Below are 144,179 nucleotides of genomic sequence, written 5' to 3' on the forward strand. Positions count from 1 at the left end.
TCTCAAATTTCCATCTCTCATGCTTTTGGATTGGCCACCTAATATGTGTGAGATGTTAAGATTGCTTGTTCACTTTGCTTTCATTTCATTTGTGTAGTTAAGATTGTGTTGCTTTTGAGTTTCATAAATTTGAATTAATTCCTTGTTACCACTAGAATTTCATTTCTGAAAAGAGTGGTGTGATTTTGGTTTAACATCTAATTTGTGTATGAAAGGACAACCAAGGATTTAAGTTAAATTTTCCTTCTATAAAATTATGAATCACAACTAAAAATAATTCGTTTGCATTTCTTGAATTCCCGTTTATGATTTGATGCAACGGTAATGTTGTTGGAGTAGAACTGTGAGGAATGACAACTAGGACCTCCTAAGTTATGAGCCTCTTCTCTTGCTTTCTACACATCACAAAATGTTGCTCTTTAGTTTCTCTTCTTGAGGACAGTACTGTGGGGAAGGTCAACCAGGACCTCCTAAGTTAGGAGCCTCTTCCTTCGCTTACTGCATCTTGAATCAGAGGCTCTTTTTTTAGTTTCTTTAAATTGAGAACTTATTTGATTTCATAGTTAGATTAATCTAAATTGAAATTTAATTTCTAGCATATATAGTGCACGCACACTTCGCAAGTTTTACGAAACCCCTGGGTTGAAAATTAAATGATAGGTAATTAATTTGCCTCAACATTTTGGTGTCGTTTCCTGGGAAGTGTGCTTAGGAACTAGCTTTCAGTCTCAAGTTCATTTTCAACTTTTTCATTCATAGATGCACAGTTAAAACATGTAAATGAATAAATCATTTAGTTGCATGCATTTTGATGATTTTTGTAGAATAAAATTTTCAATACTAAACCATTTATGGACAAAAGATCTAGAATGCAGATCGAACATTCTTTGGAGAGCAAGGACTATAGAATGGTTTCAGCAGGTGGCTATGTCACAACATTCATTCATCTTTCAACCAATCTTTGCACTGAATCCAAAGATGAAAATAATTTCTCATGTCCTCACACACAGTCAGGTACATTCTGTAAATTTGGATATGAGCATTTTAGAAATTCTAATCTGTAAATGGCTCCATTGGAAATATTCATATAGTTAAAAAATAAAAATAAAATCTTTCAAGAAGGATAAACTAGGATAATAAAATCAAACTTGATTGCATTTTTAAAGTTTTTTTATTAAGACTTTAAAATTTTCAAATTTTATTTATTTTGTTGCATTATTTTTTTAGTGGCACAATAAGAAAAACTCATTCGCCAACCCGACAGAAGATTTTCAATAATAAAAAATCATGTTTATAAGGAAGGAAAATGTGAAATTTTTAAATGCAAAATCAATTATTTTCACTATGTTCTAATTTCCAGATTTTAATGTGTAAAAGAACTCACGGAAAATTGATAAGTAGGCTCTCATGCGACCTGGAATAAAAAAAATTCAATGCATTAGCTTAAAATCGAAATTCAAAATTCATCATAAAAAATAAATAAATTAATTAATTAAAAATAATAATAATAAATAAATAAACAAATCTTGCTTTGAATTTGATTTAATTTTCTGCATATCTGGCGCATCAACGATGAGCCTGAATAGGATTCTCATTGCTTCCATTATGGAGGAGTCTGATAGAGTTTCTTCGCAGGAGCTTATAGAATGAGTAGAAGAAATTGGAGTTGATTCATTTGAGATTAACTTCTCCTGTCCTTATGGGATGCCTAAGCGCAAGATGGGTGTTGCAGTCGGAAAAGATCGTGCTTCATTGGAGGAGGTTTGTGGTTGGGTAAATGAGAAAGTAACAATCCCAGTTTGGGCAAAGATGACTCCAAACGTGACAAAGATTGTTGAGCCAGGGAGAGTGCCATAGAGGGAAGGAAATGAAGGAATTGCGGCTATTATGAATGTAATGGGAATAAATCCGTACACATTACATCTTGAACCTTCTGTAGAGGGTTATTCAATCCCAGGTGTATATTCTCCAAAAGTTGTGCATCCAATTTCTCTTGCAAAAGTAATGTCTATTGCACAGATGATGAAGTCCGAGTTTCCTGATCCACCATTATCACTTTCTAGTATGAGAGGATTTGAAAATGGAGGTCATGTTGCTGAGTTTATACTTCTTGGAGCAAATGTTGTTCAGATCTGCACTATGGTCAATCTTCCACAATTGAGAATCAAAAGAGGACCTACTGGACAGTATGTGTGTCTGGTTGATGCCGAAGGCAACCGCACCATGCATCCAAATGGTTATCCAGATAGGCGTGTTTGCATTTCTATTCATCATGCACTCGGGGGTAATCGAAATGGCTATGATTTTGCTAGAAGTAGAACTTACCCGTGGACATGAAAGATCCAACAACTCTATTTAGAAAATATTTAAGCGAATTTTGGCTAGATTTGGCCTGTAGGAACATATTTCTCCCGAATTGTGCAGTCCAGATGTCACCGTTGTTGAATTCTTACAAGTAATTGAGCATGTGGAAAATAAAAAGATATCTAGGATCTTGAAGGCAAATTTCTGGAAGAGAGGCAGATTCCTGTGCACCAAATTACTATTATCGGTGTGCTAATGTGCTCGCCTATCCATACACGTGGCAAGATGCATGATTCAACGCTATCCAATCATATATTCAACATGGAAGTGTGATCGTTTCACTAATTCTTCATCTGTGTTTTCAAGTTCTGTTAGATATATACATATATTGCGGGTTTTGTGACTGTTTTCTTGCAGGATTGACACCCATAAGGATTCCAGTCCTGCCAGTGTCTTGGACCAAGGACCGAACTTTGACTCTATTTATTGTGCATCTATTCTAAGCCAAACTGAACTCTGGCTCTGTTTACTATTCATATATTCTAGATCATTTTAGAAAGTGGTATCAGAGCATATGGAGAGCGCATTGTCACTGTGATGGAAGACTTAAATTGAAGTAGATACAACTATTTTTCCTGAGAGTTTATTCGTTTTGAACCAGCTATAACTAACGCATATCATTGTGTGGAATATTGGATCAATGCTGCATAGAATAATTTGAAAGGAAATCGATCGAGGAACCAGGCCCTCTGCAGCATTTGCGCATTGATTCCAAATTATGTAGTCAAATTTCTTTTGTTTTGGAGGTAGAATCTATGGAGATAAAAGATGGAAATTTATTTGCAATGAATTTGGAACTTTCTATATCTTAAAATGAACAAATTAGAAGAGTGTTGGTGACCTCGAAAGACATTTTTGCATGGCTATATGTAAACCTCAAAGTTCATGGCATCTGAGCTAGTCTTGCATGAATAAGCACAAAGGTAGTGCACAATAGCTCAAGCTCTGGCCATATTATCACTCCACCTATAGACTGAAGATTTTGCCATCATATCTTACCATGGGCAAAGGAATGGTTTGCAAATGTTGAAGGTTACAGAGGAAAGTTGGTTTGCACGAGGTTATTTCAAATGTAAAATTTTGTCCTCTAGCTCGAAATGTGGAGTTTTTGGATGGTGATGTCAACAACTCAAGACAAGAAAATGTTCCAAAGATAATCTTTAAATAAAACATTGCATTATAGGATAGAAACTTTAGTGTTGATGCTTTCCCTCTTCACAAATATGAGCCATAACAGTCTCCAGCAAAACATCACTTGAGAATGACTTTGAGGATTGATAAGCTTTTAGCTTCTTTGAAAAATTATGCATCTCTCCTTAAGGCTATAAGCAACCTTTTCCTAGCAGTAAATTTCAACAGAATGTTGAAGTGATTGATAGAAAGCTCACAATTTGTCTTTATAACTGTGTTTGTGATACAAAGGCAGAGCCTACAAGAAAAAGTTAGTATGGAGAACCATGAAATATATCCTACCCATCTTAGGAAACAGACGTAGGGAAAAACCCGCAATACCCACAGTATGCATATGAAAATGCATAATCTCATTCATCCCAGGAATTTCTATGACCTGCTTGGTCAAACCTTCATAAGCTAAGGTTAAGGCCCCTTCATTTAATCTCATGCGGAGACATTTCATTAGACTTCCTATCGTCTAACCCTTCATTAATCTTTCTATCGGGACTTTATAACTCAACCCTTCATCCTTTATGGCAACTTCGGTTAATTCTATAACCGCACAAGTTAACCAAACCCCACTATACGTGCCAGTTCATCCTTTATCGTAATCGCGGAGTTGTTCCTTCAGAACTCCCATCTTACAATATGCGATTACCCTTTCCACTGTTGATTTCTTCCACCAAATCAACGGTTGTCGCAATCTCGCATCACACCATCATGTGCCTTCATCGCCTCTTGCATGTGACATGCGATAACACAACCAGACTTCAATTAATTTAAAATTGTGCTTATAACCTCCTCGGGTATGCTCTCCACAATTATTTTCGCTTCAATCTCCACCGTCGATCTTACTCTCGATCTGATGGCTGCACTTCCTCCCGATCAACAAACTAACCCGACGCTTTCTAACCGTTGATCAAGATCTGCTTGATCCGACGGTCCACAGCGATATCAGGTGGATCACTTACACAACATTTAACGCCTTTACGAAGCCGATGAGAATTATAATCTCTCGATCTATAAAATTTCGGGTCTGCCCTTGCAGTTAAAGCTCAATCTATTTACGTCCCAATATTCGTTGGATGACGAGGCCTTTAAATCCTACGATCTGTAGCCCTTCAACTAGCACGTGGGTTATTAACCAGCTTAACCCCGTAGTTGATTGTGACGTGAGCATTGACTTCTGCGATCGACGGTCAAGATCAATTGCAGGACTTCAACAGTGATCTGGGCTTCCGTACACTCTCTACCCTCGTTGCTCTTTACTTTGGGTTTGCGTTGTTTCTTCAATGTCTTTCTGTGGTTTCGGCTTCCTTCAGGATTCTAGTCCTTCGTTGTTCTGCCACAAATATCTCCTTAATTTAACTCCACTCGCCCCTTTATTCTTCTCCACCTTCATTGTAACACTAAAGGCTTCTTCCGATGTATACAAAGCCGTAACACAAGCTCTATGGTTCTCTCCTCGAACCTCTTGTTGACTAACAATTCTACCCAACACTTCTTTTGCTGGAATTGTTATCTTTAAGACAACTCTACCCACAATCGCAATTGTGGAGCTGCCTCAACAACTTCTACCCAACCACAGTTAGAAGTTGTTTTGTTACTCTTCTCTGTAATTCGCCTTTGATTCTGTCGAACTCCACCTTCATATATATGTGATGCAGAATCTCTAATTCATACACAGATTATAATTGAATTACTCCACACACACACGCAAACTCAGAATTGAGTTGTTTGTATTAATAAACAAGTATTTACATAAGAGTATCCCTCTCTGGCCTGATTACCTGATCAGTGGCCTCTATTTTCCTACCTTCCCGTAATCTTACAGACAAATCTTGTTTCCTAACTTTCTAACTACTCATTGACTATGCCTTTTAGGCTTACATTTATACAAAAAGGTTATGTTGAACTAATTCTAGTTCAGATCCTTAATTTGTTGAACTGAATCCTAAATATCCTCTAAGTCCACTTTTGACTCCTACTTATCCCTAAGAATCCTCTCTAGCTCCTCGAATCATGAAACCACTTTCTAGTCCAAGACTTACAATTGATTTCTAACTCTCTCATCATCATTAATCACCCATGTTCTCCTACATTCGAGAGCATTTACAAATATCCTCACAATATCTAATTAATTCATATTCTAACCACTCAAAACATTAATAATTATATACATAGGAATCCAACTTCCTTGAAAACACAAGACCCCTAAGTTAACTAGACTAAGATGAAATTGTTGAGTTGGATGCTCCTGCATCAAACTCCGAAGGTTAAAATAATCATGATCTCCTGATCATGTGCTTTTTTCCTTTGTCTCATTATCTGCATTAATATTCTCTTGCATTTTTTCTTCATCAATAACATTAATCAAATTCATTAGATTACCTCTCTGAAACAATATTCCTTCATTCTTCATCAGAATAAGATCCTGATCTTCCATCTCTATGACGGCTTTAAATGTATATCTTCTCTCATTGAGTAACTCATCCATAGACTCTTTCTGTTGTATCCAGTCAATTTCTTCCTCTTCTGAGAAATTTTCTTTGTCACCTTTTACTTCTAGATCTTCATCTATTCTGAAGACATCTTCAAAAGGTTTCTTTTCTCCTACAATACCTGCAATCATACACAAACTATCAGTTTTAAAAACATAAGACCTTGTGGTCTCACTTGATGCTTCAGTCATCATATCTCCTTGCTGTTCTGAATCCTTCATATGATTCATAAGATCTTCCACAGATCTCCAGTCTTCATCTTCACCCAGAACTTCACCCTGTTCTGTTTCACAAATGGAAACTTCCATTCTCAACTCAGCCTCTCTGAGTTCTTCCACCAGGCTCTTCACTTGTCTCTGTCATAGCCTTCTCTGTAACTTATGCCACTTCACTGGCTTTTTCTTCAAGACCCAACCTAGTCTTTGGCTTTCCTCAAGTATCATCCTTAATACATTGAGTTGTTATTTCATCTCAACAATCTCTTTGTCAATTTCCTCTTGGCTCATTCTTTTGCCATTTTCCTTGGCATTCTCTTTCTTCACTTTTCTTCTGTTGTGGTCTTCCTCAGAACCTCTGTTATCTCTGTTATGACTATCTGTAGTCATCTTCTTCCTATCTTCATGAGTTCCTCACTCACTTACTATGAGCTATATTAAAGCCTCTGCAACAGCAAGTCCTCCCTGCTGCCACTTACCACACCAAGCTTTCCTCTGTACTTGGTCTTTTGGCACACACTTGGTTCTCTATTCTCTAGAACCCCTTTGAGCACTTCTCTCTACTCCTTCTAGGCTTCAACTCATTTGCACCTCTTAAGAACACATATGTCCTCTTGTACTTTAATCACAAATGGAATACTATGTTCTGACCACCTCTTCTTTCACTTAGAAATTCTTACCATCTTTCTTCATCCCTTAGCAATTCTACCCACATCCTTTGTGGAATTGCCTTTGTGAGATGCAACAATACCTCTGCAGTAACAAGTCTCCTTCTTGCTAAATATGCCTCACTAAACTTCTCTCCTCTGAGCTCAGTCTTTTTTAATTTCTCTGGTTCTTTCCTCTAGAACCAATTGATCACTCCTTGCTCTAGGTTGTTGCATTCTTCTCACCTTCCTTTGTTGTCACCTGTGTATCAATGTTATTCAAACCAAAGATCATTCTCAAGCTTTCAAAAGCTTGCTTCTCAGCTTCCTTCTGAGAACACTCTTATCCTCTCTGTCCAACCTTCAATTGGATTCTTCAGGTTCACTGCCACTACATGGCTTCACAAGCAATCTCCATCCACTCTTCACATTCGAGTGAACCTCCACTTTTCTCAAGAAAACAAACATCACTGTGTTTTCTTTATGCTTCTGCAATGTCTTCTTAAGAGTATCACTTACTCTCATCTTATCTCATGTCTTCTACTTATCAACTTCAAATAACCTGATCTCCTCTTTCTTTTGCAATCACACTTGTATTATGCACAATTCTGCTTTAATTAAAAAGAGCTTTAACTTGCTGTGATACCACTCAGACGCAGGAAAAAACCTCCGATATGTACAGTATGCATATAAAAATCCATAATCTCATTCATCCCAGGAATTTCTATGACTTGCTTGGTCAAACCTTCATAAGCTAAGGTTAAGGCCCCTTCATTTAATCTCATGCGGAGACATTTCATTAGACTTCCTATTGTCTAACCCTTCATTAATCTTTCTATCAGAACTTTATAACTCAACCCTTCATCCTTTATGGAAACTTTGGTTAATTCTATAACTGCGCATGTTAACCAAACCCCACTAGACGTGTCAGCTCATCCTTTATCGCAATCGCAGAGTTGTGCCTTCAGAACTCCCGTCTTGTGATATGCAATTACCATTTCCACTGTTGATTTCGTCCACCAGATCAAAGGCTATCGCAATCTCGCATCACACCATCATGTGCCTCCATCGCCTCTCGCATGCGACATGTGATAACACAATCGGACTTCAATTAATTTAAAATCGTGCCTATAACCTCCTCGGGTTCGCTCTCCAAAATTCTTTTCGCTTCAATATCCACCGTTGATCTTACTTTTGATCCGATGGCTGCACTTCCTCCCGATCAATAAACTAACCCAACGGTTTTTAATCGTTGATCAAGATCCACTTGATCCGACGGTCCACAGCGATATCGAGTGGATCACTTACACGACATTTAACACCTTTACGGATCCGATGAGAATTATAAGCTCTCAATCTATTAAAGTTCGGGTCTGCCATTGTAGTTAAATCTCGATCTCTTTACGGCCTGATATCCATTGGATGACGAGGCCTTTAAATCCTACAATCTGCGGCCCTTCAACTAGCACGCGAGTTATTAACCGACTTAACCCCATAGTTGACTATGACGTGAGCATTGACTTCTGTGATTGATGGGCAAGATCAATTAGGGACTTCAACAGTGATCTGGGCTTCCGTACACTCTCTCCCTGCTGCTCTTTACTTTGGGTTTGTGTCGTTTCTTCAATGTCTTTCTATGGTTTTGGCTTTCTTCAGGATTCTAGTCCTTTGTTGTTTTGCCACAACTCTCTCCTTAATTTAACTCCACTCGCGCCTTTATGCTCCTCCACCTTCACTATAACACTAAAGGCTTCCTCTGATGTACACAAAGTTGTAAAACAGGCTCTATGGTTCTCTCCTCGAACCTCTTGCTGACTAACAATGCTACCCAACACTTCTTTTGCTAGAATCGTTATCTCCAAGACAAATCTACCCACAATCGCAACTGTGGAGCTGCCTCAACAACTTCTAACAAACCGCCGTTAGAATTTGTTCTGCTACTATTCTCTGTAATTCGCCTATGATTCTGCCAAACTCCACCTGCATATATATACGATGCAGAATCTCTAATTCATACACAGATTATAATTGAATTACTCCACACACATGCGCAAACTCAGAATTGAGTTGTTTGTATTAAAAAACAAGTATTTACATACGAGTCTCCCTCTCTCTGGCCTGATTTTCTGATCAGTGGCCTCTGTTTTCCTACTTTCCCGTAAGATTATAGACAAACCTTGTTTCCTAACTTTCTAACTACTCACTGACTATTCATTTTAGGCTTACATTTATACAAAAAGGTTTTGTTGAACTAATTCTAGTTCAGATCCTTAATCTGCTGAACTGAATCCTAAATATCCTCTAAGTCCACTTTTGACTCCTACTTATCCCTAAGAATCCTCTCTAGCTCCTCGAATCATGAAACCACTTTCTAGTCCAAGACTTACAATTGATTTCTAACTCTCTCATCATCATTAATCACCCATGTTCTCCTACATTTGAGAGCATTTACAAATATCCTCACAATATCTAATTAATTCATATTCTAACCACTCAAAACATTAATAATTACATACATAGGAATCCAACTTCCTTGAAAACACAAGACCCCTAAGTTAACTAGACTAAGATGAAATTGTTGAGTTGAATGCTCTTGCATCAGAAACCTAATGAGGCATGCCAAATGTAATAATTTGAAGGATCCTAAAATACTATATGCAAATACGAAAACAAGCACTTCTCATAATTTTTGTTCTGGATTTGTTTAAGCACTTAGGATGGGCACTCAAATTGAAAATGTATTCATGGTGCCAAAAAAATATTTTGAGGAATAACAAGTATCAATGCATATGGAAAGAGCACCTTTTATGGATAATTCGTGATTTCTTCTTAGCATCTAGTTAAGGGTTCTATGATTTATTTTTCAAATCAAGAAAGGCACCTCTTTCAATGTTGCTTTTAGGCCCTGCTCATGCCGATCTGGACTAGAAAGTTGCACTGCTTTATCCCCACATGCATGGGTTCTATGTTTAACAAGGAGGGTGCACCAATTTAGAGTTGTTTGGCAGCAAACGAGGCACACCATTTAAAGGTGAGGGCACAGATCTGAGAGCATATTTGAAGGAGTTACTGATAATAGATAAGGCATGCTTCTCAACAAAATCATGTTGGTTGTGGGAGTTATTATGGGCATGTTTTTGGAGTAGATTCATATCTATCAGACCTAAATAATAGCTTGTTGTCAGAACTATCTTTTGTTGCTATCTTCAGAGCTATCTTATGCTAATTTTAGCAGCTGGAGGGAGGACCTATTGAGAAAATTATCATCATCAGCAGCAGCATTGCCTTCAGCTATTTTAAGTATGTTGCCTTCAGCTATTTTAAGTATGTTTCATACACATATGCCAGCAAGAAGGGCTATGAAAAAAAACACTTTTCATGGTCAGAATTATCATTGGTTTTGTCTAATGTTATGTTTTCAAGCATGATGCAAGGAAGAAGAAGAACTATAAGGGGCACTTTATCTGCAGGGTTGATTGATGAATTTTTGCTCGAAGATTGTTTTGTAGGAATCATTAAGAATTCGAAAAATAATATTTATTTATCTTTGTGAAATGCTATGGTTCAAACATAAACTGAGGAAATTGTGCATATTGTCATATTATTATAAATTGGATTTATTATCACAATTTTGAAACTGAACTAACCATGATAATTTGAAATGAAGACATGTCATGAACATGTTTTACTAGCATTCATGAATCATTATGCAATTTTTTTTGTGCATGTACCTAGAGAAATTGATCACTTCTCTTTGAGCACACTTAAGTTTTATTGCAATATTAGTGCCATGCTCGCTTTCAGGTTCCAAGACAATCGAAGAATTGAAGGAAGCCAATTTATGCATGATTGGTTTTCTACGACCAATTTCAAGAAACATGAACCACTTAAATCCATTTCTATCATCAATAAATGCCATCATTTTTACTCTCCAAACTCACAAACTATTCAAACATTTTCTATAAACATTCGTCACCATTTTCCTTGCAAGTGACGTATGTTTCCTTTACAATTTCTATTCACATTTTCCATAATTTCCATTCATTTTCATTAACCCATTAATAAAAACATTCAGCTCACTTACATGTTGATCTGTCCTTTTGCTTTCCGTTCACTTGTTTACTCTCTTGTCATTTTCCTTTCCATTAAATAAATCCAGCTCGATGCAAATTTTCCATCTATGGTCCTTCAAAATCATTATTTCATACTCGCATTAGATGATGGGGGATTCATTAATGCCCCCCTTCTAACAAGTCTTGTCCTATCAACATCAACACATTATCTAGGTTCAAGGCTAGAGTCCTTATTAGTACCTTGAGGCTTGTATGCATTAATGACAAGTTCTCTTGCTGACAATTATGGGAATACATCAATGTCCCTTAATCGTTTAATATTTCAAGTGGCTTGACATCAGCTCATCTATTCGCACTTTGCAAGATGTACTTAGGTGCCTTGGCACAGGTTGACATTGATGGCAAGTTTGCCTCGCATTGGTTAACGACATTAATTAATGGCTAGTAATCCAATGACTTCTCTTCATGCTTGACAACAACACATTTATTTGCATGACTAGAATTGTACCATCGGGTTTTATAGCAGGTGAAGACTATATCGCTTCAGCATATTGTAGTAGATACAACAGATTTAGCAGCAGAAATAAAGAATCCACTTTCACGAACTCATCCACCATTATGCAGCCAAGAAGCAGGTGAAATTATACGTTTTATTCCATGAACCAACAATAGCCACAACTTCTCTACATATGCACAGTTTTTCCACTTCTTAGGTAGGTAAAGGTATGTTCTTTTCTAGGTTTTAATCATAGAATTCCTTGAATACTGAAATTATAATTATTGGAAAATACTTCACCATATTTCTTTTCTCATTTAAAAAAAAAAACGAAAACACCTTGAGTTGGGGAGGAAAGGGACATACATTTATGATCACTCTTCATATCACTTCATTCCATTTCACTTCATTTGATCCTAACATACTTGTCCTATTCAATTATGATTGCATTATGGTTCAAAAGTTATATTATTTGCAAATAACGACTAAATGATGAGCATATTATATGGTTGATTTAAAGATGCATTCTTAATATGTTCAATGAACCTTTGTTGCAACAAAAGGAAACAAGGTATTGATACACAAGAACCAATACCAATTAAAATTTGGTTGTCAAACAAGAACCAACCAAACATGTTACAATTCAATGTATGACAAGGAATACTTTGCAAAAAGAAATGAAATTGTCAAATATTATCAAATGCAAAGTCTAAGAACAATTGATATAAGCCTCCCGGATGCGGGTGATTAAAGGTGCTGGTATAGCGCAGCGAATCTGCGCTGGAAAATGGCATGGCCACCCACGCTTCCACCCAAAAGCTCACCGCTGAAATTAATGGCGTTTTAATGCTTTGTTCAGGTCGAGAAAACCTCATTCTGATCCATAAGATGGCAATTTCGGACTGCCTTCCCCCTGTTCCGCCTCCTATGAACTGCAACTGCCTCCCTATTGTTGCAAAGTTGAGCTCGTGCACGACAACAGGGAGACGTTGCCAGATTCTTTGTTGTATTGAAATGGTAGAAGGTGCCCACTTCTCGCATAATCTGCTTTGCTGCTTTCGCACTGCTACTTCGGCCCTGAATCCTGCTTCTGAACCTCGAATTCCCTATTCTCCTGCTCCCACTGGCCATTCCATCCCTCGTTCTGCCCCTCCTAGTCCTCGTCGGCCCAATTTCAACTAGGCGACTATGCCTCGTCTGCATCACAGGATGCGCTGTAGAAGAGGCTGCAGCAGAGGAAGAGCAATTCGCCCCCCCTCGCTGCCCCTCTCTGACTCTACCCCTTCGGAATCCTCCTCCCGCTCGACGGCGGCTCATCTCACGGGTCGTTATCCCGCCACCCGTAGCGGTAGGGGGCGTGCACAGACGGCCAGCTCTAGGCGTGTTGAAGATGCTCCACAACCGCCTACTGCCTCTGTCCCGATGCAACATCCCAGCCACTCTACCCAGTTCCAGTTTCTTTGCATGTTGGAACGCCCTTGCATAATTGCAACCATTTCAGTCACTTTCAGAGAGAAGCCTCAAAGCTCTGACGTCCCGGTTCACAACACTCAGGAGTGGACCAACACCAGCAGAAGGAAAACTCCTGGTAGCAGCTTTGGGACATGCAGAACCCATGGTGAAGCTCTAGACCGAACAGGCGCAGCTCAGGGACACAATATTCCAGGCGGCTACACGAATATGGAAGCAATGACGAGCGCTCAACAGCACGAGGAAGATGACATGGAGGCATACAGGTGTCTAATTGTGGAAGAACCTCCGCCACCTAATGACACCTAGCTACCAAAGATTATTTCAGGTTTTGAGCTCCCGGTCACCAAACTTAGGGGTCTTTTCTGTTGTTTCTTTTGTAATTGTTGTCAATTTTGATGTTTTGTTCAACAAAATATTCCACTATGGTTTTACAGGCTGGTTCCCCTGCGTGGGTATCACACTCCTCTAGTTTTGGACTGGTTTCCCTGATGAGGGAAGTCATCTTCAGTTATTGTTTGTTAAACATGGCATAATCTGAGACAGGATCTGTAGAGGCTGGTGCCTCCATGTACTATTTTTTGTTACATTAATAGAATTAGTCAAAAAAAAAAACAACAACAACAACAATTGATATAATCCAAGCTCATTCAAAATCAAATCATGATTAAGAAATGCAGTAGATGGCATGAGGACATGCAATAACTTCAGTTGGGGGGTATGTTGAGCCTTCAAAATGTCATCCACTTTCACCTTTATCACCACCATTTCACTCACATGTCGCAACTCCATAACCATATAACCTTTCATTAGTCTCCATTTTCATGATCATATGGGGTTACATTTGTGTTTTCCAAAAGATAATGATTTCTAGTATTATAAGTGAATAAATGGTTAAAAAATAGAAAAATGACATATACTTGATAAAACCTAAAAGTGGCTTGAGTTTCATGTCTTGTGTAGGTCATTTGGAAGCTTCCAAAGCACCCTTATGTGGCCTCCAATTCTCAAATTCGAATTCCCTTCAAGATATGGAAGGAGATTTGGATAAAGGTCAAAGAGGATATGTGTCTCATCATTAACTATTTGGGTTGTAACTATATGAGATTTTTATGGATCTAGGGAGAGAATAGTGGATCTCCTTTAATGGGGTAGCTTCTTATGTTCTTGTATAAATAGGATAGCCTTCTCCTTTCAAAAGGCATGTGTAAAGTTTGGGAAATGGTCATTTTTTGAATATAGAATTTGGATTTGGCACCATGCTCATGAGTGATGTTCACTTTGATTTGGTTGTGCTTGCATTTGGAGCCTCTAAACTTTCCATCTCTCATGCTTTTGGACTGCCCACCTAATATGTGTGAGATGTTAAGATTGCTTGTTCACTTTGCTTTCATTTCATTTGTGTAGTTAAAATTGTGTTTATTTTGAGTTTCATAGATTTGAATTAATTCCTTGCTACCATTAGAATTTCATTTTTGAAAAGAGTGGTGTGATTTTGGTTTAAAATCTAATTTGTGTACGAAAGGACAACCAAGGATTTATGTTAAATTCTCTTTCTATAAAATTATGAATCACAACTAAAAATCATTCGTTTGCATTTCTTGAATTCTAGTTTATGATTTGATGCATTGGTAATGTTGTTGGAGTAGAACTGTGAGGAAGGAAAACCAGGACCTCCTAAGTTAGGAGCCTCTTCTCTTGCTTTCTACACATCACAAATTGTCGCTCTTTAGTTTCTCTTCTTGAGGACAGTACTGTGGGGAAGGACAACCATGACCTCCTAAGTTAGGAGCCTCTTCCTTCGCTTATTGCATCTTGAATCAGAGAATTTTTTTTTAGTTTCTTTAAATTGAGAACTTATTTGATTTCGTGGCTAGATTAATCTAAATTGAAAGTTAATTTCTAGCATATATAGTGCACGCACACTTCGCAAGTTTTGTGAAACCCCTGGGTTGACAATTAAATGATAGGTAATTAGTTTTCCTCAACATTTTCTCTCGGTACATACACAAATTTTTTTGTATAACTAATGCTAGTGAAACAGGTTCATGACATGTCTTCATTTTAAATTATCATGGTTAGTCCAGTTTCACAATTGCAATAATAAATCCAATTTCTAAAAAAATGACAATATGCACAATTTCCTTAATTTATGTTTGAACCATAACATTTCATAAAGATAAATAAATATTATTTTTCGAATGCTTAATGATTCCAGCAAAACAATCTTCGGTCAAAAATTCATCAATCAACCCTACAAATAAAGCGCCCCTTATAGTTCTTCTTCTTCCCCACATCATGCTTGAAAGCATAACATTAGACAAAACCAATGATAAATTTTGACCATGAAAAGTGCTTGTTTCGTAGCCCTTCTTACTGGCATACGTGTATGAAACATACTTAAAATAACTAAAGGCAGTGCTACTACTGATGATGATAAATTTCTCAATAGGTGCTCCCTCCAGCTGCAAAAATTAGCACAAGATAGATCTGAAGATAGAAGAAAAAGATAGTTCTAACAACAGACTATTCTTTAGGTTTGACACTATTATCGTAAAGGAAACCCAAGGATCAAACATCCACTTATCGATATTTCTCAATCATGGCCATGAGCCATTAAACCTTCAAATTAACCCATGATTCAAAAAATAATATTCTTCCTTATTTAACAATATGAGATAAATATCTAAAATTGGAAATAAAGTTCCTTATTCATGTAGAAAGACAAGAAAAGGAGCCTTCATAAAAAGTAAGGGAGAATTGTCTAAATCTATATAAGTTTTTTGGTAGTGCTTGGTGGAAATCCCAAATGTAAATGGATATCTTTAAAATAAATTATTTTACCTTGAGTAACCATGCCAAAAGGGGAAGTTGTTAATGCTTCAGAGGAGGTTTTCCCTCCACTCTATGAACCATCGTCAAGATTTACACAAGACCTTATAACTTTGGAATTTTGAAACCTTTAGTTAGCATATCAACCCCCACCAACATGTGTCGATCTCCAAGAGAAAAATAAATATATCTCTTTCCTTTTGACCAACATTAAAATGTTGGAAAAGTAACTAGGTTTGGTCTTCATAATTGTCTTTGTACTCGTGCCATAGTGTATATCTTATGTAACAAGAAAAAGAAGAAAGAAAAATTAGTATTTTCAAGCATGGGTTTCATGCTTCTTTTGATTGGTCAACTAGATTAAGAATTTTCTTCATTATTCTAGGGTTTTTTATGTCATAAGAATAATAGTCATGAGCCAAGAGAGCCAATATTAATTGTATAAGACCCATTTGGGCAAGTTGTAACATGTAAAAGAATTTATTTTTGAGTCTAGAAAGTCAAGAAGACCTACAATACCAAGTCGGCCCAAGTCAAGAACAAGTCGGCTTAGAACATGCCTATTTGACTCCTCAAGAATACTATAAATAAGAGGGACTTTGACTCATTTTGATCACTCACTCAGACAAGTTTGATCTACAACAAGATAAGAATAAAGGAGAGCGAAAAACTCTAGAAGAAGAAGGAGAAATATAAGTGAAGAAAGAAGACTTGGAAAATCATCTTTATAGTCCACATGTGCGAAGCTTTCTAGAGTTTTTGTGTGAATTGTAGGGGCCAAAGTTACATACCAAAATTGCATAACTAAAAGTTGCAACGCTAAGATTTTTTGCTGAAGTTGCTTTGATAGAGTTTGACATTGGCTGACTTTGGAAGTCTTTGATCGTTTGGAAGAGATCTTGTTGAAGGGATAACTTGGTGCTTGGGAGGAACTTTGACTTTGGTCTTTGGGTCTTGGAAGTATCATTTTGATTTGATTCTATAAGAAGAGGATTGTTTGGGTTTTCCCTAGTTGTGGGGTTTTGCCTTGGCGTGGAGCTTATATCTTGTGTTCTTTTTGTTTCATGATCTTCATGTTTTGATAATTTCTTGATGAAGAAGTAAAACAAAATAATAAAATGCCAACTAATATCACAAGTAATTATCAAGTAAGGAGAATCAACATTAAACTACAACTACGTTGATTTTCCAACATGGTATCAGAGCTAAGGTGAAGAAGAAGGCGGATTGAAGATCACTTTTGTTGGTATAGTTGATACCTCTACAACAAGTTCTTTCATCAAAGACATTAATAAGGAAGTTGAAGTGTTCTTCTACAATATAATAAGGAATCTGAATTATGAAGATCAAAAAAAAAAAATTCTTATGCAATCAAGAAGAACGAAGAAAGATCGAATTTGAAGGAGGATTGCAAGACCAAAATTATAGTAATACAAGTATTCTAAGTAAGATAGAAATCGTAAAGTAATTAAGGATGGTTAAAAAATATTCAAGGTCTGCAAAGTCACTACAAATAATGCAAGAATGACAATATGATCCAAGTACCCTTCATCCAAGTTAAAGTGAGATATGATAGATAGCCATATGCTTGAAAGAATGACATTGACCTAAAGTCATCATAAGATTTGAAGTAGGGATTCATAAAAGTCATTCTATGATTCAAAGAAGGCATAACATAAAAGTAGTATGGGCTACACCATAATTGATACGAATTCTCTCAAGAAATTTTTTGAAGGAGTAAGTTGGGTTTTATAATCTAGTCATACTCATGTATAACTTGCTCTTGCAATGAAGAAAATTTGAGAAAGTGATCATCTTGATCAAGAAATCTCATAAAAATGTGTCCTTGTGGAGGCCTAGTAGTCCTAGTAAGGTTATAAGAAGAAGACAATCATCCAAGTGCATCAAATCATAAAAAAGACATCTTAACTAGGCCATAGATATGGAGGAGCTCAAGCAAAGAAAAGGAGGATCTATTTGGTGCATCTTGTGACTGTCTTGAGGTTCGAGTAGATCAGGAATAGGATTGAGTAGGAGAAGACCAGTTCTGGTTTGTTTGTACAAGTCTTGTTTGGTGAAATTCTCTGAAATCAGGGCGAGCTCTATGTGACTATTTTTTAGAAGGGTCGAGCCTTGTACCTCAGGATTGGAGGGGGTCGTAACGCCTAAATAGGGGTTTGAACCACTCCTAGAAGGCAGTGGTAGGGAGAAACTTGTAGGTAGAGGAGGACCACAACTTGTGGAGAACTATTAGCAGTAGAAAGGAAGGGATAAACAGTACTGGTGGATGCCCTAATTAGATCATGCTACAACAATGTGCACATGACCAAAAAGTGTAATAAGTTATGTTTTTTAATGTCTTTAAGTTGAATTGTTGCTAGTGGATAAACAATCATAGTGGAGGACATTTTGTTGGGTATCTTAAGGTTGTTGGATGGAAACAAATAGGTGTTCAAGGGAGTCCTAAGTGAAAACTTTGAAGGGCTATAAGTCTGCTAAGAGATGCTAGGATTTGAGTTTCAGGGATAGATATTTGAAGGAAATTTGGCTAAGGTCTAGAAGGTTAGTTTTGAGCAGAAGAAAGAATATTCTCACAGTCTATAAGGGAAAAAACTTCCATATTATTTCAAGTTGAGGGAAGGACCTATTTTGGAGTTCGAGATGCCTTCCAAAACCAGGGAACGTCTCTATGTGGAAACTACATAGGAAGAGGGTCCTTTGGTGAGGACTTTTTGTCGTGTTTTGCAGGTACAAGAAAGCCCTAGACAGGGATAGATTTTGCATGCTCAAGAATTGTTTAGAAGGTATATTTGAAGGAACTATATGTACAATGAGTGTTAGAGTTGGCTCACTATTGTGTGGGGAGATCTGTGAAAAACCCTAAGGACAATGAAGCAGTGGACATTCACTATCAAGTGGGTTGTGCTTGGAAGACATTTTGATATTAATCTTGGAGAAGCTAAGTCACTATTGAAAGGAAGTTTGATTGGTGCCCTGAGGATTGTCAATTTGAAGAAACAATAAGACAGTTAGAGGGCTAAGGACACTCATATAAGAGATAGCTAGAGGATTGTCAAGGAGATTCATTTGAAGACCCTGGGAGTTGGCTACTTTGAAAAGATGAGAATAACAACTAGAGGGCAGAATTATTTGTGACTATGGAGTTGTGTTGACTGATAAATACTAATTGGAAAGGTCAACCAAGTTGTGTTCAAAACAATGGATTGGCTAACCTTGTGATAATCAATTTGTTGAAGAAATTGTGTGATGGACTATTTTCAAGGTAGAAAGTAGTGCAGGAAGTAATGGTAGACATAGTTGAGAATGTTGTAGGTGAAGACCTCAAGTACAGGATAATGATATTTTAGGAGGTAGATTTGGAGCCCTAAGAGCAATCCCAATGATAAGAGGGATGGTTGAGGAAGCTACAATTATAACTAATAGTTGATGTAAGGGAAGTATGAGTACTTCTGACACAAGTTGATTCTTGTTGATGAATTCTCCCTGTTGAAAATAACAACAAGAAATGTTAAAAATAACATCTAGAAATTCTAATTTAATTTTTCCTTGAATTAAATTGTGAATTAAATTGAAATTATATTCTCATAGCAACTTGCAATAGTTAATTAAGTTAAATTGACTTAGTTGACTTAGGAAATCCGCGTTGGAAGTCTATCTAGAGTCATGTAGAGTGATCCCTAAATTTTAGGGGTCCAAGTTGAGTTCTTTTGAGTTGTAATTAGATAACTCAGTCTAACTGAGTTGTAATTAGATAACTCAGTCTAACTGAGTTATAGTCAGTTAAACTAGTTCTAATTGTTGGAGGAACAAGTAGGAGGTATAGAAATGGGGATGAGAACCAGTGCATTCTCAGTAAGACACCATTTAACTGAATATTCACTCATAAATAACTCAGGCATTTCAGTTCAGAGGAAGACCCAGTTGAGATTAGAGTTCAGGGACAATGTACTATTAGTTGTATAATTTTCTGAGTTGTACAGATGGTGCATGCAATCAGTTGAGGGCCTATGGATGGATTGCACAGTTATGGAGAGAGAATTTTCCAATTAAATATGGTTTAATTCTCTCAAGAATTGTGCAAGGAAGTAGGAGCTTGGAAGGCTAGGAATTTGGCTAAATATTGGCCAAAGGAAGACTAGTGAAGCAGAGGATAGGAAATACTTGTGCAGGTTGAGCAGAGCATATTGTATTCATCCAAGGCTTGCTTAGGAAGTAGAGAGATAGATTGTACTAGTGAAGGAATTGTTCGGGTTGAAAAAGCATTGTATTTTATTCTCAGATATTCTAGTTAATGCAATACAGTTAGTCGGGGTTTTTAACAGTTGCTTTCCCCAGAGAAATATTGTGTTATGTGTGATTGATATTCTTCCTTTTCTGCTTATTGTTTTCATCGATCAATTTTGGTTTTTGCTAAAGAGTAGAGTAGATTCTTGTCTTGTGTTTTATCATATCACATAAGTTGTTGAATACACAGTAAAAATATACATGGTATCAGAGCAAGAATTTTTTGGGCAGCAAGTTTGCAGAGCAGATCTGAAATTTTTTCAAAAACAAATAATAGATCTGGATTCCTTGTGAAAAAATACCCAAATTCAAAAAAAAAAAATCGGCTGAATCAGATTTTGGATGAGGGAGATATCGCTGATTTAAAATCATCTTTTTTTTCAGAAAAAATTGTGACGGTGGGACAGTTATAGCGCGGATCTGAGTTTTGAGAGTACCCAGACGATGTGATATTTAGCAAAGGGAAGGTTTTCCTTAGACACGTCGACACGGGATAGATGAAACAAATCAGTGTCCGAGTCAAGAACCTGTATGCTCTCAAGGTCGAAGATGCATGCAAAGCTTTGAAGAGCAAGGCAAAGGTTAGAGACTTGGTGGTTGAGAGGGAGCATGATTTACCTCTCAACATGCAACCTCAGAAGTAGCCTCAGCAAGTTGTGGAGAAACCACAATTAGAGAAGCAGAGAGGAGACCGAGTGGAGACATCCACTCAAGCAGAGACCTCAATTAGGGGGAAATTTCGAGCCAAGTGGGTAGAGGGATCACATTCAGCCATACCTCTAGGTGAGAGGTGGGGAAATGTGAAGTAATAGTCCCAAGAGTGTAGAAATTGGGCAGGGCCCATTGAGATGTTTTGTCTCATGGATCATTACTTTGCTACAAGATCCCATAATACACAGTAGCAAGATGGATCAGTGGTGGTTGATGCAGTGAGATGTCAGAGTGACAGAGGCAGAGATTAGTAGTAGTCAAATACTGGGGAGCGTAGAGCAAAGTTGGCAGCAGTGCAAAGGCAACAAAAGTGTAGAGTTTTCAGTAGACAGTGCATGAGCTCGTAGTAGTCAGAGACTCCGATGACAGATGCATCATATTGATTCAGTTAGGATGCTTTTTCAATTTCAAAAGTTGTAGCAGCAACAACACTAGAGATAAGTGTTGCATGCAAAACATTCCAAAGGTACCGGATCAGGATAGAGTTGAATTCCTTTCTTGTTGAGAGGGTGTGTCGAAAATAGCAACAAGAAATGTTAAAAATAGCATCTAGAAATTCTATTTAATTTGTTCTTGAATTAAATTGTGAATTAAATCGAAATTATACTCTCGTAGCAACTCTTAGTAGTTAACTAAGTTAAATTGACTTAGTTGACTTAGGAAATTCAAGTTGGAAGTCTATCTAGGGTCATGTAGAGTGATCCCTAAATTTTAGAGGCCTGAGTTGAGTTATTTTAAGTTGTAATTAGATAACTCAATCTAACTGAGTTATAGTCAGTTAAACTAGTTTTAACTGTTAGGAGAACTAGTAGGAGGTCTAGTAGTCGGGACGGGCACCAGTGCATCCTCGATACTAACTGAAGATTCATGCATAAATAACTCATGCATGTCAGTTCATAGGAAGACCCAGTTGAGATTAGAGTTTAGGGATAGTGTACTATCAGTTATATAATTTTCCAAGTTGTACAAATGGTGCATGCAATCAGTTGAGGGCCTATGGAGGGATTGCGTAGTTATGAAGAGAGAATTCCCCAATTAAATATGGGTTATTTCTCTCAGGAATTGCACAAGGAATTAGGAGCTTGGAAGGCTAGGAATTTGGCTAAGTATTGGCCAAAGGAAGTAAGTGAGGCAGAGGATAGGAAATACTTGTGCAGGTTGAGCTCAAGGTTGATTAGAGCATATTATATTCATCCAAGGCTTGCCTAGGAAGCAGAGAGATAGATTATACTAGTGCAGGAATTGTTCATGTTGAATAAACATTGTATTTTCTTCTCAGATCTTCTAGTTAATGCAATATAGATAGTCGATATTTTTAACAGTTGCTTTCCCAAATAAATATTGTGTTATGTGCGATTGATATTCTTCTCTGCTTATTATTTTCATCGATCAATTTTGGTTTCCGTTGAAGAGTAGAGTAGATTCTTGTCTTGTGATTTAGCATATCACATAAGTTGTTGAATCTATAGTAAAAATATACACTCCCTGGTTGAGAGGGAGTGAGCATGGATTTTTCCTCTCAGGTTGAGAGGGAGTAAGGTTGGACACTAGTTCTCCCGGTCTCATGTACTAGGCCAGGACTAACAACTGTAAGTCTATTGCATGCATCACGGATAGAGAGAATGATGATTTCAATTAGCATGGTTATCCTTGTGTCAAGTATTGTGATGGATTAGGATTGATATCCTAAGTCAAGTGCATGGACATGGATAAGGAGAACGGTGGATTGAATAAGCATCTTAGACAAACATTCTTGAAGTCATGTACTATGATGGATTAGGATGGAGATCCCAATTCAAGTATGTGGACTTGGATAAGAATGGTCTGATGGACAAACATTTCCTTGAGGTAAATGGTCTGGTGAAAGATATACTTCGGGTATACTAGGTGGAGTATGCACCTTGGTGAGGCAATGTGGTATCTCATGGAATGCCTCCCAGCATTATGCTATGATCTTGTGAGAGATATAGTGTACCTGTCAAGGCCTTGGTAATGTGACAATTTTGGCTATGATGATATTTTTATGCTTATCAATATGGATCCCTTATGAGAATATTTCAACTTGAGATGAACTTGTTGAGTCATTATGAATACCTCCCTAGTTAAGAAGGAGTGTTGGAAAAGTAATTGGGTTTGGTCTTCATAATTGTCATTGTACTCATGTCATTACATATATCTTATGTAACAAGCAAAAGAAGAAAGAAAAATTATTATTTTCAAGCATGGGTTTCATGCTTCTTTTGATTGGTCAACTAGGTTAAGCATGTTCTTCATGCTTCTAAGGGTTTTCATGTCATAAGAATAAATGTAATAAGTCAAAAGAATCAATATTAATTGTATAAGACCCATTTGAGCGAGTTGTAACATGTAAAAGAAATTATTTTTGAGTCTATAAAGTCAAGAAGACCTCCAAGACCAAGTTGGCCCAAGAACAAGTCAGCCTAGAAGAGGCATATTCGACTCCTCAATAAGACTATAAATAAGAGGGACTTTGACTCATTTGGATCACTCACTCACACAAGTTCGATTTGCAACAAGATAAGAATAAAGGAGAGTGAAAAATTCTAGAAGAATAAGGAGAAATCTAAGTGAAGAAAGAAGTCTTAGAAAAACATATTTTATGTCCACATGTGCGAAGTTTTCTAGGGTTTATGTGTGAATTGTAGGGGAAAAAGTTGCAGGCCGAAACTGCAGAACTAAAAGTTGCAGGGCCAAGAATTTTTACTGATGTTGCTTTGACATAGTTTGACCTTCGCTAACTTTGGAGTACTTTGACTCGTTTGGAATAGATCTTGTTGAAGGGCTAACTTGGTGCTTGGGAGGAACTTTGACTTTGGTCTTTGGGTCTTGGAAATCTCATCTTGATCTGATTCTATAAGAAGAGGATTGTTTGGGTTTTCCCTAGTTGTGGGGTTTTGCCCTGTTGTGGAGCCTATATCTTCTGTTCTTTTTGTTTCATGATCTTCATGTTTTAATAATTGCTTGATGAAGAAGTAAAACAAAATAATAAAAATGTCAACTAATATCACAAGTAAGTATTAAGTAAGGAGAATCAACATTAAACTACAACTACCTTGATTTTCCAACATCAAATACTCAAAAACGTCATCACAACATGTCTCTAGTTGGTTCTTTCAAAGAAACTATAAAGTTCTATAGAGAGTTGCAATGCATCATGAGAGGAAAAGGAGATAGTAGAGAGAGGGAGAGATGCATGGGAGGCATGCATCAATAATCCTATAGTATAAATAAAAACCCTCCACCCACAAAATTTAGAAACCTATTGTTATCAAGAGGAAAACCATTAGTATTACCAATGACATAAAACAAATTTAGAAGAAAAATGGAACCCTACATGACACTAAATCACAAAGGTATACACCCTGCTAAGAAATAAATGCAAAGTGAAGGATAGGAAAGTGATGAACTGCATAATGAAGTCCATTACTTTGTTGTCATGAGTTGTATGAGTCATATGACTACTTATGGTACTTATTTACATAAAAAGCAAACAAGCTCCACAACAAACCAAGAGGTCATGAGATTGAATCTCGCTAAAAGAAATTGTTATGTTAGGCCTTAGTGAGAACATGGGTGTGGGATTAGTTTGTAATATGAGCATGTGGATGGTGTTGTGTGCGTAAGTTTGAACCCTACCCCCAAGTGTCTTTGTGGATGCCTTGAAGTATTGGGTAAAATTCATGGAAATGGAACCTCAATCACTAACATTGAATTGCTCAATGCCCACTATTAATTCTTGGCCTTTAAAAAAATTAAAACAATATATAAACCATATCTCTCAATTTGATTAATTCTTGTAAAAACAATTAAATTGCATGCGGTAAAATAGTAAGCCACTTGTTTCACATGCAGGAAATTATTTTCAACCTATAATTATCATTTTATATGTATCAAGGTATCAGATGAACAAAAATATAATGATACATTCGTTTCCATTTTGAAATCTCCCTTCCCTTTCTTCACTTTCAGATAAATAACGTTGCAAGAGTGAAATAATAACATAATGATTTTTGTCAATCATGATCATACAATAAGGAATGTAATAAAATGCTTAGAGGGAAATCAATTTATTTGTTGTTCAACTTTATTAAATGAGTGGATCTCATGAAAGAGATAAAATCTTTGATCATTATATGGAAAACCTTATGAAGAATATCCCATACCAAACTTTTTTTTCTTCTAAACATGAATGGTGTCACCATTTAATGCACACCAAGATTCTTTAAACAAGTACACTAACTAAGCTAGTTGAGCATCATTTGCTTTGATTGGTGAAAGTAAGCAAGTGACAAAGTGGATAATTCAATAAAGAAAACTCTTGCATTCCATGACCCTCATTAGCAATGATGACTCTTTTGTGATGGTTGTTAACAAAGAGTACGCATCAATAACATTATTCAATGATGCATCTCTATTATCCTCAATTCGAGAATCAATCTGTTTTAGAAGGATTCCCAATTGATACTTGAATATATATCCCAAGTGGACCCCATGGACAATATATTGAATAATATCACATTCTTGCATGTTCACGTGTAGAAGAGTCTCAAATGATATTTATCAAGGAAAAGCCAATATTAAGTTACTTATCATTAATCTAAAAAAGAAGAGGCATGTCATTATTTTTTTTATCTGTGAATTTTGTGCATATAGTTTTGTGCATAAAATAGGTATAAAATGTTTATTACCAATGCAGTTTACGAAATATATCATAATACAGGTATTTTAATATAGGTTTTTTTTACTTATAAAATTTATTAATTTAAATAAATTTATCACAGATTTTTCTAATTCAATGTCAAATTAGCTCACAAATCTGAAATCAACATGATTATATCAATATATATTGGTATTTAAGTGAATCTACTAATAAAGATATTATAGAAAGATAAGCGAATTTAAGATAAGCGAATTTAAATTACTTACATTATTTATGTTATAATAATTTATAAAAATACCAAATAATTACTGAACATTAATTATAAATAATAAAAATATTCATATTACTCTCAGTTAAGATTCATATGTTGTACTTATACTAAAATTTAGATGGTATGTTTTTTTATTATGTAGTATTTTGTTTTTCTCAATAAAATTATAATTAATATAATTTGTAGTTTTTTTTGTAAACTTGTCTAATATATCACCCCGATTGAGACTGGGAATTGAACGGTGACTTCACATCAAAAAATACCTTAACAAAATACTCGATCACCATCTATCCAAAACCCCACAGCATAACATAATTTGTATTTAAATTTAATTATACAATAAAATTAAATAGTACATTAAGTATATTGAATATAGACATTGACAACAAAATTAAAATTTAATTTTCACAAATTGCAACTTTATTTAACTCAATATATTATTAATATAAATTGAAAATATGTTTCTAGAAATTTCATATTAAAATTAAAACTTAATTTTCTAAAAATCCTAATTTAATACATTATTAATATCAATTGAAAATAAGTTTCCTTAAACTCCATATTAAGAACCCCATGCATATAAAGCCCAAGTTTAAATGATATTATAAGTGTGCATATTTAAAATACCTAATATATTATCTAACTTTAACACATGAAGTGTGGTTGGATTCTCCACCTTCATCTATGTCTTAAACACTTCATTTATAATTATAATATGATAGGATTTTTTTAAATAATTACATAAATAAAATTAATTTTTAAAAAGTAATAATAAATTTCTGTAATATAACACGTTTATATTAACAAATAAAAAATAATAATAACAAAAAAAAATAAGCCATAAATAAAATATTTTAATTTTCATTATAATTTTATATCAATATTATATAGAAAAATATAATTTTATATCAATATTCTATAGAAAAATAAAATAATTAAAGTAAAAAACATAATTTACTTTTTAGTATGAGAGATATGTAATTTTTTGGCCTTTTATGTAGTTGACAAAAAATAATATTATTGATAATTACATGATAGGTAATTCATTCCATGCTCAATTTATATGTAATATTTAAAATAAAAATATATTAATAACAAAAAATTATTTTACTCTCAACTATAAGTAAAATATTTCAATGTTTGTCTCTAGAGTCTTGGATAGCCAAGGTCCGTTGTTAAGGCACTCCTAAATGTTAAGTCATTGGTTCAATTCTCTATTAGGGGGTTATTCTTAGACATGACCGTGATGTAGCCTTATATATTTCATTGTCCATATTAAATAACATAATTACATAGAACAAATAAAATAATTTAAATTAAACAAATTCTTATATTTTGGCTTTTCATGGTTGAAGTTATATGTAATTTATTTCATTCTTAAAAAGTTGATCTATAAGAATAAAAAAATATTAATAACAAAAAAAATTAATGTGGGTTATAAATCAAATATTCAATATACATATTGAGTAAAGATTTTAATATCAAATATATATAGAGGGAAAAAGAATAAGATAAATTTGGATTTCATTAATAAGTGTGTGTCATATATAGAGATATTATATCCTATGGATGTATGTTTTCTATTAGGAATATGAGGAGACATGTATTAACATTTTACTAGATAAAATATTTCAATTTCAACCAAGTATCTATTATATAAAACAAGTGAAAATAAGAAATCTTTTAAACATTTTATTGCCCTGTTGCTCAAAAACATCATAGATAGAGGAATCAAATCTCTCGAGTTCCAAATTTTTCCAAAAAGTTTTTGCATCAAAAAGAGGTTTGCATCTTGAGAAGTTAGCCCCTCTAGACACTTGATAGATCCAGACTTAAGATGGATCTATGTTGGTCTATAAACAATTATCAGAACTAAATAAGTTTATAAAATACAAGATATTTAGTATGATAATATGTAAAACTTTAAAACTGGCCAAAGTTTACTATAAAATATGATAATATGTAAAACAAAATATTTGCATACCAAGAATTTTGGCTGGTTTTACTAATCCTAAGTATGCAAATTATAAAATATTTAGTGATATTTTTGTAAAAAATAAATAATTTTCTAATGATTTTATATAGTCTTTATAAAATTTTGGTGATTTTCAAAATAAAATAATTTTATAGTATAAAATTTGTATAAATCACCTTAAAAAAAAAACAATTTTTTTAGAAAAAGAATGGAAAATTAGTCAAAAAAAAATCTTTTAAATTTTTCCTTGTAAATAAGATTGCATCATAAAATTTAGATAATTTTAATCAAATAAAAATATGATTTTTTTTAAATCTTAAAAACTATAAATAAATAAGAAAAATTATATTATATAAAAATTAAAAAATAAATGTATGCATACTATTTTATTGATTTTCATTTATAGTTTAATTTATGTATAAAAAAAAATTGTGATTTATTTTACAAATAAAAAAATTAAGATATAATTTTTAAAAATGATATAAATAGAAAAAAAAAATACTTAATATTATTACAATATTAATAATTTAAAAAATTAAAAATATTATTAATTTTCCCGTGGAAAATAATAAAATTTATCATAATTCAATGATTGTTTAGGATGTGAATAACTATTAATTATCATAATTCAATAATTGTTTAGCATGTGAATAACTATTAATAAAATTTATCATAATTCAATGATTGTTTAGGATGTGAATAACTATTAGTTATCATAATTCAATGATTGTTTCTGATATGAATAATTATTAACCATTCCATATAATGTGAATGACTATTTCTTACTGTATCTCGTAATAGAGTGTCCCCAAACTATTTTATCACAATTGTTATTATTATTTTAATAAAAATAAACTACTTAAAATTTTGCTCATTAATTATTATTCAAGTGACCATGGAAATTCCATGCTCTTGGGAATGTAATCCAAATGTAGGTTTTGTCCACTATTCCGCAATCTTTTTCACATGCAACTGTCTTAAAATCCCACCGAGTATGCAAACCAACCTAATACAATACCCTTGAAGCCCACTCCTTTTCATGGGCTGGAGTCCTCAGTTAAACACTTTTATTAAAAGGATTCCTGGCTTATTTATCAGAATTTCTAGATTCCTAGATTTTTCAGATAGCTCCCAACTTTCTCCTATATGCATACTTGGAAAATCTATAGCTCCCAACTTTCTTCTATATGCATACAAATCATAACAAGAACAATGTTATAGTTTCATGATACCAAGAATATCATTTGAAAATTATAATGAATAGCTTTAAAAAATAATAATTCAGCAATCGTTCTCCCAATTAAAACAACTACACCATGATATGAATATAAACATGATTGTGAAATTATAGCTCCCAACTTTCGCATACTCCCAACTTTCTTCTATATGCATACAAATCATAACAAGAACAATGTTATAGTCTCATGATACCAAGAATATCATTTGAAAATTATAATGAATAGCTTTAAAAAATAATAATTCAACAATCATTCTCCCAATTAAAACAACTACACCATGATATTCCCAATTAAAACAACTACACCATGATAGGAATATAAACATGATTGTGAAATTAATGATAAACTTTTCTTGATATAATATGGATTTCAGTTTTTGCCTTAATTATTAATTGCCTAAAATTACCAACTTTAAGAAATACTAAATTTTACAAATTCTTTTCCAAATTAATTACCTTAAACAATACGAGGAAATTTCTTTAAAATTTCAAAATTATAAAAATATAATTCTTTGTGATAGCAAATAAGCTTAGCAAAATTTTATCTTTTTACAGTTTTTATATAAGTAAAATTTAGAAGCATACTCTCACCAAAAGTTAAAGAGTAAAACGATTCAATTTGAATCATAAAATATTCTGAAAGAACCAAGCTCTAAAAAGATAATGCATCTAAATGCAAATTTGTAAGTGCTACTGACTGAAAGTTTACGCTTTCAATTGCTTACAAAGTGCACAGCATTTAGCTAAAAAAAAATGGCATTAATCTTCTCCATCTATATTCCCCTATTGATAAAATAACATAAATTATTTGTTTGTAGATTCAAAATGAAAAGGAAACAATCAACCAAATCACAGATAGAAATAATGCAACCATCTATACTAAGAAAATAAAAATATATATAGGAAATTAAAAGCATCTATAATAAGAAAATAGAAATATATAAGAGTAAGAAAATAGATATATATAGTAAGAAAATAGAAATATATATATAGGAAATTAAAATCGTTAAAGATCTTTTACCTTTGTTTTGAACTCTACACAACTCTCAAAACACTTTTATCCCTCCCACCTGCTTCAAGGGTGATAGTTCATTAACACAATGCGTTGTCACTGTCTCTTGATTAGCTTAAACCCTAATTAGAGATTCTTAAACCTCAGAAAATCCAAGAAAAAAACCCTACTAATCTTGAAAAATGGTTGTGGACAAAATCATTAAGATCTTTAAAAAAAACCCATCCCCAAAACTATTCAAGAGTTCATGTAGTACATTGAACAAACCCCAAATGTAAATGTTTTGAAATCTTCCTTTTTCACCTTGAAAGTCTCATGCTTGATATACACCCTTTTCTTCTAAGAACGTTGTGAAAGTTCTATTTATATTAATGTTGTGAGAAACTAATAACCAAAAGAATACAGCAGCGTGTGCTTATCACTCAGCAAACGCATCCAAAAAAAATGATGGCCAAATTCACGAATAGAGGAATAATAGTATCCATGCTACATAAATAATAGCATTGCTTTACATTCTACCATCATTCGATCTTCAAACTTTTAAAAAAGTTCATGTATTTGATTCAAGCAGAGACATCTATACTAAGATTGCCTATACTAGTTAAAACTAGACGATAACCAGCTCTGAAGTAGATGAAAAAAGATATAACACTTTAGGAGATACTAAATTAGAATGTAAAAAATGACATAGCATCTACCAAAGGACTTAGTTTGATCTACCAAAGTAATTTCAGAGATCTTTACGTTTAAAAGCTTTGGATCTTGTTTTCCCCTTTCCTTCTCTTTTTTAGAAGACGACGATGACTGTGACTGTATAATGTAAAGGCAAGTTGAATTCTACAATGTGTTGAGTTCAATTAAAAATAATTGGTATAGCAGAAACATTAAATCTTAGTAAAATATTTTGTTAAATTGAATAAAATTATATTAAAAAAGGGCAAAACAAACAAACAAAGCTAAACAAGAATAACCATCTTAGATTCCGTTGGTTCTGTGGGTTAAAAGAGGAGTCTTCTTGAATCAGTGTTTTGTACCAAGTTAATAGAAACTGGGACACTCTCACGCATGCATTTGATGATTGTCCCACAAATTCTATATGGTTGAGTCTACTTGATTGACGGATATTTTCTGAAAGGATATTTGAACTGACACTAAATTGATGTTTCTTCCAAGTATATAAATAAATTTTGGGCAGTAATTATTGCTAAGAGTTTGTAAAGTTATGGGAAAAGAGAAATGAATTAACTCAAAGGGGTGTTAAATACTTTACTTTTTATTATTATGAAATCATGCTTTCTAGTGGTTTTATGCAAACCTCTACTAAAATAGAACAGCGTAAGATCAGTTATTTGGATGAAGACAAACACAACGGATTACCAAAGCATGAGGAAAATAAATACCAGCTAATGGAATCTATTTAACATGGTTTACTGTCAGGTTACGATAATTCCAAGTGAGGAGGTGCACCACCAACAAAATGTAGGAGCAAATGGAAAACTCATTGGGTAGATTTCCTTTTGCATTGAAAGTGCTCCATATTTTTAGCACTCTACTCTATGCTTTTAAGAGAACCTTGCACTCACCATGATACAAATAAGTAGACATTTAAGAGAAACAGGTTAGGTATAGACAAGATCTGCAAATGGTACATAAAAATCTTCGGACATGAACATATGACCTAATTGAAAATTTCTTTGAATGTGTCGACCACATGTTGTAACATCCATCTTTGTAAACTCTAAGGCTATTGGTAGATACCAGTCAAAGCCAAGCTAAATACTGCTAGAATCTCACGCTTGGATGCTGCTCTACTCTAAAATCATTAGACTCAGCTCAAACTCGCTGAGGCCTCCAACTACCCCTCAGCACCGACTCAGTCTAATAATAAATACATCAAATATTCAAAAGAAATTGCAAATAAGTGCAATACAAACATTTAGACACCAAATTTGCAATTTCATTGATTAAGACTGCTTGCAATTGTGCAAATAGGGGAAATAGCATTGCCATACATAAAAGTTAAAACTATTAGTTTTGGCATAAATAGAATTAAAGATATAATGCATAAACATTGAAGCTCTAAATGGCTTCAAAAATCACCAAACTATAACCTAACCACTACACATTATCCCATCAGTTTGCAAATCTACTGGACATGAAAATGCCCAACAATAAAAAGCTCTCCAGCAGGCTTCAGCTGATTGCATTTTGCAACATATTAGAGGCATATTGCTATAAAACTGGACATCTTAATCCATCTACTTCTTGAGTGAAAACTATAAGCGACGAAACAAAATCCTATCATTCTGTTCGAGACTTTGGTCATCCAAACATCAAGACTTGGAAACTGGCCACCAAAATGTGGCCTATAGCACATTCACATAGAAAATACTATAGTGTTGCTGAACAAACTGACTGCAAGCCAATGAATGAACAGCCAAATTGCTATTTCAGAACCCCATTTCCATTGCTTTCGAATGCATCAAACAACACTGAATGCCGACTGCAATGTTGATGAGACATGTGAAGCAAATGACTGGGATGCAAAATCTTGAATCTGTCTCTTTGCATCTGCGATGCGTCATGAGATGAAAAGGATATATCAAATTATAACTAACAAAAAAATTTGATTTATAAATAACCATATGCTTAGATCAGCATATAAATTTACTAAACTATTCTAATTAGTTGATCGCATTCGTAACCAAAAACTAAGTAGAGGTTTCGATCTTCTAGACCTACTGTAAAACATTCTTTTCAAGGGTACATAGCTTGCCATCGTATTAAATGTTCGAAATTATTCTCGATATTACAGACAAAGACGAACTTAATCATGAAGTGGAGAAACAAGAAGATTTCAATCTTCAACAAAATCACAGAAGCAAAATGACATTAAACCTCACTAAAGAAACGTGAACAGAAGATTCAACATACCTTTCCGGCATTTTTCAAAGCCAATGATGTTTGCGATAGTTAGTGTCAGACAAATTCCGTCCACTAAAAGATAATCAATATTAATCTTGACTATGGCCACAATTCCAAGTGCCGACCAAATAATGGCCTGCAAGTAAACTACCCCATAAGCTGAAGTTACATTTTTCATGTTTGGACTACACATAATTTACAACATAACCTGATGTAAATATTTAAGTATGATACTACAAGAAGGAAGGAAGATTCACTTGCCTGCATAATCCATAAATTAGTCACTTTTTTACTGTTTATGATTTTCCATCATTAGCACTAACTCTGAATAGAATGGAACCAGCATACCAAACGCTACACTTTTAAGGAACTGTAAGGACAATAACATTGATCATACTAGCCGACATCAATTCAGTTGCAGATAAGTTTTGCATAATTCTCGTCTTGGTGAAGTCGTAAACTTGGTCACTAGAAGTCTTATGTGTATGGTGAAGTCGTAAACTTGGTCACTAGAAGTCTTATGTGTATCCCACAGTAAAGAAAAATTTATACTCCATTCATGACACGTGAGAACCAATTCAGTTTCTTGGTAAAACATTCTAGAGTCGCACTTATATTGCCAGCTTTAAAGTTTTAAGATATAGTAAGACCGTAAATTTTAGTAAGTTTGAAGATGGAGTCTTACAAATTTCGATTTAGTAAGCTAAGGGCCAATGGGGAAGTCTTAAATTTTAATATGTTAGTAAACTTGCTAGATAACATACAGATATACACTCAAGTCCACAGTAAATGAACAATCATATTCTATCTGAAACCTATTTATTTGTGCTAATAAGAAGAAAAGTGAGTTCAATTACCCACCGCAACATAGAGCGTCCACCAGAAGAGCCAAGAATCCTTCTTATTGATTCGTGCTAATGACTGTACATAACCCAAAAACATTTAACGGAGATACAAATAGAAAAAGTAAAGATTTCCGAGGGCTAACGCTATTATAAAGGATTCCATGCTTAATTCATCCCACTAAGGTGGCAAATAGATAGAGGGACGTTTTCACTTTTCTAAGTAAGCCATGTATTCCTTCTTTTTCTTGCTGTATGCAATTCGTTCAGCTAAAACTTCAATAAAACTAATCATTTGCAATTAAAAAAATGGCATTGCACGCACTTACCACAAACTCTATCATTTCAATAAAACACGATACAAAACTTTAACTAACACGAGATACAAAACGGTCTATACCTCCGGATCAAGACATTCGTATCTCCAGATGCTTTCCCCACTCTCATTTATCTCATTCCACCATCTTAGGCCTACCAAGATCCTTCCGCTAACATTCTTAACAACCCAGAAGTCGAGAGCGACCAGTAAAATCGTGACAACAAAGTCGATCACAAAGTTCTCGTTAAAGAAGGACGACAAGATGTAGAATACTATTGCTGCTGCCTGAAGGGAGGAGAATGTTATCAGTTAAAATTAAAGGATGTAGCAAAGATTACATTGTGCGCAAACCATCAACTAGAGTAACAACTTCAAAATAACTACAGCGTGCCCAACCTTGAAAACAACATGAAAGAAACATGTCTTCGGATGGGCATAGCTCTCCCCCTGTGCCTGCACACAAAATTCACATTGCACAGACCCTACTGAGAAAGTTCAAAGATGCTAAAATAACGGGTCAAATGTTAGATACTTGAACTATCTAAAATGAATGTAAATGTCAAAATGATAAGTGGGTGGTCAACTTTTCAATCTTCTAGTGCGAAAATGAACATTTTCAGCTCCCAATTAGGAAATAAGTTAGAAGATTCAACCAGATAATTAATTGCAGAAAAGCATTAGAATATGTAAATGCCTTTTTTTAGATGGGCACACCATTTTGCTAAAAATAAAAGATTAAGATAACATGGACATTTTTTTATAAGAATTGTCCATTATAAGGCGATCTATTTCTGATTGGACGTACATGCTTATCCTTAACAGTAAGATTTGAAACGAATTTTTGTACCATAAAATCCGCCTTACTAGGCGATACAAAATAAAGCAGATTTGAAGAAAATTAAAATGTAAGTGTTCTCATGTTGTCTTGTGTGTACTCTTAAATCCTAAATGGCATCAAAGCAGAAAGCAGGACACTTCCAGTACCTGACAAGCATATTTGTCTCTGCTATAAAGCATTTGTTTTGTTAGATTTTGTTAGAAGAAAATTAGAATGTAAGTGTTCTCATGTTGTCTTGTGTGTACTCTCAAATCCTAAATGGCATCAAAGCAGAAAGCAGGACACTTCCAGTACCTGACAAGCATATTTGTCTCTGCTATAAAGCATTTGTTTTGTTAGATTTTGTGAGAGACGCGAAAAAAAATAAAAAAAAATGAAGGTAATAAAAAAAGTGTTTTATTATTGTATGGTTAAAAATACATAGCATTAGATGTTTTTATATATATGTTTGGAAATTAACCTGCATAGATATATTATAACTTGGGATATACCAAGTACCAAAATGGATCGAATTTCTTAAGATGTAAACTTCTTTTTGAGTGTAAAATTTGAGGAAATTTTTGCACTTTGAGAGATTTGATTCTTCTAGACACTCCTTCGATTTGGAGTTTAAATGAATAAAGTTTAAACTGGTTCTTAATAAAGATTATTTATATTTATATATAGAGAGAGGGGGAGAAAGATTAAGTTTTTAAATGGTTTAATTATGAAATATAATGGTTACGGATATAAATCATTATTTTATATTATATGGTAAAATAGATCTTAATTTAAAGCTACTATTTATATTTTATATATATTTCACATCTCTATATAGAAATATTCTTATTTTAAATGTTTATTATTATTAATATTAAGTTTTTATATGTTTATTAATGATATGTTCTGAAATATAATGGCTATGAATATGAATTATTATTATTTAAATTTATTTTAATGTGATATGTATATTATGGTTTTTTTATGAAAAAAAAATTGTTTATAATTTTATTAATAAAATAAATTACAATATAACAAATTGAGTTCAATCAATTTATTATTTTTATTATTTTTTAACTGAGTCTACATTAAATATATTTTATGTCTTTGTAATTGTAATTAAGTCAATATTATTTTTTTAACATGAACATCTCTCCCATGCTAGGCTGTAGAGTGCCTCTCGACATAATGAAATTGTTAAAGAATGATATATATTACAGCAACACATGCAGAAAAATAGATAATATACCTAAAGGTGGCAGCTCTCTGTTTTTTTACTATACGGAGTAAACATACATATTTACAACTATTAGATAACTGAAAACATTTCAGCTTCCCACAACTAACATTCATGTGTACAAACAAAATAAAATAATTACTAGCTGGTTAGATGTCCAGCTGTAAGAATTTTCAGCACTCATTCTACAGCTAATCATTCAACCAGTGAAAGCTCCATCACAACAACTACCAATGCATCTAATCTAATCACTAATCACTAGTGACACTACCAGCACCATTGAACCACATGTACCTCCTCCAGCCAGAAGCCCCAAACGTTCTCCCCAAAAGGCTGAGCATCTCTTCCACTGGTAGAAGAAAATATTTACAGTTTGAACACAAGTGCAAAACATAACTAAGCTAAACCTTGAAGCACCCAAAATGGTTCTCAATACTCAAACCATAGTCATCTCTCTCTAACCTCTTCATCCTTCACTCTTCATCCAGCAGAAATCAAACTTGTTGAGTTTGTAACAGATTTCTAACAATTTCAAATATTTCTTACTATTGTGACACCACTGCAAAATCTTCCTCTGCAAACGCATTCAATCAGTCTTCTGTAAACACATTTAGCTCCACTCTTGTAGAAAATTAAACCTAATGTCTACACTACTTTCTAATCTACAAGGATTAAACTTGTAGAAATCTCATAACCACAGACCCCTCTCATGAGAGAGCTCTGGCCTGTACAGGCTCTGATACCATGTGAAAGAATGAGAAAGAGATGAGAAAAAGATTGCAGAAACACAGAGAGAGAGAATATACAAAAATAAAGTGACAGCGAAATGTCTTTATTATGCACAAGCACATACAACTCTGGGATAACTGAAGCATTTCAGCTTCACATGGAATGCCAACCATCACATTATTATTTACAATCAAAATAATTACTAGCTGGTTCGATGTCCAACTGTACCCATTTTCAACAGAGACCCTGTAGCATACACTACAAAACCGTTCAACACAGACATGCACCATCACATGCCTTTACATTTTTATTTGGGTTGACATTGATAACCCCACAAACATAAAATACAAAAAGGTAGACATTTGCATACAGTTCTAGGACCCTTAACATTACTCCTGCTAGGAGGCCCACAACATATTCTTTCTCCTGGGTACCTTTTAAGCCTTCAAAACAAGTAACCATCATTCCTTGATTATGGAAAGACCATATAGACAGAGCCATTCCAATCGTTACCAGCTTGCTGATATGCCAAAAAAATCAAAAAATTATGTCCTTGTTCACTGTTACCTGTGGGTAACCCCTAGAAAAAAAATTCTCCTATTTGATCAGCCAGCCAGCCAGCAGCCCTATGATGATCTACATATAGCTATGCTTCAGAGCTTTCTACATATGCTCTGGACCATCTAACATACTTCTTGAAGGAAGGTGGGTCATCTATTATAAAGTACTCTAAATATTTTTGCAACTATGTGCTTTCATTTATTGTTAAGGGCATACTAGTATGAATCACAAGATGAGTTGGATGATTGACTGTTTTTTATTGTATCCTTGTTCCCACACTTCACTTTGGAGAGGTTGTCCCTTGCCTCTAGTCCAATTTGACCTTCCTTGAAACCTTCCTTTCATCTATCCAGGAGGGGCACAAATAGGAGGCATTGATTGATATAGCATGCCCAAGGTAATCCATATTTATCGCCTTCCATCTGTCCCTTGTATACATATCTATTCTTTGGGTTGAATGTCATTTTTCACCGGTACTGGCGTCCTTTATCCACATCTAGGGTCCTGAGAACTTTGCCCTTATGAGGTTGATGCAGTTAAAAGAAAGTTAAAAGCACACATAGCCACAAGTGAAAGAAAATGTAAATTGCAAAAGATAGCTGGGACAATCAATAGTGAGTGAACAAAAGCCTAGTTTGACTCTGAACCCTACCCTCCTCATTAGCCCTCAAACAATTACTAGAGTAATCATGCTCCATCTAAACAAAAGGAACTTAGGACTGTCCCAACCCCAATGAACAATAAACCACTACTTCCTTAAAGAGTATTGGAATGCATCAAACAAGTTGGTTACACAAGCTATGCAAGAAAGAAAAATAAATTTATCTAAGTAAAAGGCGCATTAGAGGGGTGGTCAAAAAATAGGGCAAGGAAAGGGGTAACTCAAGCCCCACGATTGCTCCCTCTTCACATCATTAGACTCAAGATGTTGGATCTCCTTCAGTTGATACCAAGACAACAGGATCCTTCTCGGAAGCCTCCCTTGGGATAACATTTGACCACAAAACAACAAGGGAGAAGCCAATGAAGTGACAACGGTGGCACATCTCATTGTTGCCCTAGACCTTGAGTACCTAATCAGGCTTTGCACTAGGCTGCTAGATTTTGCGGTAACATTTTTGGCGTCGTTGGTGGGGATGAGTTGAGTCCTTCTCGTAATTCGGAGCATGTGCCTCAAGCACTTTTGATGAGAACATCTCGAAAGCAGGGTTAAAATTTATTATCCAGTGACTACTAAATTAGTAAATCTTACTCCAACTCAATGTCTTCTAGTTAAAGATCTATTAAAGAAGTTATCCCTCCCAAAACAACGACTACTTGGAAGACTCCTATAGCCAAAGCCCTCTTCAATAATCCTTCTACCTCAACCACAATGGCAATGCCATGGCTCACTATTGCTTACAAACCCCTAAACATGAGTGCCATTCAAGGATATCCTAATAAGATGCCTAAAGAATTTGAAGAATGGTTGCCTAAGTTTTTAGGGAATGATGTAGCCACAATTGAGCAACACATCAATCCATTTTACTAGCATGTGGTGGAAGAAACATTAAAGAAGAGGATGTAGTCATGAGACTTTTTTTCCCTCTGCTTTGAAGACAATGCTAGATCATGGTACCTGGATTACCAAAAGGAGGAATCAAGAACTGGGACCAATACTATGATACCTTCAACAAGAGATGGGAAACCAACAAAGATGGAAGACAATTGAAGTCCCAGTTTCAAGATGCTAAAAAGAAACAAAATGAAAATGTTAAGGATTTCAATCAAAGGTTTGACTTGCTAATTAAACAAATACCAAGCAACTTCAAACCTATTGTGGACACAATCTTGACGCTATACATCACTACATTTGACGGACACTTTTCCTATTACTTAAAAGACAAGGAACCTACAAATCTTGAGCAAGCCAAGGCCTATGTTGTGACTATTGAAAATAACTTTGCCACATCTAGAGTTGAATTGCCATCCTATCCTAGAGTCAAGGTGGAAACCAAGCCTAAGCTTTCAACTCATGTTGACCTAGCCTTACAAGATTTTGCTCATAAATTTGACATAGTAACTAATGAGCTTATGCAGGGACAGCTCACAATGATTAATAAATTGACTCTCTTGGATAAGGAGAGAGGTTCCTATGCAAATTATCCTCCCAAGCCTCACTACATTAATGATAAGGCCCCGAGAAGGAATCCAGGTCCAAAATGTTGAAAGCGTAACTAGGTTCAGTCTTCATAATGACATGTGTAATTGTGATTTTATGCAATTGATGAAAACAAAAAAGAAAAAATTGTAATACTTGTCTCATGGGTTTCATGAGCAAGGAATTTTATTTTAGTGATGGCTCCCATTGTGAGCCTTTACAATTTGTTATCTAGACATAAAAGTCAATTTGAGTCTATGTCATGTATGAAGTACCCTTCTTGGACATGTTATATATTTATATAAGTCCTTAAATAAGTTAGAAATCCCTCCAAGACCAAGACAAAGTCACCTCCTTCAAGTCGGCTTCAAAAGAATAATATAATCTCTCTAATAGACATGTCGGCTCACAATCATGTCATGTCGGATTATTTTGATGGGAAACAACTATAAATAGGGTTGTTCGTATTCCATTTCAGAGCAGAATTTTTAGAGAATTTTAGTGAAGGAAGTCTGAAGTGCGAAAAGTCATCCAATAGGAGCCCTATAACCAGTGAGGTGAAGGAAAGGAGCGGCTATGTCATCAGATTTTTTTTGGGACTGTTTTAGGTCTGATCTCCTCTCACACATGTGAAGGAGAGGACTGTTACTAATGCAGAAAAGGCTGAAGTCTGTTTTGTTGTGATAGAAGTTGAACTCAAGAAGCTGAGTCGGAAAAGAAGACCATTCAGGCCAAGAGAAGGAGATCAAAGAGTTGGATCACCATATATATCTGATATGTGCTGCATCTAAGGTTCCCAAGGAGGCTGAAGTAAGGTACAGGTCTGAAGCAGAGAAGAGGAAACCGGATTCTAAAGAGTAGCCGAGAAGGAGGGAGAAGCAGAAGTTTGACTATTGCTGACTCAAGCAAGAAGGATCCCAACAAGGAAGGTTTGTGACTTGGTCTTGGAGTGGTAAATAGGTCAAGGGTCTTGGTCTTCGTATTCGTCAATTGGAATCTCTACAAGAAGAAGAGTTTGTTCGGGTTTTCCTCTCAAGAGTGAGAGCTTTTGGCCCTGGATAATAGCCTATATTCTGCGTCTCTTGTCTCTTTATGGTTTATGCATTGGTAGTTGTTTGATGAAGAAGAACACTAATAACCTAAGTAAAAGAAGATCCTAATCTAAAGAAGTAAAAAGAACTCACAAACAGTTACTAATAGAAGAGAAATCACTTAATTGCTAATACCCTAAATTTCTGAACACAAAAGGTGGTAAGAATTACCCTCAACAAAGTGTGCCTAACACTCTTTCTCATACTAACATGATAAATCAAGAAGGAATCCCTTGGTGTACCTATTGCAATGATTTCCACACTGAAGAAGAGTGTCCTCATAATCGTGCTAGTGAGGAAGAAAGCTCAAAGTATTTAAACTTGATAAATGACTCTTGTCCTCTAATTGTTTTGCCAAATAAAACTTTCCCTATTGCTTAACAACAACATGATGAAATGATTAGAGAATTCTTCCAGTAAATCACATTCCAATTTTTTGAGTCGACGTGTTTCAAACCACTTAGTGTTGTTCATCATTAGGACTTAGATGAATGTTTTGATCCAATCATGTTAATATATACTGTAGAGATGCAAAACCACTAGTTATAACAAAAAAAAGGATTTATTTAAAATAAACGTTAAAGGAAAAAATAATAATATATTTATTATGAACGTTAAAAATAATTAATATGAAATTGAACATTAGTTTAATAAACAGTTATTTTTGCCCACGGGGCTTTGGATTGATGGTGAATGGATGTACTGTTAAGACACTTCTTGCGATAGGTCACTGGTTCAAATCCCCCGTGGGTACTTACCTATTAAAAAAAAATATATATATATTTTTAATAATAAATTTTATTTTATTTTTAATACTTTTATATAGACCTTCCAATAACTATTTTCACATTAAATTTGATTATATTTAATAATAAAGTAATAATAATCATAAAAATATTATTATTCGTATTTTTCAAATAACCTTAAAAAACTATTAATAGTAATTCTAAATTTTTTATTAAAGATAATATCATTGTAATACCAATAATAATTATTATAACATCCTATAATAAAAATCGGAATTATTAATAAAAAAATGTTATAATATTAAGAAAATTAATAATTTATAAAGAAAACATAAAATAGATGAAAATCTAACATTGACAAAATAGATGAAAATCTAAGACACTAAATAAAGGATAAAAATTATATAAATAAAAATAATTATCCATTAATCAAAAATAAAAGGAACAAAGGAACTAAAATTGTAATTATTAATAATAGGCTGTTCCTTTTATTTTCGATTAGTGGATAATTATTTTTATTTATATATTTTTTATCTTTTATTTATTGTCTTAGATTTTCCTCTATTTTGTCGAGGTTAGATTTCATTTTAGATTTCATTTTTCTAATCTTTATGTAGATCATTTTTTAATGTTTTTTTTATATATTAATAATTTTTTTAATATTACAGCATTTTTTGTGAGTAATTCCCATTCATATTGTTAAAAATGATTATTATATTATATAATAATTATTATTTGTATTATAATAATATTATAATTAATAAAATTCTTTAGAATTACGATTAATAAAAAAAATGAGGTTATTTGAAGAATATTTTTATGAGTAATTCCAATTCATATTGTTAAAAATAATTATTATATTATATAATAATTATTATTTGTATTATAATAATATTATAATTAATAAAATTCTTTAGAATTACGATTAATAAAAAAAATGAGGTTATTTGAAGAATATGAATAATAATATTTTTATGATTATTATTACTTTATTATTAAATATAATTAAATTTAATATGGAAATAGTTATGGGAAGGTATGTATATGTATATGTATATATGTATATATATATATATATATATAATAAATTATTATTAAAAACAATTATTTATAAAACTAACGTTCAATTTCATATTAATTATTTTATAAGTTTTTTAACATTCATAATAAATATTTTATTATTTTTTCCTTCAATCTTCATTTTAAATGAATCATTATTTTTTTCTCTGTTATAACTAGCCGTTTTGCATCTCTACAGTGTATATTAACATGATTGGATCTGAACATTCATCTAAGCCCTGATGATGAACCACACTAAATGGTCTGAAACATGTAGACTTGAAAAATTGGAATGTGATTTACCAGAGGAATTCTCTTGAATAAACATTATGAATCACAAAAATTTGCATTCTGATGATTAGAAGATGTGTAAGGAATCTAGATGAACATGTTAATGCCATTGATGTTGATTTCCTAGCACAGTCGAGACTAGAGTAGTTTTTCACAATTGATAACTACTTCTAATGATATTAACCAACCCTTTCTTTATTATTTAATCATTGAGTAGCTATACATGAAAAACTTCAACCATCCATTTCATCAATAGAGCAATATAGAGATCACAGTGAACAGTAAACAATAGACAAGAGACCAAGAATTAGGCTCACAATTAGGCCAAAACCCACAAGGGGAAAACCCAACCAATTCTTTCCTTATGAAAGAGAGATTTTGTTCATCAATAGTACATCTAAGAATATTTCAACATGATTCAAATATGACCTCAATAATGTCCCAGTCAAAAATAGTCAACTAGGAGAGAGAAATCAACGTTGGTCAACAATTACAATCTGCACAGAGAGGCCGAATTTCGGCTTGAGGTAGCTGAAAAGAGGGCCGAAATTTGGTCTTGAGGTAGCCTCAGAGAAACAATTAACAAACCAGTCAAAGTCTTCGGTCAAAGGTACAGTTGATGCTTGCAGTAAACAAGCCAGGAACAGGACAAAATCTCAGTCAACCAGAGTCAGAGTACCTTTGCAGTCTTTGGCCCTCCAAGGTAGTCATAGCTTCAGCGAAATAGATGTCGAATTGCCCAAGTCAAAGAAAGTCAACGCAACTTCAAAGAAGGTAGTCAATGCAAGTCAAAGATGCTTCCTCTCTCCTTCGCACGTGTGATGTCTCTCTGTAATTGCAGATTGAATTTATGTATGTGATGATGCTCCAAGTGAATCCCAACGATGCCCTATTTATATGTGTGTGAGGAAGGCTAATTAGCACGTGGGGCCAACTTCAAGAAAATGAGGCCGACTTGGTCAAACTTCAATTTTTGAATTTTCTCCTTTGCTTGCCAATGAAAAATACCAACCGCAGCTACTTAAATTTTCAACAATTGAGACAGATCAATTCAAAGGTTTACATTATAATAGGAAACACAAACAAATGGAAAACCCTCATGCAAACAATAATGATGCCCCACCAAAGAATTGGACTAGAACATTTTACCCTTTAGTAATGACAACCCCAAACCCACACCAATCCAAAAATGTAATGATGTTTCATTAGATATTGATTTGGGAAATGCTTTAACTCAAGTGAATGTTCTTATTCCTTTCCTAGAGTTGGCAAAGATTGAACCTCAAAGAGGTGAAATAAAGAAGATTCGCAACCTTGATAAAGAACCTAGAGATCCTCCTGTAATCCTACAAAATATGTATTATGGTCAGAAAAATAGGGGACACAAATCTTTCTTCCTTTCATTAGTGGTAAATAATTTGATTTGATTTTGTATAATTATATGATTGTCTATGGAGCCTTTGCCAATGTAATACCACTAAAGGTCATGAACCAATTGGACTTGCAAATCACTAGACCATATAGGAATGTGTGTGGATTTGACTCTAACTCTATCCAGGTTTATGGTTTAATTAAAGATGTCAAGGTCACTCTAGCTGCTAATCCTGATATAGCGGTGCTTAGTGATATGGTGACATTGATGTTGCTAATGCCTGGGCCATGCTCTTATCAAGAAAGTGGTTAGCCACAGTAGCCAAGCATTTGCAAATGGAATTGTCTTACGATATCATACTCACCTTAGACAGAAAGCCATTCATCCTTTATAGAGAACCAAAAATTTCATATCATGTTGAAGACATCAATGTACCCAAAAATAATATATCCAACACTAATCAAGGGTCGGTGGTTAGAGACGCTCTCACCAATTCTTAGACATCAATAAAGGATCAATATGATGATTTTTCTCTTTCCTTTTTAATCTAAAGATTCGATAGATAAAGAGGAGCACCTTGCACCCTTGAACCTTCAAATATCCTGAAAACCGTTTGAGCCCCAAGTTTTTGAGAAGCAAAAGATTGATGAAGAGGTTGGGGGAGGTATATGTCAAGTAAGCCATTTACCTTCCTCTAAACCGAATGATCAAAAGGTTAGAAAGAAAAAGAAGCAATGGGTCAAGAAGAAAAGTAATTTCCGAGTAAGAGAACTTGTCCTGGTTGAAGATGACCCTTATCCTTATACGATCCATGGAAAGGTACAAATAGATTACTTTCATCTATCCAACCTTGATGGAGTGAAGTTGTCATTCCAAATAGATGGCAGTCTTCTTATACTATATATTGGGACTTGATGCATTTTGGATTGGTAGGTTAGAGTAGGATTGTGTGCCTTGCATTTTTTCTTTTGCATCCTTCTTTGATGCCTTCATGTTGATTTTCTTTCATAATTAGATAGATTTCTAATTTTACTTTACCTTGAGATTATTTTTTGTTAGCTTCTATTATCCTCTATATAGCAAGGGTGATTATTATCGACTATTTTCTTTAAGTGATACAAATAACAACTCTGTGAGCAACAGGGATTGTTGGGATTCTCATACACTCTTCCTTCGAGTACATGGATCATGCGCTCTACGATGAGCACATGTCTACGAGTTGGAGCCAAATGTTACCCACCCAAGTCGGTAACCCCTAGGACAGCATTTTTCTCCTATTTGATCAGCCTGGCTCCTAGCAACCCTATGATGATCTACATATAGATATGCCTCAAAGCTCTCTATGTATGCGTTGGTCAGTGCTTTCTACTATCTAACATAGTTCATGAAGGAAGGTGGGTCATCTATTATAAGGTACACTAACCATTTTTGTAACCATGTGTTTTCATTTAATGTTAAAGGCATACTAGTATGAATCACAAGTTGGGTTGGATCATTGACTGCACCTTGCCTCTAGTCCAGTGTGACCTTCCTTGAGGCCTTTCTTTCCTTTGTCTAGGAGGGCCACGAATAGGAGGCACTAATTGATATAGCTTGCCCAAGGTAATCCATATTTCCTACCTTCCATCTATCCCTTGTATACACCTCCATTCTTAGAGTTGATTGTCATTTTCATTGGTATTGGCACCCTATATCCACATCTTTCAGCAAGGATTCGTGCACTTTTCCATTAAGAAGTTAAAGCAGCTAAAAGAAAGATAAAATTATGTACAACCACAAATGAAAAAAAAAAAAAAATGCAAAAAATGATTGGGACAATTAATAGCATGAGCACAAAGCCTAGCCTAAGCTCTACCCCTCCCCCCTAATAGCCCTCACCCAGTTCGTAGCATAATCATGCTCCAACTAAATAAAAGGAACTTATGAACATCCAACCCTCATGAGAAATAAATCGCTACATCCTTAAGGGGTATAGGAATGCATCAAGCAAGTTGATTACCCAAGCTATGCAATAAAGAAAAAGAAAATCATCAAAGTAAAAGGTGCACTAGAGGGGTGGTAAAAATAGGTCAAGGAAATGGGTAACTCAGGCCCCACAATTGCTTCGTCTTGACATCATTACACTGTAGATGTTCGACCTCCTTTGGTACCAAGATAATGGCATCCTCCTTGAAGTCAATCCCCTCCCATGTCCACCTTTCTCATGTGCACAGATGGATTCATTTGTGGACATAGGAATTGTCCTTCCCCCTAGGGTTGGAAGCACCTAAGCCCTCCCAAACCTAAGTTTGGTAACTTGTTTACAAATCATCAACTAGAAATACATTTTAAGGCAAGGCTTGTGTGAAGTAATTTTGTGCCTTAGCATTAGATATGGTCCATTATGATACTTTTATGGTTTCTTTACCTAATGATGTTGATCTCACTTGATCTTGAGGGCATGTCTCAGATGTTTCTTTCCAAGTACATTTGATGTTTCTTGATGGATGGCTTGACACTTCTCCAATGCCATGATGAGGATGTCTAGCCCAGCATGAGAGTACTTATGGACCTTGTAGCCACAACATTGGACCCACGAGGATGAGTGTTGGCTATTGAGAAGGCCTCGCACTAATGTATGGCACCCTATACGCCTCCAAAAGCTAAAGCAATCAACAAAGAAGATAGGACAATGCCAGGATTGATGATGTACCCCAGAGGACTCAAGACACCCCCATGTTGGCTTTGCACCTTCTTGCTAGGTGTTTCCTTATTCCAAGACCCTATTGTTGATGATGACGACTTGTAATCCTTTTGGAGGCTGGTACACTCCATGATGATCACATCATGCCCTAGGTTTGCAATGTCACCCATGCGTGCCCTAGAGTCATGATGTGGGGATTCTTGATGATGATATATGGTTGAGGAGTTGTGGCTTGGAGATGTACCTTTTAATATTAAGGAGATGGATTTGAGTGAGGAGCACTCTTGGACCCTTCTTAGCACATTGCTTGATGAAGATGCTCACTTTATGACGTTGAAATCATGTTAAGAAGCTTCTTTTCCCACATGTGGAGGAAAAGTAGGCATTTTGTTATGTTTTACCATTATGAGTACTATCTTATAGGTTCGCTTGTGACATATTGAACTTGCGAACACTTTGTCATTTTTTAGGAATTTTAACTGTAAATTAAGCCAATTTGACTTGGTTACCCTATTATATAGAGAGGGGAGTCAAATTGAGTGAATTATTGACGCACTCAAATCTTTCACTTGCAAAGAGTGCACACTAGCTTCTCTTCTTTCTCTTGGGACACAATGGTTCATTAGGGTAGTGAATTTCCGTAGGGAGGATATTTATTGCATGTAGAGATTTCTTGGATTAATGAAGTGATGTTTGGATGAATGGTGTAAGATTAATGCTATTTTTCTTCCATTTTGCTATAATTGTTGGAATTAAGGTTTTCTTGAGCCATATTGAGAAATGTTATATATTTTATGAACCCCTGTTTCATCATATGACAATTTTGTTTTCAAGTATCCATCAAGAAGACTAGATCGCATTCCTTGACCTTAAATCTCCTTAAAGTGTAAGTCACTAGGGTTTGGTAGAGAGCTAGTTTCTCTATCCCCCTCTCTATCAAAGGTCCTCTTCCTTTGAATTCGTCCTCTTGATTCTATATGCCAAATTGATTGAAGGCACTTGTCTTTTTGTGTCAATCAAACTAAATTTTCCATCTTTTTATTATTTCATGGTAAACTACGGTTAGGGTTTGGCATTTTAATAGCTTAATTTCACCTAAATATTATTGTCCTAAAATTAGGCCTTGCATCTATTAATTCTAAAAGGAAAAATTCATAATTTCACGCATTTTTCGGCCACAATTTTAGGGTTGACATCTAGGGTTTCTTAGTTGTTTGTGCATTTTTAGCCATTAGAAACTGTGTTAACCTTTCCCTTATTTGCCCTTTTATAGCCCTTGGACCTTTTGTTGATAACACCCTTCGTAATTTATTTTCAATTGTTGTTGTGAGTTTTGCATGCAATGAAAGTTTATTTACCTTAAAGCCTAAATTATAATAGTGATCTATGAATTGATGGTGGCTAGTGGGAAAACTAACATGGAAATCTATAGGTCTTATCTCAGCCTCCTAGGCTCAACCCCTTCGACCCATCATCTCTCTCACCATGAGCCTTTATTGAAAAATTTTCTTGGGTGTATAAATTCACATGCTCCTTCGAAATAATTTGACACAGAATCTCTTAGTTATCTAACCTCTAAGTCTTGTTGGGAAGCCTCTGTGAAAATTTCACTTCTGAAATCCTATTGCAGCAACTGGAATTGATTCTTCTAAATGTGAATTAATTTAGCAGTTTATCACTACGACAACAACGAAATAAACACACCGCAATCTTCACAAAAATATTGTAGAAAATAATAGCGTTAGAAATTGAGAAATATGCTAGCGCAAACATAAAATTGACACACTTACTTTTGGACAAATGTCCCCGGAAAAACCCAACTTGGGAAAACCGATGCAGCAGCTGAGGGTTTTAATTATTAAGCAGCAATGAAGTAATCTAAGTACAATCTATGGATGCTCAGCTGGCTATCCAATCAGCGAGTATCTAACAAAAGTAATTAGAGAGAAAATTCTCTCACTTCACAAGCAATCTTGGCACTGACTCTTTCAAAAAATATGGTCGCCCAAACCCTTGCGCAGGCCCTTTGCACAGTCCTTGCGCTACCTCTCGCACGTGTGGCTCTGTTCAGCCTCTAATCAATTCATCCTGCCTGTCTCTACTATTGGAAGTGACTGTCGAAGCTTCTGCGCAGCTTCTGTGTGGAATACTTCTACCACTTGTTGTTGCCTCTCCAGATCTAGAAAAATTCCTCTGGATCACTGTCCCTGCCCCTCTCTATCTTTGCTTCCCTTCTTTGGCTCGAACTCTTCTGGCAACTACTACTGCTCTTTGGAGAAATCGAACTGCCCAAGGAAATCGATCTCAAGTGTGTGTTCTCCATCTACCCATCGACTTCTTATAATCTTTTGTTGGGACTCCAACGGCCAAGATTAAAACTTAATCAAGGGCTAAGATTATTTCCTTGTCGATCTGTGTGAGTTTCTAGATGATTCACACCTTTCTCAATTAACACTGATTAATTAACCCCTTTTCCTAAGTTTAGACTTAAGAAATATTTAATAGGTTAATAATCTAATTGAGACACTTCTAGGTGGAATTTCCATAAATGATTTTTGGGTTATGGAGAACTCCTGTGTTTTAGCCTCTCCACAAAGTTTCGAGACTAGAACACCTTTGATGCTACAAAAACTAACACTCCCTCTTAGTGAGGAAGGTGTTCTAGTGTTGCACTACTGCTACAACACCCTGTCTCTGTATCACCCTTTGACACGTTGTTGATGTCTGGCCACTGACACTGTCTGCCACTGCCCACCAACCACTGTGCAACTTTGGTGTTGCATCTGTGTTGCTATTGACACTGCTATACTGCTGCCAACTCCGCATCTGCACTGCAACTCCCTTTCAACTGTTGTTGTTTCAACTGCAACTAAGAAGCATCCAAAATATTGAATCAATGGAGTCTTTGTGCTAAATCTGTCTCTTGAGCACCTGACTACTATTAGCCTATGCATTGTCCACTGGGGAATCTACATTGTTGCTAACTCTGCTACTGAGTCTCCTGCTTTGTTGTCAACACTACATTGCGCTCCTCAGCGCCTAACTGCAACTAGTCTGCCACTGTCAGTCTGGAATCTCACTGCATCAACTGACGTTGATCCATCCTGCTACTGAATACTAAGGGCCCCTGTAGCAAGGTAATGATCCATGAGGAGGACACCTCAATGGACCCTACCCAACACCTATGTTGCTCTAGGACTATAGCTCCAAGTCGCCCCACCTCACTCCTGTAGGTATAGCTGCAACCATAGCAAAATCTTCCTCCATCCTGGAGGACAACTTGTCTATCTTTGCGAACGCAACCGCCTGGTCCTGCTTCTCTTGCTTGGCCTTCTACCTGAGAAGACACTAAGTACTGTAGTGGCCAAACTCACCACACCCGAAGCACTTGACCTTAGATAGGTCCTTTTTTTTATTCTCCCCTTGTCCCTCATTGGGACCCTTTGATCTTAGGGCCACATTCTCCTCTTCCTTCTCACCTTTCACACCCTCGCTGCGACTTTCGTCGATGGTGCTCTTTAATAGAGCTCACCTCAACTCCTCTTGATGTGGGTTTAATCGCATCATGTCCCATCTAGGCAAGTTGTCTCGGCCAAAGATACTTTGAACAAGGACTTGCCACTCCTCTGAGACACTGTTCAGTGCCAACCGTACAAGCTATGTCGATTGAGGTGCCTCCCCAACGGCTGCAAACTTATCACGGACCTCCTGAGTCCTGATGAGGAAGGGATTTATGCTTTCACCCTTTTGCATCCTAATGCTTCTCAGCTTTTCTTGCAGGAACATCTTCTGCTGCTCGAAATTGTTTTGATATCGCTGGTCGAGAGCGTCCCACATCTCCTTGGCAATGCCATTGCCAGATATATGCGAGACTATATGGTCACAGGCTCCATCCAAGATCAACCACTTCACCTTCGCCATCTCTTTCATGTACTCCAACTAATCTGCATCTTGAGGTACTACCACTACATTATCTACATAGGTTTTCAAACATATTCATCTAGTAGGAAGGACATCCTAGCCTTCTAGATGACAAAGGTGGAGGCTCCATCCAACCTATCCTAATCTCTAAGCCTAGTTGTGGCCATCTCTATATCTAATCAAAAATCTCCCTCTTCCTCTGCTTGGTTGTTGAATTTGCTATTCGCACTCCTCTCTAGACTGGGAAAAATTGCCTGCAACAACTGCCAACTGCAACTGGGAAAAACGAATTTCTAGGCTAGAAGCCCTCTAAGAGAAATTTCTCTATGTGTGCACTCTTTCTCTTCCACCCAACACTTATTCTGCTACTGTACACTGCTGCAAAACCCTTTTGTGCCCAAACAAGGAATCTGCTCAGCGAAAATCTGAGCCACTGCTACCCCCTCTGCCTACTAGAATCACATTTTCTGGCAAGTCGAATTTTTCTGCCAACCTGCACTGAAAAATCAAACTTGCTCAAGCAACTCACACTGCCTGGGGCTTAGGCTCTGCACAACCTCCAGAAATTCATCTTGTTGCTCCCTTTGAACGGCGAATTTTTGCCTTCGCTTCTGAGCTTCCCTGTCTGATCAATCTCGCTCTGATACCATGTGAAAATTCCACTTCTGAAATCTTATTGCAGCAACTGGAATTATTTCTTCTAACTGTAAATTAATTTAACAGTCTTCACAAAAATACTACGGAAAATAATAGCGCTGGAAACTAAGAAATATGCTAGCACACACATAAAAATTGACACGCTTATTTTTGGACAAATGTCCCTAGAAAAACCCAACTTGGGAAAACTGGTGCAGCAGTTGAGGGTTTTAATTATTAAGCAATAGTGAAGTAATTTGAGTACAATCTATGGATGCCCAATTGGCTATCCAATCAGCAAGTATCTAACAAAAGTAATTAGAGAGAAAATTCTCTCTCTCCACAAGCAATCCCGACACTAGCTCTTCCAAAAAATCTGGTCGTCCAAACCCTTGCACAGGCCCTCTATGCAGTCCTTGCACTGCCTCTCACACGTGTGGCTCTGTTCAGCCTTTGATCAAACCGTACTGCCTGTATCTGTTGCTGGAAGTGACTCTCTAGGCCTCTGGACACTGAATCGACTTTCTCTGTAGCTAAATTGAACTGCTCTACTAAAGCTTTTACACAGCCCTTGCGCAACTTCTGTGTGGAATACTTCTGCCACTTCTTGTTGCCTCTCCAGATCTAGAAAACTTTCTCTGGATCATTGTCTCTACCCCTCTTTGTCTCTGCTTCCCTTCTCTGGCTCGAACTCTTCCGGCAATTGTTGCTGCTCTCTGGAGAAATTGAACTGCCAAAGGAAATCGATCTCAAGTGTGAGTTCTCCATCTACCCATCGACTACCTTTTATAATTTTCTATTGGGACTGCAACGGCCAAGATTAAAACTTAATCAAGAGCTAAGATCATTTCCTTGTCGATCTATGTGAATTTCTAGATGATTCACACCTTTATCAATTAATATTGATTAATTAACACATTTTCCTAAGTTTAGACTTAGGAAATATTTAAAAAATAAGCCAATAATCTATTTGAGACACTTCTAGGTGGGATTTCCAAAAACAATTTCTGGGTTATGAAGAATTCCTATGTTTTAGCCTCTCCACAAAGTTTCGAGACTAGAACACCTATGATGCTACGAAAACTAACAACCTCCTTTGTGGGGATAACATCCAACCACAAAACAACAAGGGAGAATCCATTGTGGTGATGGTAGTGGTTGATCTCATTGTTGCCCTAAACCTAGACTGCCTAGTAAGGCTTTGCACCATGCTACTAGATTTTACAATAACATTCACCATCACTGAAACATATCGTTGTTATGAAACGTGTGATAAAAAATTATATCTAGACACATTCCAATGATGCCACCTCGCAATCAATGTTTCTACAACCATCACACCTTTGCTTGATCATTGACACAACTACAATGTACAATGTCATTTTGGGGCCCTCTTGTTGCTTATCTCAAATTCCCCGATAATGTGTTACTAACAAACTCAACGGTTGTTGCACAATATCATTAGTCCCTTTATGGAGGGGGTCCCATGTCCTAGAAACAAGGGGATCTTGTTTGGCATCTAACTAGGTTGTAACCTTAAATTACGTTATCATCATCATCCTCCTCAAATGCATTGGCTACTGTTCCAGTGTTCATCTCTACAATGTTGAGCTTTGACATCATTGATTTAACCTCCATAAAAAAATAAAAATAACCTCCATCTATCTCTAGATTGAGATATATGGAGCATATGGCAGCATGTAAGTCCCTTGGATGATATTCTAGCTAGTGTATTGTGCCCATATGAATTCTCACTTGTCAACAGTCCCTTATGGAGCAGCACGATATGGTTTATCACAAGAGGCTTTCTAGTTGCATCTGGGATATCAAAGTTGCATTGCTTTATTTTGAGGGATAGTGTAGAGTATGTTGGAGAAGGGAATCATGATGAGCTATAATCTTCAATCTCATCAAGAAATTTTGGGGAGCATGACCTACATCTTTATGATATGGCAGAGTGTGGCAAATTGGGGTGATACATCAACTGTGAAAGGAAGCATTCTCCAAACTGGCGTGGGATCCTAATATTGATGTTGGAATTGCTTGGTGTCAAGCAATTTTAGGAAGGGAGGACAGCAATGTCCCTTTTTCCGAGCATTGGGAACAAACACTAACTCAGTAGCCTAGCCATTCCCATAGGCTACAGATTAAAAAGTAATGATGAAATATCAGGGAATTAGTTAATTAAAAAGTGACTAAGGAAAAAGAATATTATAAGTCACTTTATTAAAAGAAGAAAATGACCCATGGTATTCGAATGACCCATGGTATTGACGCATGGTATTCAGATAGCCATCTCAATAAAAGGAAATGAGGAGCTCATTCAGAGACATGATTGGATATTTGTTGAATTGATTTTGTGGGCTCATTGAGCTTTGTATAGGGGTTTGTAATATGTATGATCCAGGTGGATATTGGTGGCCACCCGCCTATTCCACTTGGACCCTCACCATTTTTTTTTATTTTTTTTAATTGTAGCACAGTTTACTATTTTTGGCAATTTTTCGGGTCCTAGACTTCCAGAGCCGTTTTGAGGCCCTAAACGACGTTTTTTTGGCAATATTACTCTAGGCGATTTCATTGAAATCGCGTTTTCAGTTGTAGTTTTCAACGAGGTATCATGCGCGTCAAACGGATATAATATGACCAAGTTACTACCCCGGGAAGTTGGTTGCCCAACTAACCCCAATGGAGCCCATAAACTCTTGGTGTTACATCTCCTCGGTTAGGGTTTTGATTGTTTAGGGTTTTCTCTTATTGTTCAATAATAAAAAAGCCCTTGAGCCTCATTGTAACTCAGTTCAGAGGCATGTAGCCACCACATCTCTTCTGGGAGATAAGCTACCATCGCACGAGCTAGTCTCATTTCCATTCTGTTTGTAAGCATATTTCATTATTTGATATTAAAGAAAGGAAGTGTTATTTCTGTTGCACCTCTGTATTTATGGTTATATCTGTAATTTGTTGCATTCCTGTTTAAATTCGGATCAGTGGTATCAGAGCGTCTGCTCTTTCTTTGTTTTTCTTTGCATGTCCCCAACGAGGTCAAAATATAAGGAGTTAGGGCTCAAACTGGTCGAACCTTTGCAAGAGCAACCTCGAAAATCCCGACGACCTCCCATGGGGGAAGAAAAGAAAGACGAGGGAGCAAGAGATCATATCAAAATAATGTTCGAGGAGGCCCCCGAAAAACAAAGGAACGCGGTGATGGATAACTTTGCCCAGATACTTCAATGGTTGCTCACCGGTAGCGCATCCACATCCAACAGCCACTCTGGAGGCTCCACACCTTTTAAGGTACAAGTAAACTTTGACATTCCCATATTTGAGGGCCAAATAGATGCAGACGTCGTAGATAAATGGTTGAATCTGCTAGAAGGATATTTTTTTGTTCATGATTTTTCCAACCGAGAAAATATTACTTTTGCTCTTCTCAAAGCCACCCCCCATGTCAAGGACTAGTGGGAAACCTATTGTGAGCAGAAGGATGAAAGTACGACCTCACTGTTTTCAGCCGCTCCCACTTGGAATTCATTCCAGGACGCCATCAAGGAGCAGTACTACCCTGTCGGGAGCTATGAGGACAAATACATAAAGTGGACCATGCTGCGGCAGGGAAGGGACCAAGATGTGCCGGAGTTTACCAATGTTTTTCATACCCTTCGCACGAAGTTGGGTATCAAGGATTCTGAGAAACATTTGGTACTCAAGTACCGTGACTGCCTACATAGATACATCCAGGACAAGATGGAGTTCCTGGACATCTCCTCACTCAGCACGGCGTACCGATATGCCGTCAAGATCAAGCAGATATTTAAACAGAAGAAGCGAGACTTTGGATCTGCAAATTTGAAGCAAGGCAAAGGTACCCCCAAACCGCAGAACAAAGGACAAAGCCAAGGCGGGACAGCCCAAGACCACCCGCCAAGGCCACAAGCAAAGGACAACACTGCCAAGTCAAAGGACACGGGAAAGCGGTGTGAGTTCCATAAGAGCTCCACCCACAACACAAGTGAGTGTCGGGCCAAGCAGTCACTGGTGGCCGAGCTGAAGGCTTCAGAATCAGATGCATGTTCCGACTCTGAGTCAAAACCCAACAAGGGGAATGATAAAGGGAAGCAGATTATTGATGCGGAGCCGAATGCCACCGTCGCCACAACAAAGATCCAGAAGAAAGAACCCGAAGATCTAGAGAAGAAGGAGCGTCTCTTCCACTCCCAGATGTGGGTAAAGGGTTCCCCGCTACAGTTCATTGTCGACAGCGAGAGCCAAAAGAACCTCATTGTAGTAGAGGTCGTGAAGCGGCTGGGCTTACCGACCACAACACACCCACAACCATACACCATCGGGTGGCTTCACCAAGGACGGGATCTGCGCGTGAGCCAACAATGTCGCCTTCCATACAGCATCAAGCCCTTCACGGATGAGGTATTATGTGACATTGCTCCCCTTGATGTTTGTGATGTATTATTAGGCCAACCATACTTGTGGAAGCGACATGATGTGTATGAGTCAAGGCCTCGCGTTGTTATTGTTACATTGGGAAATAAGTTGTACAGGATACCGGAGGTAGCACCGCCTACCGCCATCTCTCTGGTTACTGCAAAACAATGTAGTAAGCTCATTTCCAAAACTGGGAAATTTGTTTTCCTGATGATACGCCCTCAAGGAAAGAAGAAGACAGTGGCCACGACCTCCAGACAGGGCCCCTCCGCACAACAACAACAGATGGACAAGGTCATGGAAGAGTACGAGGACATCTTCACCTCCCCCGCAGGGGTGCCTCTGCACTGTCAGGTCAAGCACTCCATCAATCTGACCCCAGGTGCGTCGTTACCCAATGGACCAATCTATCAGCACTCCATTCTGGAGAACGATGAAATCAAGAGGAAAATTCAGGAGTTGCTGCAGAAAGGTCACATTCGGTCGAGTTCATCGCCCTGTGGGAGCCCGATCATGTTGGTACAGAAGAAGGATGGGACTTGGAGACTCTGTATTGACTATCGGGCGTTGAACAAGATCACTGTCCGGAATAGGTACCTGATCCCACGAATTGATGACCTTCTGGACCAACTCAAGGGGGCAAAATATTTCAGCAAGATCGACTTGAAGTCCGAATATCACCAAGTACCAATCGAACCCTACGTTGTGTGGAAAACTGTCTTCAAAGCCAAGGAGGGCCTTTTCGAATGGTTGGTTATGCCTTTCGGGTTGACAAATGCTCCTGCAACCTTCATGATGCTGATGGATGACATCTTGTGGCCATTCGCCAACTCATTTGTAGTGGTATACTTGGATGACATCCTAATCTTCAGCCAGAGTTGGGAAGAGCACCTCCACCACATCCGACAGGTTCTCCAAACACTGCGGCAACACAAGTTGTGTGCCAATTTGGAGAAATGCACTTTTGGCATGACCCAGGTTCAGTATCTGGGATACATTATTGATGAACAGGGGGTGCATGTGGATCTAGCCAAGATCCAAGTCATTCGAGATTGGCCAGCCCCAACCACTCTGACAGAGCTCCGCAGCTTTCTGGGTCTTGCCAATTTCTACCGCAGGTTCATGTTGGGGTTCTCTCATATCACTTGGCCCTTGAGTCAAGTCACCAAAGGAGGAGCAAAAGCAAAATTCTTTTGGTCTGAATCTCAATAGAAGGCATTCGCAGAGTTGAAACATCGCCTCTACTCTACACCAATGCTCACATTACTAGACTTGCAACAACCATTTGAGATCGAGACAGATGCCTCTGACTATGTTATTGGGGCAATGGTTACTCAACAGGAGCATCCAGTGGCATATCACAGTGAGACACTTTCAGACACAGTCCGGAAGTATCCCACTTATGACAAAGAGATGTATTCCATTGTGCAAGTCTGCCGACAATGGAAGCATTACATTTTGGGGAAGGAAACGATCATCCACACATACCACCAACCCCTGCAGTTCATACAGACACAAGGGAAGTTGCAGAATGATCGCCATCAAAAGTGGTCCACATACCTGCAACAGTTCCATTTGAATATCAAGTACAAGAAGGGCAACACAAATAATGTTGCAGACTGCCTCAGCCGACCACCAATCATGGCGTTAACCACCATGCTCAACTCTTGTGGGCATGAGACTTCTGATTGGCCACTTCTCTACAAAAGCAACCCAGAATTCGGCCACACATACCATACGCTCTTGGAGGGTCAGCAAGTTCTAGATTTTCACCTCCAGGATGCTCTGTTATGCCACCTGGGACACCTTTGTGTTCCTACAAGCGAGCGTGCGAATATGATTTAGGAAGCGCACTATAGTCAAGTCGTTGGGCATTTCAGGGTCTAGAAAACGGTGGTAGTAATGTAGAAGTATTTCTATTGGCTGAATCTTCGACAGGATGTCGAGAAATACATCAAATCTTTCACTGCCTGCGCCATTGCCAAACCGACCATCAAGAAGCAAGGTCTCTATACTCCGCTGCCTACCCCTAGTCGACCTTGGGAATCCATCTCCATGGATTACATGTCAGGCCTTCCTTCTACTAAGCATGGAAACGACTGTGTTTTTGTGGTCGTTGACAGATTCTCAAAGATGGCCATTATGGCGGCCTGCAAGAAGAGTATCACAGCAGAAGCCACTGCTAAACTCTTCTTTGAACGAGTGTGGGTACACTTTGGGATCCCACAGTCTATCATCTCAAGTCGGGACAGCATGTTCCTCAATACATTTTGGTCCAGTGTCTGGTCAATGCTGGACACCAAATTCACTAAGTCCACAGATTTCCATCCCCAAATTGATAGCTAGATAGAGGTCGTCAACAGGATGATCGTACACATTTTGCGCATGTACAACTCAAAGCATCCACGCACATGGGATGAGAGCCTCCCCTATGTCCAGCACAGCTACAACCGGGCTCTCCACAGCTCAACTGGCCACAGCCCTTTTCAAGTGGGCTTGGGATTCCAGCCATTATGTCCCATTAATGTGGCCATACCATTTGCAACGACCCCGACAGATTCGGCTCATGTCCAATCTGAAGCCGACAAGGCAAATAGCTTCATTAAGCACATTCAACACATCCGCCAACAGGTCCATGACATATTGGACAAAGCCAATGCTAAGTACAAGCAGCGGCATGATCAACATCGGGTGCCACACAAGTTCTAGGTGGGCGACAAAGTTTGGCTACATTTGCAGAAGGAGTGCCTCGTTGGGCCCCACCGCAAGATTCGCCCACTTCGATATGGGCCATACACCATCACCAAGGCTATGGGAGATAATGCTTTTGAGCTCAGCATTCCCCCATTCCTTGGCCTGCACCCAGTGTTCAATGTGGATCGCCTTCGGCCATACTTTCCACCATTATTGGACACATCTGACATTGCAGAACAGCTCACACCAACAGAGTTAAATCCAGACTGCATGGAACAAGTTGCAACTAATCGGATCATGGACATGCAGATCAAGAACACTTGCCAGCAGAAGATCCAACTATATCGAGTTGTCAAAGCCGGCCAACTCCTACACCAAGGAAAATGGCTCACTAAGGACCAAGTTCAGCAGAAGTTTCCCCATCTCATGGAGGAACTCAACGCAATGGAAACCATTGCTTCCTAAGGGGGGCAGAATGATCCAGGTGGATATTGGTGGCCACATGCCTATTCCACTTGGACCCTCACCATTGTTCTGTTAGTTTTTTTTCAGTTTCTTTAATTGTGCATTGTTTACTAATTTTGGTAGTTTTTAGGGTCTTAAACTTCTAGAGCTGTTTTGAGGCCCTAAACGACGCTTTTTTGGCAATACTCTGGGCGATTTTATTGAAATTGTGTTTTCAATTGTGGTCCTCAGAGAGATCTTTCTAACGAGGTATCATGCACATCAAACGGAGATAATATGACCAAGTTACGACCTCGGGAAGTTGGCTGCCCAACTAACCCCAACGGGCCCATAAACTCTTGGTGTTGCATCTCCTCGGGTTAGGGTTTTGGTTGTTTAGGGTTTTCTCTTATTGTTCAATGATAAAAAGGCCCTTGAGCCTCATTGTAATTCAGTTCAAAGGCATGTAGTCACCACATCTCTTCTCAGAGATAAGCTACCATCGACCGAGCTAGTCTCATTTACATTTTGTTTGTAAGCACATTTCATTATTTGATATTAATGAAAGCAAGTATTATTTCTGTTGCACCTCTGTATTTATGGTTATATCTGTAATTTGTTGCGTTCCTATTTAAATTGGGATCATTGTAACCCAAGTGTAGATCTTCCTTGGGGGTGAAACTATCCTCCCTAGGGATCAAAACTAGTTTCGGTGGTGAAACACCCACCCTAACAAGTCAAGAGTGAAGAGTGCAATTATGCTAGATTTTTCCTTTTTAACTTATTAAATGCAATTTCTATCAATAGGACAATAACAGATAAATGCAAAACTACCATAAATTCAAATTTAAACCAAACCCTAACCATAGTTACCAAGAAATAAGGAAAAGGGGTAGTTTACAAGGTGAACCCGCAACTAGACTAGTGCCTCCATTCAAGTGGGCTATGCGAGTCAAAAATGACGAGGTCAATGATAGAAGGACTTGGATGAAAAGGGTGGAAGAGTAAGTATTTTCTCTTGGAAAACCTAACGACTTCTTGGAGTAGAATATTTAAGGTCAAAGGATGCATGCACCAAGTTCCTTTAATGGATTCTTGAATGACAATTTTTGAATAACATATGGAAACAAGATTTCGTGAAAAACTTTGCACTTTGCAATAGAAAATCTAATTTCAAAAAGTTGCATGCAAAATGGAAGGAAAATGACAATAAACTTACACCATTCAATCAAGAATTACTTAATCAATCCTAAGATGGTCTCTCCATGCAAAAATATCGCTCCTAAGACAATTCGCTCCATCATTCATCCATAGCAACCAAGTGTAAAAGACGAGGACTAATGCGCACTCACTCAAGAGAAAAGAAAGGAGTATGTATGATGATGAATGAGTGAAAATGACTTCCCTCTATCTATGTGAGGGCAGCCAAGTCAATTTTCACTAGTTTGTAACAAAATGCCCTAAAAAGTTGCTTGGAGCATTCAACCAAGCCTAAAAGTCACAAGTCAACCTTAGGATAGCTTCACAAAATAATAAAACATAAGAAATAGTAAATACATCATAAATCCTCTACATATGTAGGGTTAAAGGCTCTCCAACATGATATCATCCTCCAAAAATGGACATCTCCATCAATCAAGTGGGAAAGTGGGTCCAAGAGTGCTCCTCACTCCAAGGGAAATCTCCAAAGTGCATGGGTACATCTCCAAGTAACACCTCCTCCACCATAACATCATCATCAAGAAGGTTCATGTCACCATTCTAGGGCATGCATGGGTGATGTCGTAACCCTAGGAGCAAACGTTGGCAACAAGGCATGGTGTGCTAGCCCTCCCAAACCATCATAGTGGTCTCCATCATCATTTGGGCTATGGAACAAAGCAACATCCATCAAACAAGGTCAAGGCCAGCCTAGGGGCATCATGGGTCCATCTGGGTACATCATTAATCAAGCCAACACCTTGACTTCTTAGCTCAATGTTTCAGTATCTAGAGGTGTAGCAAGGGGCATACAACTATGTGGAGGCTCCTCAAAGCCCAACACCTAATCTAGATTTAAGTACTGAAAAACTATTTACATGCAAAATGGAAATAGACTAGCTCAGGCGATGGTAGCTTATCTCTGAGAAGACAAGTCACAGCTACATGCCTTTTGAATTGTGTTACAATGAGACTCGAAAGCCTATTTATTATTGAGAAACAATGGAGAACCATAATCATCCAAAAACATAACCCTATGAGATGAAGTGCCAAAATTTTGTGGGCCCCCATTAGGGTAAATTGATACATCAACTTCACAGGGTCATAACTTTGGCATACGATCTCTATTTGATGCGTATGATACCTTGTTAGAAATATTCATCCGAGGATTACAACTTTGAACTGCAAACCCCTACCGCATGCTATGGATTTGCCTGCTTTCCAACAAAACATCATTTAGGGCCTCAAAACGACTCCGGAAATTCAGGATCCGAAAAACTGCCAAAATAGTAAATTGCGCTACAACTAAGGAAACTGAAAGAAACAATGTTAAGGGTCCAAGTGGAATAGGTGGGTGGCCACCAATATCCACCTAGATCAGTCCTCCCCCCTTAGGAAGCAATGGTCCCCATTGCATTGAGTGCCTCCATGAGATGGGAAAACTTTTGTTGAACCTAGTCCCTGGTGAGCCACTTCCACTAGTGCAGGAGTTGGCCAACTTTGACAACTCGATATAGTTGGATCTTCTGTTGGCGAATGTTCATGATCTATGTCCATGATCCGATCAGTTGTGGCCTGTTCCATGTAGTCTGGGTTGAGCTATGTTGGTGTTAGTTGTTCTGCAATGTCTGATGTGTCCAGCAATGGTGGAAAGTATGGCCAAAGGCAGTCCACATTGAACACTGGGTGCAGGCCGAGGAATGGGGGAATGTTGAGCTTGAAAGCATTGTCTCCCACAACCTTTGTGATGGTGTAAGTCTCATATTAGAGTGGTCGGAGTTTCTGATGGGCTCCGACAAGGCGTTCTTTCTGCAAATGCAACCAAACTTTGTCGCCCACCTAAAACTTATGTGGCACCCGATGTTGATCATGTTGTTGCTTGTACTTTGCATTAGACTTATCCAAGATGTTGTGCACCTGTTGGCGGATGTGCTGGATGTGTTCAATAAACTTGGATGCTTTATCAACCTCTAACTGTAGATGTGATGAATTTGTTTGTGTAGTCGCATCAGGCATGGCAACATCAATCAGACACAATGGTTGAAATCCTAGACTCACTTGAAAGGGATTGTCGCCAATCAAGCTATGGAGAGCTTTGTTATAATTGTGTTGCACATAAGGAAGGCTCTCATCCTAGGTTCGTGGATGCTTGGAGTTGTACATGCATAGTATATGCACTATCATCCTGTTGACGACCTCTGTCTGGCCATCAGTCTAGGGATGGAATCCAGTCGACTTGGTGAGCTTGGTGTCCAAAAATGTCCAAAGGCTCAACCAGAATGTGCTCAGGTACCTACAATCTCGATCTGATATAATGGTCTGCGGGATCCCAAAATGTACCCACACTTGTTCAAATAAGAGTTTGGCAGTGTCCTCTGCTGTGATACTCTTCTTGCAAGCCGCCAATATAGCCATCTTAGAAAATTTGTCCACGACCACAAATACACAGTCACTGCCATGCTTGGTAGAAGGGAGGCCAGACAGATAATCCATAGAGATGGATTCGCAAGGTTAGCTGGGAGAAGGCAGAGGAGTATACAAGTGTTGCTTCTTGATGGTTGGCTTGGCGATGGCACAGACAGTGCATGATCTGATATATTTTCTGAACAATGACCTTACCAGAGATAAGTAATCCAAAAAGAAGTATAGTAACATCCAATCGGAGTCTTGACCAATAAAAATACTTTTGTAGTACGACCACAGTTTTCTCCACACCAAAGTGTCCTACGACCTGACTGTAGTGCGCCTCCCAAATCAATTTGGCACGCTCTCTTGAAGGAACATAAAGGTGGCCCAAGTAGCATAATAATGTGTCTCGGAGGTGGAAATCTAGAACTTGTTTACCATCCATTAGCATCTGGTATGTGGTGGCAAACTCTGGATCATTCTTGTATAGTTGTGGCCATCTAGAGGTCTCGTGGCCACAAGAGTTGAAAATTGTAGTTAGTGTTGCAACTGGGGACCGACTGAGGCAATCTACAACATGATTGGTGCTGCCCTTCTTATATTTAATGTTCAAATGGAATTGTTGTAGATATGTAGACCACTTCTGATTGCGATCGTTCTCCAACTTCCCTTGTGTTTGTATAAGCTAAAGAGGTCGGTGATCTGTGTGGATGGTCGTCTCCTTCCCCAGAATGTAATATTTCCATTGTCGGCAAGTCTGCACGATAAAATACATCTCTTTATCATAGGTGGGGTACTTCCGAATTGTATCGAAAAGTGTCTCATTGTGATAGGCCACCGGACGCCCTTAGTGGGTGAGAACTACGCCAATAGCATAGTCACAAGTGTTTGTCTCAATTTCAAATGGTTGTTGCAGGTATGGCAATGTGAGTACAGGTGCAGAGCAGAGGCAATGCTTCAGCTCAATGAACGCCTTTTATTGGGACTCGGACCAGGAAAACTTTGCTTTCGCTCCGCCCTTGGTAACCTAACTCAAAGGCCAAGTGATATGGGAGAATCCCAACATGAACCTTTGATCAAAATTAGCAAGGCCTAAAAAGTTGCAAATCTCTGTTAAAGTGGTTGGGGCTGACCAACCCCAAATGACTTGGATCTTAGCCGGATCCACATGCACGTCATGCTCATCTATGATGTAACCCAGGCATTGGACCTAGTTCATGCCAAAGGTGCATTTAGCCAAGTTGGCACATAGTTTGTGTTGCAACAAGGTTTGAAGGACCTATCGAATGTGTTGCAAGTGCTCTTCCCAACTCTTGCTGAAGATGAGGATGTTGTCCAGATATACAACCAAGAACAAGTTGGTGAAGGGCTACAAGATGTCATCCATCGACCTCATAAAGTTGCAGGGGCATTAGTCAACCCAAAAGGCATACATCTGTGGGCTCCATTGGAACCTAGTGATAGCCAGAGTTCAAATCGATCTTGTTGAAATACTTGGCCCCCTTGAGCTAGTCAAGAAGGTCATCAATCCACGACATTGGATACCTATTCCTAACAATGATTTTGTTTAGTGCCCGATAATCAACGCAGAGCCTCCAAGTCCCATCCTTCTTCTGTACAAGTATAATCAGGCTCCCACAAGGTGAGGAACTTGGTCAGATGTGCCATTTTTGCAGCAACTCATATATCTACTGCTTGATCTCTTCATTTTCCAAAATGGAGCGGCGGTATATCGACCCATTGGGTAGAGGTGCTCTGGGAGTCGAATCGATCGAATGCTTGACTTGACAGTGCAAGGGTGCTCCTGTGGGTGACGAGTAGATGTCCCCATATTCCTCCATGACCTTACCCACCTGCTCCTGCTGCGTGGAGGAACAATTCCTGGGGGCCAACGATGTGGCCACGATCTTCCCCTTACTTTGAGAGTGAATCAGAAAGAAAACAAATTTCCTGGCCTAGGTGATGATCTCACTGCATTTCTTAGCGAGATCAAAGAGATGGCAATAGGCTGGGCTACTTCTAGTATCCTATATAACTTATTGCCCAAAGTAATAATAACAGTGCGATGTTTGGACTCATACACAGCATGACGCTTCCACAAGTATGGTTGGCCTAATAATACATCACAAACTTCAAGAGGAGCAACGTCACACAGTACCTCATCCATGAAGGGTTTGATGTTGTAGGGAAGACGACATTGTTGGCTGACGCAAAGATCTCGTCCTTGGTGGAGCCACCCAATGGTGTATGTTTGTGAGTGCGGTGTGGTTGGTAGGCCCAACCGCTTAACGACCTTTGCTAAGACGAAGTTTGTTTGGCTCCCGCTGTCAATAATGAACTACGGCGGGGACCCCTTCAACCACATTTGTGATTGGAAGAGACGCTCCCCTTCCTCTGGATCTTCGGGCTCAATCTTTTGGACCTTGGTGGTGGCAACGGTGGCGCTACGCTCTGCATCAATAATCTGCTTCCCTTTGTCATTCCCCTTGTCGGGGTCTGACTCAGAGTCTGAACATGCATCTGACTCCGAAGCCTTCAGCTCAACCACTAGTGACTACTTGGCACGACACTCACTTGTGTTGTGATTGGGGCTCTTGTGGAACTCACACCACTTCCTTGTGTCCTTCGTCTTCGTAGTGTTATTCTTTGCTGGCGGCTTTCGATGGGTTGTCCTAGGTCACCCCACTTAACTATGTCCTTTGTTCTACAGTTTGAGGGCACCTTTTCCTTGCTTCAGATTCGAAGATCCAAAGTCTCAGTTCTTTTGTTTAAATTTATGCTCTATCTTGACAGCGTATCGGTATGCGACGCCAAGCGAGGAGATGTCCAGGAACTCCATCTCATCCTAGATGTATTTATGTAGATAGCCAAAATACTTGAGTACCAGATGCTGCTCAGAGTCCTTGATACCCAACTTCGTGTGAAGGGTATGAAAAACATTTATGAACTCTTGCACGTCTTGGTCCCTTCCCTACCACCGTGTGGTCCATTTTATGTACTTATCTTCATAGCTCCTGACAGCGTAATATTGTTCCTTGTTAGCGTCTCGAAAAGAATTCCAAGTGGGTGTGGCTGAAAATAGTGAGAGTTCCCTCTCGTCCCTCTGCTCACAGTAGGTTTCCCACCAGTGCTTGACGTGGGGGACGGCTTTGAGAACGCTATGTGATTCATTTCACTAGTTTCAATCCCACTTCTTCACCCCTATGAGCATCATTTGATGCAATGAGTGCTAAGTGAACTATTCAAAAATCATGAGAAATTAGTCAGTTACGACTACCTCATGGAAATGGTCATAGATGAATGACTTACTTAACGTAGTTGAATCCCCAAATGATATCTAATATTTTCCCTATTGGAAAAATCATGAACCGAAAAATATCCTTCCAACATATTTAACCATTTATCTACGACGACATTTGCATCTATATAGCCTTCAAATATTGGAATGTCAAATTTGACTTGTACCTTAAAGGGAGTGGTGCCTCCAAGGTGGTTGTTGGATGAAGATACGTTGCTTGTGGGCATCTGCCGAAGGATCTGGGCAAAGTTGTCCATCATTTTGTTTCTTTGTCGCTCGAGGGCTTCTTCGAGCAATATTTTGAAAGGATCTCCTGCTCCCTCATCTTTCTTTTCTTCTGCCATGGCAGGCCATCGAGGTTGGCAAGGCTAGTCTTGCAAAGGTTCAACTAGTTCAAGCCCTAAATCCTTATACCCTGACCTCATTGGGGACATGCACAGAAAAAAAGAGAAAGAGCAGACTACTCTAATACCACTGATCCAGATTTATGAAGGAACGAAATGAAATACAGATAAAAACAGAAACATAGAGCTACAGCAAAACAAAAATTCAATTCATTAATAACAAAGTACTGAAAATTGTTTACATGCAGAATGGAAATAGAGTAGCTCGAGCGATGGTAGCTTATCTTTGAGAAGAGATGTGGTGGCTACATGTCTTCTGAACTATATTACAATGAGGCTTGAAGGCCTATTTATTATTGAGAAACAATGGAAAACCCTAAACATCCAAAAACCTAACCCTAGGAGATGAAGCGCCAAAAGTTTGTGGGCCCCATTGGGGTAAATTGGTACATCAACTTCCCAGGGTCGTAACTTTGGCATACGATCTTTGTTTGACATGTATGATACCTCGTTAGAAAAATTTATCCGAAGACTACAACTTTCGACTACAAACCCCTACCACAAGCTATAGGTTTGCCTGTTTTCCAAAAAAATGTCGTTTAGGGCCTCAAAACGGCTCCGGAAGTTCAAGACCCAAAAAACTGCCAAAAATAGTAAATTGTGCTACAATTAAGGAAATTGAAAGAAACAATGTTGGGGATCCAAGTGGAATAGGCAGGTGGCCACCAATATCCATCTGGATCAACACCAATCTCAGAAAAGCAACATTGAGGCTACAAAGTCATATGTGCTCTCAAAACTGGGCTAGACATCCTCTGAGTGGTGCTAGAGAGGTGTCAAGCCATCCCTCAAGGGATCTCTACTACATGTGTAATGAACCACATGAAACATACCCTAAATATCAAGTGAGATCACCATCATTAGGGACAAAAACCATTGAAGTATCATACTGGACTACACACAACTTTAGGGGCACAAAAATAGTTCACACAAACCTTTCCTTCAAATGTCTTTCTTGCTCAAGATTTGTAAGCAAGTTGCCACAATTGTGTTAAGGATGACTATGCAATTAACCTTATTAGGTGCTTCCAACCCCCAGGATGAAGGACATTTCACAGGTAGACTCATCAATCCATAGATGCATGTGATAAATGTGGTCATGGAATGGGCAAGACTTCAAGAAAGATGGCCATGGCCATGGTACTAGCTAAAGGAGGTCCAACATCTCCAAGTATAATGATGAGGAAAGGGAACAATCATTACAAGCATGAGTTACCCCTTTGCTCGACCTCCTTTTTTCACCCTTTTGGTGCACCTTTTTACTTTAATGACTCTTGCTTTATGCTTTTCCAATAACCCTTAAAGAATTAGCATTTTATCACTCATTGAGGTTGGGACATTCATAAGTTCCTTTATAGATAGAGCATGAAATGCCTAGGATCTAGACAATGGCTAATGAGGGTGGTAGAGCTCCTACTAGGCTTTTGCCCACATGCTTATTAAGTCCCAACCATCTCTTGCATTTTTCATTTCCTTTATCTATGGCTTCATATACTTTTATCTTTCTTTCAATTGCATCAACCTCTTTGGACAAATTTCTGAGCCCTAACTCAAAGATGAGGATATAGGGTGCCAGTCCCAATTACCAATGACAACCGACACAAAGAATGGAGGTGGATAATATGAGAAACATTGAAAGTGGTCAGTATGGATCATCTTGGCATGCTATATCAATTAGTGCCTCCTAAAGGAATGGTCTCAGGGGAGGTCACACTAGCCCAAAGGCAAAAGGATAATCTCCTAGGTGAAGTATGAGAACAAGGGCACAATCAAGAGTGCGCAATCATATAGCTTAGCCATAGATCCATATTAGTATGCCCCAAACATTAAATGAACGCAGATGATTATAGAAATGATTAGTATACCTTTTGATAGATGACCCACCTTCCTTCAAGAAGTATGCCAGATCGAAGAGAGCACTAATCGAAACAAAGGTGGAGAGCTCTGAAGTAAAGCAATCGATCAGTGTAGGGTTGCTTGTCGGTTCGCTGATCAATGGGAAGAAAAAATTTCTCCTAGGGGTTACCCACTTTTGGTGGGTAACATGGACCATTCATCAAATAGATTGGGAAGAGGAAGTGTGCATACAATAGCCCCAACATTTTGTACAAAAAGGGAAAAAACATATGTAAGCTGAAAAACTCACTATACAAGCTCATATAGGCTCATAGAGCCAGGTATGCAATGATAGATGACCACTCTAGAGCAAAGAGGTTTAGGAGAAGTCAAACAAGCCCATCAAATCCAAACCTGTACATAAAAAACAAGGTTGATGATCACTTTTGATCACAATTTTATGATTGAATGATTTAACCATTACCATAACAATATATAAATACATGAAGAACTAGAAGTGAGTTGCATAAAGCCTCTAAAATCACAAATTTGGGCCTATTCCATCACTGTTTAGTAGCATGACAAATGGATGATAGCCATTGTTGAAGAAAGTGTAACTCGGTTAGGTCTTCATAAATGTACTTTTGATATTTGTATTTATTCAAGAAAAGAAATATTTTTTTTGTTATATTTATCAATGAGTTTCTTGCTCATTGAAGTAGGTCAAGCACATATTTAAGTGCTTCTAGGAAGTCAAAGAGTCAATGTATTTATTGAAGACCCTTAAGGGCATGTTACATTATGTATAAACTTGTATAAGAGTCAAGGGAAATATCTCCAAGCAAAGTCAAGTCCTCTCCATGCAACGAAATCCTCCTAGCAACAAAAATGATGAATAAACTTCAAGTCGGCCTCAAGTCGGCCTAAAGGAGGGACAGTCCTCTATATATAGAGGCTGTCCACTCCCTCATAACGACAAGAAAGCATCTCTGAAATCAGCGAAGACAAGGAGCCAAGAAAAGGTGAAGAAAAGACAAGTTTAAGGAGCCTCTAGTGCAACGAAGAAGGAGAAGTCTATACCGAAGTCAAAAGGACTGTTTCTAGGGTGGAAAACAATCACACGTGCGAGAAAAGGAAGCCTCACTGCAGTCATAACAGCAGTAGCATATCAACACCATATATCTCATCGTTTGGGCTAGTAACTTAGGCCTATTAGGCTTCCTACTATAGCGAAGAAAAGGATCTCTCAAGTGAAGGTTAAAGGAGCCTAATACTCAAGGAAACCACCCACACATGCTAGAAACTAAGGTGTTGTGCAGTCACACCAAGTCCCCAACTACACCTCTAGAAGGATCTCGTTTGGTCAAAACAAGGAAGGTGTCTCCATGAATGAAGGATATCACTAAGTATAGAAGAGAAGCATCTCATCTAGAGCTCACATAAGCAAGGTCTATCTCCAATCAAAGAATGAAGAAGGAGGACGAAGTGTTGAGGAGCAAAGTGCCGGAAGAAGGAAGACTAAGTGTCAGGGAACAAAGTGCAGAAGGGAGGAAGGACTTGACTTGTGCTTAGAGGACATTCTAGTCAAGGGACTAGGGTTTGCCATTGATCAATAAGCAGCTTCAATAAGAGAAACTTACCAATAGGTTTTCCTCTCTAAGAGAGAGGTCTTGGCCCTGGCAAAAAGCCAACATTTTGTGTTCTTGTTTCTTATGTTTTGGTAGCAGATTGATGAAGTAAACAAACACACTAATAATAAGAAGAAGATCAAGCTAAGATAAGTTGTAAAAGTACATCACAAATTGTTATCAAGTCTAGAAGCATCCTACTATACACTATTGCCCGTGACTCTTCAACATGGTATCAAAGCTAAGGTGACACATCATTGAAAGGGCATCTCAAGAACACTCATAAGGTGATTCATCAAGGAAGAACATCTCAATGACATCTACGAGGTTGAATCATCAAGCCAAGAAGTGTCAATCACAACAAGGACAAGAAAGGACTACAAGAAGGTTACAAAGCAAAAGGAGAAGCCTTTTGTATAAAGGCACCTACAAGAAGAGCAGATCAAGGAGGGACCTACATCAAGCAACACCGTCTTCAAAAGGAAAAGCACTACAAGCCAAGTCATCAATCAAGTCCATTTGAAGAAAACAACTTGAAGAACATCAAGATCTAAGGAAGGGAAGCCATCAAGTCTTCAAGAAGAAAGAAAGTCTACCACATTTCAAATTCTATCAAGTAAGTATATGTCCCCTTTTGATTATACCTCAGTGTCTTTTTGCAAGGAAAGCAACAAATTGGTTAGGACCACTAACTTCTTTGCATGGAAGAAGAGGACTGATCTACTTCTCAAGGAGAATGAACTTCTAGAACACATCAAAGGGAATATCACTATCCCTGCTAAGGAACAAACTCAAGCCTTAGCCAAGTACAATAAGGATGAGACAAGAGCTCAAAGGATTCTAATAGAATCCATCAAAGACTCTCTCATTCCTTATGTCTCCAAACTTGAAACATCAAAAGAAATCTATGAGAAGCTAAAAGACAATGTATTTATTGAAGACCCTTAAGGGCATGTTACACTATGTATAAACTTGTATAAGAGTCAAAGGAAATATCTCCAAGCAAAGTCAAGTCCTCTCCATGCAATGACATCCCCCTAGCAGCAAAAATGATGAAGAAACTTCAAGTCGGCCTCAAGTCAGCCTAAGGAGGGACAATCCTCTATGTATAGAGGTTGTCCACTCCCTCATAACGACAAGAAAGCATCTCTGAAATCAGCGAAGACAAGGAGCCAAGAAAAGGTGAATAAAAGACAAGTTTAAGGAGCCTCTAGTGCAGCGAAGAAGGAGAAGTCTATACCAAAGTCAAAAGGATTGTTTCTAGGGTGGAAAACAATCACACGTGCGAGAAAAGGAAGCCTCACTGCAGTCATAACAGTAGTAACATATCAGCACCATATCTCTCATCGTTTGGGCTAGTAACTTAGGCCTATTAGGCCTCCTACTATAGCGAAGAAAAGGATCTCTCAAGTGAAGGTTAAAGGAGCCTAATACTCAAGGAAATCACCCACACGTGCGAGAAACTAGGGTTGTTGTGCAGTCACACCAAGTCCCCAACTACACCTCTAGAAGGATCTCGTTTGGTCAAAAGAAGGAAGGTGTCTCCATGAATGAAGGATATCACTAAGTATAGAAGAGAAGCATCTCATCTAGAGCTCACATAAGCAAGGTCTATCTCCAATCAAAGAACGAAGAAGGAGGACAAAGTGTCGAGGAGCAAAGTGCCGGAAGAAGGAAGACTAAGTGTCGAGGAACAAAGTGCAAAAGGGAGGAAGGACTTGACTTGTGCTTGGAGGACATTCTAGTCAAGGGTCTAGGGTTTGGCATTGATCAATAAGAAGCTTCAATAAGAGAAACTTACCAAAGGGTTTTCCTCTCTAAGAGAGAGAGGTTTTGGCCCTGGCAGAGAGCCAACATTTTGTGTTCTTGTTTCTTATGTTTTGGTAGCAGTTTGATGAAGTAAACAAACACACTAATAATAAGAAGAAGATCAAGCTAAGATAAATTGTAAAAGTACTTCACAAATTGTTATCAAGTCTAGAAGAATCCTACTATACACTATTGCCCTTGATTCTTCAACGGCCATGACATCATCCTCATGTCCCAAAAGAATTATGGATATGAGATGCTAAAAACATTTAATACAGTTCATTGTATAATAACTATCAAAACAAAAAAGAAGAAAAGAATTATCATTTCGTAAAAGATTCACAGTTGGTGTTTCCAACATTTTTTAGGCATCTCCCAACTTAATTATGTATATGAGATGCTAAAAACATTTAATATGGTTGATTGTTGATTGTATGCTAATGACAACTATCAAAACAAAAATGAACTAATGGAGTCATCAACTTGTGAAGATTTAAAGTGTGATGTCCTAGGGTAATTTTTGCCCGTAAGGTTTTACTTGGACTAGGGTTTTCAATGAATCGACAACAAAACATATTCATTCATTTTTATATATAGCAATGAGCATTCATTTATGAAGTGCATAAGTATAAAAGACTTTTCCGCAGTAATACAGTGCTCTAACAAAATTTCAAACAGTAGATTCCTCCACAGTACAATTTTGATTGTAATTATTTAGTGAACCAGTACTCTACCGTGTTGATATATTAATTATGACTCACTCCCTAATGCTTAGCAGAAACAATACACATTTGATAACTCACTATCTAATATTCCTTAGCAATTATGTTATACTGGTGTTGCCCTAACTGGGTTGGGTATCTTGCTACCTTAACAAACTTCCTTTCTATTAATTTTAGGTAACAATGGTATGTTCTATGCTTTAGAGCAATTTTACTTCAATTTCTTTATTAGCCCAATATCAGTATCCAGTTTAGCAATCACATCAACATGATAGTAAAATGCAGATAGAACATAAACATAAACAGTGGAAGACAAGCCAAGACAAGAGGACACAAGATGTGGCACCAGCCAGGAACAAACCCCAATGAGGGGAAACCCTTGATCAATTCTTCTTATATTCTTCAATAGTTCAGCAAAGAGAGAGATAGTACAATTTACAAATCTAATAATTTATGACAGCAGCAAAAGAGCCCTAACCAAAAAAGTCAATGTTGGTCAATAGGACAGAATTCTTCCTCAATTCAGCTTGGTCAAACCCAGTCAACTTCGGCCTCCAACAGCAAGTCTAATCAGCCCAAAACAGTCCGAAAAAGTTCAGTCAAAACTAGTCAACAAAAGTCAACCCTGAAACCAGCCCTAGTGCAGTCAACGCAAGGGTCAAACAACCTCGATTTTCGTGCCCAGAATTACGGCCTACCCAGACAGAAATTCCTCACCCAAATCCGCAGTCAAGGAAGGTCAACACTAGTCAATGCAGCCCAAGAAAACAGCCTCTAAAATTTGGTCAAATTGATCAATGCCTAAAATAGAAAATCGTCCTCCTTTCCTTCGCACGTGTGAGAGAGAAAGCTGCCCAGAATTGCGTACCCAATCAGATGAGGAGAGAGAGAAGTGAGTGAATGAGTGATGTCCAAATGAGGCTCAAGCATCATGAATTTATAGCAAACATTGAGGATGAATGGACTTGACTGTTGGACTTCTAAGCCTACATAAGTCTGTTGGTCGACCTTGACAATTTGTCCATAATCAAAATAAATTCATAACTTCATTTGTACATGTCGGAATCGAATGATCTTTATATCAATCCTACACCTCTCGGAGAGAGGAATCCAAAAAAAATATCAGTCATAAATAAGATGACCCATGTGGAGTTTGGCCCTAGTTGCCAATTTTAACACTCCCTCTCAACTAGGGACAACTCCATCTACTAATCCATCTGCCAATTTGTACTATCTCTGCCATCAATGCACTGCTTTGCACTACTCTGCTCTGGTGAACTATGAAGAAGAAGAAGTAATCGAGAATGTATCATACCATTCTCTACTGACCCGAAGTCAGTCCCAAATAAAATAGAGTGTCTCATACCACTCTTACTGACTCGAAGTCAGTTCCAATCAAAAGAGTGTCTCATATCACTCTTATTGACCCGAAGTCAGTTCCAATTGATCCCAGATCAATATCAGTCATCCTAGCATAGGGAGTACGGTAGTACACAATGCGTCCATCGGTAGTACTATGGTCCCTATCCTCATTTCCCTACTCATTGGCCAAATGAGAGGTACTTCCCATGAGTCCCAGACTGCATGGGTAGGATGTCTCAGCAGGAGAAGGATGAACCACTCATCCTGCCTACATGTCGCCACAAGGTATCACAGGGGAAGGTTGAACCACTCACCCTGTACACAGCAAACCACTAGGGAAAGGTTGAACCACTCACCCTATGGTTGCTCATTGCTCCAAGAAGTACCCCAAGCCCCCCAGAGCTCCCAGAGCTCAATGTCCATATCATACAGGACCCTCATAAGAGGGTCTCTCCACGACTCCAAGTCATTCTCGGAAGGCCAAGAACTTGACCTTCCCCAGGGGCTTTGTCAGAATATCGGCGACCTTCTCATCAGTCCCAATGTGATGGAGCCTTATTGCTCCTCGTTGTACCATATCTCAGATAAAGTGGTACCTGATATCTATATGCTTGGAGCGATCATGAAACACGGGATTCTCTGATAATCGGATCCCACTCTAGTTGTCGCAGAGGATCACGATGGTATCCAACACATGTCGAAACAACTCACTAAAGAGCTTCCTCAACCAGACAGCTTCACAGGAGGCCATACTAGCAGCTATGTATTCGGCCTCAGCGGTGCTCAAGGCAACTGATTTCTGCTTCCTGCTCATCCAAGATATCAAAGCAGAACCCAAAGAAAAACAGCATCCAGAAGTGCTCTTGCGATCCACCATACTGCTAGCCCAATCATCATTAGAATAACCATGCAGCTCACATCTCCGACAGTGTATCTCAGTCCATAAGTGATTGTGCCCCGAAGATATCTCAAAAGATTCTTGGCACCAATCCAATGTATATGATGAGGTTCAACCATATATTGGCTCAATGTGTTAACTGCAAAACATATGTCCGGACGGGAGTTCACCAAGAACATCAGTGCTCCTATGAGTTGACGATACTCAGAAGCATTTCCCAATTTAGGTCCGACAACACTACCACATAACTTCTTAAAGTTAAGTTACCTTGGAGTAGTCACAAGCTTGCAGACTACCATCCCGAATCTTTCCAATATCTTCACAACATATTTTCCTTGAGATAGGAAAATTTCACCTGCCTTTTGCTAGACCTCCAACCCTAAGAAGTAGTGCATCAGTCCTAGGTCCTTCATTTCAAATTCAGAAGCCAACTCCCTCTTACATTTGTGAATGAGAAGGTATGCAACTTTCAGAAAGAGGTCGTCCACATAAAGTACCAGAATGAGAGGTTTATCATTTTCAACCTTAATGTAAAGGTTCGGATCAGCTTCACTTCTAGTGAATCTCAACTTCATCAGATAGCTATCAATCCTCTCAAACCAAGCCTGGGGTGCTTGCTTCAAACCATAGAGAGCTTTCTTCAACTTGCATACATGAGATTCCCGGTCATGAACCTCAAACCCCTCGAGTTGTTCCACATAGACTTCCTCTTTGATTGAACCATGCAAGAAAGCAGTCTTGACATCCATTTGATGTAGGTTCCATCCTTGTGAGGTGGCAAGGGCTATGATCGAGCAAATGGTGGTGTATCGGGCAACAAGTGCAAATATCTCATCATAATCTACTCTTTCCTTTTGAGAGAAGCCTCGAGCAACAAAGCGAGCCTTGAACTTTTCTGCACTTCCATCAACTCCATGCTTGATTTTGTAGGGCCACTTAGAGGTGACAACCGATTTCTCCTGGGGTCTAGGGACCACATCCCAAACATCATTCTTCATAATTGACTCGTATTCTTCATTCATAGCATCCTTCCATACTTGTTTCTTCACGACTTCTTCAAATGATGAAGGCTCATTTTGAATGATAGTGCTCATGATGGTCAAGTATCCTTAATACCTGTTCGGCTTCTTGCTTTCATGGTAAGTCCCCCTTGGTGCAATATGTCTCTCGGCATCTTCAGGAGCCTCCCTAAGCCATGAGGGTCTCCTCTTGGAAGAGGAGGGCTCTTGAGGAGGAGGATCAATAGGATCCATAGGTTCATCAATATCCGACATTGTTTCATCTTCTTTTGCACCCTATTTTCCAGTGTCAACTTCTTTGTCCTTCCTTGGGATAGGAAGGTCATTAATCTTGCTGAGGGTTATATCTTCGTCGAGAGTGACATCATGACTTATCTAAACTTCCCTTTGACCAGCCAGATAAATTCTATATCCCTTAGAATTCTCACTATAGCCCACAAAGACTCCTTTCTTCCCAGATGCACCCAATTTGCTTATTTTCTCTTTCGACACATAAAAATATATGGGGCTTCCGAAAATTCTAAAATGAGAGACATTGAGTTTCTTACCAGTGAACATTTCTTTGGGAGTCTTAGAGTCCAATGCTTGATGAGGGCATCGGATTTGAACATACACGACGGTATTTACAGCTTCATCCCATAGGAACTTCAGAAGCCCTTGATCATGAAGCATGGCACGAACAACTTCTACAATAGTGCGATTCTTCCTTTCAGACACACCATTTTGCTAGGGGGTGTATGGCATTGTAGTCTCCCTCTTAATGCCAGCTTCTCTATAATAATCATGGAATTCATTGGATTCGTACTCGGTCCCATTATCAGTCCTCAATATCTTGATTTTTTTCTCGGATTGGTTTTCGATCAAGGCTTTGAAGTGTCGGAACCAGGTGAACACTTCATCCTTCTTTTTTAAGAAGTAGATCCAGGTCTTGCGAGAATAATCATTCGTAAAGGTGAGATAATATAAGTATCCTCCCAAAGAGTTTACAGGCATCATACCAAATATGTCGGAGTGGATCAATTGCAATATATTTGTGGTCTTGCTATTACTTGAGGGGAATGGTCCCCTTGTAAGTTTTCCTTCGGCACATCCCGGACATACACCTTCATGCTCTACTTTGAACTCGGGCATACCTGTCACCATCTGTCTCACATCGAGTAGGGCCTTATAATGAAGATGGGCAAACCTCCAGTGCCATAGTTCAAATTGTAGAGATGTGTCGCAAGACATGGCTCCCAATGGACTTCCTCCAACTTGATACAAAGTGTCAACCCTGAACCCAAGAGTAAAAGCATCTTTAAAATTTCTTTTCCAAACACATACCTTTCCATCAATGAATGCCACCTTGAATCCTTTGTCTTCCATTGCCGAAATGGACACCAGGTTCTTCTTGAGATCAGGTACATATAGTACTTCTTGTAAATGAATAGTGTTACCTTGATTCAATTGAAGGGTAACATTCCCTACTCCCTTCACGAGATAGGTGGCATCGTCTCCAAGGATGATCTCCAAGTTTGTCTCCTTTTCTATCAGATTAGAGAGAACTTCCTTATATCCGCGAAGTGCCTTGAGGCACCACTATCTATTAGCCAATTCCCCAAAGTGTCTGGTGGAGAGGTAGTGGAGAGGGCCGATATAAGATAGTACTCCTTTTTCTTATTGTTAACAACATTTTATTCTTCATACCTGGAGTTCCTTGCTTTCTTGGAGGGTCGACCATTTTCTTGATGTCCCGCATTCCTTTTTCCCTTACCATTGGACCTGCCATTCCTTTGACCGTTGTTGTTGAAGTTGCCCCTAGAATGATTGTGATCATCATCATACAATGTGTCCCTTCTAATTGGACACTCCCTTGCATAGTGGCCAAACTTATTGCAAACAAAGCACCTGCCCTTCCTTCATCCCTTAGATCCAGGTTTTCCATTGAAATGACCTTTAGACCCTGCATTATTCCTCCTTTCGGCATGAGTGGAGAATGCAGTGGGGTTGCTTCTATTAGAAGGCATTTCTTGCTCCACCATTCTTGTTTCTTCTTGAATGCATCTCGACATCAATTCTTCAAACCCTGGAATTCGATCATTGTTGAGTATAGTGGTTATAAATACATACCACTCAGGTGGGAGTCCTCCAAGGGTGGTGAGAGCAAGTTCCCTGTCAAGAATGACCTCTCCAATCGAAAGTAGATCATTCTTGATCTCAGTGATCCTTAAGAAGTAGAATTGAATATCCTCGTCCTTGCCCATCTTAATATCCTTCAACTTATTTTGAGAAATAAAATTTGATTAGTATTACTAACCTTGAACATGTTGATCAACCTATCGTATATCTCCTTGGAGGTCTTCAATTCGGAGATGTAGGCCACCAAACGCTTGTCAATGGAATCTCTAATAATCTTCTTTGCTTTGACTTCAGCCCTATTGTATTTGGTCTTCGCAGTAGCTGGTGCATTTAAAGGAGGCTCAGGGATTTTATCGTTCACATAATCCAACACTTCTTGTTCTTCCAAGGTCAAATCAAGAGACATCTTCCATCCATGATAGCCAGATATTTCACGGAGCTCGTCTTCAGTGGGGAAGTGGGATGAGGAACCCATTGAGCCTTTTGTCCTTGTCCAATTGTCTTTGTTGATTGCTCTTTCACTCTTGCTTGGGCTTTGTCTTCACCTCAGCTCTGATACCATGTTAATTTTAGGTAACAATGGTATGTTCTATGCTTTAGAGCAACTTTACTTCAATTTCTTTATTAGTCCAATATCAATATCGAGTTTAGCAATCACATCAACATGATTGTAAAATGTAGATAGAACATAAACATAAACAGTAGAAGACAAGTCAAGACAAGAGGACACAAGATGTGGCACCAACCAGGGTCAAACCCTAATGTGGGGAAACCCTTGATCAATTCTTCTTACATTCTTCAATAGTTCAGCAGAGAAAGAGATAGTGCAATTTACAAACCTGATAATTTATGACAGCAGCAAAAGAGCCCTAACCAGAAAAGTCAACGCTGGTCAACAGGGCAAAATTTTTCCTCAATTCAGCTTGGTCAAAGCCATTCAACTTTGGCCTCCAACAGCAAGTCTAATTAGCCCAAAATAGTCCGAAAAAGTCCAGTCAAAACTGGTCAACAAAAGTCAACCTTGTATCCATCCCTAGTGCAATCAACGCTAGTCAACGCAGGGGTCAAACAACCTCGGTTTTCGTGCCCAAAATTACGGCCAACCCAAACAGAAATTCCTCACCCAAATCTGTAGTCAATGAAGGTCAACACTGGTCAATGCAGCCCAAGAAAACAGCCTCTGAAATTTGGTCAAACTGGTCAACGCCTAAAACAAAAAATAGTCCTCCTTTCCTTCGCACGAGTGAGAGAGAAAGATGCCCAAATTGCGTACCCAATCAAATGAGGGGAGAGAGAGAGATGTGAGTGAATGAGTGATGTCCAAATGAGGCTCAGGCATCATGAATTTATAGCAAATGTTGAGGATGAATGGACGTGATTGTTGGGCTTCTGAGCCTACATAATTTTGTTGACCGACCTTGACAATTTGTCCATAATCAAAATAAATTCATAACTTCATTTGTACATGTCGGAATCGGATGATCTTTAGATCAATCCTACACCTCTCGGAGAGAGGAATCCAAGAAAAATATCAATTGTCATAAATAAGATGACACATGTGGAGTTTGGCACTAGTTGCCAATTTTAACACTTTCCAAACCTGCTTGTTTATTGTTCACTGCTTTGATCAGACTCCTCTACCTTGACTGGCTCGTTGTTCCAAATCCGAAGTTGAGGTATGATGACCTTGTTTATGATCTGTTGCCAAAATCGAGACCCGAGGCTTGTGAAATTTCCTTAATTGCAGTAACTAGAAATTTAATCTTCTAACTTGTGCATTTTATTTGTCTTCAGAAATTATTATGGCGAATATCGATTATTCACTACTACAATCTTCACAAATAAATACAAGAACTGAGAAATAATGCACACACAAAATAATTGACACCGATATTTTGGACAGTAGTCCCTAGAAAAACCCCAATATGGGGAAAACCAGTCCGCAAATGAGGGTTTATATTATTATTAATAATTATTCAACAAAATTGAGAAATAAAATCAGTGTGCCCCTCACTGGCCAAGCTCTGCCAAACAATATCTCCACTAGCAAACTGATCTAGAAACCCAAGTTTCCTCTGCAAAATCAAAACGACCTCCTTAATGCAATTTGCACTCTTCCCTGCAACTCGCACTGGCAACTAGAAATGCGTACGGCCCAACTGGAACTCGCACTACCTCTAGAAAATGGTTCCTACAATGTCTTTTTCCGCCTGCAACTCGACTAAACAACTCACTCTTCCTCCCGCACCTGTCTCCGACAACTAGAAATTGATCTGGTGCCCAGCTATGTGCACTAGCTAACTCGTACTACCTGGTATAACCGCAAAATAATTCGGCCTCCCTTCCTGTCACTGGAATTCTCGAATTTCTATGGAGAATTTCTCCGGAAAGTCTCTTCCTAATATCTCTGTTGAAACCCTGTTGTCATTGTCTCCCTCTGCGCCCTTTTGTGAAAATTCCTAGATCTAACAATCTCAGGAATCCTACTGCAACCAACTAAATCTACTTCACCTAGATCGTAAATTACATTACAAACTTATTTCAGATTTCTTCTTGAAACATTGAAGTAAATTACTAAAGTAGCCTACACCAAATTAAATATGATCTTGAAACATAGAAACTGAGAAAGGAAATACAAACACATAGGACACCGTTATTTTTAGACAAATGTCCCCGGAAAAACCCAACTTGGGAAAACTGGTGCAGCAGTGAGGGTTTTATTTTATTATGCAGCAGCGAAATCTAAGTACATCTATGGATGCCCAACTAGCAATCCAAACAGCAAGAAAATATGGCAAAGATATTCCCTAAGCAACCCTCGCACTCGCGTTCCTGCACTTGCACGTTCCTGCACTTGCGCGTTCCTGCACTGGGAATAACTCAGCCTCTTGCTACTGCCTCTCTGGATCTAGAAATCTTCCTCGAGATCACTATCTCTGCCCTTCCATTGCAAAAGATCTCTTCGATCAGAATTTCCTCCTAAGAACTTCTCACTTCAGAAATTCGATCTCTTGATCTCTTGGTGTGTTTTCCAAATGACCCCCAAGCCCCTTCTTATATCTTTCTGTTGAACAACCAATAGCCTAGATTAACTCCTAATCAAAGACTCGGATCATTTTGACTTGATCTTCATCTTTATCTAGAAGATTCACCCACAATTAGATTAATACCCATTAATATTTTGATTTTCCTAAGTTTAGACTTAGGAACTCTACTAAAAATATTAATTATTTTGATATAATCGAATCTGGGTGGAATTTCCCAAAACGATTTCTGGGTTCTTTGGAATGCATGTGCCCAAGCCTCCCTGCAAAATTTGAGGCTTAGAGCACATCCGATGCTACCCCAAATCAACACCTTTATCTAACTGCTATCGCACCACTGGGTGTCTCTATGTGCTCTCCAAAGCCCCATTGACTTGCTCTTATAATCTCTCATTGGGCAACCAATGACCATGATCTAATCACAATTGATGGCTAAGATCATCTTGACCCTATCAAGTGACTTTTTCGAAAGTTTCTAGAGCAAAATCGATTTTCCTTAATTAATCTTATTTAATTAACTAGTTTTCCTAAGTTAGTCTTAGAAAAATAATTAATAATTTGCTAACTAATCTAATTGAGGCATTTTCCTTGGAAATAATTGTTGGGTCTTAGAGATAATTATCCTCCAGTGTTCCTTAGCCCCTTAGACACCATAGAGACTAGAACACCTGTCCCCTAAGAACAAAAACGAACAAGGCCCTTAGCCCTTGGCCCTAGATATGTCGTGTTGCCTCATACCTTCGTTGTGCCTTCAAACCTTGACATTTGTTGCCTGGAACAAACAATTGCCTTCCTCAATTATTTCGTGGCCATAATTAGGGTACAGAAACAATTCACAAATCCTTGGTTTAGGAAAGTTGTATTCTCGCTACCTCTAGAACAACCTCATATTTCAAATGAGAAGGTAAATTCCTTGATCCAGAGACTATCTTCCTAGCTGGCCAGAACATATTCGATTTACTCCAAGGGAATACCCTGTGCTAGAACAAAGAAAATAAGTGTCTAGGTAGAGTGGAATCAGCTCCACCGAAACTAGACGAGATTAGATAGGGTGGGATCATCTCCACCGAAACTAATCAAGAAGAAGGGGTCTAAAAACCCTCAAAGCCTCAGGCTCAAAAAATCAGAGATATTCCAATCCAAATAAATGATGACAAAATGATTACAATTCTCCCTTATAGACTCCTCATGGAGCTCTTTCTTTCTTAATCTCATGTGAGGCATTCATGTGCAACCCCCAACTTGGGCTTTTTGTCCCAGGTACCCCAAAATTCACCCAATGTTGCCCCCAAACATTGGATGATGGGTTTCCCTGTTTATCAATGACTATAGCCGACGGGGTTAGATAGGCTAATTCGTCCTCCCTTGGGCAATTAATCCATAGGGGACATTATAGTCCCTACTTCCTGACATTGCTTGTCCTCAAGAAATAGCATGTTCAGGTGTGGCATAATTTTCCTTTCCATCAAATTTATCACCCATACATCTCCTATGTGGCTTTCATCACTCTCAGTTCTATGATCTATCTGTGCAATATTTGTCAGCTTTATTTCCCTCACTTCCCAGACCTACTACTGCATCACGATGATTTCTGCACCCCCTTGTTGACAGCAATGCTTGAGATGTGAATATGTGGAAGCCCCCTTCCCCAGTTTTTGGGGCATGTGCTAGAACTTGTTCTTCATAAGTTGGTTTCGTACTTCCACTGGTATTCGATTCTTCAAAATCACTTTCCTTAGAGTCAATTTCCGTAACTCCTGAAGTTCCTGGGCATGATCGGTCCCCATCTCTTGAATGAGTGGCATTTGCTTTCAAGTAAAATGCCGAAAATGAAGTACTCTCAAATAAAGTGTTGTCATTTGAAAGACTGTAGCATATTAATGCTTCTGGTGCATTGCTTGATGGGAGATCATTCAAATCATAGTTTTGGGTGTGCTTTGTTACCTCAAGAATTTTCAAACCTTTAATCCCATCCTGTGACAGGATGCAAAATAGTGCAGCCTTCGATGTTCCTGGAATCAAACCATGGTACCCTGCTTGACTGCCCCTATTATCAACTGTCTTACTAAGTATTTGCATTTCCTTCTTTTGCTTTGGACAAAAACCAACATCCACTGCAACTTGCCTCAAAAATATCTAGCCATGTAAGGGTATTCAAGAACCTTGTCCAATCAAAGCTTTGATGTTTTACAAATTGGGTTAATCTCAGAAAGTTGTCATCATTTAGAGTATAATCAAATTGAATTCATTCACAAGTACTAACAAAACTATGAGGTTCACTTTCAACATCTTCTAGGAGTTTCAAAAGAGCAATATGAATTTTGCCAAGCTGCTTTGAATCATGGCCCTGGAAGGCCTGAAGAAACTCATCCCGATTGAAAGGGCACAACCCGATCATGTCAGCTAAAGAGTATAAGAAAACGAACAGACTTTGGACATCCTCCTTTGACCCCTTCCCTAGATGGGCCAGATAGAGTTGCTTTATTTTCAATGAAGCCGGTGGAAACCTCCCTAATAAACCTTCGTGATGTCCAGAATTTAGTTTGCCAGTTTCAGCAGTTTCAACATCAATTGCTTTCGATGTAATTTGCAGATCTCTCAATTCTAAGCACTCTTCCTCAATTGACTTTTCTGACTTTCTGGACTGCTTCTTTGCATGCCTTTTTCTGGTGGCAGTAAACTTTACACTGTCGTTCTACTTCTCACTCTTGCACACTTCCATAGGGGACATTACATAAAGTTGCTAGTTCCAACATTCTATAAGTGCATCCCAAATTGATTATGAGCTGCTAAATACATTTAATATGATTGAATGTATCATTGTACGCTAATGACAACTTCTATCAAAACAAAAATGAAGTTATCATCTCATGAAGATTTGAAGTTGGCAGTGCCGTAGATATCATTTAACATTTTAAGGCAGATTCCAAAGAAGTTGTACAGGCAGTTGGTAGAATATCTGATCTCCTTTACTACTACCAAGCCATATTTAAGTAACACCGTAGGATATCATTTAATAATTTAAGGCAGATTCCAATGAAGAAGTATAGGCAGTTGGTAGAATATCTGATCTACTTTACTACTACCAGGCCATATTTAAGTAATGCCGGAGATATCATTTAACAATTTAAGGCAGATTCCAAAGAAGTTCAGTAGAAAGCAACAAAAAGGATTCCTAGGTATGTGAAGAGTGCAATACACTAAGGACTAGAATGTGTAGGATGACAACTTCAAGTTGGTTAGGTAAAAAGGATTCCTAGGTATGTAAAGAGTGCATATTAAGGACTAGAATATGTGTAGGATGACAACTTCAAGTTGGTTAGGTACACAAATTTAAAGAGGCTAGGTTGGACAGATGAAAGAAAATCTACTTCTAGTTACTTATTCATCATGTGTCCAAGAGGATTCTTATGGGTTAGTAAGAAGCGACCAGTTGTTGCATTGTCTTCTATAGACACTGAGTACAAAGCAGCAGTCAATCTGACAAACGACAGAATATGGCTTGGGATAGTTCTTAGTCACATGAACGTGCAAGCCACACCCCTCTATTATTGCAATCAAATTGCAATTCAACTTATGAAGAATTGTGTTTCATGCCAAAACCAAACATATTGAGATTCATCATCACTTTATCATAGGGAGTGCAGAAAAGGAAGTTGAACCATTATACTGCAGAGTGAATATCAGCATGCAAACAGCTTCACAAAGTTGTTAAGCAAGAACAAATTTCAAACATCTAGAGAAATGCTTCGTGTAAAAGAAAAATAAAAATAAAGAAGGGGGTGATAGAATATGCCCGTTTTAGATGGGCACCTTATTTTGATCGGAACAGAATAGAATTAAGATAAGATACAATAAACAATTTTCTGATAAAATTTACCTATCCCAGGGTGATCTATTTTTGGTTGAAAGTCTAACCTTGTTCTCAGCTGCATTATTCGATTTTTTTTTACTATGAATCTGTGTTAACATGCAATATAAAATCAAAAAAATCTTAAGTGTAAACACAGCGTCAATCTTCTTGTGTTTTGTCCGATGCATGATTACTCTGAAATCCCAGTAGGAAATTTCTACACCAAAACAAAAAACAATAGTTCCCAAGATTTTGGTGAAAAACATCAATTTCAGTTTTTAAATTTTCTACAGAAATCAATCAGAATGCACAAGTGAAAAAGGGATGACTGATATTATAAAATTTCTATTCCACTGTCCAAGAAATTTGAAAAATTTAAAATAGTGAAGAGTTGAGGAGGAAGAAAGGAGGCAGGTTACCAAGCCCTATCTCAAGCCATAACTCGCTGGAGTTCAACTATGATCAATGCACAGGTTAGAAAACAAAGATGAAAAGCCTTCTGGACACAAGTCTTTGGACCCACACCTCGTCGCCCAAGTTGCTTCCATCTTTAATCATGCAGAAACCATAAATGCCCATGATGCTCACCCCTATGTTGATCTGCAAGCGTGATGATCATAGTGGAAGCAAGGTGGGTTCTTCTCTCAGCTTGAATGAACTGATCATAATCAAGTAGATGAAGTTTAGTAAACATGAGCTCGCAGCCCTGAATGATGTTGTTCACCAGGACTTGAATGAATTAGAACATTATGATGCATAGTTGTAGACGAAGAAGTAGGGGAATGTGTTTCCAACACCTGGCACCTCCAAGCAAGATCAACATGACAATATATGAATTGTTCAGAAGGAACTCAAACTTGTCTTACACGCTAGGATCGAGGTGTCTCTAACTCAAATCGTGAAGATGGATGGTGTGGTAGGAAATGAGGGTGTTGTTATGGTCTCATCACAACAATTGGAATCAAGCATCCCTGTTAACTACCCACTATGGATTGAATTTGAAGGCATTTCAGCAGACATGAGACCTTTTGTTGATATATTTGCTCAGAGGTTCAGCCATATTTTGATTCTAAGTGACAGAAGGAATTCCTTTAGGAACAATCCTCGAGTATATGTAACGGTTGACATCAAGAAAAAAATTCCTCAATATATTATGTTATTTACTATGGAAGGGCCTCACCAAAAAAGTGTTAAATCTCTTAATTTACCTAATTCATGTTTTGCATGTTAATCCCAAGATCATCTGATTTGGGATTGTCCCCTCATGAAACCTAAGCCTAATTTAGATTAGCCCACTATTTCAAACTTCGTTAAGAAAAATACAAAGTAGCCTTCTTTCCTACAACCTCAGTGGAAGGAGCCACCTCAATTTTTAGCTGTCTTTTGTAACAATTTCTCAAGTTCAAGAAGGCCCACCTCTTCAAGCAAAGGAGCCTCCCAAGACAACCCCAAGTTCAATCCAGTCTATGTAAATTCATGTTGGTTGGAAAATAGAGTACAATAAGAGAAAGGAGTTCACACTAACTCCTTGACACCCTCAAAAATATGAAAAAGGGCATGAGTTTAGTGCATGTACAAAATCTTACAAGGACAATACAAAACAACTCCCGCACATCATACCATTATGCTTAGTGATTTTGTCATCGATAATAGGTTTGGCAACTTGAAGGAGATTCCTCTTTAATAAAATTGTCCTTATTTTCTTGGAATGTGAGAGAGATAACCCTACCTAGTTGTAACCAACTTGTGAGAGGACTTTTGAAAGGAAGCCAAGCCAAATGTGGTGTTCCTAACTTCATTCAAGAGGTTAACTCTAATGCCTTTGAATTAAGAAAGCATATGTCCTACTACTAGGATTGTCCATCTCAAGCTACGAGGAGATGCAGCCTTGTCTATCTCCCACCATCTCTAGCGGTTTGTAGTGGATCATGAGTCATACCCTAATAATATGTGTGTGTGGGTGACATTATTTCTTATAGGCATGCTGGATGGGTTTCTTTGGGTTTTTGCACCTAGTTCTAGCTCTAATAGGTGTACTCTTTGGGATTGGTTTGCCTCTTCTCTCTTGAATTGGGTAGGCTTTGGGAAGGGATTTAAAAATGGTTGAATGGGTTAGGGATAGAGAAGGTGGATTTAGTTTTCAAGGAAGTTTTTAGGGGCAAAATTTCCCCAATTGGCTCTTTTTTGGTCATTTTCTGAAAAAATATTCGCTCATTTGGTTAAAATTCGCCTATATTTTACATATATATGATTAAATTGATGGTGTTCGTCAAAAATTTACCAGTTTTGATACTAAATTACAGTTTTTTATTGAATATCCGGCTACTTTCCATATGTATGATTTTTCAAACCAGAATAGTCACATAGAATACTATACATGGGCCTAATATTTGAATCCTTAAAAAATACCCTGCTAATTTTGTTATTTTTGGAGCAAAAAACAATGTTGGTGAAGGTGCAAAAACTTTATTTAGGTTTTTGATCCTAACTTAAGGAAGAAAGCATTGGATAACAATTAATGGTTCCCCTGGTGCAACATGCAACAAAAAAAGAAATTGCACAAGCTAGATTGGACAGATTTTATGGCTACAATTAGGGGCTCTCCTTCTCAAGCATGTTGTGTTGATGTTTGTAGCATCGGAAGGTCTTCTACATAGACCATGTGTCTAGCATGTAGGAGAGAGTCCTCTTTAGGTGCTTGGTCAAGAGGAGCATGTATTATGATTTCTTTCCTAAGTTTTACTTAGGAAAAGCACATTAATTAATTTAATTAATTAATGTTGCCTATTGGGCTAAAGTTTCTAAGGATAAGTAATTTAATTATTTAAATGACTTAGATCTTAATCTCCACCGTTGATCTAAGTGGGTTAGGATTTAATCCTAGCCTTCTTAGAGGATTGGTTTGTGTCTTCTCTCTCAAATTAGGTGGTTTTTGGGAAAGGGTTTTAATATGGTTGAATGGGTTAGGGATAGAAAAGGTGGATCTAGTTTTGTTATTTATGGAGCAAAAAACAATGTTGGTGAAGGTGCAAAAACTCTCTTTAGGTTTTTGATCCTAACCGAAAGAAGAAAGTATTGGATTACAGTTATGGTTCACTTGGTGTAACATGCACCAAGAAAAAGAGAGTGCACAAGCTAGATTGGACAGATTTTATGGCTACAGTTAGGAGATCTCCTTTTCAAGCATGTCGTGTTGATGTTTGTAGCATCGGAAGGTCTTTTGCATAGGCTGTGTCTAGCATGTAGGAGAGATTTATCTTTAGGTGCTTGTTCAAGAGGAGCAAGTATTATGATTTATTTCCTAAGTTCTACTTAGGAAAATAACTTTAATTAATTAAGGTGCTTATTGGGCTAAAGTTTCTAAGGATAGGAAATTTAACCATTTAAGTGACTTGGATCTTAATCTCCACCATTGATCTAAGTGGGTTAGGATTTAATCCTATCCCTCTATCACCTCGGAGATTAGGGATTTGGCTCAAATGAAAATTCGAAGAAAACCTTAGGGAGATGATGAAGACACCTTTTGGCATATGGAGGAAGCGATTTTCTCATGAGTGGAGACATGAGTAACTGAAGAGAAAGAGGAAAACAATGCAAATATGGGATTCAAGTGAGCACAGGTTGGAAAGCCCAGTTCTAGCGAGCAAATCGAGATAGGTTGAGTTCTAGAAGGCAAGCCAAGAGGGTTGAGAGTGATCTGTGGGTAGGACGAGAATGATGAGAAGTGTTCTGTGGACAGGCCAAGTGTTAGTTTTTGTTTGGGGTAGCAGCGGATAGGTGTTCTAGTCTCTATGGTGTCTAAGAGGCTAAGGAACATGAGATCTCCAAAACCCAGAAAAGGTTTCGCAAGATAAGACTTGGAGACACCTCAATTAAATTAATTTGCCATAATTAAAATATTTCCTAAGTCTAACTTAGGAAAATTGATTAATTAAAGTGAATTAACTGAAGGAGTTCAATTTTGCTCTAGAAACTTCCGGAGAAGTTAATTGACAGAGTCAACATGATCTTAGCCATTGATTGAGATGTGATCATGGTCATTGAGACTCCTATGAGAGGTTATAAGAGCTGGTCGAAGGGTTTGGAGAAGACACAGTTAATCTCAAAGCAGTTCAACTTACCTAGTTGCAGTATTCAGCAAGGGCGCAATTGAAGCTAGGGAAGCATCAGTAACAAGGGTTCAACAGAGATTTGGAGCAGGATTCCGGAGGACATTTCCTCTGTATTTTCCACTGTCTGAAAGACAAGAAGAGGAGGTCGCATTTAGCCAGTGTGAGTAGGCAATAGATAGTGCGATTAGCAAAGGAGCTCGTTCAATGAGCCAGATGTTGGATCTATCATCTAGAGGTAGAGCGAGTGGGCCTAGAGCAGTCCAAGAGGCAGGACAACTTGCGAGAGGGTGATTTCAGGGTCGAAAAAATTTCGAAAAGTAGCAGCACGCATTTCCCAGAGGCAGTGCGAATAGCCTAGGAGAGTGTGAGCTGTCGGGAGAGGGTCAGATCGAGTTTGCAAAGGGAGACAGTTTGTCTCCAGATTATTTTGCCAGTGGAGATCAGTATTTGTCGGAGGTTTACCAATAAACGGCAACCAGTTGTAATTTCTCCTAAATTGTTGAATAATAAGAAAACCCTCATATGTTGTTGGTTTTCCCTTCGAGGTTTTTCCAAGGACAATTGTCCAAAAATAACGGTGTCATATTTTTATGTGTGTGCATATTGTCTTAGTTCCAATTTTTATATTCTGCAGCATTTTATTTGTGAAGATTGCAATCGTGAATTATTCACTATTTCCCGTAAAATTAATTTACAGAAGACAAATAAATGGTACAAGTTAGGAGAATAATATCCAATAATTGCAATTGTGAAAATCTCACACCAAGTGTATGATGTATGGAGGAGAAGGTTGTAACAACTGAGAGAAGAAGAGTTCCAACAGGCCATGGATGTGATGTGTGGAAGAGGAGGCCAGAACAACTAAGGCCCAGTTCCAACAAGCAGACGAAGTTTTTTTTTATACTTTCAATTACTTTATCTATCCATATAAGGTTGATATAAAATTATGTTACTTAATATGGCATCAAAATATTTTATTTAAGGTTGAGAGTGAAATATTTCTTTTGCCTAGGGGAGCAGCAGGATTAACCACAGTTGTGATATGAACTCTTATGGAAAGTACGTGGTTCATATTTTACACAATCATCATTGAGCATTGACAGAATTACACATCTCCTTCATATTGGGTTTTAGAATGCGCCTCGACACAATTATAGGTTTAATGATGTGTATAACACTTTTCATAATCTAACAATTTTCCACCAAGTTTCTCACGTAAGTTTAGGATGGGAATTTTTAGAAATATACCGGAAACGTAAGTTTACTAGAAAAAAAAAATCAAACATATATATACTTTATTTACGTTTGTAGCCTAATTAGATATTAATTAAATTGATGTAGAAGACCCCTTATTTTGTGGGATAAAACACTCCTCACTGCATTAATTTGAATTCTTAATTACGAAGGTACACAGCATTAATTTGACTTCTTAATTACGAAGGTACACATTGAACCTGTAACCTCCAAGTTTTTTCAGGAAGAAAAAAGCAAGATTATATTATATTGGTCCTGTATAAACAGTGGCAGAAAGTACATATCATGTATTTACATATATCATATTCCAGGGGAGAAACTTCTGTGCAAAAAACTACAAAATCTCAGATAAGAAAGATAAGACTTATGCAAAGACATCTCTAGCATCCCGCTAGGAGCATGTAACAGAGATGGATACTATCATTTAAGACCACCCATATTCAAGAGAAATCAAAAAAGGATACAGAAAGGAGAAGGACCATAAGCAAAACATTTGAAACCATTGAAGATGATCAGAAACCCGGGATACAGAAGTCCTGTATGAAAAAAGACTCCCCATATGCCAAAACCTCCAGAGACCAGGTACCTGTACCGAGGAGAAGACCCTGCTTAGACAGACAGTCCGCAACCTGATTCCGAGTCCTGTAGATGTGCTGTATAGAGCTGCCAACCATGAGGTCCCAAAAAAACATGACTCTCTCCAACCAGCCAGCAAGATGTGGGCATCTGATGATGCATTTACCATTAACATGATCTACCATGGACTTGGAGTCCCCGTAAATAGAGATGGAATGGATGTCAAAATAGATACAGAAAGCGAGCAGACCCGCAAGGGCCATCGCCTCCGCCATGCTGTTTGTCCCATTACCAGCATTCCAAGCCAGTCTGTAATGTAGATGCTCGCTTATGATTATGAAAACCCCACAGCCACAAGAATTTCGTTGGGCAGCTCCGTCAAAAAAGGCCATCGGGGGCCTAAGGAGAGGATCAGGCAGCCCATTCCTGTTGGACTTTTTCATTTTTGGACTCTCTTTGGGGACAGAGCCGAGAAGGAAAGAAATGTTTTGTATAATGTCCATGAGAGGCACCCTTGCATCATTAAAAATTTTATTGTTCCGCCAGCTCCAGGCACACCATAAAGCAGTCACAAAGATCGGCCTCCATGATTCTCGCTGTCTACCCCACCAGACAAAAGCGGCTTGAGTAGAGACATGTGAAACAAGAGGAAATCCATATAGAAAAGCCAGTTCCTGCCAAATTCGCTGAATGGAGTTGCATTGAAAGAACATATGAAAATTTGATTCCTCTGCCGATTCACACATTTGGCATCTGCTCGGGCCATGCCAATTTCTTTTCCGTAAGTTCTCCCAGGACAGGTTTTTATTATAAAAAACCAACCATGAGAAGTAAATGAGCTTGGGAGCGCACCTTGATTTCCAAAAAACTATAGGAAACAGTGGATAAGAGAGCGCAGATTTAGAAGCCATCATATCAGTATAAATATCCTTGACAGTCACCTGTTTGTTTGTACCTTGTAAATGCCAAACTAAAAAATCCTGTAAATTGGACCGGTGAAACCCACAGTTCCTCAGGGCATTCCTGAGTGGATTCCATAAATATAACAGTGACATCGGTAGGCCAATATCATCAGCTGATTTCCAAATGGGAATGGGACCCTGCCAGTCTGCAATCAATTTATCCCAAGTGAAGTATCCTTTGCCGTGTAGAAAGGAAAGGATCCTATTAGGTATAGAAATGCCTACGCATCCACTCATAATGGGGTCGATTCCAATGAAGATTCTTTTACCTGTTTGGAGGCTCCATTTAAGATTGCTCAAGAAGAAAGGTTCAATTTTGCGGAAGCTAAGCCAGATAGCAGAACCGCCCTTTACACCAATCCTTTTCAAACGGAACCAGTGCTCCATACGTTTACCTTTCATGTATTTGATTTTTATGGTGTTACTCCAAGGACCATTCCCATAGATGCCTCTCCACAAGGATTTGCACAGAAGAGCTTTTCCAAATGTTCTTAAATCTAGTAAACCCCAACCGCCTGATGACTTCGGCCTAGAAATCTTCTCCAGAGAAGTGAGATGATATTTTCCTTGAATTGCATTGCCGCCCCAGATGAAATTTGAAGTGATCTTATTCATTTTTTGAATAATGCTTGCCGGGAGGTAGAAAATATGTGCCCAATACACAGCAAGTTGTAAAAGAACAGCACGTGTTAGAACTATTCTTCCAGCCAGAGTTAGGCATTTATATTCCCAGGAGGAAATCTTTTTGTAATATTTGTCAATGAGCCATTTCCAGTCCTCTTTTGAATATCCTTTTGCCTTTAAGTGAAATCCCAGATATTTAATACCCTCCCTGATTGACTTTGTGGCGACACCAAACATATCAGCAATCCACGCCACCATCTCCATATTGACATCGTTGTGATATAGGGTAGATTTTGATATATTTATTTGTAAACCCGTGGCCCTTTGAAACCTATATAGAATGTCATAAAGGCATCTCCATGTAACCCTGCATAGCATCGCAAAGATAAGAACATCGTCAACAAATAAATTGTGGGATATATAGTTGTTCCTGCATATCTTCAAGGGTTTACAGTGGTTCTCTGATACAACCTTATTGATATGGAGACTAAGGGAGTTCATCGCCAGGATGAATATCAGTGGCGCTAAAGGGCAGCCCTGGCGCAATCCCCTTTCTGCCGAGAAAAAAGGAGAAGGAAAGTCGTTTATGATGACAACGTAATTAACATTCTCAATACATGCCATGATCCAATTAATGACATTTGACTTTAGACCAGTCTTTGCTAATAAGCATCTGATGAAACCCCATTCCAAGCAGTCATAAGCTCTTTGCAAGTCAATCTTCAGTATAGCCGCCTCAGATCTGTTGGAGAACATGGAGAACAAGCTTTCCTGAGTGATTGCGACAGCGTCAATTATATTTCTGCCCTTTAAGAAAGCATGCTGATCTTTTGTCAATGACTCGGCCAAGGATGCTTTGATCCGTTCTGCAATGATTTTTGATATAATTTTGAATGAAATATTGCATAAAGAGATCGGCAGGAAATATTTGAAGGAGTCTACATCCAATTTCTTTGGTATCAGGGCTATCTGCGTAGAAGAAGTAATATGATGGATGCTGCCCGAAATTCTTGTGGCTTCAACCATTCTCAGAAGATCTGTTTTCATGATGTCAAAAAAGTGTAAGATGAATTCTACAGTCCAACCGTCGGGCCCTGGGCATTTGTCCTTTTTAAAGGCCTTCATGACTTCTAAGAGTTCCTCCTCAGATATGGGACGAAACAGCACATCATTTTTTGCATCGTCAAACATTTGGGGGGCCAGATCAATACCCCACAGGATATCCTGAAAACTGCTGTTTTCACTTCTTTTGTACTGATCTTTGAAATATCTCACTGCCTCATTTGAAATATCATGTTGTGAATAGAGGAAACCCCCCTGACCATCGCGAATTTTCCAGATAGCATTCCTCTCTCTCCTTGCATTTGCGAACCTGTGAAAAAACTTGGTGTTCTTGTCACCTTCCATGAGCCATGTCGCCCTACTCTTCAGCCTCCATGAGGCCTCCTCCTCCTTTAGAATTTTCTGTTTTCTCCTTTCGAGTTCATTTATACGACATTTCAAATTGAAAGGAAGAGAATTGGCATTCAAATGAATAGAAATATCAGACAGCTCCTTTTGAATTTCTTTGAGAGCCAATCTGTCCGTCTGACGTTTTCTGGTTTGCCATGCCTTAACCACTTTTCTCATAGAGGTCATTTTGTCCCTGAAAGTCAGAAAAGGAGGATCCAAATTGTTTGAGGATAAATCCTTCCAGGCCTTTGTTACTTCTATATTGAAAGCCGGGTCTTCTAAGAAGGTTCTGTTGAATTTGAAAGGGTACCCCTGCCTATAACCTTTTTCCTTCCAGCTGAGACAAATTGGCCTGTGGTCAAAGATGAAAGCACTTTCAAATAGTCGAAAAAGGCATACCCATTTTATCTATAATGCTGGCGTGGACAATAAAGCGATCAATTCTTTTGGCAATATAGGCTTCTTTGATTCGCCCGTTGCTCCACGTAGGCATCATATTGGACGGAGCAACATCAACAAGATTTCTATGAATGAATTCATATTTGATTTTGTCCGAGAGCGGATCTCTCTTCCTACATCTCCCCCAGCATTCTTCCGAGCTTAGAGTAATATTAAGATCACCTGCAATCACTAATGAATCGATGTCAAAAATTTCTGAGTCAAAAAACTTTCCCCAGAAAACAGACCTGTTTTTATAAGGGGCGTAAATATTCAAGATATTGATGGGGTTAGAAAATCCTCTGATATCCGCCGATATGAGAATTCCAGCAAAGCATTTGTAGGCTTTTGCATTGATCCAAGAAGGATCCCACATAACCGCCAAACCTCCCGAGAGACCCTCAGTATCTGAGGCCGCCATGTGCCACAAAGGAAGCATTTTCCTAAAATAGGAGATGGCAGCTTGTTTACTATGCATTGTTTCTTGAATAAGAATGATTTTCAGCCTTACAAAGAGAAAGAGATCTTTAAGTGCCAAAAATTTGAGATTTGCTCCCAGACCTCGGATATTCATCGATAAGATGAAATTCATTTTTTGGGGGGGACAGCCGCGCTTGCTCTAAGAGGCTGATTCTCCGACACTTCAAGAATGGGAATGTCCACCAGGGATAGGGTCCTAATATCACTGTCCACGTCATAAGCCCGTCCGCGGAAATGTCTACTTCCTCCATTTTTCTTCTTCCTAACAGTAATATTTTTAGCGGAATTTGGACTTATAAAAGGAGGAGATGGATTCGGAGGCTTGTGAATGGTTAAGGGCTCCAACTCAAGGGATTTCTTGCTCAGGAGAAAATCAATATCGCTATCATATAAGTTTGCAGGAGATGAGGATGGAGAATTTTGAGGCGTAGCAGAGAGCATAGGTTCTTTACCCTTGACGGAGGGGAGGAGGCTTTTTTCAGGAGTAGGCAAAGGTGAAGAGATAACAATGGTCTGTGTCCCCACCTTAAAAATTTTTGGTTTGGGTATCGGGAGGGGGGAGGGAATTGCATTTTCTTCGAGAGGGACCGAGGAGAGGGACAGATGAAGGATTGCAACTCTTTCCCGGCGCTATAGTCTTCAAATGAAAAAGATTCCGGCTTTGAAGGTCCCGATCTGGAATCAAGGCATAATGAGCGTGCTTGAGAAAAGAGTTGGGGAGATGTAATAGATCCGTCGACGATGTTCTTACCGTTCTGAGCATTCTCCAGATCCGTCGGAGTCCAACTAGCTGACGGAGTCTGCTGAACATCAGACAGGGGCCGAGGGGAGTTCGCCCGGAATTTGTCATGGGCCCCTCTTTTTTTTTTAATATGTGGACGGCGGGGGCAGTTGTTTATTAGATGTCCAGTCCTGTGACAGGCGGAGCATCTAAAAGGAATACCCCAGAAGTCAAGCCTTTGATTAATTTTTAGATTCCTCCAGGCGATCTCTATATGATCTGGGAAGCCACCCCTGTAAGCCTTCTCAATAAGTATCCATGCAATGCGTTTGTCTCTCTGCCCCAAAACCCATGGGTCGACGTAGACAAATCTGCCAATAGAGTTGCCTATCTCCATTAAAGTCTCCCTGGACCAGAGTTCCAGCGGGAGATTTGGGAGCTTTACCCAAATTAAGTTGTTTGATGGAGTGTTGTTCAAGGGGTTGTATCCTATATACCATCTGTGGAGAACAAGGAAGCTTTTTCCAAATACCCACGGAAGCTTCTGGATAGCTTCAACGTCGTCCGCACTTAGAAACTGAAAACTATACCACTCCCTCATGAGCTTTGATACTATGGGAAAATAGCCTATCAGCGGTTTCCACTGCGCTTCCAACCACTTCCTCATTGCGGCATCCTCCATTTCTGGGAAGTGCCACTTACCCACCAAAGCGAACTTCTGAAGCTTTTCTATTATATCAGACAGATGGACACTGTCCAATTTAAGTGCATCAGGCGGAGGAATGGTTCTGACGGGCTTCCGTGCTTTGTTGTATCGATTTGGCTCGTTTATGAAAACACTTTGAGACCAGGCCCCATCCTTGTCAGCATCCTGATTTGCTGGCTGGATAACCACGTCCTCCAAAGTAGCCTGCCAGCTACCTGTTTTTGTGGCCTTCTCCTAGTCCTTCTCAGCTTGTATGGCGGCACGTACCATGGCCTCCGTGGCCGATACGTCAGACTCAGCTTCCATACGTCACTACCACTGTCTTTTAAATAAGTACCGTAGAAATATAATCCTAAGGAGATTGCAATACAGACTGAGAGGTACAGAACTTTATTGCGAGTTTGAACGGCTTCTGAGCAAAGAGCCCAGGTCAATAAATCCTCCGGTAAGGGAAGAGGCTCTTCTGACAGGAAAAACAGACATTCTGAGGCTACGGATGAGAATGATTTAATGGCCCAGATATAGAAAATCCTCTTTCTAGGTGTAACCACGAGGAGGATTGAATGCCAAATCGGGGAGTAGTACTAACAAATATCTGGGAGTCAGACTAAAGCTCAGAGCATATAACCTGGGTAGAAAGTGGCTGGAGATATGATATCACATGTCTGACAGAGGGCTCGTCGATAAAGAGAGGCGCGGTAAACGATAGGACCAGCTGTCCAATATCATTTACTAGAATTAATAGCATCTAAAACAGCCCTTGGGCAGAGGAAACCGGGAGAAAGGAAAACCAGATTCAGTTGGTCGAAATCTGGTATTCCAGGCCTGGAAACGGAGGGAGAGAGGGGACTGTTACCAGCCCAGGAATCAGTAGCAGTCTGTAGGAAAAAACAAGCCACTTCTGTGCCTAGCTAGTTGTGGAGTCCCGGCAATCAACACAACAACAGTATATTTGAAAAATACACCACCATGTTCCTACCTTGACTCTAAAGTCTGTACAGGGCTTGTAAAAACCTATAGATTGTTTCAGCTTGCTAAATATAAACCAGACCATGATGAAGCAGTAGATTTATAAAAAAGGAGCACATCTATCTTCCCATATTATGATAATCAGCTAAGACAGATGAGAAGTGATAAAACTTGCTATAATAATTCGCAGAAATGTGTTAAAGCTTTGAGAAAGATATTGTGATGTCTGAGGAAGCTATTTAATTAACGGACAGATGATGGGGACTGGAAAAAACTGACCTCATTTCTGTAGAGACCTGCCGAGTGAAGAGCAGCAAAACCTCCAGCGAAAAACCAGAACCAGCGTCGCGGAAAACTATGAAAATGGAGGAGGGAAGGGAGCTAACCAAACTTTCACTGATCCCTCACTGTCTGAATTTATAAAAACCTCCCGGGACAATGCGAAGTTCGGACTGAAAGGTGGCATTCATTCGAAAGGCCATAAGGAGAAAGGCTTAGAAGAAAACATCAAACTCGGCCTAAGAGGAGACGTGCATGGCTAGCCGCATCTGAACGTGTCAAAAGAAAAACGGGCCGTCCATGCAGTGGTTCCTGTGGATCTCCTCAGCGCTGATTGGAGGCTTTCATGGCTGTAGAGACGACTGGTTGGTCGCTATCAGTTCTCCGCTCCACTCGACAGTTCTCCACTCCGGTTTCCAGACATTTTTCAAAAGCTGTAACCTCCCAAGTTGCAAACACATGTTCATAACCATTGAGATTTCCCTGGCGATGGTCGCTGTTTTTTGTCAGATTTGGATTTTGGTGCTCGTTGTGGGCTGCGTTGCCCGCCATAGTCTTTCCTGGTGTGGCTTGGAGATTTGTCAACGAAGCTGCTTCTTTGGCTTGTTTTGGCTGATTCTGTCCTGGCATATGCTGTTTCTATGCCAAAATTTTCCTAGGTTTGATATGGAGATTGTCATGATGCTGTTTATTCTGGCCTATGCTGCTTCGATGGGCGGTTTTGGACTTTATATGTGGATCCTTTTTGTTTTTACTCCTGGCGCGTGCCTGGGGTAAAGTTTTTTATGTGTTTCTGGTCTAGAGGAGCTGTTCTTTGTGTAATATTTATATTTCTGATATAAATGAAATTTTGCTTTTTTCTGCCTGAAAAAAACCATTGAGAGTGTTATTTTGATCAGTAAAACCCTCCCCAAAGCATGAAGCACAAAGCTGAATGGCAGTTCACAGGTCGAAGGTTAAAATACGGTCGAGTCCTTGGGATTACCAATTACGATTATGACTGCCCTCCATCCGGATATGCCAAGAAAAGGGTTATCTGCAAGGTTTCAATTATGGGGAGGGGGGGGAACCTCGCATTATCTGAGAACTTCTCGTAGAAAACCTTACATATGTCATTTCCAAAACCCTAACATATGCTAGCATTCCCAAAACCATGACATTGATGGAAAACTTATATACGTTTAACACTTCCTGTGCAAAATGAAGGTTTCAATTACTTATTACGCTGTCTAGTAAATTCATCTGGTTTTCCAACTGCAATGAAAATCTAGAGAATACAGAGCTCGAGTTTTAAAGCTCAGTAGTATTACCATGTTTGGAGAGACGACTGTTGTCAATGGGTGAACATCTATTATCGCTTCAAACCATTTGGCGCTACCGCACGCAATAACATTTGCCGTAGTCTTTAACGCGACTTTTTGAAAGCTTTTCCGGCGATTTTTTCCGGTGAAAATCCGGCAGTGATTTATGGAAATCCAAGTTTGATAACTAATTTCTGCACAATGAAACTGTCCCAGGGGTTTTTCAGGGCGCTGAATCCAAATATGCAGTTAAAAGTCGCATTATAGACAACTCCCATTCATAACATTTCACTTTTGGCTTCCCCAGTCGATTCTGCCTTTGCCGTTGCGGTGGCGTAATGGTCTCCGTACTGCGGAGATAAGTATGGTGTTCCCGCATATTTTACCAAAGTTTCAACCATGTGAATTTACATAGTTGTGATACATAATGATATTATCAAAATATGTGGCATAATGGTCTAAACATAGGCATAAATTATGAACTCAATCATAATGTTGTATCAAAATATGATTTTAAAGCCACTATAATTCCACTTGAATTTTTGGGCATGTGTTTTCTAGACCACATCTTTAATACACAAAGTTCTAGGAACCTTTCAACTATATTAATAGTCACATGGGTACTCATTGAAGTTACTAATAGGTTTACACTATTGCAATTGCATTTGATAATGTATCAAAATATATTGTATAATTTTCTAACAAAATTAGTAGTCATATAATTTCAAAACAAAGACCTATTGATTCTTCTTAAATTATTTGGGTAAGCATTTTTTTGATCATATAGCTTTGATATATATAAAGTCCCTAAAGCCACATATAAAAACCCTCCAACTATATTACAAATCACATTAGTTCGCATTAAAACTTCACACTAGTTTAGAATGATATTGTATGAAAACATTTTATTTTTCTATCCATCCACTCTAATAACCATATCGGTTTACATCAATGTAAATTCACATTATTACATGCAATAGTAATATTGTATCATAACATGTTATGGAACCTTCTAACCAAACTAATTATTGCATAAGATTGTGTAGAAGTCCCATTAGTTTTTATTGAATTATTTGTACCTTTTTAATCCATAACATTACACATAAAGCCTCTCAAACCACATCCAAGAATCTCTAACCACATTGATATCTACATCTCCAAGTTGAACTCTCATGAATTTTCACTAGCTTTCAATTATTTTAGACCAATTTCGTGATTCACATTATTACATGCAATAATAATATTGTATCATAACATGTTATGCAACCCTCTAACCAAACTAATCATTGCATAGGATCGTGTAGAAGCCCCATCATTTTTTATTGAATTATTGCTCATGTACTTTTTTAATCCATAACATTACACATAAAGCCTCTCAAACCACATCCAAGAACCTCTATCCACATTGATATTTACAACAATTCAATCTACATCCCCAAGTTGAACTCTCATGAATTTTCACTAGCTTTCAATTATTTTAGACCAATTTCGTGATTCACATTATTACATGCAATAATAATATTGTATCATAACATGTTATGCAACCCTCTAACCAAACTAATCATTGCATAGGATCGTGTAGAAGCCCCATCATTTTTTATTGAATTATTGCTCATGTACTTTTTTAATCCATAACATTACACATAAAGCCTCTCAAACCACATCCAAGAACCTCTATCCACATTGATATTTACAACAATTCAATCTACATCCCCAAGTTGAACTCTCATGAATTTTCACTAGCTTTCAATTATTTTAGACCAATTTCGTGATTCACATTATTACATGCAATAATAATATTGTATCATAACATGTTATGCAACCCTCTAACCAAACTAATCATTGCATAGGATCGTGTAGAAACCCCATCATTTTTTATTGAATTATTGCTCATGTACTCTTTTAATCCATAACATTACACATAAAGCCTCTCAAACCACATCCAAGAACCTCTATCCACATTGATATTTACAACAATTCAATCTACATCCCCAAGTTGAACTCTCATGAGTTTTCACTAGCTTTCAATTATTTTAGACCAATTTCGCTTATATCAAATATTTGTTTAAATCACCCTTTACTAATGAACCTCGTCCTCTTCCCTGCATCATGAAATTTCATCATTATTATGCATTATGAAGTATTCTTACCAATAGAGTTACATAATGCATTAAAAAAATACAATATTAATCAAAAAATCTAAACATGGTCCATTAAAAAAAATGATCAATATTTTTTTTTAATCTTTACTTTTACCTATAAAGTCCCTAGGTAGTTACTCGATATCAGTTTCTTTTAAAAAGACCTTTACAAAAATTAACTTCACTCTTGAAAATCTATCAGTAACTTGTGAATCCATCTACTATTCACTATATTTTCTTGTACTCTTATGATCTCGTTTATTATTAGTACCTGTCAAGGAAGGACTCTAGTAATCTATTTCCCTGTTGACCACTATTAGTTTAGTATTGACTAATGCAACTTGTGATATTTATAAATATTTATTTCTCAATATTATTTAAAAAAAAAAAAAAAACTAACTATTTTTGAAATATTTAATTGGTTCATGACTTGAATATCTTATTGCAATATTTACACAATATTCATGCATAATTTTTAAATATTTATATCATGACTTTTTATACACTTTTCTTCCTAACATAATTTTCAAATTTATACTCAACCACCCTTATTGTTACACCACTTTTATATACTTTATCCATGTGATGACTCATTTCTTTAATATCTCTCCCAATAGAAAACTATGGCAACGTGGTTTGAGAAAGGTTAAGCATACACTGAAAAGTAATATGAGAGTACTATCATATCTATGTTAACATGCTTATCATACAAGTATTATCATTCCTAAATTGCCTTGAATAAGAAATTATCATGGAATATGTGGCTATTTGAAAATTATATGATAAAGTTAATTTGTTACCCTTTGTCAAAAATTCACTAAGTTTGAGCCATTTGTTTGTGAAGTTACATCATTTCCATGGACTCACACAGAACGAAAAAGAAATGAAACAACACATTTAAAGTATCTTTGAAATTAAGAGTTAAGTTGTCTTAATTTGAATGTTCATCATGATCTAATTTCATTTTTCTAAATTGCCACAAACTTGGTCTCATGTAATGGGATCATAACCTCGCTTATTTGTGTTGTTATGGTAATCACATGGAGAGTTTCCCTTAAATTTTATTAGCTTATTAGGCCGATAGGCCTTCTTTTGAAAGGGACTTTCGTCGTCTTTTTGTTTCTCAAGCTGACACGCGGCGTCAAGAATATCGCGGGCATAACCGCAGAGCAAGCTGACACGCGGCGTCAAGAATATCGCGGGCATAACCGCAGAGTTCTGAAATATCGCGGGCATAACCGCAGAGTTCTGAAATATCGTCGTGTGTTCATGGATAGTCATGAACGCGGTTCTGCGGCTACTTAATTTTTAGTTGGCGTTTGAGAAATTCGTGACGTTTTTTTAGGAAGCGTTCATAAACTAACCATCATATCTTCGATGAATAATTCCGATTTTTCGCCCGCCATTGCCATCTTCTGCGAACCTCTCTGATCGCATTCTGTCTCAAATAGCTCCCAATCAGACAGACCTGCCGCCATGAATCTTGAAAGCAAGTCTTCCGTCAGATGCCCTTCAGAGATCTCACTTCTCCTGGAACGAATAATGTCCATGGAAAATTCATTCACTACATTTATGGCTTCTCTTAACCGCCTCTCAGAACCGATGTCAAGCTTTCGCTTGATTCTCCACAGAAAGGGGAAAATGGAAAAAACCCTGCCAGCGCTAATATCAAGAGCATCGTTAAAAGCCTCTGCAAATTGGGACCTGGGCAGAGAAGGGTGGAGGCAACCGGGATCGACACCGAACGCCACCTTGCAGATATTGTCGAATGCAAACCTGATCAGAACGTCCTGCAAGTCTATGATCTCTCCCCCTTCTCTCCCCCTTCGCATGCGCTCTTGAGCACCACCATTAGCCGGTTCTTGATTTCCCACTGAACAGCCTCCACCACGAAGTTTCGGAGCGACTTGGTATTGAATTCGTAGCTCGCAGCCTTCCTCTGCATTTTCCACAGCTCCCCATCAGTGTTGAAGATCCCCTTGCCTAGGAAATCGTGGAGAAAGAAACTGAAGCGTTCTCCCGTGGGGTAATTCTGAAAATTGGCTCTCAGAATATGCTCCACATTAGAGGGATTGGCAGTGATAAAGCCTAGGACGCCTCCTGGGCGCTGGACCATACATGTGTGGGAAGGGATTCTGGAAAGAATATCCATTGTCCATTCCTCCATGACTTGCCAACTCCATTGGGAACGTTGTGAGATTTAGAAGAGGTTGTGTTCAAGAGAGAACCATGTATAACCTCCCCTGCTGTATTTATTTCTCCTGAATTCACTGAAAGAAGCGAAGGCGCAATAACTTGAGGCTTCCACTGAATCCAAGCTCATCCTCATACCAAAAGAGTAGTGCCCATTTCCAACAAGTTGAGGGTCCTCCAGTAACATGGCTCTTTCCTGAAATAAGCTTCCTTGTGATGTCAGAGGGAGACCTACAGAGGTAGCACAGGAAGATGTCTGGATGGAATGAACAAATATAGGTCTTTGCAAAAATCCAGAACTTTGAGGCATTGAAAGAGGCTCCTCATTTAAGTTTCTCAAACTTGGCATTGAAACTCCTTCATTTTCAGCTCTCATTTCAGATGATATGATAGGTTTGTCAGCAGAATAAGTATCATTAGATATTAAAGTAACTCTGATACCATCTGTGTTCAAGGCATTAATTTCATTTGAAATTGTAGGTGCCTCGGGGGTTTTGAAGTGATGAACAGTAGAGTGGCTCTCAAAAGACTTGGACGCCGTTGAACAAATATTAGTTTTATCTGTGATATGCTCTGTTGAATCTGATCCAGGATTCTTATTAAATGGCTTCAATGTTGCAGCAGCACCATTCTCAGAATCAGCACAGGACATGTCCATTTGCATAGATAAGTTGTGCCTCTGATTTTCTAAAGGTATGGATGATACTCTCTCCTTTAATGCATCCTTCACAGAAATAGGTTGTGCCTGTGAATTGCTTTGAGACCCAGTTCTTTTTCCCAGACAATCATCTGCATATATATCTGCATGTTCCCCTGAAAAACATGGATTTAATTCATATTTAATAGCTCCACAGAATTCAGTTGAACATTTATTTTGGCCAAGTGATTGATTGACAATAACTTCGTTGCCTATACCTTCAATTACAACATCTTGTTGATCTAATGGTTGGTTACTCAGAGATTCTAATGAACGTGAGGCAGCACCTATCAAATCAACAGTTGTATGTTTAAGCATGCAATGTTGCATATTTTCATCAATGGCAACTGCTCCACCTGCACAGGACATCTGTGAAGCTTCACAAATAGTGGAAACTGTGGAATCAAGCTGAGCTTGAATTTCATTTGGCAGTTCAGCTCCGTCAGTCTTTGAAGAGGTTCCTAAACGGTTTGGCACATATTCACTGGCTGACATTGCTACTGACTGTAAATCAGGGCTTGCCCTTGGTTCCCCATCCAGAGAAGAGATTTCTGTTGCACAAAATTGTTGAGCTTTAAAGCTGACGCAATCCCCAAGCTTTATGCTATAAGCTCGATTGCTGGTGGATCCAGCATCATAAATAAACTCGTGAGATTCCCTGCTAGAATCGGGATTATGGCTGTCTTCCAAACATCATCCTTAGTATCATCTTCAACGTTCATTGAGTCATGCATTATATGTGCAACTTTTTTCATTTTCTGTGAACTAAGGCTACCTTTAAAATGTCTCAATCGTTTCAGTTCCATATTGGAAAACCCCAAGCCAGACCTTTTCAAAGATAATCCTGCAGCTGATTGTGTTGATTTTGATAGTTTTAAGGTCTTCAGATTTGAGAAACATCTTTCTTGTGAAAAGTGCTCTTTTGATTTTATCCTTCTACCATGACTGTGCACTGATGATTGTGTTACATGTACAGATGAACCTGCCTTATTCTCCAAAAGCTTTGACGCTGCAACACTCCCACCCCACCCGAATTTATTTCCAAGCACGATCTTCGTTTTGAACGAAGCTATGCAGAGTATTCATGTAGCAATAATTCTTGGAAATCTTCGTCCGCATGCAAAGGTATATTACGGTGAATACATCGTATTAGAGAGCTTTCTACCTGTTAAAAATGTTATTATTTTTATTTTTAATAAAGTTTACTGAAAATTCAAGTTTTACCTTGTGAGAGTAAAACTTGCGAGGGGAGCGTTTTCCGCCAAATTTACTAACAAGATCTGGACAAAAAAGTTTTGACGACTTTTAAAACAAACCAAATCTTCAAAGTTGTCCATTCTGGTTGTTGTTACTTCGCCATAATTTTCCAAAATATTTATCAATAACTATCTGTTTACATGGTGAAACTCTCCTCATATCTATAGTCGTTAGGCTTATCAGCTTAACCTATTTCAATTCAACTCAGGGTAGATGTGAACATGTGAAATTTTAAATCAATGAATAGGATTAGGCCTTAAGGGAATATGCTTGAGAGCAAGGGTTGTGATTTCACCGAGCAGTCCCCTCGTTTAAGGTGTCAATTAATAATTTTTTAATTAATTAATGGTTCATAGGCTCGCCTCTTCCATTTTCATCCACCGGCCTCCTCAAACGCTCGCCTCCCCATCGGCCTCCTCATCACTCACCTTGCCTTCCTTGGAATTGTGATGGGTTTTTTGGAATGGATCACATTTGGAATTATGATGGGTTGTTATCGTTCATTTTTTCAAATGTTAATGTTTCACGGGGACTACTTTTAGTGTTGAGAATTGGCAGGAAATTCATTAATATAAAAAGAGTTATTTAATAGACATAGGGGTTACTTAACACTACCTGCGATTGATTGTCGTTCAAGCCGTCCTTGTGTCATTCTCCTCTTCTCAATGCTGATTCCGTGCCTAACATTTGATTTTCGCCCGATGGAATTATATGTTCATCTCCTTTATCCTTCCATTCCTATTCTTTGTTATCCTTACTACCTGATGCACCCCTCTATTCCCCTGCTACTTATGCTTGGGCGTGCAATACCAGTATTGAAAAAATGCTAATACATGTTGAGAGTACAAATATAATGTATCCTTCTAGTGTAGGAAAGCGTGGATGTGGTCATCCCAACTTTCAGAAAACTGTATGCAACACCAGAAATTCAGCGCCAGGAATACACAATTTTACCGCCAAATTGGACCACCAATTTGGTTAACGGTTAGTTGGTTGAGATATTATCACAGCACCCTCCAGGAGCGTCGATGATGGAGCATTTCGTTACCAAATTAACCACGCACACTCTCAATTATTTGGATTATCCAAGCTTGTGTTGTATCACGGATTCTTCCGTGCGTCGTCTGGCCAACGAGGATAATGCATTGAAAGCCCTCTATTGCAATTAGTCGATCCTCAATTTTTGTTAATTAATTGAATCCCAAAGTTATTTTTCAAATTTGAACCATTTTTCATTTGGTAAATTGAAGGTTTGTTCAGGTTAGTTCTCTTCAATTGTTCTTTTCATCAGAGTGTAGGGCTTGTAAAAGTTTTTGGAGATATTTTGAAATTTAACTTTCAAGACTTATTATTATACACGTACATTCTCGCATGCATATAAATGTCTTTCGAGTGGTTAGGCCGATAGGTCTTTTTATGCATCAATCGTCAACACTTTTACCTTGCTCCATATAAATGTTTTTCGACACTTTTACCTTGCTCCATATAAATGTTTTTCGAGTGGTTAGGTCGATATACCTTTTTATGCATCAATTGTCAACACTTTTACCTTTACTCCGTTACCTTTACTCCGTTAGATCAAGTGAGACATTTTCCAACTGTTGATTTGTTGATTTGAAGTGTGATTTCTGCTGCCAATTTTACATCGAGTTGTTACGATATTTTTTTAGATATTGCTTGCTTTTCCATAGGAGAGAAGCAGGATATCAGCGTGGGAATATGGGACGATCAGTACTGGAAAGGCTCTCTGCGGTTTCAAAATCTAGAGAGCAAATGTTTGGTTGATGTGGATAGTGTGTATACAGATGCATGATCAGCTCCGCGATTTGGGACGAGACATTGCGCGGGGTGAATTGCCCCGCCGTTTTTCAGATCCAGCAGAAAACATTCATGATTTTCTGCAACAACCATCTGTAAGTGTTATCATTTATTGTTTTTAAATTTTTTCTGTAAAAGTATGTATAAAGTGTCAATTTTTTTTATCATTTATGGAGAATGGACAGGGAGTAACCGAAGTGCGGGGAATTAGAATCTTTCTTAATAATGATACGGATTCATGGTGCCAAAGGAGTGGAGACCTGTTCGGGAACCGCGTGATGGAGCTTCACAATAGATTGCAAAACACACGTTATCGTTTTCTTGGTATTGGTATCACCCATTTGCAACTTATTCAGACTCGAGGGCATCTCTTGGAGCACGTTTTGCGGAGGGCGCACTCCCCAAATCTCCTATGGCTTTCTTCGTATGACTGCCCATATTCTTACCTGCCTTCCTGGATTCCAGTGAAGAATTCAAGGGTTTTGAAGGTGTATGGGACAGTATTCGAAGCACTGTGGCGAGGTAGATCGCAGGTAATTTGGAGTTTGTTTGTTTCTGGTAGTTAATATTGCACCAATGGACTCGGAAGGATTTGTTAGAGATGCCTAGATGACAATCATCCACTTGAACATTTTTAACAGCAGTTTGAACGCATGTTGCAGGCACCTATTCAGTTGAGGGAGTTGGAGATTTCTGGTAAGCTCTGCAAGATTCCAAAATCCATAGGGCAGCTGACCCACCTCGAACGGATTTTCTTAAGCTATGTTTCTTTCCAAATTTTGCCAGAAGAATTTTGCCAGATGAGGTGTCGGAAGGTTTTGGGGTTTGAAAGATGCGAAAACCTGTAGGCGCTACCAGATTCTGTTGGTAACTTGACGAACCTTCAACACGTGCAGCTGTCTTGGTGCTGGTTGTTGGAAAGGCTGTCAGAATCCTTCGGCAACTTGACGAAGCTCGAACACATCAAGCTGTTTGGGTGCAGAAGTTTGCAAAGCTTGCCGGAGTCCTTCGGTAACATGAAGAACCTCTCAGGCATGGTGCTGTCTGAGTGCTTCAGGTTAGAGATGCTGCCAGAGTCCCTCGGTAATTTGACAAACCTCCAAAGCTTGGAGCTGTCTGATTGTGTTAGTTTGGTGAGGCTGTCAGAGTCCCTCGGTAATTTGACAAACCTCCAAAACATGGAGCTGTCTGATTGTGTAAATTTGGTGAGGTTGCCAGAGTCCATTGGTAATTTGACAAACCTCCAAAGCATGGAGCTGTCTGATTGTGTAAGTTTGGTGAGGCTGCCAGAGTCCCTCGGTAATTTGACAAACCTCCAACAGGTGGATTTGAAGTGCAGGAGTTTAGAGAGTCTACCGAGCATGAAGGTATTGGTATCGTTGAAAGAGTTGAGAGCAACAGGTTGTTCCAAGTGGAAGAGCATACCCGATTTGGCCCACCTAACAAGGCTGGAATCACTAAATATCGATTGGTGCCTTGAACTAGAAGAGTTGGATGGTGTTGAACAGTGTATGTCATTGCTGAATCTTTATTCGTCACGTTGCCCAATCCTGAAGTTGAGTGAAGATGTTTTAAAGAAACTCCGTCAACGAAAGGTTAAAGGGGATTTCTAATAAAATATAGATATGCATGTTCTCCTATTATAAATGTGAACAAAAATCCTTGGGAAATTGAAGGTCATCTTAATATAAATATTTTGAGTAATGTTTTCTTTTATATATAATATAATAAAATATAATGATATTTTTTTTATATTGTAATTTGTCTTTTTCAGAATCATGAATATTTATATATATATAAATGCGCCTTTTTCCAAAAGAGAATATATTTTCCCATATATATATATATATAAATTGTTTTTTTAATAGTAATTAATTTGTATTTTTCTTTAATTCGCAAATTTTAAAGTTGAGTTTTAATAATTATATTATTAGTTATATAAAGATTTAATGAGCAAATTTTAAAGTTAAATTTTAATTAATTATTATTAGTTATAATTTTAATGTTATATTAATAAATATTTTTTTTAATTATTTTGAAATTTATTTAGAATTAAGCCAGTAATCTCTAAGAAATCGAGATGAAGTTGTTGAGGTGCAAGCTGCTACGAAGATATTTACATTTTTGGAAGAGTTGTTATTCAAAATAAAAATAATTTATTCATCAGGTGTGATGCATGGCCGAGTTTACAGGCAGTTGTTACACATTACAGGGATGATTGATTTTTAAGTATGAGGTTGTCAAAAGCCAACTTCATATCCAAATTTACAAATGGATAAAGCAAGATTTTTTAAGTTAAGGGAAGCTTTCTATTATTACCCGATATTGTTTCAGTTCACTGGCTGGGCTGCATGCATGCTCGGTGTTATTATTAGAGCTTGATTTTTTCTAATTTAATTTCACAGCGGTATGAGTGGTGAAAAATATAAAACAAAACAAAACAACACAGCGCTCCCCACTCAATTCTTGTTATTCATTACATTACATTGCAGTCCCGTTCATTTAGGGCAATACCACTGAGTCTTCTTTTGCATTCCATTCTATTTCATGGCATTGTCCAGTTTATTCAGTCTGGCCATAATTTAGTTCGTGAAAACTTCTTGAAACGCCCTACATTTCGGGAACCCAGAGATTGTCAACATGTTTACTCCATCCGACTCTTCAACATTCTGTAATTTTATGCTGATAAAAGATTTAAATTTCAGTATGAATATCTGTTTCACTATCTTCCTTCTGGGAAAAGAAAGACGATAATGCTGGTGCTGCTAGGTTCACATGTTTGATGTTAAATGAAAGAGCTCTGATTACTACAGGAGGATGATGTGAAAGCAGAGGGTGACTTTCTCAGGCTGACTGATGATTGGCCTCTTGTATCTGTGCATGCTGCCATCTTTTGGAAATTCAAGCTTGACAAGTTCTTCATCCTTTTGGAAGTATAAAACTCTTCAACTTCCACAGATGGAGTACAATTAATTCCCTGAACTTTTGTTGTCTGTTTTGCTCTATTTCTTTTTGATGGAATAATAAAAGGCGAATCATGTTCCTTATCAGATAAATGAGATATAGATCTTCGAGGTGACTCCTTCGATTCAACAACAGGTCCTTGAGAAAGTGTTAACCCCTCTAAATGACTCTTATCCTTGAGTTCCAACATATCCATTGGCACACCATGTTGCTCATTGCAATGCCGTTTTCCAAATCCTGCTAAACTCAATCTGACCAGCTTCTGCTTGAATTTCTTTGTTCTCAAACTTCCCTGTTTGTTTAAGCAAGTCCATGCAGATGCATTCACAGAACTTGGGAGTTTCTCCTCCATTGCAGTTTCATGTGTTTGAATTCGAGACTTGTGCTGGGGTATGCATTCATTTAGGCGATTAGCTGGTGAAGCTTTTGGAACCTGAAAAGACAAAAACTAACATCGTTTTAAATAAAATTAACTATCATATCATATACATTTACAGAACAAATGTTTTGGTGCCCACAATTTGCAGAAATAAATGAAACAGTGACCTTTCAAAAGGGATAGGCTCCTTAAAACATTTGCATGATTGTAACTAAGACACTGAGATTGGGATTAAAGGGAATGTAAAACCAGCAAAGATGATACATGCTAGCGAACAGCCTTATTTCAATTCTACAATTTGTCGACATAAAATTATAAAGGCTGGAAATCAAATAGCATACCTTAACCTTTATGAGAGTATGAAAATGCGAACTTTGGCTTGCTCCTGTGAAATCACCCAAACTGGACCGTTTGTTTTTCCTCATGCCGTGTGGTTGGTCAAGCTTGACCTCAAAAGGTGGGCATTCCTTCTGCTTTTCCTTCTGTAATAATGGTGGGCATTCATTTTGCTTTTCCTTCTGCAAAAGAGGCTGGCATTCCATTTTCATGTTCTGGGAATTCTCACGGTTACTTTCCTTCGGATCTATATAGCTAATATATTTTTTGGCCGCTCGGTAAAGAGATGTCCGAGGTTGCCTCCTTATATCACTGTCATTCCATTTAAAACTATCCAACTCTAAGGGATTAGCATCATCCAAGGCCAACTGTTCTGCAGTACTGTGTTCCAAATCCTCCAGTGTGCGAGTAGGAGCGACATATATCTGCCATTGAACGCTTCTTCCTTGCCTTCATTTTATGTTTTGTAAACTTGGAACTTACAGTTTTCTCCTTATTTGGTTCGACAGCAAGACAGTGGTCCATGTGAGCATTTAACGCCGTGTTAGAAGTTGAGGAAAATGTTCTGCAGACTGGGCAGACGTTTATCAACATGCCGCCATCTGGTATGACGCTTCCGGAATTCGTAAAATCTTCAGTTCTTCAAGGTTCTGCTTTGCCTTGCTCGACGCTGTGCTCCCGCTTTCTGACTTCTTTCTGACCACGGTTTATTTCCTCCTGAGATTTTGTTTCAGATGTTGTTAACATCTTGTTTACTTGTTTATTGCATGGGGGGAATCCAGTTTTTACATCCGACGAAATCTCAGATGGTGGAACTCGCTTTCGCCGTTGTTTAAATGATATTTCTGAATTAGCGCGCTTAACCCTGAATTGCCCGTCTTTTTGTTGAGAAGGCCGATGAGTCTCGGTCTCGGAATCCTTGTATTCAGTCTTACCTGCAGTTTTGGGTTCCCCATCTCCCTCGTCTCCTATACACACGATTGGCCTCGCCCTTTGCCCTTGCTTGTCTTCTCCTGTGAATTCCTCAACTTCTTCTGCTTTGTTTATGGTAACATCGCATCCATTTCCATTCCGTGTTACCTTTGCATCTTCCCTGCATGTTGTACCAGAAGCTTGGCCTTCTAAAGATACAGGTAAGCACTGCCATGGTGTCTCGCTTGTAATCCTTCCATTATTTATAAGGTCCGACTCTTTCCTTTCACCGTCTTCATTTTCATGTAGAGCAAAATCATTGTCATGGCCATGTTTTGTATCGTTGTCAAAGTTACCTGAGATAGAGCTGAGATTCTCTCTTTCTGTATCCTTCCCATAGCCCCGAGCTTCGAACTTGACTTCCTCGTCAATCAGATCTCTAACCGAATGAACAGGTTCCAAAGGTGGCAACAATGGCTTTCTACCATTTTCCAGGCAAATTTGCAGATACTTCCGTGAGAACGGCCAGTTCTTTCCGATATCATTTGATCGAAGCATCGAAACGTAGCCTCTGCGGCAAACAACCAAGCATATTGTTAACCGCACAAATATCCAAACAATAATTATATCTACTCAATTAATATCACATGGAGGTAAATTTTAAGTCTACGGTTCCTAAGATCTCATCCTGTGATTGTCGCTGCTAGAAGAATGTAAATCTAGCACAGCATGGACACATGATTTCTAGGATGGCCACAGACGATTCTCTAAAGATCTTCTAACAATATCTCGAACTGTAACAGACTGCTCTCAAGATCTTTTAACTCGATATTCTCAACATCTTCTTACTCAGTACTAGGTCCAGCTAGAACTAAAATCAATCATTTCTTAAAGGATATAAAAGATCTATGTGGAGGCCAGATTTTATAATCATACAAGCTGAGAATTTCAACTCTATTTAAGCTCATATAAGGTACAGTACATTCTCTATAGTAGTAAAAGCTATTCAAAAAGGCGAAAAAGTAAAATTCTGTTGGAGCTTACAGCATGTAGCCGTATCGAGTTTGAATTCATGTAGCCGTATCGAGTAGGAAGCCAAATGAGAAGAGAAGAAAGGCAAGCAAAAACTGGTCGATTGCCATGGCAAAAGCTTGTCTGGTATTAAATTCAGCAAGAAAACTGATCATTCTGTACATAATTTGCTATATGATCTACCTATTTACAATGCTACACATATCCTTTCATCCCCCACTGAACGTAAAAGCACCAGATGCATTTCACAGACACAAAGGCCAAAACATGTCAAACTCAAACCAGAGAACTGATCCTTCAATCTATAAAAGGTCCTTTCTATTTATTTACATGGCTGGAACGTAATAGATCTCTGACATTTTCCAGATTAGGCCTGCATGCATGCACGTTGAGAACATTATTTACTGTACAAATTGTAGATACCCATCATATCACATTTTGACAGTTACAGCCAGTCAAGCAAACGATGGGTTTTCCTGCATATATTCTCCTCTTAGTCCACATCAATAGTGCAGAGATCTGCCATAGAGAAGTCCCAGGTTCGCCTCAAGCAGTTTGATAGACATTACAAAGTTACGGATGCCCGAAGTATCACTCACCAAATAGTTGATCATCTCTTTAGAACAGAGGAGCAGTAAGTATAAATGGACATGAGAAGCCCAGCACTGAACATCTCTACCTTGAAGATCTAGCCTCAAAAAGGGAAATAAAAACCCTGTTTATTCTTTTTTACCTGTCCACAACAATCAATTTCTTGCCTGACAACTTAGAATCCGAACCAGAGATGCAGCAAAGCAGCTTTACAACGTTGGTATGCCTAATCTTTCCTAGAAGCTCTATCTCTGATTGAAATCTCTTTTCTTGGACAGATCGTGGGTTCTCGTTATTCCAGATCCTTTTCACAGCAACAATATTACCATTTTCCAGTGCCACCTTGTAGACTTTGCCAGCATGTCCACTTCCAATAACATGATACTCTGTCAATCCATTCAGAATGTCTGACACTTCATGGCTTCAGAAACAGCAGTACCTGTTGCCCTTTGTTTAGAGTTGGAGTGGCTTTGCTTGGGGCATAAAAGCCAACTCCACTTTGGTAGCATTTCATTTGCCATTTTAGGAGATATTGGAAGAAAATTAACATATATTGATGGACTGAAAAGTAAAATATATTTCTCATTTTATCATCTGAGATATCGATCACCTTAGGAATCCAGATTATGCACCATTTCTAAATTTCTGTCTTTAGTGAAATCTTTTGACTTTACTATGCTGTAGTCTAAATGTGCTATGAAATGGTCCTTTTCTGGCTGCTTAAAGTAGCAAGAAGGGAAACCAGTATTTTTATCCCAAAATCCAGCAAGAATCGTTTTGGTTTTGATGGAATTGCACATATCAGATGTTAATTTTTACAATCTGTTTGCAGTAGAAGTGTTAAATTTTTACAATCTGTTTGCAGTAGAAGTGTTAAAGGGTGCCAAATCCATTTCTGCATTAAAACGAACAATTTTATTGATTCAAACTTGCAATTTTGACAAAGATTGACTGGCTCGATTTGGCTGATGGCAAACTGGAAAAGGATAAAAACATAGTGTTTAGCCTTCTTCCTTTGATATTCCCCTCAAAACCACTTTTGTGCAGAACAACAATAGAGAATGACAAATGTTACTTTTGTTTTGTTTAAGTTAGTCGATTGTGAAGTGCATTTCCATGTGTGGGTTTTCGTTCTACAACTAATGCTTTTGCATGGTAACTTTGGAAGATTCTCTCAGTTTAGGTGAAAACTTAAAAGTCAGAGCCAATATTGGTATATGGAATAGTTACCTTTGTACAGGATGATATTTTTTCTTAATTTAAGAGACTAATTGTATGTCATGATGTTGATCTATATTATCTCTATATGAATATCTGTCATATCTATGTTTAGGAAAAGCGTCTTACAATTAGTTAATGTTTTAATTGTAGTGTCAACCTGCAATGTAAGTGATTTGTTTTAATATTTGCAAATCACAAATTTCGCCACTTCTCAATTACCATGTAAAACGCTGTAATTTACTTTTTATTTAAATATGAATGGTTTGGTTTTGGTTTTGTTCTTTTAATATCAAATCCACTGGTACGGGATAGTCATCGTGGTTATTGCCTTCATCACTAGTGAGCTTTATATATGCTTGCCTATCTATAGAGATTTCTTCCTTTTAATAATCCTATCGGTCTCTCTTTGTACCTTTTGGGACAATTGCTAGTTTATTATTCATTGCTCTAATCTCATTTTTCTAAATTGCCACAAGCTTGGTCTCATGTAATGGGATCATAACCTAGCTTATTTGTGTTGTTATGGTAATCACGTTGAGCGCTTCCCTTAAATTTTATTAGCTTATTTATTATTCATTGCTCTAATTCACTAATTTTGCATTTAGTATTTTAATTAACAATACGTTAATTAATTAGGTTATACTTAAGTGTTGTTTATTTATTTATTATTCATTGCTTTAATTAATTGAAATGGTTATTAATTTTGCATTTGGTATTTCAATTAACAATACCATTAATAGTGAAAGCATGAATACATTAATTATATTAATTAGGTTATATTTAAGTATTGCATTTTTTCTTTCCATATGATTTATTTAAGTTTTACTCAATTATTTTATTATAATATTTTAATTTATTATAACTTGAAAGAGGGTTAAATTAAAAATTTAATAAGTTATAGTAAGTTATGATTAATTTTTCATTTTGAACATTAAAAAATTTCATATTTTTGGCCTTATGGCAACCTCACTCTTTCACCAAAAGTTTTTTAGGTATGTGGCTCTTTGCATTACTAGCCCCGTGCACAGTTTGTGTACGTCAAGCACAGTGGGGGATCATGGAGGGGGGGAACAACCTCTCGTATCCAAGGGGGTCATAAGGGGGGTGGCAACCCCGTTTGTTAGACGGATAAATCTCGCTTGCTGACAAGAGCGATCTCCCTAGATCCGAGATGGAAGCTAGAAACAAATAGACAATCAAGCTAATCCCTTCCTTGAATCTATCTTTTCTTGAATCATACGCTAACAAGGTGAGAAATGGAAATTCATACCTTATTACGACATGCTTGATAAAAATCCCCCTTTGTGCTTCAGTGCAGCTTCTCCATGCTTGAATCTAGACCTACACACATGGAAGCAACAAAGGATCAAAGGTATATGTAGCATAAATGATTCAATAATTCAAACTAGTGATCAAGGAGACTAGTAACAAACATCATTCCAATGGACAAATATAAGTAACATCATTTCAATGGAGAAAGATTAATAACATAAAACATCCATGAAATCATCAATTAATCCATTAAACAATGTAGTGAGAAGAAATGTTTGTTTGTATTAATTTCATAAACATAAAGGAGCTACAAAACATGTGCCTTGATGTTGTGAAGCTCCTCCCATTGATCTCAATCCTCTCCAAGAATGATAAGCTATCCAACATGATTACCCCCACATAAACTTACTCTCAGTAGCCTCCCTCAATTCCCCCGCCTATGGCTTGATTAATAGGCCAAAAGGAAGTAGTTTGAGATCCTTAGTCCAAGGATGAGATCCACTAAAAAGGAATAAGGGCTCCTTAAAGAATGGGAATTATTTCCATCAAAAATGAGGTTAGGCTCGAATAAACATGAGTTTGAGGCTTTCTATTGGGAATGATTCGCCCAACAATGATCTCACTTTTTATTGATTTACCTACGCATTTTTTGTTCATAAACAAAGCGCAATTCTGCGCAGTTTACAGTGGAAGAAACTGCACATGTGCGATTTTTGTTCAGAAAAACTGTGCAGATGCTCAAAAGCAGGGTTTTGTACCATGAGATCCAGAAATTCCACTTTATTCAAGGTATATAAGTTGTTGACTTGCAAGGGAGTGCTTCATGACACTTGGATGGATGGCGGGAGATCCAATTTTGATGATCAGTTTCCTAATGCGACAATATGACGTGTAACAGATTGCCCCCTAAAGTGAAAAGTCAAAAAAGTTTGAGGATTGAGGTACTTTATCATATCAAGGATTGGATCAAAGATCATGGTTGGAAACCTGCAACAATCAATCAAGGATTACAATGCAATATAATAATCATCACTGAGGTAGGCATTCCCATACTCATAACATAAAAGTCTTAAAGCACAGTACGGAAATACATCATGTCAAAGTATATATAGGATGGACGCAACCATCAAACATAAAAATCTTTGTATAGTCATGAATACAAAACTCCTCACAACCTGGATGGATGAAACTAGATCCAGGGTCTTGATCTCCATCTCTCAATCCATAGTACGAATCTAACCATGTGAGTAAATGTCTTGAAGTCGAACATGGCAGAAACCACTTGATTACCAGTCAATGATGTGAACCGTTAACAAGTGTGAGAGAAACCACCAATAATGACAGTGGTTCTCAAGGTACTTCCAATACAATCTATGAAGTGCAGATAAGTGATCTAAAGTCGAACACTCATATAATCGTTCAATCAAAGGCCAATGATGAGAAGTTGTCGTCGAAGGCGAGAAACCTGCCATTAAGGCATGCAGGCATCAAGGTACTGAAGGTCTCTAGATAAACCTCCTGGATAATGAGCTGAAGTCGATAGGAAGCTACCCCTCGTAGGAAAGCCTATGACACAAAATAAAATGTTAAGTTTTGGAAAATAGTTTGCAAGGACTGACCCAGGGATGTCCAACGTGATTGAAGGCTGCAATTTGCAAGGTAATTTGAACTGAGGTTTAGACTTCTCTTGAACATATTGGCTACATGACAAAATGACTTGGCAACATTTGACTCAATGATAATACCCAAAAGCAACTGAAGACTTTCAATAAGGTTTGATTAACTGTGAGACAAATGGATTCCCCAACCCAAACAAATATATGACGGAGTTCCATGTTCAAGAGCGATATATTGCCCAAAATACAAGAAACGAACTTTTCTTCTCAATTTTCCCCCACCATTACTGGCAAGTAACTCTTTATTTTTTATAAGCTTGAGGAGGATAACATATGCTTGTCCAGTAAGCTCATCCTTCATATGAGTCCATCAAAGCATTTTTCATGAACCCTATGAAGGAATGGTTTGGTCTCGTTATGCTTAACGAGTCCTATACTATTTAATTTTTTATGAGTCCAGTAAAGGGGTAACTCAATGTCATTTTCTTTTAAGAGTTTGAAAAAGACACAAAAAGGAAACTCATTCAGTTCTTTTACCGTAAAATTTTAATGAGCCCGGAGAAAGTAAAGCTCAATGTTTTTCAGTTTTAGAGAGTCAGAAGAAAAACATAAGTAGACTCCATCAGGTTCTTTTTCGTAAATTTAGTCTCTCAAGTCCAAAAAAGGATAAAATAATACAAGAGAGAACTCTATTGACCATGTTTGATCAACGTATACCTTTTTCGTAAACAATCCTAGCTCAGTCTGTAAAAGGGGTAAACTTATATTGAGTGGACAGTTGTTCATTTACTTTTACGAGTTCGAACAATCAAGTGCTCAACAATCTTTTCATGTTTTTAAGAGTCTAAAAAGGGCTTAAAAGAGGACTCTATGGTTTATTTTTTTCGTAAGCTTTAATGAGTTCGAAAAAGTGATAAAAATATATACTCTTCTTATCGACTTTCAATTTAATTAACGAGCAGAAAAAGACGGAAAGAACTCGACATTTTCATGTACGTTTTACGAGCATGAAAAGATAGCAGAAGGAGCTCTAGATTTTCATGAGTTTAACGAGTCTTGAAAATAATAACCGAAATGGACTTGAGATAAGTTTCATTTTTACACAAGCTTGAAACAAAGCAAAATTTTGCTTGAGGATGGTTTCATTTTTACTGAAACAGAGAAAATTGTGCTTGAGAGTGGTTTTCATGCCCCCGGCATAATGACTGCAAGGGAACATGCCCTCCAAACTTCATTTCATTCACCTGAGTAGACTGCAAGTTACTAATAGGAGGATGAAATGAAGGATTTTTTACGAGATTAGAAAGACTTGACTTAACATTTATGAGATCTAGTTAAACACTAAACTCAAATAGGGGAGGATTTGTTTCATTTTTTGACGAGATTGACACTTAAAAAGAACTATGCTCATATAACCTATTTAATTTTCTTTTAATGAGGTTGACACATGAAAACAACCATCCTCAATGAAGAGTTGTTTCATTTTTTAACGAGGTTTACACAGTAAAAGAACTATCCTCATGAGACCTATTTCATTTCTTAACGAGGTTGACATAGGAAAAGAACTGTCCTCATGAGGAGTTGTTTCATTTTTTAACAAGGTTGACACAATAAAAGAACCATCCTCATAAAGAGTTGTTTCATTTTTTAACGAGGTTGACATAGTAAAAGAACTATCCTTAGAAAGAGTTGTTTCATTTTTTAACGAGGTTGACACAGTAAAAGAACTATCCTCATAAAGAGTTGTTTCATTTTTTAATGAGGTTGACACAGTAAAAGAACTATCCTCATAAAGAGTTGTTTCATGGCTTCCATATGGAAGAAACACACGTCAAGGGACACCCCTTGATCATGGCTTCCAAAAGGTCTTCATCAGATGGAAGAATAGTTCTCTGGAAGGAACACATGTCAAGGGGATCAATAGGGATAAGAAAATCGTATTCAAATGCCCCCATTGATGTTTTGACCATGTCAGCTACCAGATCTAAGTCAAAAGAAGTCAAGTAGACAGTGAGAGGCTCGCTTGCATCAGTAACTGAAAACATGGGATAGGTTGCCACATAATTAACCTGTGGCAGGGTAGGTACCACTTCCATGTAAGGAACATTCAGGGGTGTCGGATGATTGGTAGTTAAAGCAAGATCAATGTATGAAAGCTGATCAACCGTCATAATGTTTCCATTGTGAGGGAAAGACGTCACGTGAAAGAGTATCGATACGACAGATTTCATGGCATAAACATAGTCTCGCCCAAGGAGAAAATTGAAATCTAAAGGACCTTGGACTACCATAAGATCAATACATACAATTTTACCTTCTAGAGTAATAGGTAACTTACGAAGGATCCCTAAAGGTTCACTAATGGTTCTATTAAAAGCTAACAGATTCTGTGACAGGCGCAAGCTAAGGAGAACCCAAAGCTTGCCAAGCAGTCGAGGATAAAATACTAATAGAAACACCTTCATCTACATTTGTGTGTCGCACATTCTTACCATAAGCCTTCACAATGATTTGGAAAGGGGTGGAAGAAGGAAGACGAGGTTCTATCAGTCTACTCCAATCAAAAGAAATAGCCTCATTACTTGGATGGGGTTCAAAAGCAACAGATGAAATGCCCCCATGTGTAGAAGAATCTGAGGTAACATGAAGAACCTGAGCGGTATGAATTTCACTCTCTAAAGGGAGAGTGGGATCGATTGAAGATGGAATCAATTTGACCACTTGATCAACAAATAGTCCATCAACCTGAGTGATACATGTTTCACCCTCCAATGGAAGAGTGGGATTGACTGTACTTGGATTTAGATCAATCACTTCATCAACTAACGGTAGATGGGGAGAAAGTTTACAGTAATTAGTTGGAAGTTGTTGTTGTGAAATAGTAAGTTTTTCCAACAATTTTAAGGCTTCATCCATGTGAGGGAAAAGGTGACTATGATGACTCCCTTTGCATAACCTATAAGGAAAATTGACCTTAATCTTTTTCCCCGAAATCTGAGAATCACAGGTTTATGGATCAACAGTAAGTTGATGAGAATTATTTAACCATACTTCCAAAACCTTAGGAATACCAGGACAATTGATAAGGAAGTGGTCACCCTTACAAAGATTGCAAGGGTATTTGGGCTTACAATGCATTGTAGAAGTTCCCTCAACATTACCCATACTTACGGCCAAGGTTGGTTGGTTGAATACTTTCTTATCTTTCTTCTTCTTCTTCTTAGTCACCTGGTTACTGGAATCAAGGCTTTTACCAAGCGAAGAGGAAGAAATGGAGGAGGAAATGTTGGATGAAGAAGGTAAAGGGTCAACAATAGGTTGGTGATGTTGAGATGGTGAACTCGGTTGAGGTGAAAAACTTGGTTGAGCTGGTACAATTGGAGTATTTGGAATTAAAGAAGTTGAGAATAGCCATACAGGTAAACCTATCGTGAAGCCGGGAAGTGACAATGTAGCCACATAAGGAGGACTGGCATTTCCAAGATCAGGAAAAGGATTAGGATTCCCATTAAAAGGGAGGTCTTTATCGGTAACTTCTGACATTGTTTCCATTAGATTCAATCCAAATAAGTTTTTATTATTAAAAAATAAATAATATTCACAATCCACGCCTAAGGTCTTGTAAAAAGTAAAAACAAACAAAGTAACACACGCTAAAAAATCTAGGGATTCAAACCATACAAACTCACCACACAGAGATCAATATTTACTAGTTGGTGACGAAATCCAACGTCGCAGAGATCAAAGTGAAAATCTTTATAGATATGAGCATTTGGAACTAGTTACCCTGACGAGTAACTTCTCTTATGGCATCTTGAGCAAAGATTACCCTCCAAAAAGTCCAAGTGAGTCTAGTCAACGTTTGTTCCAGGTACAACAGGACCTTCCCTCTGTCATCACCTTAGGTAAAGCCCTAGGATTATGGTCACTAAGTTTACCAAATACAACAATTTTACCTGGGGGGACAGTCGTAGATTAGACGTACACACAAGGGCAGAGTAACAAAGCTCAATCCCCTTGAAATCTCATCAACGTGGTTAATTGGAGGTTTACTTTCAAGTGACCCCAAGTACCTTTCGACACCATTGTAATACGTGAAAATCACTCTATCATAGCCAATGAAGTGGGTATGATCACTTCACCAGATTCGACATGATCTCGTGCTTAACTCATGTATAAGAAGAGCTTCCCAGAGCAAAACTAAAATAATTGGATTTCTCTCCCTAACTCAATATTCTATTGTTTATCTATAGCCTTGGAAAGTTTACTTCCTTCCCGATTCCAAAGCCCTACACTTAAGCTATTGTAGATGGCAAGAGCCCTAAAAAAATGTAAAATTCTAGATGAATTTTAATTAACGTTGTATTATTAAGTTGTTCTTTACTCAATAGGTAATGAAGGTGAGACTCATGATGTTATGACACGACTCAAAATCTCTAATGCATCAAATATGAAATTTGTAATATTTTCATTTCGATAAATTCTAGCTAGAGTAAGTAAAGAGGTTCTTCTTTAAAATATTAACTCCAAAATGTACCACTTCTAAATTTTCAATGCAATCCAAAGCTCTGAGTTGCCAACCACGCAATGTAATCTATGCACAATCTACCTAAAAACTATGCAAATGTAATCTATGCACAATTTTTGTTCATGAAATGAGAATTCTAACCATGCAAATGTAATCTATGCAAGAGAATTCTTCAAAACAAACACAAGATGATTACAAATCAGTGAAAGAACAACAAGACTATTTCCTTTCACTAAGGCAACTAAAGAATCAATCAAGAGTAAGTAAAGGAAATTGGGTTAAAATTCCAAAGATAAAAAATAATAACACTCAAAGGCAATTAACACTTAGACACAATTCAACCCCCCACCCTGAGGGAGAATTTTTTTTTGCTAAAATGAAAGGAAAAACATACAAGAATTGTTAAGAAACTAAGACAAATATTTGAGAAATGACCAAAGGAATTCAAATTCAAAACACCCAAAGAAATCATTAAAATGAATATGCTTCAATGAATGTTATGAAATCGACGCTTAAAGTGTAATCATGATTAAACTTCAGTACTTGAATAAAAATGACTCCTGTTTTTAATGCAGCACAAGAAGCACATCTCATCAAAACACTAATTCTTGAGAAACTCTAACTTTCAATCCTTGAAAATGGACAAATCTCGAGAAAACTTCTTCACAACACTCAATCAAACACACAGAGACTGAGTGGAGGCATAGACAAATGTAATGAAACTTAAAAAAAAAATCAAACTTTAATGAAAGGAAAAGCTATTTTTTCCAAAAATTCTCCAAGTATGTGCAGGTAGACAGTGTAGTAAAGTGTGCATGTGCATTGTTGCTAATGGTAATCTACGCAGATCTGCGTTCTGTTTCTAAACAGAAACCGCATAGGTCGAGAAACTTAAAGAAAAAAATAAAAATAAAAAGTATCTAAACTAATAAAAAAATTCGAAAGATCATTAACTTGTCAAGACTCAGATAAAGATATCAACACAGGTTCGAGAATAAAAAACAAAGAGATGGAAGAGAACAGGACGTTCCCCAGTATGGTCGCCAATTTGTTAGGTGGATAAATCCCTCTTGCTGATAAGAAGAATCTCCTTAGATCCTAGATGGAAACTAGAAACAAACATACAATCAAGCTAATCCCTTCCCTGAATCTATCTTTTCTTGAATCACAAGCTAATAAGGTGAGAAATGGAAATTCATAATTTATTACAACATGCTTGATGAAGATCCCCCTTTGTGCTTCAGTGCAACTTCTCCATGCTTGAATCTAGACCTGCACACATGGAAACAACAAAGGATCAAAGGCATATGCAACATAAATGATTCAAAAATTAAAATTAGTGATCAAGAAGACTAGTAACACACATCATTCCAATGGACAAATATAAATAACATCATCTCAATGGACAAAAATTAATAACATAAACCATCCATGAAATCATCAATTAATCCATTAAACAATGTAGTGAGAATAAATGCTTGTTTGTATTAATATCATGAACATAAAGGAGCTACAAAACCTATGCCTTGATGTTGTGAAGCTCCTCCCATTTATCTCAATCCTCTCCAAGAATGATAAGCTCTCCAACCTAATTACCCCAGCATAAACTTACTCTCAGCAGCCTCCCTCAATTCCCCCACCTATGGCTTAATCAATATTCCAAAAGGAAATAGTTTGAGATTCTTAGTCCAAGGATGAAATCCACTAAAAAGGGGATGAGGGCTCCTTGAAGGATGGGAATTAGTTCCATAAAAAATGACATTGGGCTTGAATAAACATGAGTTTGAGGCTTTTTGTTGGGAATGATTCGCCCAACAATGCTTTTAGATCTCACTCTTTATTTTTACTTTTTATTGATTTACAGAGCGTAGTTCTACACAGTTTACAGTGGAAGAAACTACACATGTGTGAATTTTGTTCAGAAAAACTGCGCAGATGCTCAAAAAAGGGTTTTGTACCATGAGATCCAGAAATTCCACTTTATTCAAGGTGTATAAGTTGTTGACTTGCAAGGGAGTGCTTCATGACACTTGGATGGATGGCAAGAGATCCAATTTTGATGATCAGTTTCCTAATGTGACAAAATGACGTGTAACATCGTCCTACCAAGGGGTTGAGGCGAAGAACCCTAGAAAAAAAAATTGATGCATTTTTGCATCTATTTTTGGCAATTTTTGGTAGCTGGTTTTTGCTTTTGGCAATTTTCTGGTGCATGGCGGTTCAATTCATGGTTTTCTAATTCCAATTGAAGAATTAAGTTTTTAATCTAATTGAGGTTAATGGATTAAGGGTTTTGGATGCTACGAGCATATATTGTATTCTGAATAATGAAGTTAATTGATAATAAATATTAGAGGTGCAACTCCAAACAATTTGTTGGCTTTCCGAATTTGGGTTTCCAAGGTAAATATCTATACATAACATGCAATTGTCATTGTTTTACTTTTTTTATTATTAAGAATATGTGTATATAATAACATAGTGCCATAATGGAAAGATATATAATCAAATCAAAACCTAAGTATTAGTAAGATAACATGTATATTATTCCAATGATTTTTCATTATTGTTTTCCAAACATGCATTTACAAACTTGTTTGTACATGAGCATGGGAAGTCTTGAATCCTTGGGAGATACATTCCTTCTCTACAATCTTGGAGGAAATTTAGATCAACTACCTTAAATGCAAAGATCTTATCCTAACTATATGCCAAACTAGTAGAATGGTTTTGATTAGATGCTTGAAAATATCATATTTTCCTTCAACACTTAACTTATGATTTCTAGAAATATTATAAAGAAGTTTCCTAGTCTAGAACTTAAGGAATTTAAATTCACACGTGGTGCTATTGCATCAAACTGTTAGGGTACAAAATTTGCATGGCCTTTGAGTCATGGTTTCCAATATGTTGCCATGTTGGAAATTATTCTCCTCTTGGATCCAAAACTTGATTTTATTATTGCCCACCTACTTTACTATCATGTTGCCACATTGTTTCTTCATATAACCTTCTAGGATCCCACACTTTGTCTTCTTGTTGCTTTGTGGAAGACTTCTTGCTTTCATATCTTTCTGCACCTACACAAAACACAATAACTTGCTTCTCTTTATGTTCATCAATCTACCATATAATAACTTGATGATCCTCCTCCTTATTCTTTGCATATGCATAACCTATTGCCTCCTTCGTATATACCTTCTTTAGAACCCTTGGTTTTTCTGCAACGTCTGTATAGTTTTCATGAACATTGGGCTTTGCTAGCTATTCTTCCATAAAATTTAACTCCTGATCATACTCAATTGGTATTGCATCTGAGTGTTGTCCTTCTTCTTAAACACTTGTAATCACACACAAATTATCAATTTGTAAACTTTGAGTCTCTCTTGTCTCTTTGGATGATTTCTGCATTTTCTCCTCATATTGGTACAAATTCTCTAAATATTTCATGATACTTTTACCCTGAACCTTATTCATATCCCCATCTTCCTTTCCCAGCATAACTCTCTACTCGATTTCACAATAAGTGGACTTCCATCTCCTAATGCCTACACTTAGCTATCCTAAGTGTTTCTTATGATTTAATCTATACTTTCACCCTATGTATCACCTTCCTTACATATAATTGCACAATAATCCATTTAACTCTCTTTTTTAAGCTTCCAACCATAACTTTGGTTTCTTCTTTCTTCTTCTTATTATACCAACTCCATTAAAACATTAAGTCTCTCCTTTAATTTAATTATCTCTTTTTCTTTGGCCGACTCATTATTTTGATTATTTACTTTCACTAAGCTCTTCATTTTTTTGCCCATATTCTGTCATCTATTCATTGTACTATTGAGAAATCAATGCTTACAGGAATTAGGGTTTGATTCCTCTTTCTTGATAATTACTTGTGAATTATGTTGGCTTCTTTTACTTCTTTATTAGTTTATCTTTCATCAAGAAATTACCAAATTATATGTATATAAAGACCACAAGAACAAGAGACACAAGATGTAGGCACTCAACCAGAGCAAAACCCCTTCAAGGGGAAAACCCAATCCAACTCTTCCACCAGTAGATACAAATCAAGATGAGACAATCCAAGACCTCTTAGACCTAGACAAAGGCCTCCTCCAATCACCAATTTATCCCTTCCTTCCAATAGATGATCCATGCTAACGTCTCTAAGTGACAGCTTCCTAGTAGCAATTAGAATCCAGAATTTCGGCCCCCATTAGCAGATTTTTGGCCCCCAGCTACAGAATTTCATACCCGCAGTAAATTCAGAATTTCGATCCCAGTGACTGCCCAGAAACTTCACTCGTGTGAGAGATAGATAACCCAAGAACTTAGTTTAGGTCTTGCCAACTTCTTTTGTCCTTCTCCAATGACTTCGCTCTCTTTTATGCTTCTCTTCCTTGTAGATCGAACTTGCTTAATGAGTGCTCCAAATAGGTCAAACTGCCTCTCTATATATATCCTTTCAACCCTTCCTTCCAATAGATGATTCATGTCAAAGTCTCCAAGTGAAAACTTCCTAGTAGTAGCTAGAATCCAAAATTTCAACCCCCACCAACAAATTTTTGGCCCCCGGTTACATAATTTCAGACCTGCAGTAAATTCAGAATTTCGATCCCAGCAACTGCCTAGAAAATTCACTTGTGCGGGAGATAAATAGTCCAAGAACTTGTTTTAGGTATTCCCAACATCTTTCATCCTTCTCCATCTACTTCGTCCTCTTTTCTATTTCTCTTCCTTGTAGATCGAACTTGTTTAGTGAGTGCTCCAAATAGGTCAAACTGCCTCTCTATATATAGCCTTTCTGCTGGGTCTAATTACCCTAATGTGGGCCGACTTCATGGGGACAAGGTCGACTTGGTGTGGAGGTGACAAAACAACCTTTTTTACTCAAAATTAATTATTTTTACATGATACAAAAGCCTAAGAACGGTCTAATAAAAATGACAATGACTCTATTGACTCAAGACAAAACCTAGAAGCCTTCAATGGAGGCTTTGACCTAGAAAACATTGACCCAAACATGAAAACCATGCTTTAATAAGTCAATTTATTTAATAATAAAATTCATTTTTCTTTCTTTTGACAAATACAATTATGAAGATCGACACTAGTTACATTCTTCAACATGTACCTTCTTCTAATTTCAATGTGCTCATCATGCTCTCATTGTGCTACTCATATACTAGGTCTTTAAAACTATGTCAAATTATTCTCCCTTCAAATCTACACTCTTATAGCATACAACTTTGACTTGCTATTCAGCTTAGCATTAAATTACTTTAAGCTTGTTCATTACTATGAAAAACTTCAAATTCATATAAGTTTTTAATACTATAATTACATCCTTTTATTATTTTTTAAGTAATGAAAACTCTTTTCCCATACAAATTCATCAAACTTCATGCACATGAAAACCATCTTATGAAAAAATAAGATTTTATATTTTTATAAAGAACCCAAAAGTAATACCTTAAACATGCTTTTATGACTTTATTGCTTTGGAGTGTGGCCAATCCACTAGTGCTTTCACGTTTTTCCTTCACGATGCTATCTTAAACAATTAACATGACGAACATAATATTTTTTTATGGTGTAATACCACCAATCAATTCCCTAAAACTTGGAATAATGGTTGGAACAAGTGCGGCTTGATAATTGTTGTAAACTACTACCTGCAACTTTGAACCTTCAACATTTGGCTTAACGAAGGTGCACAAGAATCATACCTAGGTGTGAACGATTCAACGTATAGTTTCACACATTTTAAAGTATATAAACCTTTCACTTACCATAAAGCGTGTAAACTCCACACACTAGTCTCCCGGTTATGGTCCAACGGTTAAGTGGGGAGGTTTGGTCCTCGCATGTTTTGTGGTCCAATCCTAGGTAGGACTATGTACACCTGAGAGTTGCTCCAGATGCAATTTCTTTAGTTGAAAAAAAACCTCCACGCATTGTAAAGATTGACACCCTTTGAAGCTTGCAATGACCCCTAAGAACAATTTACTTGTATACAATTTGGTATTCTCCAAATCAATTGCAAAGCAACATGACACAAATACCCTATTCTACATGTGTTAATTTTTTTCTGTGGCTCAAAATTGAAAACAAAAATAAGTCCAACACCCAATTGTTATAGTAATCAAAAGACAACTCCATGCATTCAATTGCATTCAGTTACATCAATCCATCCAGCCATTATCTTGTATTGCAAAGACAACGCCATGTTTTTTTCAAAATCGAAATTTGAATAGAGAATTGATTCTGACAGCACATAACTCAAGCTTTAAAAAACAAAATATTTTACTTGATGGAAATGCTAAATACCTTTTTTTCTCCAGGTGAAACAACGCTAAATGCCTTGACCATATTTTTTTCAAGAGATAAAAAACCAACTATTTTTTATTAGTAGAAAAAAGTTTACATGTATTCAAAAATATTTTTCAAGCTATAATTTCATTTATAATCTCCATTGCCTGAAATCTAATGAACAAGTTCTAGATCGAATTTGAACATAGATATGTCTATATATGTGCATCAATCCATACTAGAATTCAATTTATATAACATAATATAACTAAGCCATTTACTTATAGTTGGAGATCATAAAACAAGTTGCCCCTGCACATTTAAATATTTGCATATTACCACATTTTATGGCCATGTTCCAAAAAAATTGTTTCAAAACATAACAAAAAATTAGCAAATGGATACTTCAAGTTCACATGACATTGTCTAATTGATGCATATATACCTAGAGTCCCTCATCTTGTCCTTGAAAAAAACAGTGTAGAATATACTCCCCAGATGTTGATGTAGACCTTTTTTGGATAGCTCATCAACAACAGTGTTCTACTCACGATATATGTGGGAGAAAGTCAAATCCAGGAATTCCACCTAAATCTCTTTGATACTATGCAACTAGTTTATGAGCTTGTGGTGTTCAAAAGTTGTACGACCCTGAACCCAATCTATGGCCACCTTTGAATCTCTGAATACCACCAATTTGTCGATGGAAAGCCATTTTGTGCAGAAAAGTACTCCCTAAAGAGAAATCACCTATGCACGAATGTTAGTACACTGACCATGTTGAAAATGCAGCAAGAAAATCTCAATTTGACATTTGCCTTGGTCAAACTAGAGAAAATTCGAACTTCTATTTTAGCAGAAATCTTGGAGGCAGTTAACTGAGGTGACATGACACTTGTCACTTAGTTAACTCAATTAATTCAAACTAGGGAAGTTGAGTTCAATTCAACACAATTGATTGCTAATTTGTAGCAATCTATTTCAGTTAAATTGAGTTATTTTTAGTTAAACTAGTTCTAACTATCAGAAGAACTAGTGTAGGTCAAGTTGTGGAAGTGGAACTTCAACCACACTCAGTGATCAACCAGTTAGCTAATCAATCATCCCAAAATAATTGTTGCATGCGGAGAATTCAAGCTACTCAGTTGAGATGGAGATTCCAAGGTAGTGTACTATTAGTTGTAGACTATTCCCATGTGTACAGGTGGTGCATGTAGTTAGAGGAAGGACCTAGAAGAATTGTACAATTCAATAGAGGGAATTTTCTAAATAATAAGGGTTAATTTACTCAAGGAACAATGTAAGGAAATAAGAGTTTGGAGGGCTTAAAAATAGGCTAAGTGTTGGCTAGAGCCAGTTAGTCAGGCAGAGGGATAGACTATACACTTGCAGGGTGTGTTCAAGCTTGAGCAAGCATATGTATTTCATCTCTATTCTCTAATTAATGCAATACAAATAGGAAGGGGTTTTGAGTAGTTGCTTTCCCCTAGATAAATCTATGTGCATGTGTGATGTTTCCTTTTGCATGTCTATGATTTGTGTTCTAGATGGTGAATTAACTTTCGTAGATCAGTAGAGTAGCTTTGAGTCTTGTGATTTAGTAAATTTCATGAGCAGTTTCGAATCTACACATTAATTTCTACATGGTATCAGAGCAGGATTCACAGTAGAGCAGAGATTTCAAAGTTGTTATTGCAGGAGGATCAGATTTGCAGGATCAATTCTTCAGAGCTAGAAGGATGGATTTCTATGGACTAAGACTCGAGTATGCCCTTGAGGGAAGCTCAAATTATGTTGCTTGGAAATACCACATGGAGTTAGTGTTGGAAGATAATGGGTTGAAGGAATTCATTGATAATGATATCCTGAAACCGACAGCATTTGATGCTTAGGATCTAGCAGAATGGAACAAGTGTGTAGCCAAGGTGAGGAGAATCATATTGGAGGGAGTACAAGACCATATTGTCTCAAATCTCCATGGGAAAGAGACTTTGTATTCAATGTGGCAAGCATCGACAGATCTATTCTAGAATAGTAGTCACCACGGGAAGTTGGCGCTCAAGGATAAACTTCGAAATATCAAGATGTAGAAGAACGAGACCATTCTACATTACCTTAGCAGGTTCACACAATGTCGTGATGAACTTGGTCAAGTTGGTGTTATTATATAACATGATGATTTGATAAGCATATCCCTTCTAGGCCTCCCTAAGAGCTGGCAAAACTACTAAGATTCGGTGAATGGGAGGGAGAAACTACCAAATTGGGAATGCCTATGGTCCAATTTGGTACAGGAGGAAATAAATCAGAATACCAGAGATGCAACTTCATCCAAGGGTGAGGATGGAGAAAAGTATGCCTTGGCTGGAAAGGTGAAGAAAGGAAAAGGGAGGAAATCCAAATCCAAAGCAAAATCTAGTCAAGGGGGAAAGAAGAAAGACTTATCCAGAATCAAGTGTTTTCACTGTCATGAATTTAGGCACTATGCCACGAAATATCCACACAAGAAGACAAGCAAGAAGACCTTAGGAGGAGGAGTAGGTGAATCTCTGGCTTCATAGTTCGAGCTTGAATTTACTCTCATTGCATGAATGGCCAACACAATGATAGGGAGTGTGTGGTACTTGGACAACAGTGCCTCATTCCATATGACAGGGAATAGAGATTTTTTCAGTGATTTGGAGGAGAAATATCTCTATATGCACATCGAGATGGGAGATGATGGAAGGTACAATGTGACTAGGATTGGTACAGTCACCTTTCAAAGGGAGTCGAGCTCCCCTCTTAGACTCAAGGATGTGATGTTTGTTCGGGTCTAAAGAAGAATCTGGTCTTTGTTGTAGTTTTAGAAGACCGTGGTTATGATGTGATCTTCAGAAAAGGAAAGGCATTCCTAAGACGCATAGCCATGGGACATGTAAAGTAGATCAAGGTTTGTGTGAAGAACTTGTACAAGCTAGATGTGGATGATTGTGATGCATTAAGCACAAAGGCAGAGAAGGTGCAAAGTCGCAATGTCAGTGAAATTTGGCATAAAATACTTGGCCATTTTCATCATGGTGCTTTGAAGATCATGTAGCATATAACCAGAAGCCTCCCTGAAGGAGCACTAGAGCAGCAGGATACATGAAAAGGGTGTACCTTGGGGAAGTTCACTAAAGCTGCTTTCCATTATTGGGACAAAAAGGCACATACAATCCTTGAAAGGATCCACTCTGATGTTTGTGGACCTTTCTCGACAACGTCCACTTCTAGGCACAAATATTTTGTCATTTTCATTGATGACTTCTCTTGGGAGTGTTGGATCTTCTTCGTGAAAAATAAGGATGAGGCGTTCTCCAAGTTTGTGGAGTTCAAGGAATTGGTTGAGAAATAAACGGGAAAGAAGGTGAAGGTCCTCAGGAGTGATAATGGAGGTGAGTATGTGTCGAATGAGTTTAAAAATTTATGTGCAAAATAAGGCATTCAACGAGAGTTGATAGCACCAACCCACAACATAATGGGGTGGCTGAAAGGAAGCACCGCAACATTATGGGAGCAGCAAGGGCGATGTTGCATGACCAAATCCTACCTTTTCACTTGTGGGTTGAAGCATGCAACACAACGGCCTATTTGTAGAACAAGAGTTCTCATCAGATTCTTGGCATGATTACATCGGAGGAGGCTTTCTCGAGGAGGAAGTGAGATGTGTCACACTTCAAGATTTTTGGAGCTTCTTTTTACTACCATGTCTCCAAAGAATCAAGGAAGAAGCTAGAGTCGACAATAGAATTGGGGGTATTTGTGGGTTACACAGAAACTCCCCACAACTACCGTGTGTACTTGTCATCCCTGAGAATGACAGTTGTGCGAAGGAATGCAAAATTTGATGAAGACAAAGCCATGTGGTGCTCTCTTTAGAGATAGCTTCAAATCCCACTCGAGGAGGAGCTTTTAGCTCCAAAGGAGGAGCCTCAAGATGTTGTGCAGAAGCTAGAAATTGAGGAGCAGAGAGTGGAGACAACCACTCAAGCATAACCATCCAGAGAAGGTAGGAAGAGGACCAAGGAAGTTGAGATACTTGTGCAGGATGTGAGGGAGAATGTCAGTGTCCTTGAAATTAACGCAAGCAGAGAAGGTCACCATATCGGTACACTAGCTACATGGATCTAATGACCGAGCTAGTAGAGACTGAGCTATCCTCTTTCGAGGAAGCAGTAAAGCAACCAATATGGGTTGATGCAATTGTGGAGGAGTATGAATCCCTTGTAAACAATAGTGTTTGGGAAGTGGTCCCAATACCAAAAAACAAATTAGTTGTGGGTTCAAGATGGATCTTCAAGGTGAAGCATGCAACACACGGAACCATCGAAAGGTACAGGGCCAGATCTATGGCCAAGGGGTACTCTCAGGTTAAAGGGATTGACTATGATGAGACATTTTCTCATGTAGAAAGGTACTTATCCATCAAATCAATCCTTTCTCTGGTTGCATAGATGGGGTAGAAGATCCACCAGATGGATGTGAAAATAGCATTCCTCAATGGAGTTATTGAGGAGGAGGTGTATATCAAGCAACCAAAAGACTTTGGGACTTTTGATCGAGAGTCTCATGTGTGCAAACTCAAGTGAGCGTTGTATGGTCTCAAGCAAGCACCCTGTGCTTGGTACACCAGGATTGATTGCAATCTCACTGGTTTGGGCTTCACCAAAAGCGACGCAGATGCAAACCTCTATCATATTTTGGTAGAAGGTAATTGTTAATTATTGTCTTGTATGTTGATGACTTGATTTTGACTGGTGATGAGCAGTTGATCATATCTTGCAAGGAGGATTTTGCAAGAGAGTTTGAAATGAAGGACATGGGTCTCATGCACTACTTCCTTGGATTGGAATTATGGCAAGGTGATGGGGAACAATTTGTATCGCAGGGAAAGTATGCCAACGAGATACTTCAGAGATTCCGCATGGATAGGTGTAAACCCATGGAGACTCCTCTAGCGATGAAGTGGAGGAAAGAGAATGCCACTTCAGGCGAGGAAGTGGATTCTATTGTTTACCGACAGTTGGTGGGTTTGTGAAAATTCCAAAATTGGAATCCTATTGCAACATCTGGAATTTATTCTTCTAATTGTTAATTATTTTAACAATTTATCTCCTACAACAAATATCAAATAAATCACACTACAACCTTCACAAATAAAGAAATAATAGCGTTGGAAACTGAGAAAATTTTAGCACACACACAATAAAAATGACACTGTTATTTTTGGACAATTGTCCCCGGAAAAAACCCAACTTGGGAAAAATTGTGCAACAACTGAAGGCTTTATTATTAAGTAGCAGTGAGAAATTTTGAGTACAACAATCTGGATGTCGAAACTGGCAATCCTACAGAGAAAAATATTGGCAAAATTCTAGTGAGGAGTTTTCCTCACCCCACAGGCAAATCTGGGCTTTGACTGCATCTCCAAGTGAGTCATCCAAACTACCTCTTCGCTGGCTTGCGTCACCCTAGCGCAGTATCTACCATGCTCAGCCTAAATCAACTACTCTTGTAGTCATCTTGTTTGCCATTGGCTGAGAAATTGTCTCTCCGACCTTTGGCAACCCTTTCCCGGCCTCTAGAACTAAAAATCGACTTCTCTCTAGCAAAATCAAACTGCCCTCTAGAGGCTTCTGTGTAGCCCTTGTGTCAGCCTCACTATAGTACTTCTGCCTCTCTAAAAATGAACTCATTGGATCTAGAAAACTTCCTCCAACATCACTTTCCCTACCCCTCACTCTCTGCTTTCATTTCTGGCTCCTCGACAACTATTGTTGCTCTCTGGAAATCGATCTGCCAAAGAAATCGAACTTCTGGCATTCTGGTGTATCTTCTCCAAGTGCCCATCGACTTCCTCTTATAATCCATTGTTGGAGAACCAACAACCAAGACTAAATCTTAATCAATGGATAGGATCATCTTGAAGTCGATCTGTGTGAGTTTCTAGACTATTCTCACCTTGAATTAATTAATTCTGATTAATTAATCATATTCCCTAAGTTTAGACTTAGGAAATATTTAAAAACTGGTTAATAATCTAATTAAGCCATCTCTAGGTGGAATTTCCATAAACGATTTCTAGGTTTTGAATATATTATGTTTTCTAGCCTCTCCATCAAATTTCATGGGTAGAACACATCCGATGTTATAGAAACTAACACTCCCTCTTAGCGATCACTGTGTTCTCTCTCTATTGCTGCACATTGATCCAGGAGGATCTCAAGACACTAAGGGGATGGATAAGGCTTGAAATTCAAAATGGCAGAAAGGAGAATTTGGTGGCATCATTTGAGAGGGCTCGTCTTCCTGATCGCGATGGCACGAATGGTTCGTCAATCTGAGCTCGTATGCAACAGATAGAGCTCCTCAAAGTTTGGTATGGCAGGGGAAAAATGGGACCCACAGTGCGCCACATGGCATCCTAGTCAGCACGTGGGACCCACATGGTAGTCGTGACACTTGGCATTCCTCCACTTGCCTCCTAATCCTGCACGAGCCAACAAAACACATTTGGTTATAACTACAATTTTTATATAGTTATTAAGTTAACTATATATAACAAAAAAAATCCATATAAATATATAACCGTTTTATAACATTTTGAAACCATATAATATATGGTTATATACCATATATATATATATACAAACCAACACAACACGTGGAGGGTCATATAAACTGGTGGTGTCAGTTTCTGCACAGAGCTCTCTAATTTTCGTGCATTTTTTAGCATGGAGGTATAATGCTACATTTTTGTAACTGATGAATGTAACTTCTTTTGATGCCATTTTTAATGAATGAAGGCCTCCCCATTGATCGAGCAGGGCTCGGAGATGTAGTCCAGGAGGGACGAACTCCATTATCAAATTCTTGTCTTCTTGTCTTCTTATGCTCTTCTTCTTTCTCTCACATGTGCACATTTAAAGTTTCTCTTTGGTTAAGCCACAAACTGTATATGTAATTCTTTTAATGCATCTATAAACAAAAGATAACCTGGATCACACATCTTGCCACAACACCCTGTCTCTGTATCACATCCTATCACACTACTGATGTCTGGCCATACTGACCACCAACCAATGCGTAGATTTGATGCTACATCTGTGTTGTTGCTAACACTACCATACTACTGCTAACACTGCATCTGCACTGCAACTCCCTCTCATATGTTGTTGCTACTGCAACTAAGAAACATCCAAAATACTAAATCATTTGTGTTCAATATGATGCATCTGTCTCCCGAGTCTTTGACTACTACTAGCATCTGCACTATCACTGAAGAATCTGCGTTGTTGTTGACTCTGCTACTGAGCTGCCTACTCTCCCTAATACTGTGGGTGCCCATAGCCAGGTAATGATCCATGAGGTGGAATCCTCAAGGACCGTGCCCAAATATGTATCTCTATAGGGCTACAACTCCAAGTCACCCCACCTCACTTCTTGAGGTATGGCTGCCAATGTCACAAAGTATTCCACCAACCCAAAGGACAACTTGTGGATCTCAACTAACGCACCTGTTGGTCCTGCTTCTTCGACTTGTCCTTCTTCCTGAGAGGACATTGTGTGCTATAATGATCGAGCTCACCACATCTGAAGCACTTGATGTTTGATAGGTCCTTCTTCTTCCTTCTTTGTCCCCCCTGCCCCTGACCAAGACCCTTTGATGCGAGGGCCACATTTTCCTCCTCCTTCACCACCTTCGATCCGCTACTACTACTTCCACTGATGGAGATCTTTAATAGAGCTAGCCTCAACTCCTCCTGTTGCAAGTTTGACCACATCCTATCCCATTTTGATAGCTTGTCTCTGCCCAATATACTTTGGACAAAAACTTTCCACTCCTCAGAGACATTTTGTTCAGTGCCAATCTCACTAGCTTTATTGGTTGAGGCGTTGCCCAAACCACTGCAAGCTAGTCTCGGATCTCCTGAATCCTGGTGAGGAATGGATCTATGCCTTCCCCCTTCTGCATCTTGATGCATCTAATCTTTTCTTCCAAGAACATCTTCCACTGCTCGGAAGTGCCTTGATATAGCGTGGAGAGAGCATCCCACATCTCTTTGGTAGTATCCTTGTTAGCTATGTGTGAGACAATATGGTCCCAGACTCCATCTAGGATCAATCGCTTCGCATTCACCATTTCCTTCCTATATTCTTTTAGCTAATCTGCATCCTAGGGAATTGCCACAACACTGTCTATGTAGAGCTTTAGGCCATATTCATCCAATAGGAAGGACATCTTGGCCTTCTAGATGACATAGTTGGACGAACACTCAAATATATCCTGGTCTCCAAGCCCTGTTATGGCCATCTCGAAAAACAGTCGAAAACCCCCTCTTCCCTTCTGCTTGGTTGTTGCTCTGCTACTCAGACTCCCATCTGGAATGCATAGATATGCTAGCTACTACTGCCAATTTTCTTGGAAAAAATCGAACTTCTGAGACTCGACGTTCCTTGAGAGAAATTTTCCCTCTGTTGTGTCTGCTTTTCTCTTCCACGCGACGATGATCCTGCTACTACAAATTGCTACAAAACCCTCTACGCCCAACCAAGGAATCTTCTTAGCGAAAATCTCAGCTGCAATGGCTCCCTCTGATAGTTGGAATCACTAACCCGGGCAACTCGACTTTTCTTCCACTTTATTTCCTCAATATGTATAATCAAATTCAACCTCATGCTCCCTTTGAACAATGAAATTATTTCCTCCACTTCTGAGTTTCCCGGTTGATCACTCACGCTTTGATACCATGTGAAAATTCCAAAACTGGAATTTATTGCAACAACTAAAGTTTATTCTTCTAATTGTTAATTATTTTAACAATTTATTTGCTACAGAAAATATCAAATAAATCACACCACAACCTTCACAAATAAAATACTACGGAAATAATAGCACTTGAAACTGAGAAAATTATAGCACACACAAAATAAAAATGACAACATTATTTTTGGATAGCTGTCCCCGAAAAAACCCAACGGGAAAATCGGTGTAGCAGCTAAGGGTTTTATTATTAAGCAGTAGTGAGAAATTTTGAGTACAATAATCTGCATGTCGAATTTGGAAATCCTACATAGAAAAATACTAGCAAAATTCTAGTGAGGAATTTTCCTCACCCCACAGGCAAATATGTGCTCTGACTGCAGCTCCAAGTGAGCCGTCCAAACTGCCTCTATGTTGTCTTGCGTCACCCTAGCATAGTATCTGCCACACTCAACTTGAATCAGTTGTTCTTTTAGCTGTCTTGTCTGCCACTGGCTAAGAAACTATCTCTGCGGCCCTTTGGAACCCTTTCTCGATCTCTTGAACTGAAACTCGACTTCTCTCCACCGAAATCGAACTACCCTCTAAGGCTTCTGCGCAACCCCTACATCAACCTCACTGTGGTACTTCTGCCTCTCTGCAAATGTGCTCACTAGATCTGGAAAACTTCCTCCAGCCTCACTGTCCTCACCCCTCACTCTCTACTTCGATTTCTGGTTCTCCAACAACTACTATTGCTCTTTGGAAATTGATGTGCCAAGGAAATCAAACTTCTAGTGTTCTGGTGTATCTTCTCCAAGTGCACATCGACTTCCTCTTATAATCTATTGTTGGAGCACCAAGGACCAATATTAAATCTTAATCAATGGCCAAGATCATCTTGAAGCTGATATGTGTGAGTTTCAAGAATATTCTCACCTTGAATTAATTGATTATGATTAATTAACGATATTCCCTAATTTTAAACTTAGGAAATTTTTAAAAACTTGTTAATAACATAATTAAGCTATCTCTAGGTGGAATTTCTAGAAATGATTTTTGGGTTTTGAAAATCTCATGTATTCTAGCCTCACCACTAAATTTCATGGCTAGAACACATCTGATGCTACAAAAACTAACAAGGTTCACTCATGTATCTTCTGAACACGTGACCAGATATGTGTTATGTAGTCAACCAATTGAGGCAAGTTATGGTTAGGCCAAAAAAACTGTTTTAGAGGGAAGCTAAGCATGTTCTACACTACCTCAGAGGCACTACCCAGTTTGGACTATGGTACAAATGGATAGAAGGAGTGAAGTTATGTGGCTTCATAGATGTAGATTGGCTGGGGAGTCCATCAGACTAAAAGAGCACATTAGGTGGAATTTCAGTGTTGGGTCCGCAATGGTTTCTTGGTACAACAGGAAGCAAAGATCTATGGCACTCAAATCGATAGAAGCAGAATACATGGCTACAAGTCAAGCAGCATGTAAGGCGATATGGATGAGAAAGATACTTGTGGGGTTGTTTGGTCAAATGATGGATCCAACTGTGATATATTGTGATAATCAGAGTTGCATCAAGCTCTCTAAAAATCCCATTTTTCACATCGATCCAAGCATATGGATATATGATATCACCATATACGAGATTGTGTGCAGAGGTAGATTATGTTGTTGTTGTACATTCCGACAGAGGAACAAGATGCTGATATTTTGACAAAGGCCTTGTTAAGATGGAAGTTTGAGTTCCAAAAGTGCACGATAAGGGTGCTTTATAATCCCTTTCTTGTTGAGAGGACGTGTTAAAAATGCTGCAAGAAAATCTCAGTTTGACTTTGCCTTGGTCAAACTAGAGAAAATTTGAATTTCTATTTCAGTGGAAATCATGGAGGAAGTTAACTGAGGTGACATGGCACTTGTCACTAAGTTAACTCAATTAATTCGAGTTGGGGAATAATGAGTTCAATTCAACAAGATTGATTGCTAATTTGTAGCAATCTATTTCATTTAAATTGAGTTATTCTTAGTTAAACTAGTTGTAATTGTCAAAAGAACTAGTGGAGTTCAAGTTGTGGAAGTGGAATTTCAACCACACTCAGTGATAAACCAGTTAACTTATCAATCAACCCAAAATAATTATTTCATGCAGAGAATTCGAGCTACCCAGTTTATATGGAGATTCCAAGGCATTGTACTATCAGTTGTAGACTATTCCCATTTGTACATTTGGTGCAGGCAGTTATAGGAAAGACCTAGAGGAATTTCATAGAGGAATTTCATAATTCAATAGAGGGAATTTCCTAAATAATAGGGGCTAATTTCCTCAATGAACAACGCAAGGAAATAGGAGCTTGGAGGGCTTGAAAATTGGCTAAGTGTTGGCTAGAGTCAATCAGTCAGGCAAAGGGATAGACTATACACTTGCAGGGTGTGCTCAGGCTTGAGCAAGCATATGTATTTCATCTCTATTCTCTGATTAATGCAATACATATAGGAATGGGTTTTGAGCAGTTGCTTTCCCCTAGATAAATCTATGTGCATGTGTGATTTTTCTTTTTGCATGTCTATGATTTGTGTTCTAGATGGTGAATTAACTTCCACATATCAATAGAGTAGCTTCAAGTCTTGTGATTTGGTAAATTTCATGAGTAGTTTCGAATCTACACTTTAATTTCTATATACCACAATTTTACATAAAATTAAAATAAATTTCTAGATTGATAGCAATATATACCCCACACCCATAGTTCCCATTGTTGGTCGCCCCATCAAAAAAGCCAACAAGAAATCTGTTCCATATGTTAATGAGGTGAAGACGTCTCTTGTGCTTCCGACTAGCCATTGGGCCTATTGACCACACTTTGTTAATATTCTAAGGAAGCAGAATACGAAATTATGAAGAATTTTTTTCAAAGTTAAAAGTCATTAGCCAACACAAATATGTCATTGTAAACCCAAATATTATACAAGTTGTATTGTAAATGATGCTAATATGATCTTTTAATTATGTAACAACACCTAGGTAAGCCTCTGATTTTGGCAAAGGATTTCATCTTAGGAAGTTTTTTAACCTCACCGAATTATGTGTTTTTCTAAACATGATAATCGACAGAGTTTTTCTTCCAGCTTAAACCCTAAAGCTAGGGTGGGATTCATTGACAAAGTCTTAGGTGAGTCCTAGTGTTATATCGAGTCTATTGTAAAAGTGTATTGAGAATAATTTTAGCACTTTTGGCTAAATTATTTTATTACAAGCACACTTGGTTTCATAATAGATCATATTGTGTCGCAGAATTGGATAAGTTATTGAGGGTATGAGTCTAAATGTGTATTTCCCCTTCTAAGGATTGATTTTGTAATAATTTGTTGTAAAGAATATTTTAGTGCATGGTTACTCATAGTTAGACACCATGGCTAAAATATTTGAGGGTGAAAAAATCATTAAATCCCGTCTAGTGTCATTTTTTTTTTTTTGACTAAATTAGATAAAAATCCTATGCGGAAAAATTAATTAATTTAGAGTTGAAAATAATTATAAAGAAATTAATTTCTATCCAAGTGGAAAATAATAAAAAAAATTCGTGGGTTAAAGGAAAGTAAATTTTTGGAGGTCACCCACCAAGGGAAAAATGTATATTTAAAGAAAATTTGAGCCCTTGGACCTTGGTGGTTAAGTCAAAGTCAAATTTTGAGGAAATTAATCCTAAATAATAATTTTTGGATTAATTAAAAGTGAGTTTTAAGAAAAAATCGTTTTTTTCCTCAAAATAAAAAATTCAACGGTGGAGATTAAAAGGTGATCAAGTTATTTTCAATCATCGAGATTATTTAGACAGGGATCAAGCCAACTATACGTTATTTTCCACTTGGAGGGGTTTCTCTATATAAAGAAGCTAATGAGCTTCTATTTGATATCTTTGGATGATGTAATTCTTGAACGTTGGTATTGAGTTATTGCTCTACTGGGAACATTCTTTTATCATAATAGAAAAGACTTTAGGGTTCAATTCATAGTGTTCTTCTTCTATTGATATATGTTATGTGTTAGCTTTGTGTTGTCCTATTGTGTTGAATATCTTATGAATTGTTATTTCATTTGTTGGTGATAAGAACATTCTATTGGTACTTGCTATCTTAGGTGATCTAATTCACCATATGATCTAACAATTTTATTTTGAGGAAATTATAGAGATCTAAAGGTATTTTAACCCTTGGGCTCCAAGTTCACAGACTATGGGGAAGAGTCGACTATGTTTGGGCTCTGAGATTTCATTGTGGTAATTGATTTTGCAAGAGGGTTTTGACCAATATCTATTTTTCGAAAATATTCGTCCATTTTTATTTATTCAAAAATTATTTTTCCAAAATGATTATTTTTGGGCTAAAATGAAATTATTTTCTAATGAGAGCTTGTAAATATTGTACATTTGTAAATAATTTTGTAGCACTTGGGTATTTGGGGTTTTATATTTTTGTATATATATTTGGGGTTTTGCATTCTTTGATTCGTTTTTGCAGGTGATATCTCAAGGGTTTGAAGGTACGATTTTTTCTGGGTTATTCAACCAAGCAAGGACGGTTGATCTAGGTCATTGAGGGTAAGATCTATCCTCCCCAGCTTCCAACAAATCAACATCTAGCTGAAGAAGAGAAGTCATCTAGTATTTTGGCAGTGATTTATGGCATTTGCAGGCTTCATAAAAAATTTTAGGCCTTAAGGCCTAGCTGTCTTCCCTCCTTTGCCCTAGTCATGAAGCCTAGGGGCCTCCTAGAGCCCTCAACACCCCTCCTTGGCTTAGCCGCAAGCCCTTAAGGGTTGGTCGTGGCCTTTTAAGGCCTATAGCCTAGTTGTATAACCCTCTAAGGGGCTCGACCCCCTTCCCTTTGCTTGGTCGAAACCTTAGGTTGCCTTTTGAGCCCCTCAACCCACTTTCTTCCCCTAGTTGCAACCCTAAAAGGGCTTATTCTTGACCGCTAACCCTTTTAGGGCCTCTTATAGCCCAACATCAACCCTTTAGGGCTTGACATCAACCCTAACAGGCTCATTTTCCCTAGTTGTGGCCTTCTTGGGCCCTTTTCCTTCCATTATTGCCTTCTTCCCGACCTCTAGCCTCATTTTTGGCATTTTCCTAGCCCTAGCCCCTCATTCTAGCCCTCATTCAACCATTATTCAGGCATTGATTCAATATTTCATCTCTAAAATTTGGTTTTGCAACAATTCTAGAGTTCTCAAGTTCATTGGAAGCCTCTCTAGTTCCCTACAAGGACACTAAGCCTCTTGGTTTTCCCTATAACCCTTTATTTCTATCACTATTCTCATTTCAATTTCTGAAGCATTTGTGACAACAACATATTCAGGGCTTAAGTGCATCTAAATCAAGCCTAACTTCACTAATATTTCACCTAACGTTTTAAAAATTAATCTAAAATCAAATTGGGTGTATATAAATGAGTATTTGTGGACTGTAGATTAATTTTCAGATTTTATATGTTTGCTAAAACCATATAAAATCACTTACAACAGTGGCAAAATAACATAATAATCAATTTACAAGCATATTTTATCATTGGCATTGTTTAGGCTTGCATCAATTGGCATATTTGGTCATTATTTGAAGGATGGCATAATTATTTAAGGGTTGACATACACTGCATAAAGATCTGATATAAAATTTACAGTGGTGAAAATGTGTTGAAAGTCATCTAATTTCACTTAGCTCTTGTTCCTTGTATCTTGTGGAACTTGGATAATTGTTTAATAGTGGAATTGGATTTTTCTCTTGTTGCTGCAATCATTCATTTATTGGCTACTCCATCTTTCATTCATTACATTTTGTATCATTGGCATCCATTTGCATTCTTGCATTAACATTTTGCTAATTTGTACAAGTGCTCCAATCAGTTGTTGGAGCCATAGTCTCTGCAACGCCGATGGCATTGGGTGGTTAGAACTCAAGGGGAGGGATTGTTAATCAAGCCATAACTTGTTCCCCCTTGGTTTCTCTCTCACAACCTACTCTAGAGACTAACTTCAAAACAATTGAGAGGAAGGATACACTTAGATAGGCATTAATTTGAAATAAACTAAGATTTTACATCTCACTTAGATCATAAGATTTGCATTTCATACAACATAGTGAAGCATATTTAAATCAACAATTGTTCATTTGGTGACTTGGTAAACAATTTATCTTATGCAAGTAGTTGACTCCAATAAGGCCCTGATCTTTTAAAATAAACCTAATCTAATCTTCGACTTGCTAAATTAACCAAGTTGCTAGGCCATTCAGTTTTGTCTCCTCGAATTGTTGATTGCCAACAAGTTTCCCATCTTCACATTTCATAGGAACTACCCCCCATATCTTATTGTAGGGAGACAACTAGAAGATAGAGGGTAGGGTTTATAGTGATAGCCCCTAGAGCGTTGTCGCATATTGCCTATACAATTTGAGCAACAACATTTTCTGGTGTTGTTGTCAGGGAGAAATTTCTTGGTCCTTGCTGTTACGACACTTTATCACCATCCTTTCTTTTCATCATCATTCCTTATTCTGGCAACGCCACATTTTCTGGTAATTTTGTCGGCGTAGATTTTTTTTGTCCATGGTTTTTACAACATTCTCTCCATCTCTTCATATTTTCATTTTATCATTCTTCATCGTCTCACTAATCTTCTCATCACTCTGTTCACCTTTCTATTTGCACCTCTAACACCTGGACATTTGGGTTAGTTTCCTATTTGGGTGGCAAATCCACTTATTCATCAATTCACACGAGGTTACACTAGAAGAAATCCTGGTAGCTTGGTTAACCCCGCTCCTGATCTTAAAAAGGCTCTAAGAGCTCGCTTAAACAAATTACATTCTAGTAAGCTTCTAATCTTCCGTGGATAGGGAGTTCTCCTTGATATCCACTTGCTTTTCGTTAATCCCATCAGTGAGGACATCATAGAGTTTTACATGCCTTGCAACTTTGCCAATATCCAGGGTTATCCTCATTCTCTTCCTGATGTTGGTTTGGAAAAGATTCATGTGTTCCAAGGAAACAATGCAATCACTACCGATGCTCATATCAATAAGTTCACATCTTTCCTGCTAAGACATGCTCACACAACTGCCTACAACCATGAAAATGTTAATATGAAGCTCTTTGTTCATTCATTAGAAGATGATGCATTGAAATGGTACTTAGACACGCATGATAACTCTTTTGATTCTCTGCAAGCCATCATCAATGGATTTAAGGGTAAATATGAGGGCAAGAAAGAAGGAAGATATATGTTCAAAGCCATCAACAATATTAAGAAGAATGAGAATGAAACAATTAAAGAATTTAATCAAAGTTTCAATGGTACTATCAAAGAAACGACTCGGGATTTTAAGCCTCCAAACAAATCCTTATTAGAGCAATATATTGAAGCATTTTGTGTTGATACATATTATGAAATAAGACGTGCAAAACCAATTGATTTGGCTTCTTCTCAAGTTGTAACCACCCCCTCCCACATTTACCCAGTTTCATCGATCTGTTGGGGTAAACATGAGAGGGAGAGATACTATGACATGATCTGACCTCCTAGATCCCATTAAGGAAGTGGGGTCGACTATGGAAGACAAACTGACAACTCATAACATCATATAGGGGCTACAGGTCACTAAGAGGCTAAGTAACCACCCCAGATGGCCAAAACCTAAGTTGGACATGCTTTTCTTTGACTTGGGTCCCCAACCGCTCCAACAACAAGGCATCCATG

The 144,179-nt window shown here is 37.8% G+C and overlaps 1 protein-coding gene and 1 pseudogene across 1 annotated transcript; one reads left to right on the plus strand and one right to left on the minus strand.

Moving 5' to 3' along the window:
* Positions 1–1,572: 1,572 nt before the first annotated feature.
* Positions 1,573–2,337, plus strand: LOC149176433 (dihydropyrimidine dehydrogenase (NADP(+)), chloroplastic pseudogene; annotated as a pseudogene).
* A 29,639-nt stretch (positions 2,338–31,976) lies between these two features.
* Positions 31,977–98,542, minus strand: LOC149176434 (Golgi apparatus membrane protein-like protein ECHIDNA). The gene is made up of 6 exons (XM_089419912.1): positions 98,394–98,542; positions 34,446–34,502; positions 34,131–34,334; positions 33,750–33,809; positions 32,898–33,024; positions 31,977–32,534 (listed from the first exon to the last, which is right to left on the minus strand). The coding sequence occupies exons 1-6, from the start codon at positions 98,394–98,396 to the stop codon at positions 32,446–32,448; spliced, it is 540 nt and encodes a 179-aa protein (XP_089276038.1). The 5' UTR covers positions 98,397–98,542; the 3' UTR covers positions 31,977–32,445.
* Positions 98,543–144,179: the final 45,637 nt, after the last annotated feature.

Source organism: Pinus tabuliformis, chromosome 4_1 (genome assembly GCF_031772625.1).
Source record: "Pinus tabuliformis cultivar Carrire ecotype Pingquan chromosome 4_1, CPIR1, whole genome shotgun sequence".
Taxonomy (NCBI): domain Eukaryota; kingdom Viridiplantae; phylum Streptophyta; class Pinopsida; order Pinales; family Pinaceae; genus Pinus; species Pinus tabuliformis.

Excerpts from the sequence above, each read along its gene's own strand:
- LOC149176434 (XM_089419912.1), bottom strand. Across the intron at positions 33,025-33,749 it reads GGTGGACGCTCTATGTTGCG|GCCATTATTTGGTCGGCACT; the intron begins GTGGGTAATTGA and ends GTTTACTTGCAG. Across the intron at positions 32,535-32,897 it reads CTTTGAAAAATGCCGGAAAG|ATGCAAAGAGACAGATTCAA; the intron begins GTATGTTGAATC and ends GACGCATCGCAG.